The sequence below is a fragment of the Vicugna pacos genome, chromosome 8 (assembly GCF_048564905.1).
Source record: "Vicugna pacos chromosome 8, VicPac4, whole genome shotgun sequence".
In the NCBI taxonomy this organism is placed as follows: domain Eukaryota; kingdom Metazoa; phylum Chordata; class Mammalia; order Artiodactyla; family Camelidae; genus Vicugna; species Vicugna pacos.
Window position 1 is genome coordinate 55115744 of NC_132994.1, and position 144179 is coordinate 55259922.

Genomic DNA, 144179 nt, shown 5'->3' on the forward strand with positions numbered 1-144179 from the left:
TTCTAAGGCAATGTTAGAAAACAAAACAAAAGCAGAAAAGAAAACTTTAATGTATGTGTTAAATGAGGGAAATTGAATTGAGTGGGCACCCTTTTGTATTTAGATGTTATTGTTGATAAACTTAATGTAGATATTAATTCAGAGATCATGAGAGGTTTTTTGTTTTTTCAAATACTATTCTTATTTACACAGAATAGAATTTGAAAGAAAGTAACGGTTCATTAAGTAGGAGTATTACATAATGGAAAATGAATGTATGAAAAAGTATATTCATATAAAATAGAAATGCAATGGAAAATACTCATTCAGCTAAAAATTCCATTTATGTGAAAGTTGAAATGTCTATGTCAAGTTAACTGTCAAATAAAGAGTAAAAATGGATTGCTCCAGGATTGCCTGTCTGTAATGCTATTTAAAAAAAATATTAATTCAACAACATTTTAAACAATGTCTTCTCTCCTTGGTTCTTAAATTTTTATTTAGCTGACTTAGAAGGATTGGGATTGTTGTTAGAGACATTACAATCAGAAATGAAGTTCTGTATTTCATGGAGCCCTTTGTTCTCTGCCTCTTCTTTAAATTCTAATGTCTTTTTGTGTGGGGGGGGGTTGCTTAAATGTGTTTACAAATAAAATAAAGAGGAAGAAAGAATGATTAAACTCCAAAGTGTAAAAGTGAACACTGCGTTAAGAAAACAAAAAATTGACTTTCAATGAAATTCTTCAAACATGAGCCATTCCATTCACAGAGACCTTTTGATTCCACTATGCAGAGCATTTCAAGGACTTTCCACGCATCTCTCTTCACTTCTCTGACTTCTTCTGTCTAACATGGGCTGATATATTTCAGCCACTACACAGTAACCAGTGTGAGGTGTTAGAGCTTCAATTTCAACCACTCTGTGGGTGCCTTCATATACCTTTTGCTCCTGTATACAAGCAGGAAAAACGAGATGATAAATGGTTTTTAGTAAGTCATTGACTTGCTCTATTTTTTATAAAATTATTAAGTTGTTCGTAACGACTGTAGTAGATGGGCTGTAGGGTTTTCTTCCCAGACACACCCTCCTTCTCTGGGGTCCTAGATCACAGACTGATAAAGGGACAGGTCACATGGCTGTGAAGGTACCACATGACTTCTCCCTAAGTGATGCTGATGGATTGACCCAGTGGTCAGAGTCTCTTTTTCAAGAATTTGGACTGTGCAAGAGGGGAATGCAGTAGATTTGGAGACACCTGTAGACGTGCAGCATGTGACCTCCAACAGAGTGAGGTTCTTTAAGACTTCCTTTTCCATTTCTCCTTCCCAGTCACTATAAATCCCAGTAGCACTTATTCCTTGCTTCTCGCTGTCCATAAGATTGATACCTCCTAATAAAACTCTTCCTCTCCCCTCCACTTTTCTATTTGAATCAATTTGGATGGGTTTCTGGTTTTTTACAGCCAAAGGGACCCTGTCTTAGATGGACCCCTCCCCCCAAAAAAGGAATTTCAATTAACCACCAAACCAAAATAAAGGCACCAGAAGATTATAATATCATAGCAAAATTGGCACAAATATATAATCCAAATGCCACTTTAAAATAAGGTGTTTAAAGTCCATAAAAATGAATATTGTGACAATCAAATGGAATTAAATATTGTTACTACCAATCTTAGCTATGCAGGGAAGATCAAATGGAGACCAGCTGAGTGGCTGAAAAGCTGCAAACACACATACACACACACGCAACTTCTGATGGTGATGCCAACCACTAATTGTTTATCAAGGAGGGTGAAAGTGAGAAGGAACTAAAAAAAGATACGGGAAAATAAGAGGAGATAGAGCAGCAAAAGACAGGACATATTTTATGGCTAAAATGTTACTTAAACAAAAGAAAAAATAGCAAACTTATCTATTCATCTGAACTTACCATTTCTAGTGAATTGTTAATTATAAATACTCGGTATACTAGCTCATAGTAACTTTCCACTGATACATCTTTTCCTTTTTCATCTCTATGTGGTAAGTTGGGAGCATGGAGAATCACCAGAAAAGATCCATTAACTCGGGTTATATTCATGACTGGAGGATCTATTTTTGCTGGAGAAAGAATAGGAAGTTTTGATAAATGATTTAAAAAATGGAGTATTTCACATGGACACATTATGCATAATAACAAATCATTATTAAATTCAGATACCTGGCAAAAATCATTATGGAGAGACAGTGCTGACACCTAAAATATAAATATCTGAGAAGTTTCTTTGAAGTTGATGTTTTATTTGCAAAGACTGTTACATTCTGAATCAGCTTTAAGTTGACATTTATCAATCATTTCCATAGCTTGCAGTGATTGTTTTGGAAAATGAAGTATAAAATGTTATTTGGGCTAAGATCTTAGAGTAAGGCAAATATTTTTTAGGCCCTTAAAGATGTAAAATTTCAAAGCAGCTTTAAAATCATTTGAAGACATGTTGCTATAAAATTATTTCAACAGGATTATGTTATACACCATGGAATAGCACAAGAGGGATCGAGAGAAAATTTTTGTTTCTTGCATTTTGGTATCAATACCCAGATGATTGTTAACTAGGAAAGAAAACTAAACAAATTAATAGTCACTGTAATTTCCACCAGATTAACTATAGTAATTCTAGATAAATTTAATTCTTTAATGGATTTTGCTGTTGTTTTCCTGTTTGGCATTCATGATATATTTTCAATTTGTAGATTTCTGTCTTTTATAATTCTTGAAAATTAGCCATGATTGATCAGTGGAGAGAGAGAGAGAGAGAGAGGTGCTTTTCTTCTGGAATTTCAGTTTGACATCTGTTAGCATCTCTTATTTAATATTCCATGTCTTAATTTCTTTTTTATTTTTCTTTTTTCTCAGCAGAGGATTCTGAATGGTTTCTTCAGAGGTGTCTTCCATTCCACCAATTTACTATTTAGTCATGTCTAAACTGATTTTTAACCCCCAAAATCAATTTTTAACTTCAATTATTATAATTTTTCATTTCAATGAGCTCTATTTGAGTCTTTTTCAATCTATCTGGTTTTAATAATATTCTGTCTTTTGACTATGTTTTCATTCCCTCTCTTATTTCTTTAAACTTTTTTCTTTTACTATCTGCTTCCAATATTACAAATTCTCAAAGTGCTGGTCTAGCCAGTGCTTGTTTCTGCCAAGCTTGCTTGTATTGATCTGCTTCTTTGTGTTTGTATCATAAGCACATGTTTAAAGTTGACACTTCCTTTTTTGTTGCTTTAGTGTGAATTTTAAAATCTCAAATAAACTTTTTTCTCAACCTATAAGATAGATACAAGACAAATGAATCACGAGCATATGACTCAACAAATCTTGACAAATAAACACTCCTCTATAGCTACTACCCAGAACAGGAAACCAGATATTTCTTATTCTGGGTGGTAGCAGAAGCACCCCAGAAACAGGAAACACCCCAGAAACCTCCTTTATGTTTCCTCCAATTATTTAACCCCAGAGGGTAACCGTAATTGTCCTGAGTTCTACTGCCATATACATTAGTTTTTGGAATCATACAATATACACTTTGTGTCTGGCTTGTTTCACTCTTTAACTTTAGCTATTCTGGTAAGTCTGCAGTACCAATTTATTGTGTTTCTAAGTTGTATTTCCTTGATGACTAATGAAGTTTCACATGTTTGTTGACCATTTGGATATTCCTTTTTGCGAAGAGTCTGTTCAAATCTTTTGCGTATTTTTTAATTGGTTGTCTTTTAATTATTAGTTTGTAAGGGGTCTTTGTACATTCTGGGCATAATCTTTTGTCAAAAACATGTATATAAATATCTTCTCTCTGTGGCTCACATTTTCATCATTCTAATGTATATTTTGATACACAGAGGTTCATAATTTTAGGGTAGTCTAATTTACCAGCCATTTTCTCCATCATTAGTACTTTTGGGAGTCTGCTTAGCCCCAAATCACGAAAATCTTCTCCCACGTTATTTTACAGAATGGAGGCCAGCAAGCATCCTCTGTAAAATGCCAGACAATGCATATTTTAGGCTTTGTGGGCCATATATGGCTCTGTGTTAGTTGCTTGACTTTACAGCTGTAGAGTGAGAGCAGTCACAGACAAAATGTAAACGAATGGGTGTGACTATAATCGGATACAATTTTGTTTCCACAGGTTCAGTTTGGCCTGCAGTCTGTCATTGCTAAGTTTTATTGTTTTCATCGAGCCAGACTTGATTTTGTAAATGGGTGATGTAGGGGACTGAGACTTCTTGTTTTCCCAATGGACCCAGTCTCATGTATTAAAAAGACCATAGTCACACCACTGAACTGCACCACGGACATAGACCACACACCTCATCTGTGTGGTGCAGCTTCTGAATTTGGGTTTAAGTATTTGGCTTTGCAAGGCATCCCATGGCACCATCAAGCTGGCACAACCTCAAGCTGGTGTTTTCTGAAACATGAGAGTTGTGTATATTTGAATCTCAAACTTTTCTGAATTTAGGAAACACTTGATTCCTAACACAATCAAGACTGAAACATACACATTTCTTTGTTTCCTCCCTTGCTGGAAGGGCTTTTCCTGGTCTGCTGTTTCATGGAGAGTGCAGCCCCTTGAGGGTAGAAGATTTTATGGCCGGAAACTCCCCACTTTGTGCTGGCTTATGACATTGTCTTCTTCCCCAGGAGTGGCTGTTTCCTCCCACGGTCTAGTTACTAAATTGGGCAAAGGCCCTTGTGGCAGTGGGACTTCACTGCTTCTCCTGTGGTTTCCAGCTACCTTGTTTTCACTCCTGGAGATTTCCTTTATCTTTGTTCATGCTCCTCTACAGAGTTAAGAGAATGTGTTGTATTTTATCCAGAATTTCTCAGCCATTTTAGAAGAGGAGGATTCCCACTCTACCACCACCCAACTATTTGATTTGGAACCAAAAATTATGAATTCACTTTTCAACTAGGTTGGAAATTTTGCCTAATTGCTTGAAGAAGGAATTCCCCGTTGTTTACATTTTAATCCTGCAAAGTGGTTGATATTTCACCCCGTATATGGTTTTCATGCTCCAAATTCTGGTGACCATTGACCTCTTGCCTATCACTTGCAAGGAGAGAAGAATGAGTCACTGTTCAGTTTTGTAGGCTAGTACGATGTATAATTAATTTTCTCCTAGATTAAAAAAAACATATTTTTAACATTCTTTTTATATTTAGCACCCCAAAAAACAGAAAGAAACAAAAACCCAGTTTTTCTTTTGTGTGACTCAGAGTTTAGACTTACTTTGGTAGAAATTAGTTGAAGATAAATACTGTCAAGATTAAACATCATTTGTATTTTTTCACTAAAATATTTATATTTAAACTGACTAATATTTGTCCCTTCTTGCCCAAGTTATGACTGTTAAAGAATTTTTTTTAATCATATGCATACAGAACTTCTCCTCTGAATTTATCAATTCATTATCTTAGATTTGGGTTGTCTAATGTGTTATTTAACCCTAAATACAGGTGAAGCACATATTTCAAGCATTGGCCCAGGAATACCAGGGAGCCTGGCTCCGGACTTCACAGGGACTCCTAATCTGTGATCTATGATGACGGACTTTGTGACTCAGTGACCATTCTTGGCCCATTCACTGGATTGTGATTATGTTACAATGGCCAATTTAAGACAACATGAGCTCACAGCACCGTTTTCCTAATTGACTGCTCTCTTCTTGAAGTATTCTCTTCCTGTGGCATTCACAAATAAAGCAGTCCTCTGATTTCCTCCTATCTCTTTGGTTGTTTTGTCTCAATCTCTTTTTAAGATTTATCTTCCCTACTCAAGCATTGTACTATATGCAAATTACTTACAAATTTGTGTCTCTAATAGATCCTTGGATCTATACAGATATTTTTCTTGGGTGTCTGGAAAGCATCTTAAACTCAGCATATTCAGAATTAAACTCATGATCTCAATTACCCTTCACCCTGTCCAGCTGGTCTTTTTCCATTGAACTTCATCAAAAACATCTCAGTGATTCATCTGGTTATGCCAACCACAAACTTAGACGTCATCTTCAACATGTCTTTCTCCCTTGACCCTATAGCCAACCCATCACCAAGACCTGCTAATTTTTCCTACCAAAATGTTCCTCCAACAATAGATTTTCTATAGCCCTTTTCATCACCCCAGTTCAAGCCAAATCCCATCTCCCGTGGACTGTTACAGGGATCTACCTACCTGTATCTAATTTGTATTTTTCTGATATGCACCCTCAAATATAGCCAAAATGATATTTTCAATGCACAAATCTGATCACATGGCCCCCTGATTAAATTTACATTTTTCTGGAGGAAGTCATAACACCTTAACAGAAAATTCCCATTCATGGTGCTCCAGTCCCACCTCATTTTGTGCCCTCCACCCCCCGCCTGCTCTTCTTCAACAAATGAGTTGTCTTTCAGTCTCTTGTATTTGCCATGACCCCCACAGGGTCTTTGCCAATGCTGTTCCCTTTGCCTGGAATGCTCTATTCTGCCCTCTTTGCAGAATTAATGCCTACTCATCTTTAGATATCACCTCAAGTGTCATTTTCCCAGAGACACCTTTCCTGACCTCCCTGATCGGGTCCCTCCTCGACCTGGCTTTCATAGTGCTGCATGGCTCTTCTGTACCATCTGTTGTCGGCATCATTGTATGTTTGTTTGTGTGATTATTTTATTAATGTCTATCTTCCTTATTAAACAGAAAGCTCTATGAAGAAAGAGATTTTGCTTCTGCTATGCTTACTGTTTCCTTCCCAGGACCTAGTATAACGCCAGATAGTAAGTGCTTACAAATACTTGCTGAAGGAATAAAGAAGCAAGGCGATTATTTAGCCTGAAGTTAGCCCATTCCATTAGAAAATCAAGCCTATTCTAAAACTCCACGATTATTTTAATCCAAGAAATTCTGGGGTTAGATAATTCTGAAATCTTATGGAGCCTCAAATCCTGCTTTTAACTTTAGAGAAAAATTTAAAAAATCTTGCTTTGTCTCTAGATAGACAACAGAAACCAGAACTTCCTAACCAAAATAACTTCCTGCTGCCCAGAAACAGGTCTCAAATGAGTCAAGATGTCCAGCTGGCTCATTAGGCCTGTATCACAGATTCTAGGAACATACTGTCCTAATGCCTTAGAAACATGTTTTTTAAAACATGTTCTTCAAAAAGCCTCAGGAGCTGTGTAGCAGGAGAGGGCAAAGCTGGAGGGTGAAGGAACAGCCGAGTAGGCAGGGCTCCTCACTACTGCCTCACCAAGTACAATTTGAACTCTTTTATGCCCTGGGCTTCCTATTCTTCTAGCTAAGAGGTACTGGGATAGTCTTTTCTAGTTCTTTTTTTTTTTCTTTCCTTACTGGGGATAGCCGCATAGAAAGAACATAAGAGCTTCTCAACACTATCTCAATTTAAATAGAATTGAGCCAAAGTCTTACCTCATGTCAGCCAATGCTAATCCTGCCAACTAGCCTAATGGATCACACTTGAGGATTTTTTTGAAAAAAAAAAATTTCATGAGATACCACTTCATATCCACCAGGATTGCTATAAGAAAAAAGTTAGATAGTGTTGCTGAGGATGTGGAGAAATAGAAACCCTCATACATTGCTGATGGGAATGTAAAATGGTGCCACTGCTTTAGTCTGACAGTTCCTCAAGTAATTAAACAGAAAGTTACAGTGTGATCCAGCGATTCCACTCCTAGGTATATACCCAAGAGAAATAAAAACACATCTACATGAAACTTGTCCATGAATGTTTACAGGAACACTATTCATAGTAGTCAAAAGGCGGAAACAACGCAAATGTCCATCAACTGAGTAATGGATAAACGAAGTGCAGTATATCCATGTCCTGCAATATTATTCAGCCACAAAAAGGAATGAAGCACTGACATGTGCTACAACCTGGACAAACCTTGAAAACATTATCCTAAATGAAAGAAGTCAATCACAAAAGATCACATATTATATGATTCCATTCACATGAAGTATCAAGATGAGGGAACTCTACAGAGACAGAAGGTAGATTAGTGGTTATGTAGGGCTGAGAGGCTGAAGGAGGGAGGGAATAGGAGGGTGATAGCCAAAGAGTGTGTAGTTTCTTTCTGAGGTGACGAAAATGTCCTAAAATTGACTATAGGTGATGGTTGTACATATGTGTGAATATACTAAAAATTATTGACTTGTATATATTATAGGAGTAATTGTAAGGGGTATGAATTATATCTCAGCAACATTCTTTTAAAAAAATCTGGATGGAGGCAGTGAGAACCTGTTTCCCTGGTGTCCCGTACTTGCTCAACAGGCTCAGAACAAAGTGGTTATGTTGAAAGGAGTGGAAGCCATACATACTTGACAATATGGACTTCTGCTTGCCAAGACTGGACCAACACTGCAGTGTGTCCAATTTCCCAGTAAAAAGGACTGGTGCTGAACTCCCAGTGAAGTTCATTTTATTTAGCATATTTTTTTGATCCCTTCCAATAGGGAGGGGACAAGAGACACTGGAATAGATACTTTCCTGATTTTGCATTTGTTTTTCCTGCTTCAATGCTTTTATCAGCAGTCCCCATGTTCACTCCTCACCATAGATATAGCAAATGCCTTGTTCATGAACATAGTACTCCACAATATATTGCTTATGACAGAAAATCTAGGTCAACATGGAAGAAGTGGTCTCATATCCACAGGAATATTTGGCCTTACCATATAATATACCCCATCACTCAGAACCCCTTGACTTGATAGGAAGGTAGAGTAGATAATTGAAAACTCAGTGTGAGAGACAATATTTTGAGAGGTGAAATTTGAATTGGTATATTCTCTAACCTTATATCAAATGTATGGTGCTATTTCTTCCATAGATGGAATTCATGGTCTAGGATACAAGAAGTGGAGGCAGGAGGGGCAATTCTCACTATTAAACACAGTGAACGACTCATCAAATGGTTTGTTCCCCATACACTTGATTCTTAATTCTTCTGGGTTATAACAACAGTGGTTTTCAAGAATAGGAAGTTGAGGCAGCCTCTGGACAGTCTGGAGTTCCTTATACCATTTAACCAACAAGGAGAAAATGAGCTCCTTGTGTCATCTAGGGTGACTGGTTCTGATTCTCAAAGGGAAATAGAGTTGTTATATATACAACAGGGTCAAGTATGCTTGGCATCCTCTGGGGTGCCCCTTAGAACTCCTATATTCAGTGATAAAAACTAATATAAGACTATGTTATGCTAATACAGGAAAGATCAAAAAGACTCAAACTCCTTGAGAATGTACGGTTGAGGTGCTGAGTGAAAAGAAAGCAAATGTTGAGTTAATAATGAGGAAAAAAATTATAAATATTAACTACAGCTTCATGATGAGTTGCAATAGTGAAGACTGTAATAAATACCTGTATTTTCTACTTGGTTTTGTTTTGCATATCTTTGTACATATACTTTAAACACTTTCTTTTTTTTTCCCCATGCCTTTTGTCTACTATTTTCCATAAAGTCTATTGGTAATGGTTTCTTTCATAATTTGAACCATAGGCTATAATATATTATTTTGAGATTATGAATAAACTAGAAGAAGAATATACATCATTGAGAAATGAATACAAGAGAGCACTCTGGTTCTTCCCTTTTGGAGAGGTAATTAAAATTCTTAATTTCTTCAACAAAAAATCCTTCTAATGTGTATTTTCAGGAACTTGACTCTCATGCTCAGGAAGGGCAATATGACTCCTTTTCTGCTATCTAAAGAGACTTCTTTTTTCTAGGAGGCAACATCTCAGCAGTGGGATAGCGTGTCAGCTCTGCAGTTGGATGCAACCAAATGTGAACGCTGACTTGGGGGAATACAAGATGTGAGACCAGGGTTGCTATTGAAGGCTTGTGATTTCCTGGGCTGTGAAAGGGGAATAGTAAGAGCCATTTGCTAGAGTCGTTCTGAGAGTTAGATCAAATGAGATGGTGGAGTGGCCCTCAGCAAAAAAGAGGGCCAGGTAGCTAGCCATGCTCTGTGAGGGCTATTTTAAGTCAGGGAGAGCAAATGCTACGAAAGTCCACAGAACTCACTTTCCCACCAGGGAGTGAACCGTTGTGTCATGGTCCAGCCTGAGTGGATCCCAGCCAAGGTCGTCCTCACTCTCCCGTAATAAGGTTCCCATATCTCTGACGTTTCATCGGTAAGGTCACAAAAGAACTCGCGAATACCCCAACAGTCCTCTTTATTTTTCCATTGTCTCTGTCCATACCTGTAGAAAGGAAAAGACAAAGCTCTGAGTTCCTTTATTTCACTGAAAGAGTCTTCAATTTTTTCAGTCTGTCGATTTTTTAGACTGGTTGCAATCTGTCCTTCAATATCAGTACCACTGTGAAAGTTGACAGCTACTCTTAAGTATGTTTTAAAAATTTTTCCTTTCTGTTAATTAAAATGTTATCTTGATGAAAGATAAACTCAAGTCTGATAACTTCTCTATTTCTAGCGTAAGGATTTGGGGTTTTTTAGTACTTAGTGAAGGTTTTCTTCTGACGTCTGAACCAACTTCCATTTTTTTGAGTATGAGCTCTCCACATCCTTAATGTTCCTGAGGTTTCAACTGCTTATGGTTTTCTTCACTTCTCATCAGCTAGTTGTTGAGTCATGTGGCTGATTCTGAGAAGTTGCTACCACTTTTCATCTCAGGTGATGCTTGCCCAACAAGTAAGGTCGGTCTCCTTTTTGACAAACGGGGTTGGGGGGAAGGGGCGTTGTAGTGAGGGCTATATAAGGAGTTTGCAGCTAGAGGCTGGGAGAAAGGGAGGAGTGCCCACGAAGCAAAGGTAATGAGGCAAAGAGCCAGCTAGGCTGATTCAGCTGAAGACTGTGGGGTGATGCAACAGCCAAAGGGAAGATTCATACTTCCCCTCCTTACCGGTTACAAATCAGAGAAAAAAACAGTAAGATGGTGGTGGGCACAAGCAGGAATTAGAGGCTGGGAGAAAAGCTTCCAAAATACTTGTTGAAGGACTTGAAATATAACTTTCTAGACACATAGTGAGGAATGTTGTTTGTGCCTATACTCTGGGAACTCTATGATGACAGCAGTTTCATTATATTAGAAGACATCATAACATACCTGGAGCACAATTTAATGTTTTTTATTGATGAGATACTGTCTTTGCTAGCTGAATTTAGCTGTGATGAATGGCTTCTCTTTTAATGTAATACCTCATTTTTTTGTCCTATGCCAAATGGCACAGATATTAACAGTAGACCCACGAGAACTGGGTAGACCCAAAGTGAAAGATTTCAAAAACATAAATCTGCATTGTGTTGTTGAAACTACCACATAGGTAAGAATAGATCCAGGTATTCTGAATTTTATACAAGTTTGGGAGCCCTATTTAAGAAAAAGAATTAAAACTATGAAATTCTTCCAGGGGACCCCAAAGTTTAATCTTCATTACTTTCATGGATAAAATAACTTCTAATCCACTTCTTATGTTGGAACATAAGTAGGCCCACTTTGGACATATTTATGCTATGTAAGGGAGAGGAAGAAAAAGATCACCAGTCTCTACTTCTCATGTGCAGGAAGCATCTCCAACGATGCACATATCTATTTTTGGAGTGGAGAAATCTTTATTATAAAGATTTGTAAAGTTTACAGTTGCTACACAAAATATATTGAGAAAAGCAGCAGCAGTTAAAGACTGAGAAACTTCTGGAGACAGTCCTTATGAAGTTAGGGAGAGGTTGATTAATCGAAAAATCTGACCTTGGACATACCCTGTGCTGGAGAGACATGAATGAATTTATGGCATAAAAATGGCTATTTTGGTCCATAGCTGCATCTGAGTTTCTGAATTTCTAACTAGAAAAACCATAAAAGCTAAATTGTAATATCTCCTGTCTCATGTTCAGCCAGCATCTCAAACTATGTAAGAGAAGGAACAGCCTCAACTCTCCCCCTGTGTCCCCACATCCACCCCCGCCGAAACATATGGGATGTAAGGGCAGGAAAATCTGCCATTTGTAAATTAGAAGTTTCTGTTTCCAAGCCTTGATCCAGGAAAGGAGTAGATTATATCTGAGTTTTGGCAATGATCCACCAGAACTAGCCTGAGGACCACACGAGAGGAACGTGCAGCGGCATGTTCCAAGTTGCGTTCATACTTACAGGAAACATCCATTTTTGGAAGGAGTTTTCCAAATAGTAAGCCCACTCTAAAAAAATGATCTTTAAATTTCAAATGTAGTTTACACACTCACATTCACGTGTTCAGCAACTTCTTTTTAAATTATTAATAGTACATCAATTTAATTGAGTACCTATTATGTGCAAACAAATCGCTTCTAACATTCACTACACGAATACGTATTGAGAGTCTACTGAGTGTCAGGCTCTGCTATGAAGCCAAAGGCTGAGCCTGTAAGGTCTCAGTGCTGGGTCTCCAAGGGATAACGTTGTCTCCCCGAAAGGAGTGTTCATCATCATGCATTTTGTGTCACATTTAGGGCAGACAAGACACTCCTGCCCTGACTTCTGCTTCTTCTCAACCCTTCTGAAACTGAGAAAGAAAGCTCAGATCCTAATCCTCCACTGCATTCTAGAAGCTGTAATCTCAGTGGCCATCTCCACCAGCCAGAGCCAGCTCAGATTACTTACATTTTATACTGCACAAAATAGATACTGCTGTTGCCGGTACAAGCCCGTCCAGGCTGCCAGTGCAAAATGTTGTGAAAATTTCGGGACTGAAAATGTACTCGCTGAGGCTTCAGAGACTGATGGGCTGACTGAGTTTCTAAAATAATAAGAAAAGGAACAACACTAAGCATTGTAGGAGCGCCATTGTTATAAGCAGTCGTTTTCAATGTGATGCCTGCATCAGGATTCCCTGAAGTAGCTGCTCTTAAGTGCAGATGGTGAGAGCGGAGCCCATAAGTCAACATTTTGAATCCTCAGTGTGATGATTTTGATGCATGCTAAAGTTTCCAAACAGTTGTGTTACAGACTATAAAAAGGCTGAATGATAAACTCCCACCCCATTCCCAAGCTGGAGAGGAAGAAATAGGAGCGAAAAGATATTGTCCTGGGTCCCTTCCCTGGTGATGATGGAGTGTGATGCCTGGGATGAAAGGCCCAGACCTGGCCGCTTGCCCACCTTCCTGCATGACCCCTACTCCAGGGCCAGGTGTCGTCTGGGATCAATTCTGCCTCCAGGACCTCAGCCTGGGACTCGGTCCTCCTATCTCTGGTTCTTGCTACAGCTCTGTGTCCTGCCTCATTGCCCTCTACCATTCTCAGCTGACCTGGCTTTATTCCACCCCTGAGGGGCTGCTCTCACCTGCCTGCATCCTGGCTCCAGGTACCTGGTGTATGGCTCAGGGGGACTGGTCCAGGCTGTGGATGGAAACAGCCCAAGGCCCTACCGTGGGGCCTCATGTGCCTGAGAAGAGTCTCAACAGGAGACATGCTTGGAAGGGGGATAATTTCACACTGGTACAGCTGGTGCTTTCTTGCTCAATTCATGTGACATGGAGGCCAGTCTCATCTGCATTTAGTCCATTGGACACAAGAGACTTTTGACAGAATTTCATTCTAGAGTCTGAAGGAAACCAGAATATGTTACCCCCAAATATGCCTCTTTGACATAAAAATGATTTTGAGCTGAAGGCAATTAAGCAGCAACAAAGGTGGGAAAAGCTCTCTCAACCTCCCCTCTTTTCTGCCTAAAGGCAGGACATAAATTCTCCTTTTACTGGAGATAGTCTCTTGCCAGCCCAGAGAAGACACTAGAAGGATCTGCAAATAAAACTTATTTCATTAGTTTCCTCCCACAGATTTACTTTCCTAATAGACTGCCACCCTTGGAAGCCGAAGATTGCTTTCCTTTGTCCTGTCTTGTTCCTATGGTTGTGTTGTTCTCTGTTGAAGATGCCACACAAGCCAGAGTTCTAAGCTGTCATTATGAGTTTCTCTTTGTTTAAGTTCCCCCAGTGTTGTGTGCTGCACACCTTAATAAACTGTTTCCTTGTTAATCTGACTTTTTGTTAGAGTCCCAGTTGATCTTTTTTATTGAATAAATTGGACATGTAACATTGTGTAAGTTAAACAAACAAAAAAACTCACCACAGTCCCAGCTGAAAACCTAAAATGGGCAGAAGCAAAGCTTTGCCTCCCTGGCAGGTCTGAAATTTCTGCTAAGGGAAAGGCAGGTGGCCAGAAGGAGGAGTCAGGAAGCACATCCTCTGTCTTTTCCCTGATGTCATTTTCTGCCAGCCGACCCCTGGCTTCTCCAGAGTGGCCTTATTTCTCCTGCTCCGCCATGCTAGGGGAGGTCCCCTCCCAGATCTCGGAATTGGCCTTTCCTTTTTCCTATAACTCTCTTCCCTGGATTTCCACATGCCTCATTTCTTCACATTCTCAAGTCTTTACTCAAATATTGTTAAGATGGAAGCAAGTACTCCTAAGCCCATGATCTCAGCTCTGAACATTCAAGATTTGTTATTTTCTAATGAAACGGGCTATTTTTTTAGGTATTTGTTTTTACCAACCAATAGTAACCAACAGTAGAAAGCACAATAGTATTAATCAGTAGTGTTAATACTATTATTTTGTTTTTGTCTGTTTTAACTTTTACTTTTTGGGACTTCCTTCAGTTTATCAAGTGGTGATGTTTACTTGGAAAGAATCTATTGCCACCATTGGTTTTGCTTATCGCAATCACTACCCAGTTAATCATACTTAGTCTGTAAAACTCCAGAGGCTTTCAGGAGATGACAAATTTCCTGAAGACCCTGCCTAGAGTTGATCTGCTGTCCTGAAGATAGGTGGTTCAATGACCTTTATCTCATCTGTCTTCAGATTTCTTCCCTCATTTTGGTAACCCCACTGTAACCACCATCAAGGAAAATAGCAGATCACTCTGGATGGGACACGGGGGATTTCATGAGCATGAGCTCACTGAATCCACCCAACTTTTCTAGGAAAAAGGGACTCTTGCGGTCTTCCTCTTACAGACCAGAACCCAAGTCTTGGAGAGGTGAAAGCGCTGGTGCAGCAGCAGCAAAGCTGATTTTGCACCCAGGCACTCTGCCTCCAGAGTCTGAGTCTCCCCTACCACAGCAAACTGAGAGGACAGCCTTGGGACAGAGGAGCCAGTGGAGGCAGCAAAGCAATGAGAGGCTGAAGATACTCCTCCTCCTCCCCCTTCTCCGCCTGACTGGCGTTCATTAATCACGGAACACGTACAAACATGACATATACATCAGGAACTGAACTCAAAGTTTTACATCTTTCACTCTCACAACCACCAAATAAGGTAAGTATTTTTATTAGTGCATCTTAAAGATGGGGAAATGGAGGCTTTAAGAAGTTGTGTATCTTGCCCAAGGTGACAAGTCTAGTAGGATGCAGAGCCAAGGTCATTTTGGTAGCACTGTATCCTGCTAACTAAGCCCTTGGTATTAACAAAGACCAAAGACATTGTCTATTCAAATCCACACATTTCTGGGAAATGGAGGCTTGAACTGTTCTGTTATCAGTCACTGGGCAACTGGATAGTCTTGGGAAAGTTATTTGAGCCATTTACACTGAGAGGTGCCCATCTGTTAACTGCGGGTCCTGATGGCCTTGCTCAGAGGTATCCTGGGGTGGTAAGATCCTCTCTGCTCTTGGACAGCTCTCCATGAACACCAGTAGCAAATTCTCACATGGTGTTTATGGTCTCTGTTCTGTGGTAGGCATAGCTCTAAGCACTTGGCATGTATGAACTCATTTAATCCTCACAGTGACCTATAATCCCCATTCTACAGATGAAGCAATCGAGGCACATGTGGTTAAGCCAACTGCCCATGTTTTTTCTAGATAAAAAGATGGCAGAGTTGAAATCCAGACTCAGAGTCTGGCTGAGGAAGCTATACTGGTAACCACTATGCTATCTCGTCCCTTGAAAGAAAAGAAATGCTAAGGAGACAGTGTTCATTCATCCCGTGTGGAGTTTCTTGCACCCTTTTCTTGCATTAGAGTGCCTCCTCCTTAGGAGCTACGCATTAAGTCCACATGGAGTTACTCAACTCAGGCTGCAGAGAGAAACTGACCCCACGTCTGTTCTGATTATTTCCTGACAGCAGAAAGCTGAAATTTTTACAAAGCTGAGAAAAGCACCATTACCATTTCTTTTTTTCTTTTTCTTTCTTTCTTTTTTTTAACTGGAGTACAGTCAATTACAATGTGTCAGCCTCTGGTGTACAGCACAATGTCCCAGTCATGCATACCATTTCCAACAGTCCCCTTGAGCGTACTCAGATGACAAAGCTGAGAGCAAGTAAAAAGAAACGAAGCACTTACCTACCACCCCTGTCAGGGGGAAGCTGAGGAGGAAGCCTAGAAAGCAGTGTTTAGGCGTCATGGTTGGGAGTGTGACCGGTCAGGACACCAGCGTTCCCCTCAGTGAGCGGACAGCTCTGGATAGAAGAGGAAACTAGAATCCTCCCACCGAACATCCCCTTTTTGTTTGAACCATGGTCCTTGAAGCAAATCCAATTTCATTTTGTTCATAGATTTGACTGTCTTATTGTTTGGGTGTAATACGGACCAAGAATCACTTCAAAAACCATTTGCCGTTAGGTCACTTTGATGTGGAGGCTTGTTTTTGTTGAGAACTTTGTTAGGTGAGAAGAAAGGAAAACACTGAGGACTGGCAGACTGGAAGGCAGGGTAGGGCCAGGGATTGTGCAACGTGCTCGCAGGTGAGTGAGTGAACCAAACTGTGAGGCCTTCAAGGAATTTGGCCCCAGGAGGCGGGGGTGCTGCCAGGGACAGGCCTTGGCTGACAGGGTGATTTTAATTGATGGGCTTGGTGACTGCAGCTCCCAGGGCCCCTGGCAGGGCTTCAAGCAGGTGGGTCTCTGGTTAATTCTTCCTTTCTCTCCTTCTTGGAAGCTTCCTGAGTAACCTCTCTGGCATTCACTGCACACCCTCAGCAGCCCCGCCCCGCCGCGGCCCCGCCCCGCCGCAGACACGGCCTTCCTCGCAGCCTCTCCTCTCGCTGTCCTCCTCCACCTTCCCAATCCACGGGGCCCTGGGCCCCACTCAGCTAATGCCTCTGCCTTTTACACGCCCACCCTCAGCTTCCAGCAATCTGATAAAGCTTTTGAGCCCATCAAACCAAGTAATTCCTTAAAAGGATGAAGGCGGAGAACAATCATTTCTAACGACATCAGAGCTTTTTCATATCTTCTTGGAAATCTAATCAAACTAGGTCATCTGTTCTTTGCCCATGATTCACTACATCAGTTTTCTTACCAACATTTTTTAACCACATGTTTTTAGAGGCACCAAAATTATACATAAAAGCACAAGAAAGTCATAAAAAAGATTTTTTTAAAAGAGGATTTTTGGGTCAAAAGAAGAAATATATTCTGATTTCTTTTTCTTCTTGGGTAACTGCTTTCACATTCTTGGTAGAATCGCCCCTTTTAGTAAGAAATTGTGATGGTTGTTGAGCAGTACCCATTCATTCATTCAGTAACATATTTGTTGCCCTGCCATGTGCCAGACATTGTTCTCTGCAGCAAGGATACAAGCAGCAAATAAAATAGACATTGCCCTACCTTCCTGAAGCCAACTTCTACAGAGGGAAGTAGGTACCCTGCTGGAGCAGGATGCAGGGGTTTGTGGAGCTAACACGTTTTTCAACACCTCTGCGCTGGATCAGGCTTCTGAATCTAAACTCCTTATTTCCTCCAGGTGAAGTTTCCATTGCTTCTCAGCTGACTTAGGCTTTTAAAGAAGAAATATGCAGCCTATCTTAGGTTCTCTTTGCACCATCTGGGTGCCCCCTGTCGCCTAGCCTTCTCAGCATCATATAATATCACTTATATGTGAAATCTAAAAAAATGACACAAATGAACTTATTTACAAAACAGAAACAGACTCACAGACATAGAAAACAAACTTTAGTTACCAAAGAGGATTAGGCAGGGAGGGATAAATTAGGAGTTTCAGATCAGCAGATACAAACTACTGTATATGAAATAGATAAACAACAAGGACCTACTGTGTAGCACAGGGAACTATGCTCAATGTCTTATAATAACCTAAAGTGAAAAAGAATATATATATATATGTATAATTGACTCTAACACACCAGAAACTAGCACAACATTGTAGATCAGCTGTACTTCAATTTAAAAAAAACCAAATCCTAAAAAAAGTCACAATGCCTTGTTCTCCACTTGTAATATTCATTCTGTAAAGAGAGAGAATGATGTCAGAGAAGATTCAGCCAGTCATTCCTTTGTTTATTCAGTCAAGCAAATCTTCACTGAGCACGTGCTGTATGCCAGATGCTGGGCTAGGTGTGTGGGAGTGCCAGTCCTTGGGGGCCAACAACATCTTCAGCCAGGTCTTGGTAATGAAGGACTGACTACATGTTCCTCGTTCTCTTAAGAAAAGTGTTTCAAAACTGGTGTTCTGGATGACTTCAGTGGGGTTTATCCAAGGGGGTCAGATGGACTGGGTTTCTGCTCTATACCCTTTCCCTCATTCTATGATTGAGTTAGCAGCGAGATATCTTTTAAAGTTCCATCACAGATTATAACTTGGACACCACTCTTCTCCTCCTCAGACCTATGGAGAATCACATACCTGTAGTACCCACAACTGGGAAACTCTTATCAGCTGGGCCCTCAATAACTCTACTGAGTAATACTTGTGACCTTTGAGCACTTCCACATTCTGGAAATAATTGCTATGCGTTGTAAAATAGCTTATGGACTTCAATTCAGGAAAAAAAAAAAGGAACTTCATTGTTCAAGTACCGGCAATAAGAACAATGACCAATCTGATCAAGTTTAGTCTTGATTAATTTTTGGACTATGTACACTAATACATTATTTAAAAATCTCCATTCATAGGACTTGGGGCTTCATTAAATAATGTTTTCTGCCCTTCACTCATATTGTCCTGAATAAAAGATGCTATTGATTTTTCTTTGACTGTTCTTGATCTGGTCTTTTACTGACCTCAAAAACTCTGTTGGGTGTAACCAATCTTCACGCCCAACCACTAGCACATGCCTGTACATTGCTCTGACTCTGGAAAGATTTTCATGGCATAACCAGAGTCCAGCTGGTTGTCACTCCCTCCACTGCACCTACTTGGGTCCTTGCCACCATCATCTCTTGCCTGGGTTGTGGCCACAGCCTCATTTTCCTGCCTCTGCCTCTGTCCTCTCTGACAGGCCGAGTGTACCTTTTAGATCAGAGCCTTTGCTCAGAATCCTCCAATGTCTTCCCATTTCTCCCACATAAAAGTCAAAATTCTTATAGCCACCTATGAGGCACTATATAATCTGGCTCTATTCCTCTAAATGCATCTCCTAACTTTTTTCCTGACCTGAAGTGCTCCAGCCCTGATGGCCTTCTTGCTGTTTTCTCAAACACACTGTGCACATCCCACACTGGAACCTTTTATTAACTGTCCATTCTTGAATGCTCTTCCTGGGACATCCAGGCTCATTCCCTCATGACTCAGCTGGGATATTATCTTATCAGTGAATCCCTTCATGGCTACCCAACGTGGCAGCTTTTAGCCCTACCCTTTTATCTGCTTAATTTTTCTCCATCATACTTATCACTTGATGGACTCTGTTTTAATTCATTCTTGTTGTCTACCTCCCCAACTAGAATATAAGTTCCATGAGATCAGGTACATTGTATGTTTTATTCACTGCTTCCCTTAGGAAGGATGCCCAGCACAGGGTAAGCACATAATGCTTATTAAATGAATCAGTGAAAAGAAATGTGATAGTAGCAGTCATCATGAATTTGCAAGACTCAAGTTAAAAGAACAGGAAGACTCTTCTCTGTTTTTTATGGTCGGGGGTTGGGAGTCCTGGTGGGAGAGGGCTGAGATTCTCTGATCTCTGAAGTCACTGTGGTTCAGTCAGACACAGGCAACACTGCCCTTTACCACATCATGTGGCGCTGTTGCCAACCCTTCAGTTGGACAAATTAATCTGTGTGACCTGGGAATTACCTGCTCCTTGAAGGTTAGAGAGATTTCCCTGAGAAATAATCTGGATGCTCTTCTGGGCAGCACGTGGAGGTACATAGGCATAGCGTTTCTTTGGCCATTTCCTAATAATTCTAATTCTTCTATGATCATTAGTCTTAGATTTTTCTATCTCTTCTAGATTCAGTTTCTATAAATCATATTTTCTTTAGAAGAGTGTCCACTTCATGCTTTTATGTTTATTTGCAGAGGGTTGAACAAATTATTCCTTTATGATGAACAAATTGCCCATTTCTCTGGTATCTCTTTTATAATTTCCTATTTTGTGTAGTGATATTTTGTCCCTTGTTTTCTTATTTTAGTTAAGTTATCTATTATTTATCTTTAAAATTTTTTTCGAGGAAACAGATTTTGTGATTAGTTACATGTTCTACTTTTTAAAACATTTTCATATCTCAGTCATACCTCCTTTTATCGTTTAAATTTATTTCTTCTGTCTTTTTTCTATTTAATTTGTTTTTTTTAAGAAAAACTCCTTGCATCAGGTATTTATTTCATTTGTTTTATTATTTATTTTATATCAGTACAAGTATGTACATGAGAAATTTACTCTGAAATGTCTCCCATAGGTTCTCCCCTTGGCTCTTAAATGTGATTTTTTTCCTTAAACATTTCTGCAATTTAGATTACTTTTTCTGATCCAAGGGTTTTTAAAGAGAGAACTAAAAACAAACTTTCCAAGTGGAAAAGCTTTTAAATTTCAATTCTCTTTGTTGTTTTTTCATGATTCCCAGGGAAGAAAAAGATGCTGATTTTAGCAACCATGTGCAATTTGGAAATCCCCTGTCTTATTGCTTTGCTTTCTGGGAGTTGAAGGGCAGAGAAGAAGATTAGTATTAATTTATTATTCATGAGCAAAGAGAAAACATGGCCAGACAATCAACAAGATACACACTGAGCTTCTAAATAAAATTTTGAAATCCTCATGAACCTCACAGTAAGGGAAGTGCCTTTTGCATTTTAATGACTTTACATACTATTTTATTATAGCACTATAAGTAATCACCGTAAGTATCTTATTACAGTGTATTTCTAGCTCCACCTAAGGCTATTTCCGGAGGTAGCTGCGAGTTGTCAAAGTTAAAGAATAACATGTTCAAAGACAAGTGGAAGGTTTAGTGTTCCTTTTTTATAGGAAGCCAGAGATGTCAGACCACAGTGGGGAAAGCCTGGACTTTGGAGTTAGGTGAAACCTAAGTTTGATTCCCTCAAAATACACTTCTCAGAACTTCATCCATTTGTAGTGGGGTCCCCATCCTGGTACTCAAAGACTTATAGGATGTCTTTTTTTTTTTTTAAATCCTCCCTCCCTAGAATGCCCAGACAAACCCAGAGCACTGACTAACTTCATTTGATTTCTTGTGGTCTCTGAACACATTAAACATCCCATGTTCCCCAAAATAGGCTCTCCAACTTCATCCTGCAGAGGGCGCCTGCCTCCTCTTCCAGCCTTGTCTTTCCCTCAGCCAGACACCAGCAGAGGTTCCTGCCTAAGGTCATGCTGGATTCCTGGCTCCCATATCCCAGCTCTTGGTGGATTCCTTAGCTTTTGAGCTGTACCCTGCCCCCACTCCACAGCTGCACAAGGTACCAGCCCTGCCATCCTCAGTGTTTCATGTGCATTCTGAGTTTCTGCTATATTGTATTCCTAAGATACACCTCTTTGATTTCTAGTTTACCTAAAGAACAATTTGTACCTTTCCTATGCCCCAGTTTCCTCCCTTGGAAAAAAATGTATAATACTTGCCTCACCAGGTGGCTTGGAGGGTCAGTAAGAGAAATCTGGCTAACGTCTTGTTATAGCAAAAGCTTGATAAACTTTAGTCTCTCCTGCAGGCTTGATGAGTTGATAGCTGTCATGGTGTTTCCCAAACATTCAAGCAGGAATCCTGCTGTGTGGAAAGAGGATCCCTACGGATAGAGGGTGAGTCATATCTGGTTTGGCTCTATCCCTGCGGGAAAACAATGGGGGTAAATGATGGAAATGAACAGTTCACTGATCTTGGCACACTTTCACAGAATGTGGCAATTGGTACTCAACAAAAAGAAGAGCTGGGTGTCTTTTGGCTTACCTTCCTCTATCTGCTTAATCCCTCCCCTTTTTCCTTTAGTTTGTAACTATTTCTAAAATAGTTCTACTTTTCTAGTCTCTCAGTGTCCCAGAAAACATTCTCTATTCAAAGGTCTCTCTGTCACCAAATGTGTGAATAAAGACCAGCAGACAGCTGAGGATTTACTGGAGGAAGTATGGGAGGCGGAATCCCCATTCCATCGCCCCCAGGGTAAATCATTTAATCTGACTAGTCACGATTTCCTCATCTTAAATGGGTACAGCAATTCCTCCTGACAGGCAGTTTTAAAGATGAGATGAAACGGGGTATTTTGGAAACAGTTCATTGTATGTTTTTTTTTTTGTTTGTTCACTCATTCCCGATTGGTATCTCTAGTAGAAAGTGACCAAAAGAGTCCAAGCTGTAGCATGTAGCAGCATAGAAGGGGGAAATGTAGAGCAAGTACAATAAAATACAATAAAAAAGACAAACAGCCTAGAAAGAAATGGGCAAGGGATGTTAGTCAAGTTGCAAAAGAAGTACAAAACATCTAATGATATAAAATATACTCAACTTGACTAATTATTAACAAAATGCATGTAAAAGCATTATTTTAATGCTGTAAGACTGGGAGAGAGGAAAAAGATTATCAGTTAGAATTAGATAGCATAAACAAACAGGTACTCCATTCACATTGGCAGTAATGCCTAGTACAGTCCTTATGAAGAGCAGTAACTATTACCTTATCCTTGGCTGTATCTATTATTTTCATATTTCTGCTTTTGCCCAGTCTAATGTGTGCATTTTTCATGTCTTCAGGATTTACTTTTCATAATTTTCCCACAATAGCGATTAGACTCTGTGAAGAACACATATTTTTATGGAAAGTTATGTGCATTCCTATAGGTTAAAAAAAGAAATTCATAAGACACTATTCCCAGTAAGTGAGCATACTAGTACTGTTTTCCCACTAATTAAACTAGCTCCTCGTTTTAATTTGCACTTTTAAATGAAAAATATTTTTCCCATGGTTTGTTAATTTGCTTGTGTAGTTTGCACTTTACTGTTTTATTTTTGCTCAGTTAATTCCTATCCTCTTAGTAACTCCCAAGAACGTTTGTGTAAACTCTTGGTTTGCCTCTTGTTGGGGATTCTTTCTTCGTATTTCATACTTTTCAGTTCTTCCTCACCCACTCCTGTAGCTTTGACCCCCATGTTTACACTAGAGACTCCTCAAACTTCATGCTCTGTAGCTAAATCTGCTTTATTCCCCAGAAAGCTTAGAACACAAAGCCTGTGTGTGTTTTGTACACCGGTTGCTAAATATTAAAATATAGATATAAAAGGGCCCATTTTAAAAAATTAGTCTATTTTCAGGACTGTTTTAAAGATATGAATAATTAGAAAGTGATTCTATAATATTAGTGAATGGAAACAAGCAAATGAATAAAATATTAATATTTTAATGCAAATGAATAAATAATATTAATTAACTGCCTAAGTGAATAAACACAAAAATGAATTTTAGAATTATTTTATTTAAAAATCTCTAAATATGTTCCATAAAAAATATATAAATGCTATGTACACACTCTATTAATTCTGTTCATTTCAATTAAATTTTAAGTACAATTTTCAAAAGCATTCAGGTTACTTCTGAAAGCCTATATACATAAACTACCAAAAGCAAATACCACTATGAGGCACAGAAAAAAATCCATTTAATCTCTAGAAGTGGTTAGAAAAGATCCTGGGGGTATCATCTTCTATCACAGGAAGCAGAGTTATTAGAGAGCATTCACTGGCACGGTTAACACATTTAGATGGAAAGGTTCCTATGTGACCTTGTTTGTTTGTTTTTGTTTTTTGTTTTTTTACAGAGTCTCTGCAGTCTTCAGACCAACTCTGACAGTTTCAAACAGCCTCTTTTTATACATTTATCTAAACCATGATACTCCACTTGGTTGATACCAACAAGACACAATTTTCAAAGCGAGAAAATTACGTGGGAAAAGCACGTTGTACAAGCTGGTGCATCTTGGTTGATCTTATGAAAACTCTTTGGAATCCGCTGTAGGTCTGTAACCAATCAAGGACTCTTTAGCACCTTCGTCCACAAGCAGATCCACTAACACATGTGGTTTATCATAACCAAAGGAGGTGGTAGTGTTTCTCAGTGTTACGGGCTCTTGCCCTTCTGTCTTTATTTCAGTTTTATTACTTTCGGAGTCACAGCAGTTGTTCAGTATCACAAGGCCACCATCAGAACCATTTCTGGAGTGATAGGCATTTAAAGTGATGCTGCAGGGTTCAGACTGGTTACTGCTTGAGTGGACAGAATTCTCTGTCTCTACTGAGGTCACAGGGCTACTAGGGAACAAGTCAGAAATATTTTCTTCAGTGGTCACCACTTCCGTTTCACTAGAAAGATCTCCGTGTTCCGCTTTTCCTGGATTGTCTTCAGTAAGCACGCTTGAAATTGTCCCTGGAGACAACTGCTCGTTTTCTAGGGCAATTGGTTGGTAGATGATGGGTGATATATATTTTGGCTCAGGTTTTGTCTCTAAAGAGCCATTTTTTACCACAGACAGCTAAGGAAACAGAAATCAATGATTAAAAATAATTATTAAACTTAAGTGTCTATCCAAAAACAAAAACAAAAACAAAAACAAAAACGATCTAAGGGTAATGGGTGAACACTAAATGGCATATTTAGGATAACAATGTAATAGAATCTGATGGTTGCTTTTTCCTTCTTTTAAATGAAAATATATTATATCAAGATGAAAAACAAGTTTTTAGCGTTTTTAGAAAGTCACTATCTCACCAACTTTTTGTGTACTACCTTCCATGTGTATGCATGTTACATTTATAACAGGAGTACAGCTCCTTATTTCACGTAGTATTTGCACCATCTGCCTTCATAATTCTAATTTTCATTGGCTTAATAATTTTATACTGATGATTAAATAATTTATCTAAGTGTTAAGGTATTTCCAAACTTCAACCATTTATGGAACATGCTGGAGTGAATATTTTTATACATCTTTTCCTTTATGAAATTTTTTAAAGAATTAATTCTTAGGAGTGGGATTACTAAATCTAAGAGTGTGGTGTGTGTGTTAATGGTGCCACTACTCTGTATACCCCTTGCATGCTTACCTTCCCACAAGGCTGTAATTACCATTTCCCAGTGTACAGCGGTTCTATTACTAAGGTACTAATGGATATTCAGGTTTTTCCTTCTCTAGTGAGTGTAAAATAGTTGCGAGGCTGGTTTGTGCTTCACTACTAGTTAGGGTAAACACTGTAATTCACACACGAGTTGTCTATTAGCTGTTGACAGTTCTTATTATCCCCTCTACTTAAAGGTCATGTTTCCTACCAAACTTAAACATGCCCTTTGCATGTTACAGGTATTACCCCTATCATACTTGACTTAAATAGTTCTCATTCTATTACCTTAAAATGCTCTTTTCCTCATACAAAGGCTTTTAAACGTTAGGCATTAAAATGTCAAACTTCTAGTTTGGTCTCACTGTTGGCCGTCTTTCCTTCTACACTCCAGCCACAATGAAGTGTTTCTCTATTTGCAGATTTTCAGAAGTGATGCTTTCTTGACATTGGGCCTTAGCACGTACTGTCCCTCAGTACCTGGATAAACGCCTGTCTGTCCCTCAAGACTATTCAGACATCACTGCCTCTGGAAAAGCCACGACTAATCCTGCCCTTCAAAGGCCGACGAAGTCCTCACTGGCATGTATGTAAAACCTCTAGCTTTAAACCTATCACACTGTTCACCCACTGAATACTTTTCTTTTTCTCCCACTAGACATTAAGCTCCTTAATAGACTTGTCTACCTATGCTTTTGCCCCATGCGTTAAAAAGTATCTGGTGCATAGTAAAAAGCATGTGGTTTTGGATGTGTGGTAGATTAAGTGATTTGTGATAGGTGGCATGCTGCTGAACATCCTTCTACTTTAAAAAACAAATTTTAAGAACTATCGAAAAGATTCAAATTAACATTTTAGTGTACAGTTGACCCTTGAACAATACTGAGAGTTAGGGGCACTGAGCCTTTGTGCAGTCGAAAATCCACGGATAATTTCTGACTCTCCAAAAACTTAACTACTAAGAACCCACTGTTGGCCAGAAGCCTTACTGATAACACAAATGGTTGATTAATATGTATTTCATATGTTATATGTATATCTACACATATTTTACACATTTATGACATACCTAACTTTTCCCTAATTTTGGGAATATTTCTAGGCTACGTGGTTTGTCTTTGAGTTTTTTCAAATTGTCACAAACCGCCAAAGCATTTTTCAATAAATTCATTGAAAAAAAATTCAAGTTTAAGTGGACCCTCACAGTTCACACCCATGTTGTTCGAGGGCCAACTGTATATAATTAAAGAAAAAATACTTAAATACACTACCAAGGATTTGGGTAACATGATGTTTTCTTTCTTAAGTGGATTCACCTTCTTGATGAGACAAAACACAACTACCGGGGTAAGTATCAGAAAGAGCAGTACAACAGCAACAATCGGAATCCAAACAGGATCTGAGAAAAGAGAAAAGTCACACATTAGAATTACGACGGACACTGCTCTATCCATCAAACAGTCATAAAGTCTTCGTGCTATTCTTTAACAGATCTACACCTCAGGTAATTAATATGGTCAGATTTAAAGATCACTGACACAGAAGTCAGGAGAGATGAGTTAAACTTAGCTCTACCTCTCCTAGATATCAGTATGATTCTTCCCAGCTTTGAGATTTGAAACTTTCTGCAACTATACTGTCAGGATACAGTGTGGCTAAAACAGCTTTTTCATAACAATTTCCTAACAGCCCCAAATATAGGGTGTTTCCAGAGCTAAGCTTTTCTCTCAGTTGAAAAGGCAAAAGAAAAATTTCAAAATATATCTCTTTAGAAATAAATTCTAGCAATGTCTATAACTCTTAAAATAATTTAGTCTCACTCTTCTGAATTGTTACATTTTGCATTTATTTAAAAACTACAAAAATCTATAAATATACACAGATGCACAGTAAATATACACAGATACATACACACACACACAGGAAAGTTGCATTGGAATGAAGTCTCTTTGAATGCAAACTAGATAGAAAGAATCATATAAAACAGGGAAGATTTGTTTCAGAGCACAAATTATCTATAATCACAATTGTTTATTTTTCTCTGATGCTGCTTTTTATTTTCACAGCATAATTGTCAGTATTTTTTTTCAGAGTCCTCTCTTCCAAGTTAACAGAACTTTAAGTATTGTGGTCGTGTTTGCCCTCTTTCATGGTATTTCATCACCTTTAATTTCTATTCCAAAGTTACTTCCTTGAAATAGTAACTCTGTAAGGTAACTAAAATGAATGCCAGTATCACACCTGTTACAGAAGGTGAAAAAAATTAAATTATTACAATAGTAAAAGATAAAATAACCGCATAAGCAATACAAGCACCTCACTTAGAAGCACTGAGCAGACAGGAAATGCTGCTCATGAGCCACGGTGGTGCCATCATGTGGCCACAATATAAGCCCACCTTATACTTCAGGATTTTTTTTTTTTTAATAAATCTGGGGCATTTGTATCATTTCAAATTTTGTGCATTAATTAGGATTCTTCTTTTCAAAACAGCAAAATGTAAACTGGCACTAAGTTCATTACACTGCATCATTTTAAGTCACATATGTGAAACCCTTATATCATGGCCTAAAAATTTTTAGTCTTAAATTTAGGTGTTTGGTCTGATTCTTCAGCCTAGATTTCCATTCTTCAAAAAGATATTTGTATTATATAAATTTTTGTACATTTTTAACCCTAGGAAATATATTCTAAAAACATCCAAACAATAACAAAAAATATACATATGCCCCCAAAGACAGTCACCAAAGCATGATTTATCATGGAGAAAATCTATAAATAATCCAAAAGTCCAAAAATTAAGGAACACTGAATAAACACAATCTACATGATAAAACATTCTAAACACATTAAAAATATTAATAAAATATGTAAAATAACATGGAAAATATTTATAGTATATGCTTAAAGCAGTATATAAAATTACATATACTATACAGTATGATCATGATTATGTTGTAGAAAAGGAAAAAAAATAGGATGGAAAAAACCCAACTGTGAGTAACTGAGTATTCGCTTGGATAGTAGAACTACAGATAATTTTGTTTCATTCTGGCTTTTTATGTTTTATAAATTATCTATAATGAACACTTAAATTTTGTAACATCAAAGAGCCCAAATTTTTGTTAAGGTACCTGCCAGTTAAGAATGCCAGTTCTGAAGTTCTATTATATGTATCCCCCTCACACAAAGAAAAGATAATAAAATAAAAAAGTTATTTTAACATGTGATATAAAAATGACCCATAATCCATCATGTAAACCAATTATTTATTTTTTCTTTACAATAGCCAAGACATGGAAACAACCTAAATGTCCATCAACAGATGACTGGATAAAGCAGCTGTGGTCTATTTATACAATGGAATACTACTCAGCCATAAAAAATAATTTAAAAATAATGCAATTTGCAGCAACATGGATGGACCTGGAGAATGTCTTTCTAAGTGAAGTAAGTCAGAAAGAGAAAGAAAAATACCACGATAGCACTCATATGTGGATCTAAAAAAAAAAGACAAATTAACTTATTTATAAAACAGAAATAGACTCACAGACATAGAAAACAAACTTATAGTTACCAGCGAGGGAAGGGGGTAAGAAGCGATAAATTGGGAGTTTCAGATTTGCAGATACTAATTAATAGATATAAAATAGATAAACAAGTTTATACTGTATAGAATGAGGAACTATATTCAATTATCTTGTAGTAACTCAAGGGGAAAAAGAATATGAGAATATATGCATGTATATGTATCACTGAAGCATTGTGCTGTACATCAGAAATTGACACACACTGTAAACTGACTATACTTCAATAAATACATATATATATATAAATTAAAAAAATTAAACCAATCTATATTTATTTTTGGATGTTAATTTCCAGTGCTTCGCATGTTACACAATTTAGTCAATGAACATTCCTGCTTTTTAGTTTTTAAACTTACCGAACCCATAAAGAACATTTTAACGGCTATATAGCATTTTGCTATACTGAAGTAAACTGACTTAAATTATTATGCATAATCCTGAAATGCAGACATTTATGCACATAGTTTTATGTGTCTGTTATATTTGTTTTCTTTCCTGGGCCAAAAGGTTATCACATGACTTTCTAAATTGGTTGTTTTGTATCTTTTAATCCCTGAGAAATGACCTTATTTTAAATTTTGAACTCTGGGGAATGGAACTACTGAGTATTTTTTAAAAGAGAGAAGATTTATTGAAGTGGCAAACTGCCTCTTTGCACATTACCCTGTACTCAGGGGAAAATGGCAAGAACTTACTTTGTGTGCTCTTCTCATCAAAAATGGTAATACAGAGTTCTTTGGACTTCTCAGTTTTAACAGCCCACAAATCTGAAACTCCTTCTGCTGAAACACAGTACTCAGAATTCAGTGAGGACACCTGAATACTTAAGAAGCATGGAGTCTCATTACAGTCATCTATCTTCTTCATGTATGTTTTATCTGTGGCCTGTATGGAAAAAAAAAAACAATGAAAATGCATGGCTCCTTCTAATCTGCAATAAATAAACAAATAAACAAACAAACCATCATATTCTGGTCAAACATCTGAAGAAAACATATGTATGATGAATGTTGAACATGTCTGAAAATAGTGTTGATATCAAACAATAAGCCAGTTTGTTACTTCAACATGGCATGATGCTATATATCCATTAAAATGTTCTCTATAGGGATTATAAATTTAAAAACTGAAACAGAGATTATAAATTTAGAAACTCAAATAGCAGGAATATTCATTATTAGTTGCCAAACCAACAAATGTTCATTAGTCCTCTTCCTACAGTGCTAGAAACTTAGCTGGTGAGAGATACCAGCATACAGGTATCATGCAAAGGCCCTGGGCTTTGTCGGCAGTGAGGCACAGAAGGGAGTGAAGCCACCTCTGGGAGTTTATCATGGATCACTGATGCTAGGGCCTGAGGACACAAAGGTAGGGCAGTGGTCCCTGACCTCAAATAACTTATGATAGAGTGTGGTAAAGAGACAAGAAAGAAATGTAAGAGAGTAAGGAGTCCTGCACTGTATGGATCTAGGAATAACCAGACCACAGAAGAGGAAATAGTCTACTGTGTCAGGAAAGAATCCCAAGGGGAGATGATATGCCAGCTGAATACTGAAGAGTGAATAGAAATTTTCCAAAGTAGGAAAGGTGGAGAAGGGCATTCTCTGAAAGAGCATGGTACCTGCAGGGAGCTAGGAACAACAAACAATTGCCCAAAGCACGAACGAGAATCAAGTTGGAGGGCTTGGGAGACAGAGGGCTGGAAATGACATGAGACCAAATCATGAAGGCTGTGGAAGAGAATTTAGATGTTACTTTGTAGCTAATGTAGATTTGTTAAAGGGTTTTAAGCAGTGAAGTAATATGGTTAGAGTCATACTTTAGAACGACAACTCCGTTAGCAACCAAAGTGATGTTTTAAAACCTAAATCAGATGCCATTCTTCTGCCTAAATCTTTCCAGAGGCACAGCGTCTCACTCGGAATGGAAGTCACATCCTTCCAATGCCTTCAGAGAAGTGGCCCCCAGTAAATGCTCAGACCTCTGTTTTCTATTCCACAGTACTTAACTGGAGTTTTGTCTGTACTGTTCACTGCCATTTCCTGGTGCCAGAAGGCACGGGGCACGTGCCTGACAAATACCGTTAAATAAAGGAACGGCAGTGCTGTGGAGACTGGATGGAACAGGAAAACTCTAATCAAAGTGTGGTCCGCACACCAGTGCCAGAACGAAATCACATCCTCATAGCAGTAGTGCTAGTTTTTTCTTTCAAGAACAATGATTCCAATTAGAGCTTCATATTACTTTACATCATTACCTTACTACCAATGAGGAAAAAATGATTAAAATTTTCTCATCTTAACTACTAGAGAAATGGAAAGACACAGGTTGATATCATAGGTTAGGACCATGCTGCTAAAAGAGGCAAAGAAAAAACTTAAAATATACTCAAATGACCAGTGTTAAAAATTAACTCCACTTCCAATTCCCTTCAACAGCATTCATATATATTTCATCTTTCTAACTAAAACTTATGATCCGTGAATCTTGCCTGAATGTTCATAAACAGTCTATTTTCATCACACCACATGTGGAAACAACTTATGCTAGCAATAGAAAAATTTCCAGCTTGAAAAAGATGAAACAGAAACACATACTTCACTTCCATTTATCCTCACAAACACATTGTATATGAATGTGTAACAAGAATTTTCATCATCATACACGAGTTCTGGTTCATTTCCATTTTCAGTAATGAAAGGGTGAAATATATCAACAATGATTTGGTCTTCCTTCTTTCTGATATCCAGTTTAGGTGGTCCAATTTTCCCTGGGGAAGGGACAAAAAAGAAACAGAATTTGTACCAGCCCTGGAATGTCACAGCGTATTACATAACATTATCAAAATCAATCAATCAACCTACTCTTTTTGTTGTTGTTGTTGTAAAGCAGGACTATGTTTAAACCATTCCACAAATATCTAGAAGATATTCTAACTGTCCTTAATAAAGAAATTTTAATAAATCTCAGGCAACAAGTATTCTTATCTCATCTAAGCTCCTCTTTAACAGTTTAAATTCATTTCCTGTCCTAAAGAAAAATAGTTGGTCATGAATCTTGGTAAAAAGCCTTGACATAATAGAAGCTCTATTATTTTTCCTTTATCTTTGATTCTTTAGATTAAAAAACATTAAATGGAAGATCTGTTTTCTATAACACATTTCAGAAAAGGCATTGTAGTTATCTTTGAATCCTCATCAAAACTGTTTATACTTCCAATGCCTATGGGTGTCTGGCATGAAGGCTCTATAAAAGCTTGCTAGATACATTCAACTTCTACTTTGAAAATCAGAACTCGACATTCACTGATTCAACAACTATTTATTATGTGTGTTTGATGTCTGGAACTTTGTAGGTGAACCACGGTAGAGTATCTATTCTTCACATACTGATCACACACCTGTGTGCCAGGCAGGTCTGTTTTCACTCACCAATGTATCCACAGGGCTTAGCATACTTCCTGGCACATAGTATACCCTTGATACATTTGTGTGGGGAAAAGCTGACATATATAGATGGTATAATTATCAGGTGACAAAGGCGTGGACCACACAGAATAAAAGTACCTCAAGGGCAGGCAGAGGAGGGGCCTGTAGAAGAGAAAAGTAGACACAACCCTAAAAGAAGGAGTGGAACCAAGGCAGTGGTTGAAGTAACAAAGCACAGAAGCAGAACAGGGATGAAGGTGAAGCTGGCAGGCCAGGCACGAAGGGGCCAGCAGACCAGGGAGGAGTCCAGTGACCAACGGCTTCTTTCAGCCAGGAGCGAGGGTGTGAGCGCTACAAGGCTGAGGTTAGCCGGAGGGGAGGACTTGGCACTGAAGAGGCCAGAGCTCGAGGTGACAACAAAGACCAGGTACACCACGGGAACAGCACCGTGGATGCCTGAAGTGTGAAGAGCTGGAAATCACTGCGGCTGAAGAGATTATGGGACTCTTATTATTTTTAATGTATTAAATCGGTATTCAAATCCCCACAGGCCTTGAGGACTTACGGTACAGGGGAAGACTGCAAACAGCTCTCGAAGTCCTTAGCGAATGTAATTGGGAGGGACTGACAGAAGACAGCGGGGAGGTGGTGCCATGTCCAGACAGTGGAAATGCAGCGGTGTACAAGGGGCAGAGTGAGGGGACCCTATTTTGTGGGACTTGACAGAAGAGGAAGACACGAACTCCCTACATTCCTCCAAATGTTTCTGGGGCACTGTGATCATTTTAGCAACTGCTAATAAAAGCGAATATATACAGAAGACATGGGTAAAGCACTTTTCAAATGTAAAATTTAGACATGTGTATGTTCTACTCACCGTGTCTGCATAAAATAAACTCTTTTGACTCTGCATAAGCTGATTCTTTTTGTCCAAGCCTAGCTTTAACTCTAGCCCAGAGAGAACCTGATGGATCATTAATTAAGGAAAAGATATCACAAGAATGAAGAGAGGTATTGCAGGCATCAATCCATACTGGGTCCCTAAAATGAAGGCCGAAGAAACACAAAGGTAACTTTTATTGTTAATACATAAACTTGAACCATCACTGTCTGCATCTTGCTTTTCATTCACAGCAGAGTAAGAATAGGATCGAGAAGCTAGGCAAAGTAGGAAGCCTTTACTCTGCAAAGAAGGTCTAGAAATTCTCTTACAATAATAAAGAGGCTCAATTCAAAATAAGACCTGTACAAACCACATTCCACATGTAATTTTTAAAAATCTCCTCTTTAAACAAATCTAGACTCCATGCATAGTCATTACTTAATTACAGAATCCAGCACATTACAATGAGTCCTAACATTGTCAACAAAGTTTGTCATTTTTCTTTCTACTCCACAATACATACACTACAGGAAGTAAGATGACGTCACTATTTTTAATACAAAACTGTGAGCTTTATTTGTCATATATTAAAATGTCAGAAGTTGGTGCTACTTCTCTACTTCAATTTTGACAGGAAGAAGAACTAAGAGGCAGGAAGTATTCTGAAAAGAACTAATTTGCATCCTTATTAGTTCTGGAAGTCTAAAAGCAGCTCAGGAGGTTCTGCTATGGGGGAATGAACAGTGACAGAAGGAGGCAGTTATGAAATGTGCAAGGACCTAGACAAAAACAGAAAGAAAAAGATAAAAGACTGACACTCACTCATAGGCCTTCACCTGTACAGTAAACACAGGGGTCCATGGCATGATCGGGTAATCCCAGAGTAGAACAGCATTCAAGTTATAGGCCTCAAAGGTCAGATTGGCTGGAACTGGCACTGTAACAGATTCAAAAAGTGGGACGGATGATAGTAAGAAACTAGCATTAACATTAGAAAACCTTAACATAAGACGCCACGTTAGCCAAATATGTATTTGAAGGAAAGGAGTCATTAGAATAAATACATTTATTTAAATTAAGGTATTTCTAAAAATTAATTTTATGGAAAACTGTATAGAATTATTCTAATTTATTTTGAATTACTGAAACAACATTATACCTAAGGGAAACACAAATACAGTATGAACAATAAATTCCTAGAGTGTTCTAGGAATTTTTATAAATAATTGTACTGCCTGTTGCGATAACAATCCTCAATTATTTAGTCACTAGAATTTTCTATATTTGAAACCACAGATTGTATGCAATGTCTAGAGAAGAACTGGTTACACTAGGGATGGCCACTCTCACTGTGTAATACTACCCAGGCTCCCACCCCTCACCGAGTACCATCACACACCTTCACTGCCTTTTCTCCAGGAAAGGAATAGATGTCTAGTGATTGCCTGATGCGGCCATCAACCACTCCAGTTTCATCAACATTTTGTTCTCTAGGGTTTTTTGTTTTTTTTTTTTTTCAAAACATACCCTGTATTTATTCCTGCCTTTGCTCTTTCAAACCATTTTAGAAAATGTTTGTTGATGAGATGTGAAAGTGTCACAGGAGAGAATAAGCAGAAGTCACTTTAACATCTTATAATCACACACTACCAAAACCATAATCTCGTTACTGAAAGCAGCCATTTTTCCCCCTGCTCAGTGTAAATGTGTTGTCCACCATCCCTTAGAAAAGTGACCGCACACACATCTCCTCCCTTCCTCCTTTCCTCTCTCTCCTTCCTTCTTTCCCTTCTTTCCTTCCCTTCTTTATGAATGAACATGAAGGTATATAATGAGCAATATGACCCAAAATTAAAGATTATTCTATCCTACCTATCTGGAAAACACCATTAGACATCATTTGCTTATACAACTGAAATAAATAAATGAATAGCAATGTGGTCAGGTACAGTGGCTTCCAAACTAACTTACTCTAAAAAATTCGAAGGGAGCCAGAAGTCTATACTTTTTAAAAGCACAGATGATACTGATGATCACTGAGGTTTATATCTAGTGGGCAGTTCTAATAAGATATTCCCTGGGCTGGACATTGAGAAATCTGGGTTCTTTCCTTGCTATACTACTAAAGAGTTATTTCAGATTTTCTCATCTGTCAAGTGAGATGTTAATTTCACATACACAGGATATTTGCTTACTGTTAAAGAAAACACCAATATTTTTTCCCAAACCCAAAATTCCAATATTTGAACCCAAGCTGGTACATTGTCTTAATTTACAATTACTTATCACCTGCATTATCTTTCCCAGGCAGAATATGGATCGAGAGTTATTTAGGTAAAAGATCTGGACTCATGGACAATTAGATTCTACTGCCACCCCCCCTCCTTTTTTCTGATTATTTTCTCCTTTCTATCAGTGGTTTTCCACAAGAGGTGATTTTGTCCCCCAGGGGAAATCTGGCACTGTCTAGAGACATTTTCAGTTCTCATAACTCAGTGGTAGTGATGGGGAAGCTACTGGCATCTAGAGGACAGAGGCTACGGATGCTGCTAAATAGCCGGTAAAGCACAGGACAGCTTCCACGTCTCAGCAGTTCAAAACACCAACAGTGCCAAATACTCAGAAATCCTGCTTTATACATTCATAATTTTAAGAATCTTTTTTTTTCTTTTCTTTTACTGAGGAGGAAAAACTAATTTAAAAACAGAATGCAATGAAATATCACCTCACACCCATCAGAATGGCTATCATCAAAGTCTATAAATAATAAATGCTGGCGAGGATGTGGAGAAAAGGTAACCTTCGTGCACTTGGTGGGAATGTAAACTGGTGCAGCCACTATGGAAAACAGGATGGAGGTTCTTCAAAAAAACTAAAAATAGAAGTACCATGTGATCCAGCAATTCCAATCCTGGGTATATAGCTGAAGAAACCAAAAACATTCATTCAAAAAGATACATACACATCAGTGTTCACAGCAGCATTATTTACAACAGCCAAGATATTTACATTATTTACAAGCAGCCGAAGTGTCCATCAACAGATGAATGGATAAAGATGTGGTATATATACACAACAGAATACTACTCAGTCATAAAAAAGAATGAAATTTTGCCATTTGCAACAACATAGATGGACCTGGAGGGTATTATGCTTCACAAAATAAGCCAAACAGAAAGACAAATATTGTATGCTATCACTTATTTGTGGAATCTAACAACAAATGGATGACTATAACAAAACAGGAACAGACTCACAGATACATAACAAACCAGTGGTTACCAGGGGCAAGACAGGTGTAGGGGATTAAGATACACAAACTATTATGTATAAAATAAATAAGCTACAAGGATATATTGTACAGCCCAGGGAATATAGACAATATTTTATAACATTAAATGGAGTATAATCTGTAAAAATACTGAATCATTATGTTATACACCTGAAACTAATATAATATTGTAAATCAACTATACTTCAATAAAAGAAATAAAATAGAGAAATCAAATGAAATAGAATGTTTTTTGATAAGCCAATATATTTTATGGCTTCCTGCTCAACGAACAGCTTTGGTTCCTGCCAAAATGTCTAACTTCCATATTATTTACGAAAGCAGTAGAACAATTTGTGCCTAAAGGTTGAGATTATGAAGCTGGAAGATGTCTCGGATTCAAATACTCACTACATACAAAACGTCCTTTCTGCAGTCAGTGATCAGACATCTACCATTTCTCTACCTGATCTTTCTGGAATACTGCTCATGGCTGTTGGCACCTATCATCTTTGATTCTCTAAGCAGTTTCCTTGCAGATGAGCCAGGAAGCACTGGTCTTGCCAGATTTAGCCCTCAAACTTCTCTTTTGTTTGTGGTAGAGTTCCCAGGGCCATACACAGCAGAGGAGATTGAGGCTTCTTAATAGGGTTCCTTTTAATCCTTTTTCTTGTTATATATTCAGATGAAAATAGTTGAGGCTTAAAGAAAACTTCTCTTCATAATAAATTTACCTTATGTCAATAAAAATAGATGTAGAAGTAGTAAGAGAGTATTATCTATAGAGCTTAAGATCCTAAGAGAATATTTCATGAAGTAGAATAATTTTACAGATTTTCTAATCTCTTAAAAATGCCCAAATAGTTTTTGGTAACACATGCTGTTTTTGGAAGTGGAGTTGGAAGTGCAGTCAGTTATTTGGAGTGTTGTATCTGCATACTACCCAGAGTAAATATTAGCTCTTTTCAGATCTACTTCCAAGAACTCCTCTAGAACTAGCAGCTGATGATTAAATAAAACCAAAGGAGAGAAGAATCACTTTTCATAACACTCTAATTACAATGCAGAAAAAAAGGGAGAGTTCTGTTTATAACCAACTGTTTCCGCATGATAAATAAGAAAAAAGAGCAAGGGTTAGATGCAGATCAGCAAGTGGTCAAGTAGTGCCACTAGATGGGGCAATGGAGGCGTCACCGAGGCCCCAACCCAGTGGCCAGGACAGCTCTGCCATCGTTACTGGGGAAGGTAGTAGGATGAGAGATTTCCTCTGAATGGAAGGTGACAGGAGCACGGGCTGCCACCTGCGCTCCATCCCATAACCACAGAAGGCGTCTGTGCCTCTATGAAAAGAGGGACAGCCACAGTAGTCCTTCACCAATTTTTACACAATAGACATGAAGACTGAATCAAGGATGTGCACACTGATGGCAGAACAGAGCTTCTACTCTGTGGGCACCATTCGACAATCTGCTTACCAACCTCTCTATGAAGGACAAACCGAGAAGCACAGAGAAGTAAGGATACAGGGGCCAGTACTAAAATTGTCTGGGGGGATTCTAAGTCATCTGACACTAAAACTCAAAAACAAATGCTCCAAATTTAAGCATCTAGACCCTTTTCTGAATGAACAACTCTTAGAGAAAAGATCTAACACCGTCCCCATGTTAGAGGTGTGGAGCCATGGATGTTTTCACAAAAGTTTCTGCTTATACTGCAAAATGAGAAATGGCATGAGAAATTTAGGCAGAAAAAGTGAAAAACATCAAACCAAGATGTTTTCATTTTTTTCAGAATAATTATGATTACAATTTATCTCCTGAGTGGTTTTATAGTGACTTTTTCTTAATGCTTTCCAACTTTTTCTCTTAGCAAGTAACAGTATCCTCTAGATTTAAGATGAATAAAGACTTTTGAGAATTTTTGCACATGATGTTTCAAGTGTTCATAAAAGTTTTAAAAAGGAAACATTTCAATATTTGGGGGCTTTGAAAGGAATCATATCCATTACTTTGTGAAACTAATGGAAAAAGAGTCCTTCTTTTACTTCCTTCTATTATTTTCTTGTACTTTCAGAAAAAGAGTATCAGAACTAAGAGTTTAAGTGAGGACATTTAAAGTATTTGAGGTCTATCTCACCGTTCATGTAAGAGTTCCTTAGCTGGGTCAAGACCCTTACCTGGGTCACAGTCTTGCCATCTTCCCTTCTTCTTGTCTGTCTTCAGGTTTTATCATTGACTTTCTCTTAAAACGTAGAGCCCAGAAGTAATGCAACTAATGTGAATGAAATACTTTTCCTTCTCTTCTTTTTTTAAAGAGATGGGCATGTCAAACAGTGGCTTACGCTGAACTTGTAATTAACTAAAATCCCCCAGATCTCTTATTCAAACCCACCACCAAGTTAGGGCTTATCCAGTACACATCTCCTCAGCCACTTTTCTGACCTGAAATGCAGGGTTTTATTATTGCTTCTGCTTATTCAGTTTCATCTGGTTGGGTTTGCTTGGTATGCCAATAAATTCTAATTTAACCAGACCGACCAAGTCCCTGAGAAAAAGTCATTTCTCAAGATTAATTCCCTTTTGGACTAATTAATTCAAAGTTGGAAAAACTAAAGGTCTTTTCAGTCTATGAAGAACAGGAAAAAGGTGGGAGGAGTGAGCTGCTGAACTTAGTTCAAATTTCTTATACTGATCTAGATGAGTTTTTTAAAAACCCAACACAATTTCCCATACATAACTAAAACAATATTTAAAAATTTGTGAAAATAATGATGCACATTATTGAATGATAATCACCAATATATATTAAACATTTACTACAGGACAAGCTATGAGCTCAACTTTGTTATGTATTATCTCAGTTAAGCACCAAACTATGAGGGAAGTAATAGTTATGTACATACATATTTTTGCCAAAGAGAAAAAAGGCTTATAGAAACTATTTAAAGACTTGATGATGTGTATAGTTTTGTTGGTTTTAATTAACATAAGCTGCCTGAGCATCATTTTTGTGACAGTTTAATGAAATAACGGGGGAAAAAATCATCATATATAAATAGGAATTGGAGATGACTGTTTTCTGATGACTTCACAAGTATCTGCTTTGAGTAATTTTGCCTTATTTATTACACTAACCCAACTACATGAATGCCACAGCAAAATCTGAACAATGTATTAAGTTAAATCATGTATTTAGAATGGACAGGACTGAAATGAATATCCAGTATTCTGATTATTATGTATTGAGATAATTTAAAATAGTCTCCCTTAATAAGAAAATTACTGGTAAACTGATTCCTTCCTGTCAGGAACTCATTTAATTCTGGTTCAGTTCTCATTCTGATTCCTTATCCAATTAAAATAGAACCATTAATTATTCATTTAGTTCCCAAAACAACTGCACTATTGCTGTGTGCTGCTAAATTTTATAAGACAGTTCTTTAAAGGGTTATTTTTCTCTTCAATTCTTTAGGTTTTCTTTTATATAGAACCAAAATGAGGCTCTTTCAAAATCCAAAATCTGAATCATGAATCAGAATAACGTGAAAAAGAAAACTATTATTAATATCCCATTCAATAAATATAACTGGAATGCACTGATTTAAGTATTCTGAATCTCTGAAATAAATATAAAATCTAAAGAAAATAAAGGAAAATTTCAACACACCCAGAGCACTATCCGAAAGTCAGAGAGTAAACAGACCCATAGCTGAGAAGCGGAGAAGGGGAGTTAAGAGCCCCGCATCTCTGCTAAAGCAGCCTTCTCTTCAGGTGGTACCCAGAGTGCAAGAACAAACTGGAAGAAGGTAGCGGACACCTGTGTTTGCAAATGCTGGAATGCAGAAGGCCACAGAACATCTCTCTATGGGGGGGCAGGCAGGCAATTCTCCTCCCAGGGCTGGCTTTAAGGACTTACAAACTGTGTAGTCACAAGGGCCCTGATGCTCGGGAGGGCTCTGTGCTCAGCAGGAAGGGTCTTGCACTGGGTTTAATGCTTGGCTCTAGCCAGGAACCTCAGTCCCCCTTTTCCTCTCTTCCCACGTCCAGTCAGTCACTGAGTCCTGCTGACTCTGCCTTCTAATTTCTTCTTCTCCATTTAAACTGCCTCTTCTCAGCTCCTCCCAGACTTTAGCAGCAGCCTCCAAATTGGCCTCCCTCCTTTGAGTCTACTCCTGAATTATTTTGTAATGGTCTTTCTAAATGGCATGTCAGATTCTGCCTAAAATCATTTACCTCAAGATAATCCAATGGCTGCCCACTGACTGAAGCACGGATAGTGAGCATATTACTTTGTTGGCTCAGCACCTGTACTTCTTTCAGAAGCATGATTTCTTCTGGGAAGTCCCTGACAGCCACTCCCTGCAAAACGATACCCTTCCCTGCGAGCTGGTGCCTGGCCCAAGCTGGGTGAATCAGAGCCTTCTTCAGGGATTTTAAGGTGGAGGAAGCTGCAAGATGTCAAAACGCAAAAGCTGTCAACATCCATGATTCCTGCCAAGTAGGGAAGGCTGTCAACAGCCAGAGTCAGCAATAAGAAATGGATGGTCTTGGCAGTTTGAATTTCTGGTTCAGCTTCCTAAGGCCCTGCTGGCATCTTTACCTTTCTGTTCAACTCTCGCTTTGGCTTCTCTGAGCCAATAAATTCCTCTTTGTGCCTAAGTTAGCCAGTTTGCTGTTACACATGACAAGGCACATCATTTATTGGTTCCCACCTCTCCAAGTAACACAATTATCCTTACATTCTCACATACATATTCTAAATAAAATGCTTAATATTCTGCTAATTCAACATGCTGTTTCATAGCCCTTTCTCTGCACATGCAGGTCTCTTTGTACCTCCCATTCCAACTCTGGGGTCAACTTCTCTGTGAAGTCTTTCCTCACTCCCCTGCTCAGAGCTAGGCACCCATTTCTTGCTTTCCAGTAATCTACGTGTAACTTCAAGCTCTTATCACAATGGACTGCAAGTGCCCTTGTGGGTGACTAACTTGCCCTAGGTAATGGCAGAATGCAGTTAAGAACTTGGACTCTGGAACCAAATTGCTAAGCTCCCCACTGAGTAGCAGCAACCTCTATACAATCTGGATACACCTCCCTGTGTCTCAATTTCTCATCCATAAGTGGAAACACAACAGCGCCTACTTTATAGGGCTTTGGGGAAACAAGCTGTGATAAGAACTTTCAACAGTGCCTAATAGCTCTTAGCTTTACAATCATGATCCTTGAAGGCAGAAATGGAGTAACTCCCATTTTTTTGTATTCCAAACACCTGGCAGAATGCCTCTTCCAAGGAATGACTATTTGCTTGACTGTTAAGGAGCAAGCCAAAGGAGAGCTGAGATGAATGGGAAGCACAGCTAGCAACTGCCAAAGAGGAAGTCCTAATATAGAGGTGCAGACCCAGAGTTTGATAAGGGTGGAGGCTTCGTCTCCCTGACCTCTTCCAGGCAGCTGCTAACTGCGTACATTGAGGAGACACTCAAGACTGCAGGGCTTTCTGATAATCGAAGTTTATCCCTCTTGCAGAAAAGGTTTACTGATTTCCCTGGAGCCCCTAATCACCATTACACCGAGCTTTAGAAAAACGTTATTCTCAGCATTTGTTTCCTGGGACATCTCAATAAACAGGCGGAGATAAACAAGGAACTAAGCTCTGTGAAGAGACCTACTGCCTGACACATGGGCTCGTGAGTGCACGCATTGCACCACTTCCAGACTAGCACGTAAGACGGCCAGTTACTGACTTTCAACAATTCTCAGCTGGCGAAAGAACGTCTAAGGCTACGGGGACTACCCTACGAATATTTTAATCCTGAGTTGCGGCCACTGTCCACATGTTGACCAGAAAACTCCACCTATTTAAAACTGAATTAAGAGAACTGCTAGGCGTGTTTTGCTGTTTTGGCAACAACGGAAAAGGCAAGAGGAAGGGAACTGAAGGTGCCAAACCGCGGAGACCTGGCGTCGCCCCTTAGGATCCGAAGCCCCGAAGCGCTGAGGACGAACGCAGGCGCGGCCCCCCGGGAGGAGCGTCAGGCCAGCGCGGCTCCTCGCTCCCCTCCTGCCCCCGTCTCCGTCCCCACCCGGCCGCGGCCCTGCCGCGGGCGACAGTACCCGAGGACAGCTCTGGATCCGCGGTGCTCATCTCAGCCAGGCTTCCGGCCAGCAGGATAAGGGCAAGGAAAAAGAGAAGAGCCATGATACTCGGTACCGACTCCGGTGCGGCCCTGAACTGCGGCGGTCCCCCGACGCGGCCCCGGGGCCTAGGCCTTGCGTCACATCCGCCACCGCGGACCAGCCCTCCGGCGGGAGGCGGAGCGTGGACGGGAAAGTAAGGTGTGGACAGTGAAGTGGAGACCAAGACGGGGAGGCGGGGCTAGGCCTGAGAGGCCGGCTTTGACGGGGAGGCGGAGCCAGACCGGGTGACGGAGCCAGGGCTGGGAGACGGGACCAGAGCGGAAGGCGGGGCCAGAGCGAGGGGCGGGGTTAGAGCGGGTTGCGGAGCCAGGGCAGGGAGGTGGGGCTCGCTGGCGGGAACTCGGACTTTTGCCGGGAGGCGGAGGCGGCCTGAGGAGTAGGGTGTGGTAAGAGAGGCAAAACTACAATGGGAAGGCCGAGAGGGGCCGCCTCCAAGGAAGCTCGGCGTCAGGGCCACGCAATCTGTGGTCGCGCGACCTTGGCTCGCAGGTTTGTAAGCAATTTGTGTCCAAAGGTTATGTTCTTTCGGCTTGGCATTACCTGCCCGGTTTCATCTTCTTCTTTTTGCAGTGTTTTGCCCTAGGCCACAACCCAGCCACGGTCTTTATCTTACAGTACATTAGACTTCTGCATCAAGGTGTATGGAAACTTGAGAGTTTAGGATAGAAGGAGCCCTTAGGTGCCTTCTCCAGTCCCTGCATTTGTATTTGAGAATCCCGAAGTTTCGCCGGTGAAATGGTTTGTGCAAACTTCCCCAGCCCAAATCGAATTGGTTCAGCCAAGGACTATTTATTTTTGGAGGAAAAACGACTTGAATTACCTTTTCAGCGATTAAATATCGAATAGCGGTTTATTCAACAGCCTCTCACCACGAGATCTGCCCTCTTTCCTCTCTGACCACATCTCATGTTACTCTGCGTCTCACCTATTCTACTCCAGCCACACTGGCCTCTGCTCTTCCTAGAACACTCCTGGCTTGTGCTCAGATACAAATGTAGCTAAAGACCTCACCTCTTCAAGTCTCTGCTTATCATGGCCTTAGGGAAACTTTGATATTACAACCCATCTCCCCTGCTTTTTTTTTCATGACACTTATCACCTTCCCTCACACTCTACAATATGCATATTGATGTTTATCCCACCCCGCTTCTAGAATGTAAGCTCTGTAGGGCTGAAATCTTTGGCACTCATTTAGTGTTTGTTGCATGAAAGAAGGCATGATTACACTAGCACTCAGCAAAATTTCAGAGAGAAAAACCTTACGAAGATGCTGTACAAACAAGAGAGGACATATTAGCAAGATCATTTTATTTATATTAATAAACCCCTTAGCTCAGTATTTCAGAAAATAAATAAACATGTGAACTGCCTGGGATCTTGTAAAAATGGAGATTTGGATTCAGTTGGTCTGATTCAGTTTGGGCCTTGAGAGCCTGCATTTGCAACAAAATACACCAAGAATGGCAATACCACTAGCTCTAAGACCACACTTTGATTAGGAAGGCTTTAGCTCAAACTAAGTTTTGGGGCCTATTTTGTTTGATGTGTTTATCTAAGTTTGTCTTAGTTTGGGTTGTTTGTCTTAGTCTGGGTTGCTATGGCAAAATATCACAGACCAAGTAGCTTACAAACAATGGAATTCTATCTCTCATCGTCTGGAGGCTAAAGGTCCAAGCTCAGAGTGCCAGCATGGTCAGGTGAGGGCTCTCCTCTGGGGAGCAGATTTGTAGTTGTTTTCTCACATGACAGAAGAGGGAGGGACCTCTCTTTTATAAGGTGCTAATCCCATTCATGAGGGTTCCACCTTCATGATTTAAGCACCTCCCAAAGGCCACACCACTTAATATCATCACCTTTGGGAATTAGAATTTCAACATATGAATTTGGGGGCACATAAATTTTCATACCATAACACTCACTATATAAAAGTCACCTTCTACTCATTGCAAGGATGCAAGGATAAATAAGAAGTGAACTTTGCGGTTTAGGAGTTTATGGAGTGGGACAGAACATAATATTCAGTTCAGTTCAGTAAACTGTTTTGTAGTAGCCATCACAGGTTGGGTTACCCATGAAGTAGACTCTGAAGGGGAGATTAGTCTGCAAGACATGCTCTTGGAATTGACCCCTATGAAAAAGAGGTAGAAGAAACAGGATTGAGCAGAGGGAGAAGATGGTCTCTAATGCCATCCTAACAAAGCCTTCAGCTGGCCTTCAGAGCTGGGATGGACTTTTAGAGGTATCTTTGAGTTAGCTTGAATGGCTGGAACTTCAACTCCCAAAGATGATTAGTCATTAGATGCAAACCACCCAGAGAGAAGACATGATTTGGGGCTTCCTGTTTCTTTAACTGAGGCATTCTCTGAAGAGGACTGGTTGCTGAGGGTGCCTGCCAGTAACACTCCCAGAAGCAGGGAGAAGATGGGGCTAAATCTTCTATTGCTGGGCAGAGCTTCACAATCAGTGTCCACCACAGTACCTATTTTTCTGAGGCACTGTGCTGCTTACTTGGAGACAAAAGATATTTATTAATTCGTTAAATATTATTGATTGCCACGATGTGTGTCTAACACTGTTGGATGCTGAAGTATAGACCCGAGTGAGACAGGTATGGCCCTGCCTTCATGGAGTTTAGTCTACTGAGGGATTCGACAGGCGTTAATCAAGCTATTACACAAACAAGTACTGAAATTGTGGGAATTGTTATCAAGGAGAGCAATGAATTAACAGGAGCATAAACAGGAGCTTAGTCTAAGTTCTAAGGAAGTTCTTATTTGAGGCAGTTACAATTATGTTATGGCCTGAAAGATAAAAAGGGAATTAGCCTGAATAAAGCCAGGGGGATGCGGGGGTCAAAGGCTAGAAAGAGAGAGAAGACGAAAGTAAAAGATATTTAAAAATCCAATATATAAATCTTATATAGCCACACACACAGAAGGCAAATGAGCAGTGCCAGTGTCCTTGGTAAACATCTAATGCCTCATGACTAGAGAAGATTCAAGTATATGTTGGTCCCTGCTACATCCTCAGGTGAGTTTTTATTTAAGACCAAGAAAACCATTGTGGGGTGAGGGGTGGATACATCCAAGGCCAAGTGTAAAGGGACGTACCGCTCAGGAAATAGGCTACTTTTTGTAGGCCACACTCGACGTGGCCTAGAGGAAGTTAAATAAAGGCCAAATAACATAATTTAAGAAATCAAAACTATGTTCTAATGAGAACAGAGACTGGCTGTGCAGCACACACTGTGCACTTGTGGCTCCTGGCACTGTGCATTTCCTTCCTTTTTTCTCTAGAGCGGAAAATGTCCGCCCATGTCCCTGTAAAGGAGACAAATGGAAAAAATCTGTGACTAAAGCATTTAGCTCCAATGTTCTAGAAATTCAAGCAGACCCTCCCCTACCTTCTACCTTCACATTCTTTGCCTCCACCCTGCCTCTTAACTATGTTTTTGCCACTGTGTGTCTGCAAACACGTAAGTACTGAAATTGTGGTAATCATGACAAAGAAAAGAACAGGATTATTGGGGCATCAGTCCTCTCTATCTTCCGCTAGAAAGCAAACTCCTTATTTTCTTCACTGCTGTATCCCCTGCATCTAGGCCAAATGCCTATCATTCCATTAATATGTATTGAATAAATATGTGAACTGACAAAACAAGCTATGAACAAAGCTAGCTTGTAGGATTGTAGCAGGTATAGTTAAACTTATGGTTGATCAAGCTATGATTGGGTCACTGATGAGAATTTAGACATGTTTGGATATCATACTGGTACCAAACCAAGTCCTCTCCGTCTTTATCCTGCATGCAGCCCCCTTTTGAGGAAAGCTGTCATGCTGACATCTGATCATATCAGATCAATCCCTGACTCAGAGGCAGTTATTCATAGTCTGCAGAGTCTTCGAGTAGATGTCTTGTCTTGGAGCCCTGCCTAAGATAGATGCCACACACTCGATGGTGATGGTGGCAGACATCGTTCATTGGCTGACTGCTAAGAACATTTCTCCTTGCTTCCTTCTCACTGTAGAGGCTATAAAAGCTCAATAGTCACTGCCCCAACCTTCATGGCAGCTAAGCATATTCATATGCCATAATTTTGGTCAGTGAGACATAAATAGAAGTCTCTGTGCATGTGTGTGTGACGGATGCAACAGGAGAGCTTGTTGGCCTTGACCTTTCTCTAGTCTTCCTGCCTTAAATGTAGACATAAGATGCCTGGGTCTGCAGCAGCCATCTTGCAACCAGGAGGCAACACAATTAAGGATGAAAAACCAACAGCTAAAAATGGAGGAATACAGAGATGGAAAGCCTGAGATGTCAATGTTTGCACTGAATGGCCGAACACATGTCTGCAACCAGCTACCTCTGGACTCTTGTCAAAGGAGAAAAAATAAGGCCCTATTGATTTAAACCATTGTCAGTTTGGTCTTCTGTTGTTAAACCAACCTAAATAAATTCCCTTTCAGAGAGCTGGGGTGTAAACCACAATGGACGGGAGGATGGGCGTGGGAGGAGGGAAGAAAGAAAAAAGAAGAAGCAACAGACTCTGGGACAGAAAGTACAGCACTAGCATAGTAAGCGAAGAAGTTCCCTCGCTGAGGGGAGAAGAGGAGGCCCGAGACTTGGAGCTGCTGCGGCAGCCCGGGGCTTCGTAGCACCGCTGTGTACCCTGAACACGGGTCCCTCCTGGCGGCCCCGGAGGACACCTCACTGGTGACTGTTCCCCTTTTGACTTTCCTGCACATCTTCACCAGAATTCCTTGTCACTGGAGGTAATCTGAGTGTCTCTGTCCTTGCAACTGAAAGAGCCCACCTAACACAGTCTCTTGCCATGTGTTTTTAGAAAATATTTCTCAGTATCACCCAAAACACTGGGCTGGATAAGCTGTTGCTGAGAAGAACCAAGCAATGTAAAGGAGCATACATGGTGCCTCGCGGTTCCTCTTTCAGTGCTTCTTCCTCCCCAGGTGCTTTCCCACGTCATGCCAATGCCCTCTTGTTGCTTTTCAGATACCGAGAGTCCTTCAGCCTTGAGAATATCTAGGATTGCCCTGGTTCACAGGGCTTCAGCTAAGGTTTCTCTCCACCTTAACCTCTGATCGCCATTTAGGTAAATGGTTCCATAATCTGCAGGCAGATCCTCTTAGCTGGCTCTGGGTAAAGATGGGTAAACAGATTTATTGATAGACATCAGCATTTGATAACCATTTTTGTGTAAGCACACCTATGTATCTTAGCATTATAACTAGCAAAACAGTGGATTTGCGATAGTGACATTGGAGGTCTTGACAAGAACATAAAGAATAAGATATTTTGCTCTGAAAGAGGGGTTTTTTGGGTAACTCTGATTATAACAGCCCATTTCCTGAAATACAGGGCACACTTGGTATAGGTTACTGCAAACTAGCAGTTCATGTACTAAAGTCAGCCAGTAGACATGTTTTACTTGGTCAGAAGAGATGATTTTGTTTTCATTGGCTCTAGGCAGAGTATAGATTCCTTTTAAGTTTTCAATATCTACACTAATTAATATTATCCTGTACACCAACACTGGGTTTCTAGAGCAAAACGAATTATTATTGACTTACGCAAAAGTCATCCCATCTCCTCTTTGTCCCAGTTCTTACCCCTGGGGCCATGCAATGAAAGCCAGATGTCATCCTACATGTAACAGTGTCTACTGCAGCTGAGCAGCTCACTCCCTCTCAAAGCAATCTGCACATCTGTCTCTCCCTTTCTGAGAGACTAAGTGAAATCTGCTTCCTATTGTAGACAAATACTCCTTGAGGACGCAAAGAAGGGAAATGGATTCTTACCTTTGGGATGTAAATAAATATATCCCCATGGAAAATAAGATGAGAGCCTCCAGCTTTACATCACAGGAGATGTCCGCATGGTCCCACGGGGGTGGGGGCTTCATTGCTCCTTGACATTAAAAAAACTACTTGGCTCTAGGGAGGAAAATCTCTCTGGAATTCTCATGAGGGAATCACTCATAAATTTACTTTCAGGCTTGTTCTTTTAGCTCAGATCCCAATTGTCAGTAACATTTGCTCAGAAAATAGTTAACCGTACAGAAGCATACAAATTTTCTCTACAGCCTACTGTTCCCCAGTTGAACCACAGGCTCACTCTCTCGATCACCTGATGCATTGCTTGATTTATGCTACCTTCTGGATTCTTGTAGGTATTTGAGTTTGCGATCTCTACTTTACATCATTCTTTAATTTAAATCAACCCTTAATGAAAGCTTTCTACCAAGCTGTCATAATCAATACTTTGATCAAAGAAAATATATGTGCTACCATTCAGACCTCTAAAAAGAGAATTGAAATACATTAAGTTTGTGTGAAAGGAGAATTTATAATATGATTCTTTGTACTAGAAATCAAACCAAAATGAAAAGATAATTTCTTACTACTTACTATAGATTGAATGTCTGTGTCCCCCACCACCCTGAGTTTATATGTTAAATCCCAACCCTTAGTGTGACGGTACTGGGGGAGGGGGGCTTAGGGATGTGATTAGGTCATGAGGGTGAAGCCTTCAAGAATGAGATTAGTGCCCTTATAAAAGAGACCCCACAGAGCAGACTTGCACCTCCCACCATGTGAGGACACAGCAAGCTGATGACAGTCTGTGAACCACGAAGAGGACCCTCACCAAGTTTGCCAGTGCCCTGGTCTTGGACTTCCTGACCTCCAAAACTGACAGAAATAAATGTCTGTTGTTTATAAGCCACTCAGTCCATGGTATTCTGTTACAGCAACTGGATCAGACTAAGATACTCCTCCAAATTGTGTAGAGAACAATCTTTTCTACATGGAAATGTATCATGTGGAAAAGTGTGTTAATCTTATCACAGTATCCCAGCTGCTGGTTAGGAGTGAGCAAGACAGTCTTTTCTTCAGTCAGTCCGTCATCAGATGGACAGTTGATGAGAGAGACAGTACAGTGCCATGACCACGCATGACGCCTCTGAAGCTGGTCTACCTGGGTTCATCACCATTGAATAACCCACGTGGCCTTGGGCAAATTACTTAACTTCTCTGTGCCTTGGTTTCATTATCTGTAAAGCGGAGATAGAATTATGTATGCCACATAGGATCATTGTGATGGTTCAATGAGACAGTTGTCAACAGTGCTTAGGCCCATGCCTGCTGGGTAAGTAAATGTTAGCTGTGTATTATTATTTGCTAGATACTCCCCCCCACCCTCCACCCAACCACAGTTATTTAAATAAGAATGAGCTATAAGGGGGGAGGGTATAGCCCAGTGGTAGAATGTGTGCTTAGCATGCATGTGGTCTCAAGTTCAATACCCTGTACCTCCATTAAAAAAATAAAAAAATCTAATTACCTGTCCCCCTCCTCCAAAAAAGAAGAAGCTATAATTTCTTTTCTGAAGGAACTTATTTTATGAGAGATTATTGTAAATTGAAAATGGCATTCCAGCTTTATTTGTTTTGTAATAGAAATTTGTAACAGCTCTCATGAGAACACAGCAGGGAGTGGTTAGTTCTACTCAAAATGGTGAAAAATAATCAGGAAATTTTTTACAGGGGGAAGGCATCGTTGAACTAAATCTTGAACCCAGTGTTCATTCTCACCTTGATCTCCTAGCAACCACCAAATGGTAGAAAAAATAAAATAGATAATTTTAACAGTACGTATTTTCCTATTGCCTACTAAGAAATGACTCTATCTTGGACAAAAAAATGCTTACTACCTTAGATTTCAAAGATACAAGTAACAAATCTGTAAGCACCATCAGTTTACATTTCCTCTGTTCTTGCCCTCTATGACTCCTGCACTTACAGGCTCACAAACTCTGCACCACCACCACACCCCATTCCTTAGTCATTCCTTAAGAACTTTGGCAGTCTGGTCGAAAGTCATAACAAGAACTTGCTTTTTTTTTTTAATTGAGGCATAATTGACATACAACATTTTATTAGTTTCAGATGTACAACATAATGATTCAATATTTGTTTACATTGTGAAATGATCAGCACAGTAAGTCCAGTTAACATCAATCACTATACATAATTACAAAATTTTTTTTCTTGTGATAAGAACTTTTAAGATCTTAGCAACCTGCAAATATGCAATACAGTATTGCTGACTGGAGTCACTGTGCTGAACATTACATCTTCATGACTTACCTCTTTTGTAACTAGAAGTTGGTACCTTTTGACCCGTTTTGCTTACTCCCACTTCCCACCTTTGGCAACTACCAATTGTTTTCTGTTATCTATGAAGGATCTTGCTTATTAAAATCAAGATATAATGAAATTAACACTATTCCTTAGGCCGCAGGAAGATGGAACGATTAAATCGTGACCTAAGTGAAGATGTTAGCATCATTTTAAAAATCTGCATCAAAAGAAGAATGGTTACAATGGAAACACAGAAAAAACATGGAGTTCAGGGCGGCAAAACTGTTTAGTGGGCCCCAGCCAAGTCCCAGAGAGAAAGGATGTCATTTCCTGGTTATACACATCTCTAGACACTTTGCAAAAGAATACTGCGGTTAATTAAGAGTGTGGTAAACCAGACTGCCTGGTGCTGAAATCCCAGCCCCGTCAGTTAATAACTTGGTGAACTTGTGTAAGTTATTATGCCGCTGTGTGCCTCATTTTCCTCATCTGTGAAATGTGGGTAATGGTCATACTCACCTCAGTAGGGCAGATGTGAGAATTCAGTCAATATGTGTAAGAATGTTAGTGCAATGCCTGGCACAGAGTAAGTGCTTGAGAAATCATAGCTGGTATTTCTCTTTTCTCAGCATCATCTGGTCATAGTTTCACCATCTTTCCTCTGGCCTCAAATCCCAGCACATTCTATACACAAACTCACTCCATTTTGGCATCCCTGACATTAACATTGATTATTTAGTGAGGCTGAAGCTGAGATTCTGGCTGTGGTGTTAGGTGTGATGGAAGAAATTTTCACATACTGATGCGTGTGGAGGTCATTCTGGCTTACACAAGATTTGGTTTGAACTTTACACTCACTAAAACCACCTATCTTCTGGCCTTCAAACATGCATTGTACATCTGCTTTAATCATTAAAAGCAAGAATGTATCTAAAAATAAAAAATGGAGTAAGTATGGTTCAGGCATCCAAAATGGAGCCAGGTGGCCATCAAGAATGTGGTTTCAGACACCTTCCTGGATTACTGAGAACTTGAGTTTTCTGAACTGTATCCAACTCAAGGACACCACCAGCCATTCTCAAAATACTGTCTGCTAGCAGCTGCCAGCTGCAGCCTCATGGTCGCAAGGTAACTATGCAACCATTTTGAACCTCAACCAATCCTTGCTTAACAAGCACCCTTATTTCTTGCCAGCTCCGATTAGAATTCTTGACAAACAATTTATGTAATTTTGTGGTTATTACCTCTATAAGCCCGCCCCATTTTTTAGTCCAGGGGAACACAATTCAAGTGTTTCTTGAATCCATGTCTCCTGAGCCATATGGTCCTCAGTTTGGCTCAAACAAGACTCTTTTCTATTCCTATTATAGATTGTTTATTGATTATTTCTGTTGACAGGTGAAAACTTGCTACAACTCCTCAGTGTGCATAGAACAAGCTGAGGATGGTCAAAGAATACTGAGGACTTGCTGACTATCTGAAATGTTCAGGAGCCTTTGAAACAGGTGCTGAGCCACATGCACTGTTTCTCTGACTGGGAACCTCTTGAGATGACCTTGGACCTGCCTGCAACTGGGACTCAGGAACATAGACCCTGATAGGAAGGACTGCAGGGAGAGGCAGCAGGCCTCTGAGAGAAAATCGCCATGAGAAGGAAGTCTGGTGGGAGACAGATGAGGGGCAGCAGGGCCGGGCCACTAGTGAGGGCCTCATCCGATCAGTTGAAAGTCTTAGCAGAACAGTGACTGACCTCCCTCTCCAAGAAGGAATTCTGCCAGTAGACAGCTTTCAGACTTGGACTGTGACATTGGCTCCTAGGTCTCCAGCCTGGCAGCCCACTCAGCAAATCTTAGACTTGCCAGCCTCCATAATCATGTGAGCCAATTCCTTAAAATAAATCTCTCCTGACTTACGCAACCGTGTACAGTGTTGCACAAGTTTAGTCGCTTTTTTTATAGACTGTGCAGCTAGTGCTTTCTTTGCAAGCCTGGGGGAGTGTAGGGTCTGCTCCGAACATTATGGTTGTGTCTTGCAACCCCTCTCCTCCCCTCCCCTACTACACAGCAGTCACGGGTTTGGGGTTGAGTTGCCCCACCCTACCTGCTAGGCCCACCGACATGATGCCATGATGCAGGGCAATTTGCTTTACTCAAAGTCCACCAACTTAAATGTAAGTCTCATCCAAAAATATTCTCATAATAGCATCCAGAATAATGTTTGACCAAATATCTCAGCACTATGGCCCAACCAAGCTGACACATAAAATTAACCATAGGTATTAAATATAAAGTTGGACTCTGAGCACTTTCTCAGGATAGTATAATCTACTGGCTCATAGGGTTTTTTTCCCCCATGCACTCGGGTATTGGTTTACAACATGGGCAGAATTGAGTCTTCCTATTGCAGTTGAGGGTACTTATCTCTAAGTGGGCTGAGGAAGAAGGTAAGGGCTGACATAAAACTAAATTCTCAGAAGCAGGCCTGGGAGAGTAAGGAAAGACCCGACTTCCAGGCTGCACAGCTGCACTTGGACTTAACTCCCTCTAAGAAGCAAAACATCCACAAAAATGCAAATTAGCAGAACATGCTTCGGGAAGAAGACAATTGGCGTCCAGTACAGTTTTCACATACATTCCTGGGCGTTGACCTCAGGAAAATGGGAAATCTGAGTGGGAGGAGAAATGAGGGAAGTGAACAAAATCCTGCCCTCGCCTCGACGGACCGGGGGCCCCATTTCTGACTGGGTGAGTGTGGCGCTGAAACTCCTGGTTCTTAAAATTTTCAGCACCGTAATAGTTTCTTTGCAAAACGGTTATTGAGATGAAGACTGTATTGAATTATTATTTAAGTTATTTTTATGTTTCTTTTAGGTAAACAAATGAAAGTACATAAATAACAGTCTTTGGATGGTTAAAACCTGTTTGTCATTTTCTCTGTCGAAAAACATTGAGGAGCCTTTGAATTAGAGCCTAGAAGTTTATATAGCTTAAGCGCGAGCAAAGAGTTTCCTTTTTAGAAGGTGTTAAATTCTAATCATTACTTCATTATCACTTCAAAAGATTTGTGTTTTTCAACTCTGTGGTTTAAAATGTATGTGTTAATGTGTCAGCAGTGAAGAGGAGCTGCAGAGTTCGTTGAGTGCCACCGACCACTGGAGTTTTTAGCTTAATCACCCACTGTATACACGTTGCTCTGGTCCAAATTTACGTGAACGAACACTTCCCTTTTACATGGATGAGTTTTGGAACAAAAAGGAAAAATGGATTGGGCATACAATCTATTTTTAAAAGATGAAGATTTGGATTTAAAAATCTGTAAACCCAGTGTGGTTTGGAGGTTAGGAAATGAGAAAGAGTTAAACATCTAAAGATGTTTGAGAGCCTAGACTTGCCACCAGCTACCTGTGGCTGTGAAATATTTTTAATGTGGTTGGTCCAAACAGAGGTGTACAAAATGCTGACTGGATTAGGAGTCAGTACAAAAGAAAAAAGTAAGATATATCATTAATATTTTTAAAATTGATAGTATGTCAAATGATCATATTTTGAATATATTGGATTAAATACAACATACTGTCAAAATTGATTTCACCTGTTTCTTTATGCCTTTTTATACTTATCTAATGTGATTACTGGAGAATTTTAAATGATGTATGTGACTTGCAGTAAAATCCACCGAGCTAGAAAATGATGTCCTTCGTTTCTGCCATTTTCTTTACATATCTGTTGTCACCATGGTGGTCTCAGGCTCTTTTGCTTGGTAACAGCAACAGCCTGCCATCTGCCACCACATCACTTTCCCTTGACTCCATCATCCTTTCTTGCTGCTCCAGTCTTCCTCAATCAGCATGTCACCTTGTGCTTAAGACTGACAGTAACTCCCCACTGCTAAGCCTAAGATTTCAAGTCTTCTTTCTGCCTGGACTTCCTTGGCATCAGGCTTTTGCAGAAATTATATATTGTTTTAGTCTGCAAAATAAAATTTGTTGGAAGGATACTGGTGCATCTCTGGGGGTTCAAAGACTGGGTCTTGGGAAAGGAACAGGGATGAGAGCCTTGGGGGCTACTCAAGAGAGTCATTTTCATGGTTTTCTGTTTCTTGTGTCTTTCTGTTTCTTGCACTTGGTTAAAGAAGCCATTGGATGGCTTCTGATGTTTACCCATGAATCTGTTTCAGCTGTAGGTGGAGAATGGCACATGTCACAGTCTGATTCTAAAGTGGAGATGTCTAGCTTGGATCCATGGTCTGGTGACTCTATCTAAAACTTCTTTTAACCTTCCTCATTGCAGTTGGCCTGAGCACATGGGTCCTCTCTCCAGTACTGACTGACTGATAATGACAATAGGAACAGGAACTTATTGCTTGATTTACACTGTAGGAGGCACTTTCAAAGAGCCGTTGTATTATTGGAGTCCCACAGCTGTGAGCTGTAGGTGGCACCAGTATTGTTGATCACCACTTTGTAGACCTGGTTACAGAGGTGCAGACCACCTAACTGACTTCCCCAAGGTCCCAAGCCAGGCTCCTCGCTTGGCTCATCCTAAAGGCTGGGCTCGTGGCCAAGTATCAGGACTCTCCATTCTTGCACATTTCCTGCTGCTGAATTTCCTCAAGAAACTCCTTCGGCTCTGAGCTCTGCAAGCAACTCTATCTTTAAAAGCTACCAAGTAACCTGATCTGCGTCCTACTGAATGCGCTTTGGCTCATGAGAAGAGGACAGTGCTGACTAGATGAGTCATTGTCCAAGACTGAGGAAGCAAAAGATTTATATCTTGGGGATTTTTGGGAGGATGATGGGAGTTTCTTGATGTTAAAAACAAATAAGCAGAGAGAGGAGAAACTAGACTCAGGCTCTTATTTTCCCTTTCCTCTTTTCATGCAGTCTTCCTAGTACATGTCTTAGTTGCCACACATCTTATTAATTTTAACAACTTTTTGTTAAAAATGTTAAAATTATTTTTATTTCCCACCACTGTAGTTTGCTTTCTATACTCTGTCCTTCACTGACTCTGTGTGGTTGCTGATTATAAGCTTCACAAGGCAGTTAGTTTTTTAAGAATCCTTTCCTTTAGTTTCCTATAGTTTCATTAGTGGCCTTAATGAAATAAACCTCTCTGAGGTTCATCACTCCTTTCTTCCATTTCTGCTTGGCTGTTCTCATCCTCTGCTAGCATTATACCCATTTGCAAGGGAGGGTTGTGAAAGGTGACTTTGCCTCTTTGACAGGAAGGAAAAGCAATATGTTTTCTCACCAGTAGAAACACATAGATGAGTCATGTTCATAGCGTAATTCTTCTCTGCATGAAATGTTCCTGAAATGTTTTCTTGCCAGCCTTTAAATGCTTTTCTGTGTTCCAGTATTATCTGTGAGCATCTGGAGGATTAGTTAGCGTTAAGGTCTGAACTGTTTGTTTTTGTTTTTTGTTTTTTGTTTTTTTTAGCTTAGTTACTTGCCATGGTGAAATGAATGAAATTCTCTACTGAGAAAACAGATGAATCGAACAATGTTATGTTTGAGCATAGTTTTATGAAGACTTGACTACTGTTAGTCTTTAAGCTTGTGCTAATTGAAGCATCCTCTGTACATTATACCTTGGGACTACACAGACTCTTCTTTTGCACTTTAACTTAATATAGCAGAAGCTTGACACGGAGCACACTAATTAATTAAAGACAATTCTCTTTAAGATTTTATTTCTTGCTCCTGGAATTCAGTTATGTTTGTTTTGATAATTCTGTGTAGAGAAATCTAACTTTGAATGACCAATTTTGACTCCTAGCTTAAGCAGTTTGAATAGAAAATTCTGCAGTTATATGCAAAGGTTAACTTGTTCTACGTTCTTTTAGACTCCCAATCAATTAAAAAACGTATTGAATTGTGAGTCTTCTTCTTTTATTTTGTATCTGTATTCTCTCAACCAGAAGTGTATATGGTTTCTTAATCCTTGTTGTGTTTCAGAAATTGGGAAGAGGGATATATGGGCCACAGATTCTAAGACATAAACCTTTCTTCTCTGCTCCAAACTATAAAAGAAATTTGAAATCAAATGTTTAATAAATTAGGGCTCTAAGACCAGCTACTATTTCCAGAATTTTTATATTAGAAAATCTGAAGAATGTTCAGCCTAAAATCTAGGGTTAGATCTTCCTTTTTTCCCTCTTTCTCTTTCTGTCCTTTCTTTCTCTTTGCTTTCCTTTCTTCATTTCTTCCTTCTTTCCCTCCTCCCTCCATCCCTCCCTTCTTTCCTTCCATCTTCCCTCCTTCCTTCCTTCATTCTCTCATTCTTATATTCCTTCCTTTCTGTAAGTACTTACTATGTGCAAGATGCTAAGGATAAAGCAGCAAATGAAACAAAGTACTTACACTCATGAAACTTTCTTTCTAAAATCAAGTTTATTGATATATTATTTACATACAGTAAAATTTCCCATTTTGAGGTGTGCAATTCTATTGGTTTGCTAAATCTATACACTCATATAATTACCAGCACAATCAAGTTACAGTATATTTTCTATCATTGAAAAAAGTTCCCTCAGGCTTCTTTGTATTCAGACCCTCCAACCACCACCAGCCCCTGGTAAACACTGAACTGTTTTCTGTCTCTAACATTTCCCTGAATGCCATATAAATGGAATCAATTATGTAGACTTTTGTGTCTGGCTTTTTCTACTTAGCATAATGCCTTTGGGACTCATCCATGTTGTTGCACGCACCAGAAGTTTGTTCTTTTTATTCCTGAGTAAGATTCCATTTTATGGATGTCCAACAGTTTGTTTATCTGTTCACCATTTGATGGCCATTCGGGTTGTTTCCAGTTTGGGGTGATTATGAATAAAACTGCTATAAATATTCACTTATGGGCTTTTTGTGTGTGGATATGTATTTTAGTTTCTTTTGGGTAAATACCTAGGAGTGGATATTTAACTTTATAAGGAACTGCCAAACCATTTTCCAAAGTAGCCAAATTGTTTTGTATTCCCACAGGCAGTGCATGAGTGTTCCAGCTGTTCTTTGCCCTTGTCAATATTTGGTGCTGTAAGATTGTGTTTGTTTTTGTTTTGTTTTAGTTTTACTTTAACCATTCTACTAGGTGTGTGAGCTTGTATTTTATTGGAAAACATCAGTCCTTTGACCAATTTAATGAGCATTGGAATTTTTCAATTTCCCACACTTCCTTGTAGATTAAGAAAATCCATCAAATTGTGGCAAACTGGACAACTATATGTATTGTTCCAATGTAGTAAAAGGATGAAATTAGAACACCTTCTAACATCAAATACAAAAATAAACTCAGAGTGGATTAAAGACCTAAGTGTAAGACCAGATATTATAAAATTCCTAGGGGAAAACATAGGGAGAACATTCTTTGACATCAATCACTGCAATATATTTTTTGGAACCGTCTTCTAGAGTAATGGGAACAAAAACAAAAATAAACAAATGAGACCTAATTAGATTTAAAAGTTTTTGTACAGCAAAAGAAACCATTTTCAAAGGTGAAAAGACAACCTATGAAATGGGAGAAAATACTTGCAAATTATGCAACCAACAAGGACGTATTTTCAAAATATGTGAATAGCTTATGCAACTTAATATAAAAAAACCCAGCCCGATTGAAAAATGAGCAGAAGACCTAAATAGACATTCTCCAAGGAAGACATACAGATAGCCAACAGGCACATGAAAATATGCACAACATCACTAATTATTAGAGAAATGCAAATCAAAACTACAATGAGGTACCACCTCACACCAGTCAGAATGGCCATCACTGAAAAGTCTACAAATAGTAAATGCTGGAGAGAATGTGGAGAAAAGGGAACCCTCCTACACTGTTAGTGGGAATGTAAATTGGTGCAGCCACTATGGAAAAGAGTATAAAGATTCCTTGAAAAACTAGAAACAGAGTTACCATATGATCCAGCAATCCCACTCCTGGACATGTATCTGGGAAAGATAAAAAAAACTCTAATTCTTAAAGATACATGCACCCCAATATTCATAGCAGCAACATTTATAGTAGCCAAGACATGGAAGCAATCTAAATGTTCATCAACAGATGATTATTGGATAAAGAAGATATGGTGTGTATATATATATACATACATACATATATATATATATGTATGTATATATGTATGTATACACACACCACCCTGGGCCAAGTCGCCTACTCTTTAAGCCTCATTTTCTTCAGGGGGATAATAATAATAACGACATATCTTTTTCATAGAATTGTGCAAAGAATAAATGAAGTAACCCACCTAAAGTAGTACAGCATCTTGCACACAGTAAGCCCTAATAACAGTTATTTATTATTTCTGTAACTTACAGAAAAAGGTATTCCACATCAAAAAACACACAAAGCTACATTTCAAAGAAAAAATTGTCTCTTTTCCCTGATCCCAACTTTGGAGCTACAATTTTCAGCTGCTCTTTTAATGATATGACTGCTTATGCTGTGACAGTTTGTGGTTTGGTGGAGGGAAGTTGCACAATGTACTTTATTTATGCGGACCACTTAAAAAATTTCTGGTTGTTACAAGGAATTGAATATTTCTGAATAACCTAAAACATGGCTTAAAAATGGGAATTTCTGGGTATTGAGAAGAACTCTCATGTTTCTGAATTGCTGTTCAGCTGTTCTTTCTGTTTAGAGTAGAAGGGGAAAGGCTTTTGGTTGGCAGTCCATTCATTCTTCTGATTGTAGAGAGTAGAGCATGCAGTATTTCTTGTCGCCTATATTTTGCCTCTAAAGTGAGGCTTCTACTCCTTGCACTGGATGTTCCTTTATTAAACACTGGAAGATGGTTTTATTATCTATAATTTGATAAAGAAGCCCATTTAGGGAGAAACTTTTTGATTTTTTAATTAGCCATGGGTATTGAGAAAGAGAGGTTATACACGCTCTAATTCAAACTCCCTTAACCTTTTTATTCCGGAAGCCATGAGGTTTAGATTTTGGAAAGATGTCCCACATAAATATTGTTTTGGCCACTAAAAAAGTCTTAATTACTGACTCATTATCCCTAGGACATGGGTTGTTTTTCTGATCATGGTTAAACAAAAAAGAATGTTTCGAACCCAAGCTTTCTGTTAATACTTCTTGTGAAAACCGATCGCCATTAGGAGAGGCTAACCGGGATGTGAGACAAAGACTGTAGCTACAGAAAGGGAAGCTAACCAGCCATGAAAGAGCTTTGCATCCAGCTGGAGACGACAATGTGGGACTTGTTTATTCTCACAGCATCTAGTGTGCATTAGTCAAATATGTGAGGGAACAAACCAGAGAACTGTGTTGGCTTCTTGGAAGTTCTTTTTGCCCGTGGATTGTCTTGACAGGCTGTGACAATTGCTGTCATTGTGTGTTCGCTAGAATTGCCCAGCTCAGTGCTGGAAATATGCAGATGTTGAAATAAGGATGTGTCAGAATTAATTGAGCCTTGGTTTGTGGTCTAAATGAGGAGACATCGTATTAGAGCTAAGATTCAGATATGAACTCTGCCTTTTTCCCTTTATGTGCTTCTAGGGAAATCATGAAGCTTTAGGCATGAGCATAATTGTTGGTCCCTGACTGAAAAATATAATTAATACAAGAATCAAAGGAATATAGGTGCTTAAATATAATGAACATGATCTTCTCTGTTTCATAACACTGGTTAATCATTCATTCTTCATTGAAAAAATGATTCTTTGGTTTCCAGATGTCACAAACTCTTTCACGTTTTGCCCAGTTTCAGGGCTTTGAGAGTTCAACTTAATTTGCAGATCAAAATCCCTAACATTTTTCTTGGAACTTTCTGACTGCTGAGTATTAAAATTCTTGCCAATTTTTCCAGCCTTTCCTCAAGATAGTTCTCAGAGTTTCTCATTCCTTTTCATAGAGATTTTTTTCCCCTCCCTCCCAGATTGTACCTTTCTATGAGGGCTTTACAGTTACTTGGATAAGCCCTGTGGAAATTACTTAACTAATCAGGAAATGCTTTCTCTCTTCTTTCAACCATAGTTCCAGCTTTATTATTTTCCAAATGTGTACTAAAGAATCTTTTCACAGCCACCCCTCTCAGAGGTTGCAGTGACAGAAAACACAGTTATAACAAGTTCTAACTTTTAAGAAGTATATGTAAGCGCTTCTTTTTAAACGGCAATATTTAAAAAATATATACAAGGCTTATCCCCATACTGGCTTATTTTATCATAAGTACCATAAAGATGGATATAGTATTATGTTTTACTAATGAGTTTATTATTGTCTTTCTTTCCTTCCCTGCCCCATCGGCCCAGCTTTGTGTTTTTATTAACTTCTGTACTCTCAGCACCTAGAATAGTGCCTGGCACATACGAGATATTAAAATATTTGTTCAGTGAAAGAATTAATGTGTTTTCCTTCCTTGATGACTCCTATAGATATTAAGGGTCTTACTATATTTTATTATGTTTAAAAGATGCATTTGAATAATAGGTAAGTGGTTCCAAACAAGAAACTCATATATTTTGGTTATTACTCACAAAAAGATATAATTATGTGATAGACACATCTTAGCTTCTGAGAATTCTGTGTAGGAAAGCTGAATAAGGTATATTTATTTTATATCTCATACAAATATAACATGTTATCACATAAAAGACATTGGTGCAAGGGTTAGAAGTTCTGGATTTTGGTCTCAATCTTTTCCTTAATTATGTCTGGGACCATAGGAAAATTTACTTTTACCATTCTGGACTTATTTCTGTTAACTGTGCCTACCAGATTGGATTAAATATCACCATTATCTTCACTTTGCCATGTTCTCATTGCACCCTAGTCATCAAACACACGTGATTCTCCCTATTTATCACATTACATTGAACATATCTACTTACAGGGGTTTCTGGTACTAGATTTGAGAAACTTGGACTCTAACTCATAAAAATAACTGCTACTATTTTTTAGTACTTTCAAGTGTCAAATGCCACCTAATTGAATATTTTAAAGAAAACCATTGAAGAGTATATCTAACTCCATTTTGCCAAAGAAATAATTTAAGAATTTGAGAATTTAACCATCATGTCCCAGGTCTATAAATATCTGTGATTCCAACCTCTGTTCTGATCCCAAAGTCTCTGCTCTTAACCACCTTACACTAAATCTTACTGCTTCTCTAAAAGATGGCCACCATGTACTGAACACCTACTAAATGTCAAATATATATATATATATATTTCTTTTCCTTTGAAATGTAATTTATTTACACTATTATGTTAGTTTCAGTTATACAGCAAAGTGATCCAATTAGACACACACACACACACACATATATATATATATATATTTAGATTCTTTTCCATTATAAGCTATGACAAGATATTGAAAATAATTCCCTGTGCTATATACAGTAGGTCCTTGTTGCTTATCTACTTTATATATAGTGATGTGTGTCTCTTAATCCCATATCACTAGTTTATCTATCCCCTACTTCCTCTTTGGTAGTCACATTTGTTTTCTATGTCTGTGAGTCTATTTCTGTTTTCTAAATAAGTGCATTTGAATTATTTTACAGATTCACATATAAATAATATCATATAATGTTTGTCTTTCTCTGTCTGACTTCACTCAGTATGATAATATCTAGGTCCATCCATGTTACTACAAATGGTAATATTTTATTCTTTTTTATTCCTAAGTAATATTCCGCACATATATACCACATCTTCTTTATCCATTTATCTGTTGGTGGACATTAGGTTTCTTCTATGTCTTTGATATTGTAGACAGTGCTACTATGAACATTGGGGTGCATTTACCTTTTAGAATTAGAGTTTTTTGTATTTTTCTGGATATATGCCCACAAGTGGGATTGCTGGATCAGATGGTAAGTCTGTTTTTATTTTTTTAAGGAATATCCATACTCTTTTCCATAGTGGCTGCACCAATTTACATTCCTACCAACAGTGTAGGAGGTTCCCTTTTCTCCACATCTGCTCCAGCATTTATCTTTTGTGGATTTTTTAATGATGGCCATTCTGACTTGTGTGAGGTGATCCCTCATTGTAGTTTTGATTTGCATCTCTCTGATAATTAGTGATGTGCATCTTTTCATGTGCCTGTTGGCCATCTGCATTCTTTCTTTGGGGGAAATGTCTATTTAGGTATTTTGCCCATTTTTTGATTGGGTTGTTTGTTTTTTTGATATTAAGTTGTATGAGCTGTTTGTATATTTTGGAAATTAAGCCCTTATCGCATTTTTTTGCAAATATTTTCTCCCAGCCTGTAGGTAGTAAATACTTACATATTGATTTTGGTCCAGAAAACAACCCTGCACAGTAGATACGATTATCTTCAGCTCAGGATAAACCTGTAGGCTGGTAATTAATGCTCAGAGATGACATGCAATTAGTACAACTATGAGACTTGTACACACTGATTAGTCTCTTTTAACTTATTTCTGCAAATTATCACAAGGCTAGTTGACAGTTATACTTTAATCCATCCTCTACTCACTCATTCTCTCTCTGCCTCTAACCAGCAGCTTAGCTGGTTGGAATTTTCTACATGGTTAGATGATTTTTTTACTTGGTTGAGTTTTTGAAACCTACATTCCTGAAAGGTCTAAGACCTCAGTGGTCCTACTTCTATTGAGTTGTTCTGGACACAAAAGTTATCACTTCATATGAAAGTCCTGAAAGATGGTCCCTGTCCCCAATGATTTTCTGGGACTGAGTTGATTTGATTTGCTCCAGGAAAGAGACCAGACATGTAAAAATACATTAACTTGGAGTTGCCCAACTTGTAATTACATTTACAGTCAGTAATTAACAGTCATTCCCAAGACATGCATCTCCTTCATGGGCCAGACAAGTGGATTAAGTGGGAACATCATAGAAGTCATCTTACAACCCCGACGTTGTCCACATCTTTGAGGGTGGGTAGCACTGTTCTCTGTGATTCCTTTATGGATGCGCTATTATTTTGTTTGATATTTTGGAAAGAAGGGGCAGTCAGAGGGGTTCCCACTTAGTCTTTTCTACCATAATAACACTAATTCCATCACTGAAGGATTTTTTATTACAATTTTTCCAGGAAATGAAGAAACAGTCACAAGTTGAGTTTGCAGACTGAGGCCAATTCAGGCCAAGACTTCATTATCATCTGCCTCCTGGATCTCCACCACTAAGCTCCACTCTGACAGGTGGACCTGAGCAGGATTCTGGTTCCACAGTGGTTAGGGTCAGCTGAAATCCAGTGTCTAATTATATCCCCAAAGTCTGGGAGTTTTCTTTTCCCCAGTGCTTGGTTACCCTAATAAAGGACCTCATGTTTATTTGTTGGAGATTTTGGAAAAAGATTTATGGTACAGAATTATGACAATGATAAATGGTCCTTCCTCAAGGGAACTCTAACATTCAAGGGACTCTACCTGTATAAATGGCCCAAATCTGGGAGCTGGATGAGAGAGCATGATTCTTCATTGCAGTGGCTGAAGTTAGGTTCTGATTCACTGGTCTTAGAGGTTTTTTTTTTAAATACATGAATATAGATGTATTGAGATATATATATCCTGCAAGAGATACTTTGACGCTTGTATATAAACATGTCTTTAATTTAATAATATTTACCATGATTTTTCTCCTTACTTTTAAAACTCAATACTCTGTTTCTAAGGTTGTATTCATGTTCCTTCCGACCACTGCATTAACAGTCCTATACCAGATTTTACTCATCTGTTCCTCCAGTAATGCCGTTAGCTTCCTGCTCTGTAGAGGAATTCCTGTGTGCAGGCCTCAGTCTGTGGAACTCTGCGGAGGCCACTCTGGGAATATACCCAGGGGTAGGAATCCTGTTCATGGGACCTGCTGATGACGACAACCCGTGTGCGCTCCTGAGCTGCTGAAACACTACATTCCCACCTGGAGTGCATAATCATTTTCATTTCCCCGTTTTTACTAAAACTTAACATTTTTCAATTACCTAAGCATTCTCTATCTAATATTTAGTTTGTCTAACTAAATTTACCTAAAGTTTAATCTTTTTAGTTTGCATTTCTCTAATTAATAGTAGGGTTGAGTATCTATTTATATACTCGTTAATCTTTGTATTTCCTCTTCTGTAAATTGTATCATATCCTTTGTCCATTTTTTTATTGTTTCCTGTCTTCTGTTGATTTATGTCTCTGTTCTAGAAATAAATACTTTTTAGATATTAGGTATCACAAATATTTTCTCTCCATCTGTCACCAATGAAGTTATCTTGTTGGAAAGAAATCCTTAATTTCGGTATAAATTAATCTACCATTTTTTTAACCTTATGACTTGTAGTATTTGGGTCTCATTTAAAATATCCCTTCCCATTTTAAGTCTGCAAAAATATTCTACATTTCTTCTGTTACCTTTATAGTTTTCCTTGTATATTCAGTTCTTTAAAACATGTAGTGTTAACCCTAATGTATGATGTGAAGTAGAAATCTATTTTTCTCTTTGTAGTAAGCTAATTTTACCAGATCATCTACTGAACAATCTATCATTTACTGGTTACATGTGAATGTATAGAAAGGACTGCTTCCAAGCTTTCTATTCTGTTGCTATGATATTTTTAAAAAGTTGTTACCATGGCTTTGCAGTATGCTTAATACCTATTAACAGGAAACCCCTCACTTTGCTATTCTTTTTCAAAATTATTTTAGATATACATAATTTTTAATTTTTCATATTTTTTTTGAAATCTGTTTTCTGTATTCCTCAAAAAGAAAATTCACTTGGAACTTTTATTGAAATGGCATTCAGTCAGTTTGAGAAGAAATTACATCTTAATAATGTTAAATTGCTTATCTGTGGTGTCCTTTAATAGGGTTTTAAAATTTTCTCCAAAAAAACACTTCCTTTGCTATTTTTATCTCTCTGATATTTTCAATCGTACTTCTCTTTGGTCATTGCTGGCATAGAGAAATGTAAATTGACCTTGTTTCTGGCAATCTTGCTAAATCCCTTCGTTATTTTCTGGAGTTCACCTCTTGATTCTGTATGTTTTTATTTTTGCTAGTTGAAATCAGTTGCAAATAATGACAGTTTTGCCTTTTCCCTTCTAATCATTAAAACTTCGTTCCTTATTTATGTATGTTGGCCAAGGCTTTCAGTACCGAATCAAATAGAGCTGTGATAGAAGGTCTGGCTCCTGATGATAAAATAGAAGCATACAAAGTTTCTCCATTAAGTAGGGTATTTTTTTAAAGGATTTTTCCTAGGTGATCTTTCATCACTTAAGGAAATTCTCTCTATTCTTAATGTTCTGAGATTTTTAAAAATAATAAATAGGTGCTGGATATTTGAGATTCATCCATGTGGCCCCTGCTGCATGACATTCCGTCCTGCACACCCAACACACTTCATCCATCTGTCCCACCAGGAACGGACACCTGTGCTGCCTCTAGTTCTGTGACACCGTCAGCAGAGCTGCAAGGTACATTCTTTGTCAGGTCTTCTAGGAGCCTGTGCAGAAGTTTTCCCAAAAGTCTTTTTTAGGATGTTAACTTAGGAATTTATTCAAATTTTTTTAAAAATTTTAATATTTTATCATTGCTTTTTGCTCTATTTCATTTATTTCTAAATATATCCTTATTGTTTCCTTCCTTATTTTTTTCTTCCCTTTACTCGCTTGTGTTCACAATTTTCCTCCTTGGCTTTTCTTAAATTTGAGATAGTCTATCTTTTGATAAGTGAATTTAGTTTGCTTTCATTTACTGTAATTATTGTTACATTAAGTTTTTTTTTGTGATGTTTTGAAAAGCAGTATAACTTTATCATACAAAGTTAAACAGTTGTACAGCCTATGCCCCAGCCATTTCACTCTAGTTACATGCACATGAGAAACTTCTGCACCAATGAATCAGGAGAGAAGCAGAAAAATATTAATAGAAGCTTGGGTTATTATAGCAAATAATTTGTAAACAACTCAAATGCTCACATACCAGACAATGGATAAATAAACTATGTCACATGTTCATAATAGAATAGTATATTACAAGGGAAATGAATCAACAGTTCAAAGCCAAAAAGACAACACATAATATAAATATTCTTTTTTATAAAGTTTAAAAGCACATAAAATTGCATAGTAGAGTATTTATGTATCTGCGTATTTTTAGCTCATATATATTTATTGTAAAATAAAGGGAAGCATGCATGTAAAATTCAGAATGACTATTCCGCCTGAGGGAAGAGGGGTATAAGACAAAAGAAGAGAAAACAGAAGATGTAGATTATTTGTAATGTTCTCATTTGTGGGTGATGGGTTCATGGGTATTCATTATATTCTTTAAAACTTTATGTATAAATTTTAAAAAATTAAGGAGGGTAATATAGATTGATGAGAATGTGTCATGATTTAATCCAATTAAATATACCTGACGTCCTAAAATAAAGCAACAAAGCCCCCCAACCTCATACCCCTGTCCAAGTATATCTCTAGCAATCCTGAACACAAATGTTAGATAAAACAAATGTGGTGAGAAGTCATCAGATGTGATGAATAGAACCAGAAGGAGATAAGACTGCCTCAATTAAGGGGAACAAATAGATCTTGACAAGGAAATCTGAAAGGGAAAAAAATAAACATAATAAACATAAGCACAAATATGCATCTTAGTAAGTAAGTGGTGCTCACTGGATTGACAAAAATAAGTAAATCTCAAGATAGAGAAGTGTGAACTATCCAGTAGAAAATACAAAAGGAAAAGAAACAAAAAGAAAGTATGGGCAATTGAAAATATGAAGTACAATCAGAGAAAAAGTCCTAATTACAGTAGTAACTAAAAATCTATTTAAAGGGATCAAACTTATTGATCAAAACCCACACAGTTTATAGGCTTTAACATATTTGGTTGTAGTTTGAAGTTTGTCATTTCAAAAATATTTTAACTTCTCAATTTTGACCAAAATGCCACCAGTTGCCTGTGAGGGAGCTTGCAAAATTGAATGCAGAAGTTTTGATTGTGTGACAAAAATTCTCTCACCCTGTTTTAAATAAAATTCACACGCCTTTCTTGGTAATACTGTAGAAAGAAAAAGGAGAAATGCTCTGGGTGAGTTAATTTTCACTACCCTTGTTTTCCACCTCCTTGCAAGAGTGAAACAAGTCCTCGTCTATTTGGCAAGCAAAACATTCTCCATAATTTCCAAATTAGGGTTTGCTATGTACACCTCTGGTACCTTAAATCCACTAAGCTAGTTTCAGTTAACAACAAAGATTTGTGTCCAAATAATATTTGTATATTGAATGAACTCACCAGAAACCTCTGTCTAATTAAATCCCCCCAAAAGTGCTATTGAGGTATCATATTTGACAACAGTTTAAGTAAAATATTAACTCTTTATCCTTTGGAAGACTTCAGTTCTAGCACTTCATCAGGTTAGATCACCAGAAATTAAACTATCTGGTCTGAATTAGTGTAGCTTTTGTTAAATTGCTTGTAGTAATGTAACTTAATATTGCTATCTCTGTCAGTCTTGAACATTGATGTAAGAAATAGTCCTTGCCATTCTTACCTTAGAATTAAGGTTTCTGCACCTTTCTAGAAGTCTCTGTCACAAAGATTAATAATGTAGCAAGAGCTACCATTCAGAAAGTACAGCATATGTTCCAGGCACTTGCTTTAGTGAGTATCATTCTCACTGTAATCTTGCTAAGTGGATATAATAATCCTCTCTTTGAAGATGAGGAAACCGAGGCCAAATTAAACAACTTGTCTGCAGGTAATTAATGCTTGACACTTACTATACTCAAATCTAGGTCTATCTGATGTCAAAGGCCGTGATGTTAGCCAATGTTTTGCATTGTTACTGTGCTATTCATGGTTACTGTGCTCCTCTAAGATGGGATCTGAGTAGCCAATTATTTGTAAAATGGCATGAGGTGCTCTGCAGAAGGGAGGTTACAGACACTATAGAGTCAGAAGTCCGGTTGGGGTGGTAAGCCACAACCAGGATGATCGGTGGTGCTGGAAAGAAAGGATTTTCCTCTATCTTTCAAAGGTTCTTTCAGCTGGCCTAATAATCAAATCAACATGAGACAAACTTATGGGAGAAAAACAAATTTGACTTTATACATACAGGAACCCCACATACATGAGAGGTTGTAAGACCGAAGGATAAAGTGAGGTATGTATGTCCTCCTGAGCTGAGAAATAGGAAAGGGAGCTGGGGCTTCAAAGGAGAGGAAGGTGATTCTTGGACAATAAGAAGAAGTGCAGATGTTGGGTAATTGGATGTTTGTCCTGCCACGGAGATGGGTCACTCAGATAAAATTGATCTCTGGCAATAATTCTCATCCTGGAAAAGACTTCAGTTTAAGTTCTTCTAGGTAGTTAAAAGAAGGGCAGAAGTTTCTCTTGAGTCCTCAGGATCTCCATTGCCTTTAGCTCAAAATAATCCACATGGCAAAGTGGCACATTTTGAGGACACTGGTTCTGAACCGATTCAGTGGACCTTGTAAGTTTGTCTGGAAATTCCCAGATCTCTTCTGCAAGGCAGCTAAAAGAACTTGGACTTTGGTCACTCAAGTAGGCTGGTGACTCAGACTATTTGTGACTTGGACGTCAAAGGGGAAACTTGACTTCACAGGCAAGGATATTTGGGACACTTAGGTGACATACATGCACAAGAGTTTACCTATGATTTCAGAGCATCAATGAATCATAGGTTAGATACAATCTCAGCCTCAATATTTCCCAGTTTTTCTTGGCTTTCAGGAAACCTACTGTTGGGGCTCAAGACAAACTGCCTCAAATATGCCACAATGGTACATTGATTATTTTTGACCCAGACCTCTGTGTATACCCAAATCCATGGATGATCAAGTCCATTTGATAAAATGGCATAATATTTGCATATAACCTACACACATCTTCCCCATATACTTTACATCATCTTTAGATTACTTTTAAGGCCTAATACAATGTAAATGCTATGTAACTAGTTGTAAATACAATGTAAGTGTTACATAAATAGTTGCTGTCACAGCAAATTCAAGTTCTGCTTTTTGGAACTTTGTAGAATTTTTTTCCCTTAATATTTCCGATCTGCAGTTGGTTAAATCATCAGATGCCAAACCTGTGGATATGGAGGGCTGACAGTACTTCAGAAGTTCCTCAGTGCTGTTCTGTTGTTGGCAAACTCTGTCTTTATCTATAATATTCCTAAAAGATAGTTTCACTGGGTGTGAAATTCTCTCAGCACTTTGAAGATGGAGATAAATATCTTTTACTTTTGGCTACTTTTGGATCTTTTTTGTTCTTTTGTTTCAACACATTTCAATAGATAGATTTATTTTTATTTATCTTGCTTGGGGTTCCTTGGATTCACTGAATCTGAGAGTTGCTATTCTCCATCAGTTCCAGACATTTCTCAACCAATATCTCTTAAAATTTTTTTCTGTCTCATTCTATTGGCTCCTTCTGGAAAACTGATTAGGTATATTTTACATTTCCTCATTCTATGACCCGAAACTTTCAACCTCTTTTCTAATTTCCATCTCATCACTTTCTGACTGTGTTTTGGTAATCTTTTCTTTACTTTTGTCTAATCTGCTGTTCGACTGAAAGACAAGTGCATGATATAAGGGTTCTGAGTTTCAGTTTTATTCAGGGAACTTACTGAGGACTAGAGCCCCAGAAACAGCCTTTCAGTAGCTCTGGGGGAATTGCTCTGCAGAAGCAGGGGAGAAGTCAGAAGAGACATGATTTTTGGTTAGAGAATACGTGCAGTCAAGCATACATTTCCGTAAAAGATTACTGCTAGTCACAAGGGACTGATATCTCAGTTAATGATTTTAGTGCTTTTCTGTGTGTGGGGAGATACAAGAATCTTTCTGAGATATACATCTATCTAGAAACATAGAGGGCCTCATCCTGTTTCTCACCCGAATTCCTCTCAGGGTGCACTGTCGGTCAGTGTCTGCCATGGCTAATGACTCAATCTTTGTGAATCTGGTTGATGAGCAACACTCTTTGTTTTTAACACGTCCATTGTGCTTCTAACTGCAAATATTGCCTTTTTTATTTTACATTTTCTATTTGATTGTTTTCAATTCTGATTGGTCATTTTTGATTGCTTCCTGTTCCTTGATTGTGTGTTCAATTCTTTCTATTATTTCTTTAAAACATAGTAAACACATTTATCTGATAACCTGTATCTGAGAATTCCATTATTATCAGATACTGTGTGTCTCATCCTGCAGTTTGTTATTCCTGCTCACTCTTGCTGGCAATGGCTTTCTTGATGGTTTGAGATCATGACTGTTAAATCATGCCCCTTGGAAAAGATTTTTGTGGGAATTCCTTGATGTCTGGATTTAAAATGCATTCTCTGAGAGCATATTTATACTTAGTTCTGCTAAGCACCTTAGTGTCCTACCAACTGAGAGATTTTAAACTCAGTTTTCAGGTTAGGTGACTGTGAACACAGATTACTTGAATTTTAATTCTCAAACTCACATAAGGATCAGTTTAGGTTGGAATTTTCTGAAGAGACTCTTTCTTCTTCCCCTTGCCTCCCTCCCTTCATTTCTTCTTTGTCTCTCCCTACATTCTCTTTTTCCTTATATCTTTAAACCCTCTCTCTTTCCCTCTCTCCCTTCCTCTGTTCCTTCCCTCTTTCTTTTCTTTCCTGCTCTCTGGCTACGATGGGCAACCTGTCCCAGCACCTACCTCTGCAGAATGGGTTTTCATTTCCCTTGTTAGCCTCTTTATGCTTTATGCAGGCGGCTTCAGTCTGACTGATTCTGTTACCGAGGCTTTTGCCCTCAAGATCATACCCTTGCTCCTCCCTGGAATAGAAACCAATTACCCTTACCTAAGTTTTAGGAGGAAGCTGCAAAGAGGAAAAAACAAGGATCAGTTGGAAACAACTGAGTCCAAGATGGTGGAGGATGTGACTTCCAGTGGACCTTGAGCCTCATTATACGCTCATTGTAATGCATTAGCATGCTAACTGACACACCCACTAGCGCCATGACGGTTGACTATTGCCACGACAGCAACCAGAAAAGCCCGTGCAAGGAGTGAAAAGGAGAGTTCTATCAGCTCTGGAACCAATCCACACCACGTTCTCGGATAACTCATGGATGTTCCTCCCTGTCTTTCCAATTCCTTCTCTTTTACCTCTATATTTTTGGTGTCTCCACCTGCATTGGGTTGAGAAGTCGATTTGTGAGCTAGGTTTCTGCTTCTCCATTCTTTGACCATTAAATAAGGCCTGTTCTTTTCCAGTCTCAGCATTGGTTTTATTATTGGCTGTGTGAATCTGATCAGAAAAGAAACCTTCCTGGCAGAGACAGAGGGTGATCTCTGCCCAGGCTGGGACCCCTGGGAGGTCTGGTCGACCAATTCTGTAATAATTTGAACCCCAGACTATATGCCCTGGACCACCAGGATTAAAAATATGCTTTTAGCATAAATACCACTTTAACCCTATTGTTTGGGGCCTCTAAGAACTGCCTTATTGTCCCACAAGTTCAATCATGCATTTAAAAATATTTTAATGCAATTTTAACGTAAGAGTTTTCCACTGGGAGGTTTTTCGATACAGTGAAGGGGAGCAGAATATGCCACCCCAAAATATGCCTCTTTGGCATGAAGATTATTTGAGCTGCTTATTTTTAAGAAACAACAGACACTGGAGAAGCTCTGATAACCAAAGTTACCCTTTTGTAAAGGAAATTTACATTTGTAAAGGAAATCTCATTTGTAAGCATGTTTTTCTCCCTTCCCTGTACCAGGAAGAGGAAGATAACTAAAACTCTAGAAACTTTTATAATGGAGAAGGAAAGGGCTTAATCTTCATAATCACACCCTTGTTTGCTGTGCTCTTTCTGGTAACTTCTTATAACTGGCTCCCCACCCCTGCCCCCCAACATCTCCCTTTATCTTTAGCTGAAGATGGCATTTAGGGCGATGGCTTGAGCCATTCTGAGAGTTACTGAGTTTTCCTGGGTACCTCCCATAAATACAGGGGGCATACATGTTATTAACTTCTGTTTGTTTTTCTGCTGTTAATCTGTCTTTTATTACAGAGGGGGTTTCAGTCAAGAAGCTGGAAAAAAAGAGGGAAAATTATTTTTCCTTCCCTGCAATAGGCCAAATGCCATCGGATCAAAACTGAAGTGGAATAAATAATGGGATATTTTTAAAACTTTAGTAAAAGCAGTGAATTGGGTTTAAATATTTTGATTTAAACATTTGAAATAATTTCAACCATTTTTCTGTAGTGAAATGAAGACTGTGTCTTCAAAAATCTCAGTTTATCTGTCATAGTTAGAAGCCCATAGTCCTGTTCATGTTGGTTCTTCAGAAAAGAGAGAGGGTTTATACCTGCATGGGATTTCAGGGTTGGGTTCTACGCGGGTAAAACAGCAGTGGAAATTATCTCTCATGCAATTTTTCTAAAACTGCACTGAATTAATAGCAAAATTCTGTGAGGTGAGCATAGGTGTCATATTGATGGTTTCACTTCCCACATTTTGTTCCTAAATCTTAATGACAATGTCTTTTAGAATGAAAGCTGAAACAAAAATTGTTCATTGTAGACGTAAATCCCCCTGTTGATAGTAATAATCTGTCCTTTTATCCCTTATTTGATAAGAAAAAAGGCTCCCAAATTCTCATAGCAATGGTCTTCTCATAGCAAAAGGGCAAGTGCTTAGTAAGTATAATTTTCTAAGCTGGTGATACTAACAAATGATAACACCCTCCATCTATGGAGAAATATTACTACTCTCTGGGAAAATTCTGACAAAGATTCGTTTTTCTTGAGACTGTTATGTATTGTTTTACAGTTTCCTTTAAAAAGAGGTCATAGAACCCACAGAGTATTAAACTACTGCACATCAGTTGTAATAACAACTTCTGTAGGTCAGGTGCTTTATGTATAAATGTATGTATATATTTATAGCTCTGCAGAGTAGATATTATTATATTGGTGTTTCAGAAAGGTTGAGTCATTTGTAGCACAGCTATTAAGCAGCAGATCTGGGATGAGAACAATGTAATACTCTGCTTTATTTTCTGTATTATACTGTGCCAATGCTCCTTCAAGTCTTAAAAACCTAAACACACATAAACGTAAAAAACTTAGAGCAGGGAGGAACTTCAGTAGCAGTCTATGGTCTTCCTTCCTTTCTAATTTTACAAATCAAGAAATCAAGGCTCAGAGAGGTCAAGTGAATAACCAAGATCACACAATAGTTAGAACCTAGATCTTTTGATTCTTGGGCCACTTCTGTTTCTTCATACATATCTGCAAATTAATATACATGAATTGTGAATTAAGTGTTTAAAAATTTCACTTTGGATGCTGTTTTAATGTAGGGATATTTGCCACCTGATATTCATACTGATGTTGCGAAGGAGTGGGGAAGCGACTGCAGAAAGTGAGACGTGCAAGGCCTTGACTTTCTTTCCTGGAGGCCAACCTGCTCTAGGAGAGGATGCCAATCATTTCTTCTTTCCTTTTCCATCCTGGCTCAGGATCTTTGCATGTGTTGTTCTTTCTGTTCTGGATGCTTTTCCACCACCTCACTGGGTTAACCTCCATTGTTCTTTCAGAACTCAGCTCAAAACATCACTTCCTAAGAGATATCTCCCTGGATCTCCCTGCTTTGGCAATGCTTTTACTAGGGACTCACAGCACCACACCTTGCCTTTGGATTGCAAATCACAACTGAAATTACACTTGCATCTGTGATGTCTTGATTAATTCTGTGCTGCCAGGAACCTGGAAGTTCCACGAGGTTGGGATCCATGCATATTTGACTTCCTGTTGTATTCCCACTGTCTCACACAGTACCCTGCATAGAGGAGGCACTTCAACATCTATTTATGATGAAAGGAATGAAGGAACTCAACAAGCACTTTCTGAGCACTTACTAGGTGCTTTGTGATAGGTGTTATGGCAAGCTACAAGGACCTATGAAAAAGATCCTTTGCCTTAAGTAGTTTATGTGCAGTGGAGGGGGTTGGGGGAAGAAATCCATTGCACAGCTGGATGTTACATGCACACAGTTCTGGGGAATTCAGACATTGCCTATGAAATAGGATTAGATGGTGAAATTAGAGATGATGGGATTAGAAAGTTTATAGATGAAGCTTTTTTGAGCTGGTATTATGGATTTATTTCAAAATCTGCCTTTGAAAACTCTCCTGTCAATTACCTAAGATGGCACTTACATTAGGTGCAAGATTAGTTTTTTTTAATTATTGACATATAGTCTATTTACAATGTTCTGTTAATTTCTGGTATACAGCATAGTGATTCATTTATACATATATATGTACATTCTTTTTCATATTCTTTTTCATTATAAGTCATTACAAGGGATTGAATATAGTTCCCTGGGCTATACAGTAAGACTTTGTTGTTTATTTATTTTACATATAGTAATTAGTATCTGCAAATCCAGAATTCCTAATGTATGCCTTCCGACAGTTTTTTTTTAATTGAGATACAATTGACATATAACAGTATATTAATTTCAAATGTACAACACAGTAATTCATTATTTGTATGTACAGGTTTCCCCACCATTGGAAAGTAGGACATTCCTATGAAAACTTTAATAGGTCTAAAGTGGTCTAAAGTGAAGAAGCAACTACCTTAGGACATATGTTGCTGATGGATGCACAAAATAAGCTGAGACAAAGCACAGATGCTCACAGACATGGTCTGAAGCTATGATAGCTTTATGCTGAGATGCTGAGTGTAGTGCCCAGGGAAGAGCGTGGGGGTGCCACTCTCACCGCTTGGCACGCTCACTGCCTCTATAAGGGCTCACTGAAAAACAAACTCTGAACATGACTTTCGCTTTTCACTTTTTTTCCACAAACGCGAAAATCCTCTTCAGAGTTCCATTGGCTAGTGAAAACAGGTATTCATGTAGATCTTTCATAAAAGCAGTGATTTAAAGAGAACCTTCCAAAAGTGGGGTATCTTTTTCCATTGTGAAATGATCACTACAATAAGTCTAGTTAATATCCATCACCACGTTGTTGTAATTTTTTTCTTGTGATGAGAACTTTTAAGATCTATTCTCTCAGCAACTTTCAAATACAAAATACGATGTTATTTACTCTAGTTGCCGTGCTGTACATTACATCCCCGTGACTTGTCTTACTTTGTTTGACTTTGTCATTTTCCCATGGAATTTAAATGCTTTCATTGTGATTTAATTGCACAATATACAAGTAATTTGTCAGAAAGAGCAAATTCAAATGAGGAGGTGGGATCCTGCCTTACTTTTAGTCTCTCTGGTATAATTTTAACTTTAGATTTTTTAATTGAGTAAATTTAGGAGGGTATCTTGGACTTAGAGGGATGTCTCTGTTCTTCTATGTTTCTGACATTCCTTCTCAGAATCTTTTGTGAGCTCATCTTCTTTCTCTTCATTTTCATTTTCCATATTCTCCCTGGTGACCTTCTTTGTTACCTTTGTCTTAATTTGAAATCTGTATTTTGGATGAATTAAAAAAAAAGAATATATATCTTTAGTGATGATGAGGAGAATGATGATGATGATAAAGATTGTTGTCAAGTATCCAAGTGAGTACTTTTTTGGATTTGCATCCCGGCTTTATCATTTGCAAACATTGTGATCTGAGGACACTAAGTTACTTAACGTCTCCAAGCATTTGCTTTTTCAGCAATAAAATGTGATAGCAATTTGTACACCATGGGGTTGTTGCAGAGATTCATTCAATAGTGAATGCAAAGTCCTCCTCATGGTTTCCAGTCCTTAAGAAGCAATAACTGATAGATGTAATTATGCAGAGTACGTCTTGAATGATGCATATTTATTGGCACCGCCCCAGTCAATAGCTTTAATCTCAGGCTGTCTGCTGAGCTTCAGGCACAGGTATCTGACTGCTGATGGGATGCTCTACCAGGGCGCTCAGGCACCTCTGTGGCTCAACCTGTTTACCGTCGAGCTTTTCCTATCTCAGTGGCATCTCCACCTCTTGTCATTCACACAAAAATCCTTGCCCTTGCTGTCCCTTTGCAAACTGATAACCATGTTCTGGGACTTTTGCTTATGCTACATCTCACTGACATCTCTAGCGTGTGACTTCCCTCCATCCATGTGAGTTCTGCCATCATGGACATGGTCTCCTCTCACCACCCAGCCTTCTCTTGGGTGGTGACTGTCAGCTTGTCCTTCCTAAGGTGCAAATCTAATCATGGTGCTTCTGTGCTTAAAACCCTTCAGGGTTCCTGATTGCAGCATGGAATATGGTGCCTCTCCCAGACTTGCTCCTCGTCTTCCTTCTAAGCGCTCTCCTCACCTTCCTCCCTTCCTTCACGTTCGCTCTGACCCTGCAGAGTGGAATGACTGTAGTTTCCTGAATTAGCCAGGTCCAGAATCACAGTGCAGGCTGACACTTGCCCACCACGCCACCCTCTTCCTCATATTCCCGGAGCAACCCCTACCCCACCTTCTTCACCTGGCAGACATCTACTTATCCTTCAAGATGTGGCTTAATCATCACTTCCCGATAAGTTGTAAACTTTCCCCAAGGGTAGAGGTGACCATGGCGCCCTTCACGTCCTCATAACTTCTGTCAAGACACTGCTAACACTTTACAGCTCTATTCTCACTGCTGGACTGTGACCAGGCTTCCCATCTCTGTGTCCAAAAGAATGGCTCCTGGAATAAAAGATATTAGTTAGATAAATGTCTTTTCAAAAAAAATAATAAAAATCACTGAAAACTCTTCAGTTCATATTGAAACTCCAGTTGGGAAATAGATTGCAAATATTTATAGTTTCTCTGAATAGAAGCTTCTCCATTGCATGCAGAGATAGAGTTATAACATAACTTACACTGTTTACACTGTATAAAATAAAATTTCCACTGTGAAGCTATGCTTTCTTTTTTTTTTTTAATGGCAATACTGGGGGTTGAAACCAGGACCTAATGCATGCTAAGCATGCACTTTATCACCGAACTCCAAAAAATACCACACCCTCCAAAAAAAAGTCTTTTGTATGCCATATTGTATTTGTTTAATTCATGCAATGGGCTAGACAACTTGTGCACTTTCAGAAAGTATTTGGTCATTTTCTGTGCTCTCAAAGAGGTTGAAGTCAAGACTAGGTGTCAGCAATGTTGGGTCTTTTAAGAGAAACTATCTTCCCACCTATACTATAGTCACCAGCTCCAGGGGCTGGTGTAACCCCTCCTCACACTTGACAGCACTTCTCAGAATAAAGCGCGAGCCCAGAATGCATCCTCTCTGCCTTGGGGTCAGTGATGGTGTCCCTGTTGTGCAGCGTGAGGCCTTCTCCCTGTGTTGGATCCCAGGATCACATGGATGAGAAGTCCTCCAGTTAAATACATTTTCTTTCTGTATTAACACCCTTCCCTTCCTAATGCCTCTGAGTGCATTTCCTTTGGGTGTTCTCGCAAATTACTACAAACATAGCAGCTTAAAGCAGAGCAAACGTATTTTCTTACAGTTCTGGAGGCCAGAAGTCTGAAAACAGGATTAAAAGCAAGGAGTAGACAGGCTGTGTTCCTTTCTGGAGTCTCTAGGGGACAATCTGTTTTCTTGCCTTTCCAGCCTCTAGAGGTCACACACATTCCTTGACTCTTAGCCTTCTTCTTCCTCGGCAAAGCCAGCGACAGTAGATGGAATGCTTCTCACGTTGCATTACTCTGATCTTCTCTTCTGCCTCCTTCTTCCACTTGTAAGGATTACATTGTGATTACATTAGCCACCTGGATAATGCCTAACCATCTCCCTATATCAAAAGATTTAAGTTTATCAACATCTGTAAAGCCTCTTTTGCCATGTCACATAACATACCCAAAGGTCCTGAGCAACGGGATGCAGACATCTTTGGGGTGGAGGTGGGGGGAGGGGAATTACGTTGCCTACTCATTGGGAATGTTGCCACCATTTCCATGATTGCTCTCATTTTTCACCCTTATGTACATAGCAATCTGATTTTTCTCCGTCCTTTATCAATTAATTTATTAATTTAATAGATATTTACTGATTGCTTTGATTACAATGATGAGTTAAAATATCTCTGTTCACAGTCTCATCTACAATTACACAGCCAAGCAAAGAATTACAAAATCATGTGAAAAGTGCTATATTAAAAGAATTTCTGAGTACAAAGGGTTCAGAGAGGAAACTGTGTTCAGGTTGTCCCTGACTGAGACAGGAGATTAGAAAGTTAGGGAAAAGCTCTTTAAAAAAATTTTTATTATTCTTATGGTTTTAACTTGAAGGCTCCTAAGGGGAAGCTTCTCCAGAGACTCTTGAAGAATGTGTGGAATTTACCAAACAGACCACAGAGAGGAGAAGATGCTACATGGAAAGGACAGGGGACAGCAGTGCAGAGACTAGACTGTGAGAAAGCGGGTGGGGTTTGGGGAACTGCAGTTAATTTCACATCTCTAGAGCAGCACCGTCCAACAGAACTTTCCACAGCAGTGGAAATATGCTGTATCTGTGATGTCCATCCTGGCTGCCACTGGCTACTTGTGGTTCTTGAGCACTCGTGATGTGGCCAGTTGTCAGTGGGACTGGATTTTTAATTTAATTTACATTAAATTAATTCAGGTCTAAAGAGTGGCATGTGACTAGTGACTGCCATCTTGTTAGCACAGCTACAGAGCACAGGGTATCTCTGAGGGAAGGATGGGAGAAGATGAAGCTGGGGAGGAGATGTGGTTTCCATGGATACCACTGGTGCTTGGAGGCTACTCAGAGCTGCTGCCAGGTGGGTGGGAAAGGTGGGGGAGATTCAGGAAGGCTGAGTGGGTGCATGGAGCTCTGTTCCTCATCTTTCCATCACCCCTCTCATGAGTCTCCTTCAGCTGAGCAGCTCCAGTTTTATCAATTTAATATATTAGGGTTTTGTGCACAATATTATGAGGGGAAATGACTGCTCTAGGGGACAGTGAGAAATGGGATGACAGATCTGCATTTCTGATAAATCGCTCTGGCTAGAGGTTAGACTTCAACGGTAAGGAAGGGACTGCAGGCAGAGAGCATTGGGAGTTGGTCTCAATAGTCTGGACAAGAGATGGTGCTGTCTAAACGAAGCAGCTGCAGCGCCATGGAGAGTAGGGGCATATTTAAAGGGGACTCGAGGGAGATTAGACAGGCCTTGGTGGGTGACTGTATGTTGGGAATAAGAAGGAGGAAAGAAACTATGAACGCTGCTAGGTTTCAGCTATGAGAGATGTGCTCAGGGAATGCAGCAAGAGAAAAAGATTAGAAGAAAAAAAGATGATAATCCAGGACTGTGCATTTACACCTCAGTCTACTCACTCCTGAGGACATTTTTATCACGGCTAATAAGCCAAGAGCTGGAGCCCGGTGAGCTGCTGGTTCCAAACCGAGCCTTCCCAGGCTGAGATGGATGGTGGACAGCACCCTGCTATAAGAGGGAAGTTACGGAAATGATTGAGGACATGTTGTGGATGCTTCAGACAGGCCGACACCCTCCAAATCAACAGTAGACCAGGCACATGTTTTCCAGGTGACCTGTGGACCTGCAACACCAGAAATTCAACTGAGAGACCTGGGTGGGGGTCAGGGGTCTGCATTTTCAACAACTCACCAGGTGATCCTCATGCACCCTGGAGTTGGAAACCCGCATCTCTAGAGATGCTTTGCATAGGATTTCCTGCCTTTAGAAAACCAGCTAGAAATTCAGATCCAGGGAGAGAGTTTGAGAGTTAAGTACCAAGGCCATTTCAGGTACCTGGCCATCCTCAACCCGGTGGGCACTCTTGTATTCACTGGAGAAGCCACAGCAGGGCCAGATCTGGAAGCAAGAGAACAGATCAGAGCTCATAGGGCAGCATGGAGGAGGGACAGTGCCCTTGATGGTATGTGTGCAACTAATTTGTTTGCAAGTAAGCACATGTGAGACACACCTGCAGGCACGTGGGGGAGATGAACTTACAGGGAATGAGAAATCCTGTGTAAGCTGGAGGGGACAATCGCTGAGGGAGCATGTGTCACTATGGTTAATGTGACCTCAGCTGTGTGTCCAGCTGGTGTGGCCTGGATGAAGTCAGATTACAAGAACAGATGAGGAAGCTGAGATTCACAGACTTGATGTGTGTACGTTTGTTTTGTTTGTTTTGTATTGTATAAGATAACACAGCAACTTAGTGGAATTCTAACCCCGGTCTGCCTAACTTAAAAGCTTGAGATTTTTGCTACTGTGCTTCAGTGTGATGAAGAGGTTCAAAGGTCTCCTGATGGTTTTGAAAATAATTGGAAACTGGAGTTTGAATTCATTGAGTTGTTTATTCCTGTAAAGCTTCCTCTATTGTAACTCAGGAAGTTTTGACAGCTGGGTTCGGCATAATGTTTTCAAAAGGGGTGAGGAAGAGGCTATTCATTATTGATACAGAATTAAGTACCAATACACTTTGCTTAAATTACTTTTACTAATTTTTCCCCCAATATTCTTGGAAATTATTTATTAATGTACTTCTTATGTAAAAAGAAGAGATAAGCAAAAAGGATATAGCCAGGAAGTCAATTTTTTTTTCCCAAACACTTTATAAAATTTAAATGCTCAAATATAGAGCTACTGTATGGGTTTGCAGTGCAGCCTGAATAATCTTAAAAAAAAAAAAAAAAGGAAAGCCTTTGTGCTTTCAATGGTGAGAAGCTAAGTCTTTTCAATTCTATATCAATAATTCACCACTTCCCTGAAAAAGTTTTAAGATTTCTCTAGAGTCAAGGTGAATCATGACAAGAACCCTGAGTACACTTTAGTTTTGAGTAAGTGAATAGCTCGAGGCAAAGTGGTGGTTTTACTAAAGTGAAAAAAGAAGAAGTGATCAAGAAAGAGACTTGTCAAGAACTGATGGGTACAGACTTCTTTTGGTGGTTATGAAAATGTTCTGAAATTAGACATTATGGAATTAAGTGTTTGCATAGCTATGACTCTGCTAAAAACCACTGAGTTTTACATTTTAACAGGATGAATTTTATGTATGTGAATTACATCTCAGGAAAGCTATCATTAAATAAAATAGTAATAAGAGGACATAAGAAAATTTAGTCACAAAGCATCCCTTCTCCCAAAAAAACTTTCTGGAACTAAAACAGTTCTAACTAAAAAAATTAAAAGGTAAGATAGTCACTGTTGATACTAAAACTAGTTGCCTGGGAGAATTTTTCTAAATCTTAAGAGATGGAAAATAGATGAAGAAAAAGAAATCACAACTGAAAAAAATGAAAAGCTTGGAAGATACAACTAAAAATAGCATGTTAATAACAAATTTCTAGAATAACAAAATGTATGGGTTTTAAAATTCATGTGGAAACTCAAGGGACCCGGAAGAGCCAAAACAATCTTGAAAAAGAAGAAGAAAGTTGGAAAGTTCACACTTACTTCAAAACTTACTAAAAAGCTCCAGTAATCAAGATAATATTGTACTGGTCTGAAGAAAGACATAGAGATCAATGGAAAACAATTGAGAGTTCAGAAATAAACCTATTTAAGGCCAACTGGTTTCAGACAAGAATGTCAAGACAATTTGCTGGGGGAAAGACTAGTTTTCCCCCAAATGGTGTTAAGATAATGGAATGTCTACACGTAAAAGAATGAGCTTGGACCTCTATTTCATACTAAACACAAAAATTAACTCAAAGTGGACCACAGACGTAAATGAAAGCACTAAAAGTGTAAAACTCTTAAAAGAAAACATAGGATTAAGTCTTTGTGACTTTGGGCTAACCAATGATTTCTTAAATATGACACAAAAAACACAGCGACACAAAAAATAGATAAACTGTATTACATCAAAATCAAAACTTTTTGTGCTGCAAATGGTAACATCAAGAGAGCAAAAAGACAACCTACAGAATGGAGAAGGTATTTACAAATCATATATCTGATAAGGGACTTTTATCCAGAATATATAAAGAACTCTAATAACACAACAATAAAAAGGAAAATAACCTAGTAAAAAAAAGGGCAAAGGATTTGAATAGACACTTCTCCAAGGAAGATATACAAATGGCTAATAAACACATGAAAAGACACTCAACATTATTAGTCATTAGGGATATGCAAAGTAAAATCACATCTACTAGGAAGGCCTTTTTAAAAAAAGACAGTAACAAGTGTTAGTGAAGATGTGGAAAAATTGGAACCTTCATACAGTCCTGCTGGGAAAGTAAAACGATACAGCCACTTTGTAAAATAGTTTTAAAGTTCTTCATAAAGTTAAACATAGAGTTACCAGATTATCCAGAAATTCTATTCTCAGATATATATGTGTGTGTATATATATGTATATGAGAAATGGAAACACATGTCCACACAAAAATCTGTGCATCCATGTTCACAGCAGCTTTATTTATAATAGCCAAAAATTGGAAACCACTCAAATGTCCATCAACTGACAAACGGACGAACAAAAGATGGGTTAGCTGTACAATGGAATAGTACTTGACAATAAAGGAATTAAGTACTGATACACACTTGAACATGGACTAACCTTGAAAACACTATGCTAAATGAAGGAAGCCAGTCACAGAAGACCATCTATTGTACGATTTCATTTATGTGAAATATCCAGAATAGGCAAATCTATAGAGACAGAAAAATAGATTAGTGGTTGTCTAGGGCTAAGACCAGGGAGTTTGGAGAGTGATTGCAAATGAACACAGAGTTTTGCAGGGAAGGATGATGAAAATGCTCTAAAGTTAGATTATGAAGATGGTTGAGAAAAATCTGTGAATTAAAAATACTGAATCATAAACTTTATGTAACAGTAAATTCATAAGTACTTTTGAATCTTGTGGTATGTTCTAGCTCTCAGCGAAGACATTAAAAAAAAATTCAAGAAAATTACACAGTTACTTCACTTTCCAGAATCCCATTAATGAAAACTCCTCTGTGACTTGTTAATTCTCTAGATTTCCAGGCCAGATGATAATAAACTTATGCTTAACTAGGAATTTCCTGGACACACTCCAGATGGGAACGCCTTAGCTGGGTGGGGAGTCTGAGAAATTCTGATAGGCACGAACAATCTTCTGAGTAACAAAATTGGTCAAGAATTCATTATCACTTCAAAAATACTGACTTTCTGCCAGACAGACTCTTTCAAAATTTACCATTAGTAGGGGAAATTAATAACAGGGATTTTTGGTAGTGGGAGCTTTGTAAAAGTTAGCAAGGACTGTAGGAGATAGTACCAGAGCACACATGATTTGGCAGGCACTAATTAAGCACCTACTATTTACCTGGAGTTGTTAAGGCACTGGAAAGAAACACCTATAGGCTGGGTCCCTACCCTAAAGGTGCTTACAGTCTAGGAAAAGAAAAAAGCACATTTAAGATTATATGCCCGGGGCTGTAGGGAGAGTATGTGAGGAAACTGCAGATGGAGAGGAGAGCTGGAAAAACTCTTCAGAGGGGTTTCCAGGGAGGAATCTGGATTGACTGGGGCGAGAGTAGGGCTGCCAGGCACAAGCATCAGCCAGGTGCATCCGGGAAGAAAGACGCCCAACAGGGAGAGCCAGTGTCTGAAAAACCACACAAACAATCGTTCTCTTCTGTGATGCTGTGTTTAAGTTTCTCCGAGGAAGGGACTGTTTTAAGAGGCAAAGTATCTGAGACTAAGAGGAAAATGCCTTGACTCATGTGAGTTCCTCCGTAAGAAACACCATCTCAGAGGACTGCTAAAATATGAATAGAGAAGAAGCAACATTGGCCCTCTTTTCCTCTTCTTTCCTTATCTCTTTCCACGTTCGGGAAAATTAAAAAACCAAAGTTCTTTATCATAGTAGCAGCAATATTTATTTTATGTGTATGTATAAATATATATATATATATACACACACACAGACATATAAAACTTCACACAAAATTTTCTTTAAAAAGTCTCTTTATTTCAAATATACACAGAGAGAGCTGTGTAATGAGACCCCATATTCCTACTCAAAAGGGGAAAATACTTTATATATACTTTATAACTATACATTCTATGTCAGTATTTGTTTTCTGCTTCTTAAATTGAATTTCTGTTTACCATGACCAATGCTATATTTATTTCATGTATTTTCACAGTTCTTGAAATGTTTCTGACAAATGTACTTTCTCTTTGCCTCAGTCTCAGCTGAAAAATGACTGGATTCAACTCGAGATGATCTTTATGTGACTTTCAGCTTTAACATCATTGAATTCAGAGCTATCTTCAATCTTGTAATAACTGCTTGAATCCACCAGATGTCAATGCAACATAGCAACCTACTTTTTCGTCATTCAAGCCTCTTAGATCCTAGACTTAAAATCAGAACAGTAATAGCAATAGTAATTTTCATATATGTTATTTGTTTTTGTTAAACATTAAACGGAAAATAATCTTGTTAAAAAAAGACCATAAATAAACCTGTTTAACTTGAAAGGCTACAAGCTTAACTCTACTAGAGGTAATATTTTTTTCAGAGGTTTCCTCTTCTCATTGTTTAAGTTTACAAATTCAGTTCCTCTTCTAAAATCAGCACTTGCAGACTCTTTTCTATCAGATAAACAAGTGGTGTAAAACTTTGAAAATCAATTATTCGTTCACTAAATAACAGTCTAACATTTGGTCTGCCTAGGAGAAATCATGTCAACAGAACCAGAATTAATGGTCTTGCCAACAAAGTATCATGTCTAGAGTTATATATTATATGATACCAAAAATTATAGGATACTAAGGGCTACATTTAATTAATATTATCCTAAGGGCAGATTACTGGAGTTTATTGACTGAGAATAAATTTGCAAGCACTTAGAGAAAATTCTGAATGAGCAATATTCGGAGAGATTCTTAAACATATCCCTGCAAAAAGGGCACATATTAGTATGTCATTTTGTATTATTTCTTGATGAACTGTGTAAGAAAGAGTGCTCTAATAAAATGGTAAAATAAAAATAATTCTAGATGAATTGATTCATGAATGTAAATTTCAGGGTAGGATTTCTGCATACTTCAACAATGTAAAAATTATAGAATTCTTACTCTTCTGATTGCTTAGTCATCACACTTTTTGTAGCAAAAATGTTTCATGCACATTTTTATCATATTTTTCATCTTAAACAGTGTTGGTAAAAGGCATTGCTGTTTATTTAATAATATGCAAACATTTCTATATTGGTGTATTCTTTGGTGTAAAATATATTTTTTACCTTTCTGATAAAATATTGAAGGGATTTCCAGCCTTTTGGTCACTGGGTTTTTAGACACTGAGATCACTGTTAATTACTAGGGCTAAAAGTAAAAATTAAAAAAATGCCCTGCATTTGTCATCCTTCCAGTAAAAGAAAGCTAGGTGTTTATTTGCACAGAAACACAGAGTCAATTAGCTTGCATTCAGTTTGGAGATACTTCACACAATCGTAAATCTCTTAGATAAAACCCTAATGGTGCTACATTTCACACAAAGTAGTTTTAGCGATTATTATCAGCACTTAATAGGTAATTTTAAGTGATTTTCATTTTGGATAGTGTGTATATGTTAATATATATTCTATCTATAACATGTTACATACAATAATAGTAAAGTATATTGAGATACAGTGAAATAAAATTTATCTTAAAATATGAATAACTGAGCAAAGACACACTCCAAATAGGTAAAAAAACAGAGTTCTTATTTTAATTAAAATCTATTCCATGGGTGAGATCAAACATCAAATTACTCCAATTATATTTAAAGACATACCATGCATTTTATTTTATTTTTTTAACATTTTTTATTGATTTATAATCATTTTACAATGTTGTGTCAAATAATACCATGCATTTTAAATTCATATCATGGAATTTAAATTCACAGCCATGAATTTAAATGCATGTCACTATATTTAAGATTTATTTTCAAGAGGTCTAAATTACTACAAAAAGTTTTTATGGTTAATTAAATAAAAGGAAAACATAAATAAATTACTTTTAAATCAGCATGCTCTTAATCTAATCTATGGCTCAAGAATTTAAAAATAATTCTCAAAAATTTTATTTTTGTATATGCCATTTAAACTCACAAGATTTTGTTTGCTTGTTTCTTTGGCTTGTGTTTTTTGTTCATTGATTTATAAGCAGCTTTTATTTAAAGGTTATCAGAAATGTAGTGAACTTTATTTACCACTTAATTTATAGCAATGCATGATATTTAATACAGTAAATAAAAAACATCAGATGCAGAATAGTGCTTGAGAAACAGGTCAACCCTTCAGAACAGAGATCTGAGTTCTAGATTGGCTGAGAGACTTTGGACAAGTCACTTAATATGAGTCTCAGTATATATATATGTACTATATATAAACATGTATATGATGGTAGACAATTACTAGGGTAACATATATATACATACATATGATTTTAGACAATTACTAAAATAACTTCTATCTACAGTTCTACAAATTTTAGAAGACTTACTTACCTTTTGTCCTTGAAAAATATCATAACATTGAGCTAATATCATTTCTTCTTTTACTGAGAATGTTGAAATAAGTGTCCAATTAGGAGCATGCCTTTAGCTGAGGGTCTGCTTTTATTCTCAGGAGAAATTTGAAGGATTTGACCTTGGAAGGTTGCCAGTTTATTAACCTATTCTCTAAAGGACCCTGGAATTAACCATGGGTTGGAGGGATTTTTGGGTGCTTGAGAGTTACTGTTAAGGAAAGGTGGAGAGAGACGGGATGACAGTAACGGATTAGCCTCAGGACTAAATTGCCTGGTTAGTGACTATATGAACAAGGATTGACTGAAAAGACATTACAGAATCTTTGTGGGGAACATAAAACTGATTCCATATGGCAGGCTGACTGAGCCTGTTCATAGCAATCTAAAAAAGCCGAATACACAAAACTTAAATATCTATTTAGATTGAAAAATACGTGTACATTGCAACTTTGCAGCGTTCTGTAACTTTCTGGTTGGGCTCGTTTTAGTACTCAGAAGAGCTGGGATTTAGAGCTATTGATTTTTCTATCTGTAGTATCTATAGTCTTTCAAATCTAACAGCCTGTGAGCAGAATAGAAAATGTTTTCCCATAAAATCAGCCATGAGTTTTCAACTAATTAACCCTTAAGCTTCCCCACACCTCTAAAAGTCCATTGTGAATATGTGGGAATGTTGTTGACCGCTTCTCTGAAATACACAGTTCCCTCAGGGAAAACTCTGAATCTGAACTCTTGTAGAACATCTATACCATTTTTGTTTTAATGAAGAGGCATCAACTTTTGGAAATTATTATACTGTATAATTTCTTTCTCTCTTAAAAACAATTTTATTATATTAGTTTAGAGAATGCCTGACGAGTTTTAGCTACTTTCCCTGCTGTGATTTCCTTCTTAAGTACAAATCACGTCTCATGCAGTGTTGGTTTTGTAAGACTCATGGACGCCAGCCTTCCAGAACGTGTTTTAGAAAGTAGCTAAATGGGGTTCTTCTTGTATAGGCTTAAAATGCATGTTCAGGACACGCAAATAAATTGTGGTCCAATTAACTACTGGGGGAAAAAAAACAGCCCTAAATATCCTGTTAATGAACAGCATGCAGGCACTAAAAAGACATTCCGTCACGATGGAATTATAAAGATCCTGCCCTTAATTATGAGTTATAAAAGCCACTTTCAGGTAGAAATAAAGAGGGTAACAGTTGTTCAATTAGAGGTGAACATTCATCTAGGAGGGGAAAAAAGCCTTTCTATGATAAGACCCAGAAATCTTGTTTTTCTGCTAATGCGATTTCATACATTTTTGTTGCACGGTGGGCTGAGCAGCATTCCTGCTCTGTTGCCTCGGATGGGAATTGTTCAGCGCCGTGTCACACATAGCCGAGCCCTGAGTCCTCATGCTGAGCGGTGAACTGATCCCATGGCTGTAGTGACAGTTGCTGGAGAAAGCAGTGCACGCTGATTCATTCTCAGCCTCCTCTTCCCATCTCTGCCTACAGACTTGAATCCTTTTCAGGTTTATTCATGAGCTCACCGCTCGGGGAGAAAAAAAAAACTTTATTTGTATTGTAACATTACATTTAAAAGCTATAAATTACATGGAGCTATAAATACTGCCCCCTGATAAACATCACCCTCGTAAAATCTGTGTATGTTTGTGCAGGCACATGTGTGGAGATGTTCTTTGGATTTCTCTTCCTACTCACTGCATCTTACGACTTTATTTAGTCTTAAACATTCTGAAACCTAGCAGTTAAAACAGTGATCATTTTGCTTTACTTTCTTTAAATGGGTAGGGGAGAATTTGGACTTGTTTAAAAGGAGCTATGATTCTGTGTGAGGCATGGCCCCAGGTTCACTCCAAATAAAGTCTGTCATCATTCTACGATAAAAGTGTTGCAGTATAATATATCTGGAAGGTCAAAAAACAGAAGACCATTTTTGCTCTGTGTTGTACAGCAGAAGCATAGGCAACTGAACTGATAAATAATTTTTCCACCAGCCTTGCCACCTTGGAGTATTTGTGTAAGCACTTACTACCCCAGTAAGTCTTTTAATCATCAAAATTATAATTACTGTTGGTCAAATATGTTCAGAAATTGAGGAGTTTAGAATTTGAGAAAAGCCTAAAGTCTTTTCTCAGGTTGAATACAAGCGTAGTCATGACTCCCTAACTCTCCTCTCCCTGTAAGATGTGCACACAAACTTGAAGTTGCAGAGAACTCTTGTGCCCCTGCATCCAGTGGCCTGAGCATCGGAGGTGCTGTGCCTGAGTCAGGGGTTAGCTGTTAGACTGCCCTGTGTTGGAACCGCCTGAGTCGGTGGTATGGGTGGAAATGAACCAAGGTGAAGTTGATCCAAACTTCTTTCTTCCGAGGAAGTACATATCGTGCACTGGCTTGATTTCTTAATTTTAATTCATCATGGACCAGTATCTGAACTACTTCTGAAAGAGTATTGGCCAATCTTTCTGTTTAAAGATGACGGACACACGTCCTCTTTCTGGTGTTGTCCTTATCATCCAGAGAATCTCCCTCAAGTCCAACAGGAATCCTTTCTATTTCATTTTAAGCCCATTTCTTCCTGCCTGGTCTTAAGTGCAAATCAATGGCGAATTCAGATTACTCATATTTTGTCCCTCCCAAACCCCAGAGTTTGTAATCAAGTGCTCCTCGGTTTATGTGTGGAGGAGAGGGCGGTGTAAGTATGAACCTCAGTCTACAACAAGCACATAGGAAGCTTATCTGTAACTGAAACAAATTTTATTGAAAATGCCCATTCCTTGGGTGGCAGAAGGTAAACCCAGCCAGTTCAGGGCTTCCACAAGGTCCTTTAGTGTTGTCCACACCTTGCTTTTCTTCAGTGCACGAAGAAGACGTTCCCCACTCACACTGCATCCTGGAAGCAGGAAGTCGTTCTTGCCTTTCTGTACCCCCATTCCTCAGAAAATACTGAGGACCATGCCAAGCATGGCTCAGAAATGAACTAAATAGATAAAAATCCTGCCTTCATGGGTTTTTATCTACTGCATTATTACTAGAACAATCGAGGAGGCATTTCAGGAAGTGCAGGAAAATCCAACCATTGCTGACCAGTGGAGAGACGGCTGCGGGGCTGGGAGGGAGGGAGAAGGGAGAAGGAAGGACAGTGCCCTAGGAAGGTCTGCGGTGATCCTAAGTTGCCTGGCCACCTGGGGAGAGTGACCGTACTAAGCAAATGGGCCCACCCATCCCATGAGGCCAGGGGTTGGAATCAATCTCCTGCCATTGCCTCTCCTCTCCCATTCCCAACAAAACGTAAAATTAAAAATAAAAGGGGAGCAATCCCTGTCTCCCGAGAGCTTTCATAGGGGCTGAGTTTCAAGGTAGTCATAGCGAAAGCTACCTGAGAGTAAATATTGGAGGACTCGGGTTCTAGTGTAAATTAATTGCTAACTAACCATTTACTGGTGTGTAATATGAGAAGTTTAGTTACTTAGTCAGTAAGGTCTCTCTAAGTCTGCACTTACATCTGTGGTTCTGTAGTTCACCAGAAGCAGGAATAAAGGTCACCTCTGGCTTGTGTACACACATTCCTTGATCCAAACTCAAATCTTTACATAATGGCTACTGATAGAATAAACAATTGGGGCATGGGAAGTCCTGTTTATAATAGAATGCCTGATATTCCTATATAGAAGAGTATACATTGAAATGCCCTTATGAAAATTTTATTTCTAATACTGAAACTCTATGGTATGAAAGTCAAAATAATTTTTTAATCTAAAACCAATTCACCGGTTTGCCATTTTTTTTCTTTTCTGTAACATATCCATCTTCTCTGCCTTTTGAAACTGTCTTAGATTGTTTCTGAAAAATTAACTTACCGAAGAAGTTCCTAATACCCTCCGTTAGAATACATTCTTTCTTTTCTCTTCTCTCTTCTCTTTTGTCCCTCCATGGAATCACTTGGCACACTCTGGTGTTTGGGCTCTGTGTGTGTGTGCGTGTGTGTGCACTTGCGTGTATCTGCACACGTACAGTCCACAAACAGATTATGAGTTCTTTAAGGATAGGACTTTCATCTTACTCATCTTTCTGTCCAAGCAATTAACTCAGCCTCTTGCGTAAAGTCAGTGCCTGGTATGTGTTTGTTGGTTGCGCTTCTTTGTCCTCTGACACATTGTGCCAACTGTTCTGGCTCATTAATTTCTCAACTTCCTCAATTCCTAGGAAACTCAGCTCATGGAGATTAAAACCCACAGACTGCAGGAAGCAGATGAGGTAAAACACACAGACTGTCTGAGTCCTGGGAAGGACGTATTACAGATGGAATGATGGAATTGACATTGGCAAAACACCAGGTAACAAAATTGATTAATTCTCTCCAGTTAGGCGTAGACCTATTACCCATCGTTCAAGAAGGATTAAAGACTTGCAGGCTCCTCAGGTGATAGGGAGAGCCATTTGATCGGAGAGGCCCAGAAAAAGCTTTTCTGAAGGTATTTGCTGCTACCTGAAACGACCCAGTTTGCAGAATGGAGAAGAAGGGCCTCATTTGGGAGAGTCCCCATTTCTCCGTCTTGAGAGAGAGAAACACTCTCCTTCTGTTTCTGTTTTTGTTTATTTTTTGCTGTTGGGAGGAGGAGGGGTGGGCAATGGTAGGAAACTGATCTTATCACCAAGTGTCATAGGTGGTTTTCTTTGCTTAGTAAAGAAGGAAGCCCTGCCAAGCAGAGACTTCAGGCCACCAAGTCAGAAGGTGCTCTTAGTATTGGATTCACTATTTATCTTTCAGTGTAATCAAATTTCTCATTTAAAGAAAAACTTGGTATTGGCTTGAGTATTTGGCGACGTCGTGGAGGAGGTAGGATTTGAAGTGGGTCTTGGAAAAAGTAAAGGCTTACAGCAGGGAGAGGGTCCCAAGAAACAGCTGACCTGCGAGCATCATAGTCATATTGTGAAAAATCTTTTCGACTCTACTGTGATCATTGGTTCTTGGGAAGCCTGTGCATTCAAAAATGTTTTGTAAAATATCGATTTCAAGGTGGTAGTTGAGTAAAAGGGGGTTAGAAAATAGTGAGTTTCAGAAACTCACTAAAAAGCTATTTTTCCTGCAGAAAACCCAATTATAAGGGTTTTTACATGTGTATTTTCCTATAATAAGTGAAAATAATAAAGTTGTTAATCAAAACTTGCAAAATAATCAAACATTACAGAGACTAATAGGAATAGCACCTTAAGATCATGAATTTCTAGATTACTATTATTTATAATCCATTTTTTTTGTAAAATCCAAAATGGAAATAACCTTGATTTTTTAAAAAAAGCACAAAATTGAGGATGTGGCCAAGAGGGCCAGAATAAGAAGACCTGAAGTCCCCTCCCCCCATGAGCACACCAAAATTACAACTAGTTATGGAGTAACTGCCTGTGAGAACAACCTGAAGACCAGCAGAAAAGATTTTCCACAACTAAAGATATTAAGAAGGATCCACAGTGAGACAGGTAGCAGGGGCAGAGACGTGACATAGTCAAACCCACAGCCCTGGGTGGGGACCCACACCCAGGAAGATAATCACATATTGCAGGGCTTCTCCCCAAGGAGCTGGTTGTCTGAGCCCCACCTTGGGCTCCCCAGCCCAGGGATCCTGCACTGGAAAGATGAGCCCAGAATGCCTGGCTTTGAATGCCAGTGGGGCTTGCACACAGGAGAGGCAGAGGGCTGTGGGAAACTGAGACTCTGTCCTTCTAAGGACACATAAAAAAACTCACATCCTCTGAGACCCAGGGAAGAGCAGTAATTTGAAAGAAGCCTGGATCCACTTTATAATCTTGGAGAACATCCCAGAGAGGCAGGAGGCAACCAGGACTCCTGCTGCAGCCATTTCTGGAAGCTCATTCTACCACGAGGTCGCTGGAGCTGGCAAGCATCATTTTGGAGTCCTCTCTCCAGTCTATTAGCAATGGGGGTTTACCCTCCCACCAGTAGACCAGCATCAGTCCCAGGACCCCCAGAGGTGAATTGCCAGCCATTCAGGGACCTTGTTCTGCCCACCACCAGCTGGCACCAGCCCTGGGGACCCAGGAGGCTCCCACTCCGCCCATCAGTGGGCTGGCACTACTGCGCAATGCAGAACCTGGAAGCTGGCCAGCATGCCCACAGCAGTGGGCCCGCCACAACAGAAGAGCCCGTGTAGGAGACACCCCTAGGGCTTATAGCTCTGATGACTAGAGGAATGTGTGTTGCTGGACCCGATAGGATGTCTTCTACATAATGCCACTTGTCCAAGATCAAGAAACATAACTGACCTACCTAATACATAGGAATAAACACAGAGAATTAGGCAAAATTAAGAAACAGAAGAACATTTTCCAAAGGAAGAAACAAGACAAAACCCACAGAAGAAGAACTAAGTGGAGGTACGCAATCTACCCGACAGAGTTCAAGGTAATGATCATAAAGACGCCCAGTGAACTCGGAGAAGAAGGGGTGCACACGGTGAGAAGTTTAACAAAGAGTCAGAAGACATAAAGAAGAACCAAACAGAGATGAAGAATACAATCATTGAAATGAAAAATACATTAGAAGAAATTAACAGCAGATTAGATGATACAGAGGAATCAATTAGTGAGCTGAAAGACAGAATAGTGGAAATCACCCAAGCTGAATGGAAAAAAGAAAAAGAGAATTTTAAAATATAAGGATAGTTTAAGGGACCTCTGCGACAACATCAAGCATATTAACATTCACATTATAGGGGTCTCAGACGGAGAATAGAGAGAGAAAGGTGCAGAGAACTTTTTTGAAGGAATAATAGCTGAAAATTTCCTTAGCTTGGGAAAGGAAACAGACAACCAGGTCCAGGAAGCACACGGAGTCCCAAACAGGATGAACTGGAAAAACTCCACACCAAGACACACTGTAATTAAAACAAGCACAAGGGAACTCCCGTAAGACCATCAGCTGACTTTTCAGCAGAAACTCTGCAGGCCACAAAGGAGTGGCAGAATATATTCGAAGTGATGAAAGGGAAAAACCGACAACTAAGAACACTCTATCTGGCAAGGCTCTCATCCAGATTTGAAGGAGGAGAGATCAAGGGTTTTACAGACAAGCAAAAGCTAAAAGAGCTCAACACCACTAAAACAGGTTTGTAAGAAATATTAAAGGGACTTCTCTAAGCAGAAAAGGAAAGATTGCAACTAGAAGTACAAAAATTGTGAAAAGAAAAGGTTTTGTGAGTGAAGACAAATGTGGGGTGCTAAAAGCTAGTAGGAAGGTTAAAAGATAAATTAGTAAAACCATCTATAGCCACAATAAGTAGTTAATGGAAACACAAAACAAAAAAATGTAAACTATGATGTCAAAACATTAAACGTTGGCAGAGGGGGAGTAAAAATGCAGGGTTGTCAGAATATGTTTGAACTTGAGATCAGCAACTTAAAACAATCACACGTATATAGGTTACTTTATATGAACTTCTTGGTGACCACGAAGTTACATTAGGTAACTAGTGTTCAGCAGTACAGAGTAGCCAGGCTAGAATGACTGTGGCCCTGCGTCACCGATCCCTCACACTAGTGCTCTTCCACGCCAGGGTGGCACACCTGGACTGTCTGACAGCAGCAATCCCTCTCGTCACTTCTCTTCCCTCTTTATCCTTCAGTGCTCAGCCCAAGCCAGTTTCCCCTGGGGACATCTTTCTCTGTCCCACATGAGTCACCTGTACTTCTGTGGGGAGCACTGGGAGATTCTGCGGTGCTATTATTTGGATTAAACTCTTCTCACCTAGTCTGGTGGCCATTAAGCACCACACAGTTGCACTGTCAGGAGACAGTAGAGAGATGGGGGTGCTGAGACCAAAAGTTCCAGGATCAGGCACTCCTAGGCTCACATCTTCACTATAATCTTTAATGGCTATTTGAAATGTTACTAAATGCCTCTGAATATCATTTCTACCTCTGAAAACAGAAGTAAAAGAAATCTCTCTTTTAAAGTGTTATGAAGATCAAGTCAGGTACACATACATCCCTGACACACACTCAAGTGCTGGGCTCCCTTTGCCCCTGTCTGTCCTTAACGGAGCTAAAGGCACCTACATATCTGGCTCTAAGAAGCACAAGCATATTGGACCAGCCTGAACATTTTCAAAGTTGTAATTTTTAAAAATTTAACTTATGCTCCCTCTGAGTTCATCTTTTATCCTGAACAATAATTTCTCTAAGCAGTTGAAACTGGATAGATATCGAATGAGCCCCATATCTCTAATCTTTAAGGAGCGTGCCGATACCTTCATGCCATGATGGTAAACCCTATGGAAAATTAAGACCTTGCTCTAAATAGGAGTATAGAACGTACTGATGAAGGATGCGGGCTCTGAATTCAAGCTTCCTGGATTTAATTCTCTCTCCAAATTCTAGCTTTATGAACTTGAATTTTGTCATCTGAAAAATGAATATAGTAATGGTGCCCGTTCACAGGGGGCTGTGGTGAGGAGTAAATGAATTCAGCCTTATTATTTGTTTAGTACAGGACCTTCAGCACAGGGAGCACTTTATAAATGTTAGGCTTTGTTAGTTTCACTGAGGATTTTGGAGGAGGGGAATAAACAGCCAGCTTCTGACATTATCTAATGCAGAGTCCAAAAGAAAAACTGCACTCGTGAAGAGAAGTCTTGTTTTTTAAGGTGTATTCAGTGTGCATATTTTACCATTTCTCATGAAAGTAAATTAGTTTGTCTAGACAGATTTTAATGGGTCTCATTCAAGGCTTCAGAAGTGCAGATGTGATTGGACCAGACATCAAGGGCTTAATGAAATCGTATCTTATTTAAGAATTGAATTTAATCAAGACTCTTGCCCATGAACTTCTAATCCCGATGTAATCAACCAAACTCATCAGAAATAGGTAAGCTTTTAAAGTCCAATTTATGAAAAATAGCTCTTTAGGTTTTTTTTTTCCCTTGCTTTCTGAGAAACAGTCCTAAGAAGCCCCAAGAAAAGTTTTTCTTCATTAAAAGTGTTTCTTTTGTCACAGAAAGGAAATGTTGAGTTATTCCTGTTGATCGCAGCTCTCGAAGGAAGGAATCCAGTAGCTTTTCCTGAGATACAGGGCCTGCCCAGCAGGAAGAGTAAAACTGATAAGCCTGCAGTTCAGCCTCCTTTGTCAGCGGTCAGCCTCTGGCCTTGGGAACTGACTGGCGGCAGTTTGCAAATGGATGTGCTTGACGGAGGAAGCCTGCCGCTCTCTTTGTCCTTGAACCGCGGGAGGCCTGCTAGGGAAGCCGGAGTGTGTCATCTCCGACTACCCTAGTTTCCAAGCAGGACCATGATGGGTAGCTTTTCAGACAATATCCAAAGTGAGCATTCAGCGTTTAATCTCTTCTTCTTCTAGGTACAAATAATAACTATTTCTATAGGCTTGCCTACAGAACTACTGCTCCGACAGTGGAAATACAGATGTTTGACCAGGTTTGAAGCCTGCATTTCTGCAGGGTATGAATAAGAGTTTTTAATCCTTTTTTGTCACCTCCCACCTCCCCTACTCTTACAATCCAATATTTATTCCTCTCGACTGGCTTTCTCAAATAAATAAAGTGATCAAATCAAAACGATTATTTTTACTCAATTCTAAATGACTAGAAATTATAGACTTTTTTCTGCCAAGTTCTTTTATATGTGTGTTTCCCTCTGTCTAAGAGTGTAGGAAGTATACCTACGGAAAAAGAGACAAAATTATCTCCCATTAATGGATTCAGTTTCATGCTGTAGGATACATCTTTCATGACATAGATGATCCCCAAAAGAGTCATTTTGGGGGCTTCTTCTAATTTTACTTTGTTTTTAACTCAGTTGTGAGTGATACTCTTTTCTTTTCCAACCCTCACTGAGTTAGACATTATAAGGGTTTATCAATCCCTGACTATTTTCCAACTCTGGCCATGTAGAAATGAGGTACTTTCCCACCTTCTTGAGTTTAGGTGTGGCCATATAATTTACTTAGGAAAATAAAATGTGAACTGAAGTAAATGTGTGTTGAAAGTGTTGGGAGGAAAATTTTTCCTCCATCACATTAAGTGCAAGCACTGGGGGCCTGCAAATTAACTGGCAATAGCCCAATTAACAAGGCAAAAGGAAAGGTTTATTTGCACCTGCACACATGCACAGGGAGTACTCAGTAATAAGTAACTTGCTGAATAGCCAGGAGTCAAGATTTATACACCAACTTAAAAAGAAAATAGAGGGAGAGGGGGTTAGGGCTTCAGAGAAAGTATGGAAGGTTCTGTTGGGCTTCCAAACGCTATTAAGCAGCCGAATTTACACTCTGCAGTGCTAAGTATTCTTCCAAACAGGAAACTCCCTTGGAGAGAGGTCAATGGCAGCTGTACTTTGGGGAGTATCTGCCTTAGTTTAGATAATGTTTCTTTCTGTGGCTACTGATTGATAAGATGTTTTCAGTTAAAAGTAATTTTAATCCCTTCAAAAGCATTTAATTGCCAGGACAAGAATCTCCATGCCCTCTTCACCTGCAATAGAGAACGTGGGAACACCTACTGATATGTAGGTGCACAGTCAAGCCATCACTTGGCACAGAAACTGCGGAGCATCTCTGGGTTGGAGCAGAAGCGATATGGATGAAAGTAATCCTGGGTTAGTTTAGGTCACTGAGGTGTATTGTTGGCAACTTATCTGAACATACCTACCAATGAAGTGTTAGTTCTTAAAGTTTATATTTGGTAAATTTAATCCTGCAATTCAATTTGACACTTCTCAGATTTTAAGAAAAAGTTCTGAGTGGCCATGTGACTAGTACTCTTTTTGATTACCATCTTCCTCAGGTTAAAATATTCAAACATTTAAAGGAGTGTTATCATGCAAATAAAGTGACTCCTCTTCTTTAGGAATTATGAGACGTACTGTTACATTTGTAAGCTGGTTCTCAAATTATGTATTTAAAAATGTATTATTTGTTGATATGTGGGTATAATAAATCCTTATGCTACAGGTAACCTTTGTTCACCATTTCATAAATTGGAAATAAGCCCACCCTGCCTGAAATAGGGCTTGTTATTTTCGCCACCAGAGGTCTGATCCTTTGTTTTGAAGCCTCTGCTTCTCTGGGCCTTCTGTTCACTTGCGAATGAGCTCAGTGACTGCATTATTCATTCATTCCCTCATTTATTCAATCCACAAACAGTTCTTTGACTTCTCACTGTGTGCCAGGCATCCTATTAGGGTATTGGCTATTTGTAAATAGTAAGACTTTCGGTCATTCAAAATGTAGGCAGGGAAACTGAGATGGGGACTGGTAATAATTATACAGGGTAGTGATCCCCCAGTGTTCATAGCAGCACCATTTACAATAGCCAAGACATGGAAGCAAACTTAAATGTCCATTGACAGATGACTGGATAAAGAAGTTGCGATATATACATGTGAGATATATATATATATTATATATATATATATATATATATATATATATATATATATGTGTGTGTGTGTGTGTGTGTGTTGTGCCATATGGAATACTACTCAGTCATAAAAAAGAATGAAATAATGCCATTGCAGCAACATGGATGGACCTAGAGATTATCATACTAAGTGAAGTAAGTCACAGAAAGACAAATATTATATGATATCATTTATATGTGGATGGACATTATATTATATGATATCATTTATATGTGGAATCTAAAAATAATGACACAAATGAACTCATTTACAAAACAGAAACAGACTCACAGATATAGAAAACAAACTTACGGTTATCAAAGAGGAAAGGCAGGGAGGGATAAATTAGAAGTTTGGGATTAGCAGATACAAACTACTATATACAAAATAGATAAACAACAAGGTTTATATAGCACAGGGAACTATATTCAATAACTTATAATAATCTATAATGAAAAAATATGAAAAAAATATGTACAGCTAAATACCATATAACAGAAACACAACATTGTAAATCAGCTATACTTCCATAAAAACAAAATACAGAGTGGTGGTAAGCTCAGTGACAGCAGATTGCACTTGGAATTGTGGAAGAGCAAAAATTAACAGCTATCCTCACAAAGGAGACGTCCTAGAGGACATGACACCTACCTGGAAAAAAGAGAAACCATTGGTGAAGAGAGCAGGGTAGGCAGGGTGGGCAGAGGAAATTCTTGAGCCATTATGGATGGACCCACATTAGTGTGGGCACAAGATCTTGGGAAGGGGTTAGCACAAGAGGAAGGGCAGGAGGAATGATGAGAGCAGAAGTAAGAGAATGATGAGATAAATTTTGCTAAGTCCATGATTTGCCAAAGATCCAAAAAGGATTAAACAGAAAGGTCAATAGTTTGCACGCATTCCGGCTGGTAGTGGGGGCACTAGAAGGCAAGGGGAAAAAGAGGAGGTACAAAGCCCCAGGGATAGCTTCGCTCTTCAAAATGATTAGAGCAGTTTGCTTTCACTTTTCGTGGGCTGGCTGGTGTCTGGGGTGAATAGCATTGGTAGCCTTTCCAGGCTTCTGTAGTTTAGAGGATCACAGTAAGAAATTAATTATTGGGCAGAACCTAGCGTTCCTGCAAACTGATGCTGGTCCTTAATACAGTAGATTGCCCTGGCTTGGCCAATGTGCTGGAAGGTAGCTCTCTAAGGATCTCTCACGTTTCCTGTGACTCCTGAGCAGGGCACTGACAGCTTGTTCTTGGTCTAGACTATCTTTTCAGCTTGTTGAGCAAATAGCTTTAAAAGATGACATCAGTGTCTCTCTCCAAAGCAGAGGGCAGATTTGTTTGCTGTCCGCTATTTCCCTCTCTCTGGGGCCGAGATTGGGCAAGTGTGCTTATAGCCCATCAAAAACATTGGATTTCCTAAGCTGAGGATTCTTTAGCTGTGATGCAAACCCACCTCGTGCACTGCGTATACCCTGGCCACCTTCATCACATCAGTGAGACTTCGGGGAATGGTGTGAACACAAGAATCCATGCTGCCTGCTGTGCTGGGAGTGATAGAGTCCTTTGTCTCTAACCCGGGGGGTCTCATGTTTTTCGCCATCATTTGGGGAACTGGGGCACCCTAAATGGTTGGCTGGCACGTAGGATAAAAATCTCAGACCCTGTGCGGTTCTTGACAGGCAGGATATTGCAACAGGGCCGCAAACTGCCGCAGGCTCGTTATAAGGGTGCCTTTGACCGATATGCCTGGTGTTAGGCATTGTCTGGGTGGAGTGGACTTACCGGCTTCCCCACTGCCAAATACACACTGATGATAAACCTGATGAGCTTCTATCACTCAAATCACTCAGAAAAATTATTGTCTGTGAAAATGATTACACAGGGGGAATATAATTTTATTTCTAGTATATAAATTTCAAAAAACATTGGGACATAAACTAAAAATCTAATTACATTCGATGTCCAAATTCCTTTTGAACTGAATTTTTTTATCCACTTCCATTCAAAGTTAAGATGATCAGATAAATAAGGTAATCATTAAGATATATGTAAATTTGGCATTTTGTTTTTAATACCCTAAGGTGAAAGGATAGATTGAATTGAGATCGGGCTAGAGATCTTTTAAGAGCAGATTTCCCTGCAACATTAGTCTATGTAAGTTGACCAAAGAGAATATGCAACACTGAACCTTATGAGCCTTGGCATGAACTGCTGTGGTTTTCCCTGGGAGAAATTCCAGTCTTAACAAGAGAGAATTCTGGCTCTATCATTTACTAGCTGTGTGCCCTTAATAAAGTTATTTAACCTTTCTATGCCTCAGTTTTCTCATCTGTAAGATGGGGATGATAGTGCTTACCTCAGAGGATCTTTGTAAGAATTAACTTGAGTATTTACACATACACGTGCTTAGAATAGTGCTGGCACATGTATGCTCTGCATTTGGTATTATTATACATTTATATTAATGGTGCATAAATTAAGACTGTTATTTCTTATCATAATACTAAGAATAGCATCTGAAATAACCATTATTTGTTTTTTCCCGTCTCACTAAAAATTGTTGCTTACCAATAATGCTTGCTTGTAAATAATTACCAGTTTGGAATCTTTGACGTTACTGTAATTATTCCATGCCATAAATGTTGGGCCAAATATATAAAACAGGAGTCAGTTTTCCTTTACAGAGCTGTGGGTTTTTTAACCCTAACATTCTATCATTCAACACATTTCTACTGAGTAACTTTTGAAAAATTACACGCAGGACATGTTTTTAATTCAAAAAGATGGTTCCTGACTGAATCCAAGTCTAGCAGAAATTCCCTATAAAACTTTGTTAGCCATAAAGGTTTAAAAAAATGTTGGATTGATAGCGTAAATAATTATTTCCTGATTCATTATTATGGGTTTTTCGTCTGGTTCTCCTTGTATTTTAAGACTACTTATTGCTCTCTAGCTGGTAAATTAAGAGTCAGCATGTTCTTATTTATTTTTAAGACTTGAGGAACCTTGTGATCAGAAACCTTGTTTTCTTCATTTTGCAACCTAACTTCCTCTTTGGGTCTTGTATGGCATGGTTTATTTTCTAACACTGACTTCCTTCCTTTCTGCATTATAAAGTGTTTGACTTTACAGGACTCTCTACCCAATAAAGGTTGTTAACTGATGGATAACCTATGATCTCAGTTATTTTGGATCAAATTTAGAACCACCTGCATTGCTAAGCCTCTACAACAGATCTAGCATGAAAATGCTAATGATTCCTTAACATATATATAAATATATATATAATGTGCCAAATATTTTGTAAGCAAAATGTTATTTAATGATGTTAAATTGTACATAAAACACCCAGTTATTAGGATTCATATTGCTGTAAAAGCAGCTCTACTGTTAAACCCGAGAACTGTGACTATTATGTATTGTGTTTTATGTTGGCTAGGTCCAAAGTCATACATAGATAATGCTACCCTAATATTTCCCCCAAGGCAAAGTGTAGCAACTGGACCAAACTGCGAAGTTTAATTCTGTTGGCATATGGAGCAAGGATTAAGGCATTAAATATTTGGAATTTACATTTGTAGAAAAATAAGTCCACAGGAAATTACATTTCTCAACCATTTTTTATGTCAAAAATAATTTTAACTATTTTTCTTATAAGAGGAGGAGTTTATCTATGGTTTAAAAAGAATATATTCTCTCTTTCAATCAACGTCATGATATATACATGTGATACATAGTATACAAAATGGCATAATATATAGACATCTTTCCCTTGAATCTTACACCTCCTCTTACAACCCAGACTGCGAGGTTATCCTCTAATGTCCTGTGGTCCTGGTGGGGTCTCTTTTACTACTTCCAAACTTTCAGGTGCTTTGAAAATCATCTGGTTTCATTTTTTGCTTTTGAGATAATGAAAGGAAGTCTCAGAAGAGATAAAATTAACCCAATCTAAGTCATTGAAGACTAGGCAAGAATAGTGTAAAATCACACTACTAGGAAACATCTTCCTTCATAATTAATTTGAAAATTCCATGTCTAATCTGGAACGAAATATATCCTGTAAAGGAAAATTCCTTGAATACCATGGATAATGCATTCTAATACCTAACAACCTCTCCAGTCAGAAGTGTCATTCTTGAGTGTGATAACCTCTTTTCATGCATATTAAGCTTATTTCCACTTGTTAGCTGCTTAATAGAGATGGATGATAGTCACTTTAATAATTATAATCACACACATGTGTATTAAAATACTTCTCAGTTTTAACTTACTCTCCACTATTTTCTTTGCATCCCCTAAAGAACCCGGCACCTTTAATTTTTGAACAGAGGTCTTTGCTTCCCTTCTCTAGTTGCTGAGCCAGAAATGTAGCTATCATGATTCATTCCTTTACTTTTTTCATTTCCCACTGCAATTTTTTTTTTGGTTTCACTTCCTAAATGGCCCTCAACTCTTGATCCTCAATGTCACTGCTGTAATTTATGCCACAGTCGTTCCTTACCTGGATTATCATAATTTTTACCTGATTGGTTAGTCAACAATTATTGAGACAACGAGCAACCCTCAAATCTTAGTAGCTTAACAAAACATTCATCTCATGTGCTCATTGCTTGAGGACTACAGGTCAACCTTGGGCTCTGTTGTGCTCAGCTGAGTTCGGCTGAACATGGCTGGGCTTTATGGATCTCCGCACTCTGGGACCGAGGCTGAAGGAGCAGCTTTACCTGGGGTTTACCAGTCTCATGGCTGAGGGCAGAAATTCAAGGGGAACAGAGCCATATTACACACACTTAAAGATTCTGCTTGGAGGTGGCATATATTGTGTCCAGTAAGATTCTGTCAGCCAAAGTGAGACTCTTGGCCAAGCTCAAAGTCATTGGGGAAGGGACGTGTACTATGCTGGTCAGTGGACGTGGCAAGGGTAGGGAGGGAATAAACAAGCATGAACAAATAATGGCATCCACCACACTCGGGAGTTCTGTTCCTCTCCAATTCAGTTTTGCACAATTTACCTCACAAACAGGCTCACTACAGCCGCTCAGTAGTCTCAGGATTATTAAGAGTTGGGGTGGGGGAAGAATTAGTGACCTCCTCAGAAACACGAGTCTAGAAAGAGAAATAGAATTTCCTATTAGAGGAGAGGAAAGGCCAAGCATATTCGGCCCGGAGAGCACCAGAGAACAGCACGCTGGGAGTCCCTCAGAATGACAAGTTCCCTGTTTCTCTAATATCACAGGACATCGGAATGTCTCAACTGCATGCAGTGGTTTGCTTCATGGTCGCCTCCAGCTGTCACCATACAACTGCGAACTTCCTGATGGCCGGCATCGTCTCTCTTTCATCTTCAATTCCCAGCTCCTGGCCCAGTGCCTGGAACAGAGGAGGCGCTCAAAATGCTTCCGGGGCATGTGCTCATGCTCAACAGGGACTGATGTAGATACTTGGGTCTCCTTGATCATTCTGCAGGTCTGAGACTGATGGACTTGAATTGGCAGATAGACTTGATCTGGCAAATGGACTGTCGCTTTCTAATCCCCATTCCATGCATGTTCTGGAGACATTCCTTCTGTTAGCCCTTCTCTCAATGTCCTTACTTTGTCTTCACTAATTTCCTCTCCTTACTTGTCTTTACTGGCTGCTTTTTAATCAGTGCTTCTCCAACTCATCAAGACAATGAAAATGTTAGCCTGCTTTCCTGATTTGGCGGCATCTGTAAACCTAAAGGGACTCATTATTCAATTATTCATATGAACCTTTTTTTTGGAAGTATAGTTGATTTACAATGTTGTGTTAGTTTCTGGTGTACAGCAAAGTTATTCAGTTGCACATATATATATATATACACATATTCTTTTTCATCATAAGTTATTATAATGTATTGACTATAGCTCTCTGTGTTATACTGTAGGACCTTGTTGTTTACCTGTTTTTGTTTTTTGTTTGCTCTCCTTTCCTTTTTTTAAAATTTCAAGTATAGTCAATTTACAATGTTGTCTTAGTTTCTGGCGTACAGCATAGTGATTCAGTTATACATGTGTGAATATACATTCCTTCCCATATTCTTTTTCACTAGAGGCCATTACAAGATATTGAATACAGTTCCCTGTGTGAACATAGATACTGAATATACAGTAGGACTTTATCTGTTTTATAGATGGTAGCTAGTATCTGCAAATCCCAAACTCCTAATTTATCCCTCCAACCCACCTCCCCTTTTGATAAACATGCTTGTTTTCTATGTCTGTGACTCTGTTTCTGTTTTGCAAATAAATTCATTCATCTCTTCTTTTTTCTAGATCCCACATACAAGTGATAGCATCTGATATTTGTCTTTCTCTGTATGCATACTTAATACCACATCCAAGGCGGACTTTTTATTTGCACAATAGATGTACATTGAATTCAGCTTTAGAAGTGAATCCCCACTTTCTCCATTTCCTACAAGGAAAAGTCTGAGTCCCTTACTAAGATTTTCATTCTAGCTTCTTCACACCCATTGCCCTTCAGGTCTGTGGCCCCTTCTCCCTGCACCTCCCTCCCCTGACCAGAGCCTCATCCAATTACGGCTTTCTGCTGTTCTCCAAACACTTTCTGCTTTCCATGACCCTGGACTTGGCTTTCCTTGATCCCTTTGCCAGGAAGCTGCCCTCCTTTGCCCCTTTTAGGAAAATCCTCCTCACATTTCAAGGCTCTGCTCTATGAGGAGGTCACTAATTCTGCCGCTCTTTATAAGTGCCAGATGAATGAATGAATGAATGAAAGAATAAACAGCTTACTCTACAGTTCCGATTTATTTGATATCAATGTACAACGTCTCTCCTCTATAAGAGTTGGAAATTTAAGTTGTTTTGATTTGATATTTCTGATTAACTAATTCTATTTGTCCTTTTTTATATTTTAACTTGGAATCAGTAATTCTTTAGTCTCCTTTTCCAATATCATAATAAGGATTTAATAATACATTCCTTTGTAGATAGTCTTTATTTTTCCAATATGTGGGCTGTTGGTTTGATCAATTTGCAAGCCCAGTGCTGGCTGAGGCTTTAGTCTTTATTTTTGTGCATGTTTAAGTTTCTGCCTTCTGAAAACTCAGAATCTAAAATGGACATCATTCTCTCTGACAAATCTTGATATGATAGGTATGCCTGCTATAGTGTGAACTTCGTGAAAATACAGAATGTGTTTTTCTTTTAAAGAACAAGTGGGTTATTATTATGGAAATAAAAGAAAAAATGGAATTGTATCTTTCAAGAAGATGAAGTGAAAGGAAGAAATTACTATCCAACTTACAGTTTATCAGAGAGGTTTAATGACCCAACAGAAAAGAGAGTGTATTGGGAAGTCTCAGTTTTAGCAGGGATGTCTTACGCCTGGCCTCTGGAACCAAGTGCTTTGGTCTGAATCCCAGTTCCAGCAACTTAGCTTGAGCAAGTCACTGAAGCACCCTGTGCTTCAGTTTCCTCATCTATAAGATCGGGGGTAATAACAGTTATGCATATCACGGGGTTGTTATGAGGGTGAAATGAATTAATATACATAAAACACTGAGAACAGTGCTGGGCAAGTGCTTTAAAATGTTTAAAATGTCTGCTTTGGAATGTCTTCCACTTTTTTTAAGCTGGAGAGAAAAAATTCCTTGCTCTCACATTTCTGGATTTCAACTGGAAAATCAGTAAACAGTATGAGGCTTTGAATTTCTAAATAGGTGCAGCTAGCCATCATAAATTCCATCCCAGTCGCCTCCCTCCCCCCACAACCATTGGAGGATGCTGCCCTCTGGTGGTCACTCAGAACTGCTGTATCGCTCAGTCAGACACACGCCAGAATTTTCTTTTGTCTCCCTCCACTTTCCTGTAACTCAAAGGTTAATTTATCAGAAGTTAAAGTATTTCCCTCTAGGCATTACTTGAAACATAACTGCTAAATCATAGAAACATGTATATTTCAAAACTGGACTGATAATTAATATAATTTGTATTTGAATAGTTAGAAACAGAAGATAATGTTTGCAATTGTAAAATGTAATTGCCTAGGTCTTTTTATTGACTTGTATGAAAATCAGATAAATAACAGCCAAGTACTTAAGCTATTCTTTGATATCTAAATATTCTTTTAGGAAAAAAGTATGAACGTTAGTATAGGTATTATATTTCGTATTAAACTTAAATTTTTATATTAAAATTTTATTATTCTGGAAAAATGCTTTCCAGATTTGGGGAGCCAAAACCATAGTTATTAAAATGGGAACTTGTGCATGCATATAAAGTCTATTAGTATCGTAAGTTTTATGTTTTTCATCTTCAAAAAGCATCTTTAGTCAATGCCCCAACTTTCGGAGCCCTTTTTCTTTAGGAATCTCATATTCAAACATTTACTTTCAAGTGAAATTATGAAAAAATGTTTCTTTGCTAACTCTTTTGAAAACTTGCATCGCTCTGGAACGCAATTTGATGCAGTCAGCTCACCTCTGCGGGGTGAACTGTTACGTAATTCCCAGCATCAAGAAAGGGCACATCAGAAGATCAGGGACTATTTATTTACACATTTGTTATCGGTTCTACTTGAGAGTAAAGAATGAGTTTGAACTCTAAAAGCTGCCCCTGCAGGAAGCCCCATCAGTCTCTCCACACTTCTGCTGTCACTCCCATTGTAGGGCAAACATTATTCAAACCGCAGGCTCCAAACTCCCAGGTAACTGAAGCCAGCAGGAAGCGCTGTTTGATATCAAGTATGTTCTTTATCAACCTTTTTGTTGTGATGGGAAGAAATGAGCTAACTTTACTTTTATCTTGCCCTGTTTTAACATAACCCAGTAGGTGAATGCTTTATTGGTGTGCCTTGGCCAAACTCTTTGATATATACTGACTTCGTGGTCATAAATTTTCCATATGAAAAAAAATTAATGTTTTTTAATATATCCATATCAGCCAGAAAGTAGTACATGTTCATATATTTTTTATTAGAAGTATGTTTAAAATTTTGCTTACAGGAATTGCCACATGGAAAACACAACTTGATTTATCTTATTAGATTCTGGGAGACAGAAGCCCCTCTGCTGTTAACCAAGAATCAAACGTAACAAAGCAATCCTGAACTTTGAGGTCAACGTTATAGACTCTGCTGAACTCTTAGTCTCAGTGCTGTTTTGTATTCGAAAGACTCCTGTAAGCTAAGAAAATGAAGCGTCTTTATATTTTTCCCTCCACATGTAGTTGGTTTTCAGTGAGCAAGCTGGCGGTGCTTGTGTGGTGGAGTTCATTAACGAGTGTGCTTCTAATGCTCATTCTGATTTGGACACACTACTAAACCCTGAATTAAATCTATTCTTTTTTCTCTGTACATGATTATTTGTGTAATCTTGTTTGGATTCATTATCTGTGTTTTACAGGGAAGAAGCAAATTGCATAAAATACAGAAGCTTTAAGCAACACACGTTTAAGTCTTAAACATTTATTAAGATTTAGGATGATCTTAAACTCAAGCCTTTACCTTTCTGGCATCGTTTTCTGTGATGCATGGTCTATTTTAGATGCCGAGTCTGTTCCAAATCCCTAGAATCCAAATAATCAAAGGCAAGGAATTCAGAATTTCCTAATAGAAAGAAAAAAAATAACATGAGAAAATTTTACTATTTTTATTTTAGCCCAACATTTAAGATTTTATAGTACCTTTTGCAATTTAAAAATGTATAAATAATTCAAATACCAGTTATTTCAAGGCTGTCTTCCTTCCAGGATTAGAGACATCACGTATATTTAAACACTTAATACTCTCACCCAGAACCATTGTGATCTCACCATTCAGAATTTGTAAATTGAGCAAATGTCCCCCTGACATTACTGCCAGATAGTGAAAGACTGTTAGGAAAAGGAATCATGGCAAAGGAAGAAGACTGTTTTTCTGTTTGGATTTTTCATTTTAAGCCAGGGACTCAACCCCAGTGCTATGGGCATCTGGGGCTGCATAACTCTGTTGTAGGCGGCAGGCAGTCCTGTGCATTGTAGAATGCTTAGCTGCATCCCTGGACTCTCCCTCCAGGTGACAGTAAAGCCTCTTCCTCCCTTCTTACAACCCAAAATGTGTCTAGACCCTGCCAGATGCCCCCGAGGGACTCAGTTTTCCCCAGCCCCGTCAGAACCATTGTTTTCAACCAGTACGCTGGGTACCCCGTTGCTTTTCTCCCAGCATCTCCAGTCAGGCTTTGCCATTTTGCATGGCTTCCAAGACCAGATGTAGGATAAATGGTCACAAGTATAGTTTTCTGCCTCTTTTCTATTCCTCGCCTCTACCTGTAGCATACTTCCCCATAAAGACACGTAAGTTGTAGCTAAATCTTCATCTTATCATGGTGGCCACCAGGGGAGGAACAAAGATGGAATGGAGAAATGGAAAAAGCATGGCTGGAAGGCCAGCAGCCCTGTATTTGTTCTCTGATTACTCTCCCTACGCTTAAGTTAGTTCATCCTTAAAAGGTTGATTGCCCCTGCGCTGTAGGTGTTGTCGAATTATACAAGGAAATGCATGGAAAGGAAAACACTTTGCAGATTACTTTTGGAGGGGCAAGGATGGGATAGGAGCTGTATTTTGATCTTCTCACTGTACACTCCCAGCATCAAAGTTCCCATTTTACGTATGGAGAATCTGGGGTTCTGACCAAATAACTCTGCAAGGGCGCACTGGTGTTAAGTAGAGAAGTCAAGTTGTCTGAGCTTTCAAGGTACCAACCATATATCACACTGTTCCTGAAACAAGGTGAGTTCTCAAATATTATTTATTTACTTGTCTTAGGGAGGGACAAAGTATAATCTGTTAAAATTTTATTCCATCAAAAGACAAACTGAATGAAGTACTAACTTTTATCTATGGTAATCCAAAATATGTTGGTAAATTTAAAATGATTGTCAAGAGTCCCTATCTTTTTGGGAAGGTTCATACTATTCAATGAATTGGGAGGTTTATGCTGTTGGGAGTTAGTTCAGCATTTTTGCTAAAATATGTGCTTGTTTCTGTGGCTCCTGCTTACTCCTTCTCCCCTTGGTTACTTTTACTCTTAACGTTGTTTTGAGTCACTAGCAGCATGAAGATGACTGAGGCAAAAGCAGATTTGTCAGAGAATCCTCGAGCTGTTGGAAGTGAACTTTTCGCAAATCTCTTTTTGAAGGAAAGAGGTACATGTAGCTCTAGGAGTCAAAAGAAAATTATTTTTCAGATTAAAAAAATATTTTCTGGTGGAAAGGAACTCAGAGTAGGAGAGTGAGATAAAACAGCAACAACCAAAACTTAAAGATGGCTGTATTTTTCTCAGGGAAATTTTTATTTTGATCATTTCTACTGGAACATGTGAAATTTCAGAGCAGAGGGAGAAGCCAGACTCCCCATCAGTACAGTCCCCGGCTGCAGGCGTCCTCACAGTCCCACCGGCATTCTTTCTGGGCAGCATCTCAGGCCCACGTGTCTGTGGCCAGAGAAAGAGGAGAAATGATTACTCCAGCAGCAAATGACAGAACCCACTGAGGGGAGGGTGCAGAGATGGCCAAGCCTGTCCCCGAGGCTTTCTTTCTGCCTGTTCTCCTCTGTCTCTGCCTTCCTTCGGCTCTTTAGAAGCACAATTTTATTCCTAGACTTATGTAATCTCAGAGCTGGGAGGCTTCTCTAGTCAGAGTTTTTTTTTTTAAATAAACCAACCAACAAAAAAAGAACTTCTTTAAAATCTATGGAATCCCTTTAAAAAACTAAAAAACAGTCTTACCACATGACCCAACAATATTTCCTGAACATACATCTGGAGAGAACTCCAACTCAAAAAGCTACATGGACCCAGTGTTCAGAGCAGCACTATTTACAATAGCCAAGACAGGGAAGCAACCTAAATGTCCATTGACAGATGACAGGATAAAGAAGTTGTTGTATATATGTATGTGTGTGTGTGTGTGTATATATATACACACACACACATATGCACACAGTGGAATATTACTCATCCATAAAAAAGAATAAGATAATGCCATTTGCAGCGACATGAATGGACCTGGAGATCATCATTCTAAGTGAGGTAAGCCAGAAAGAGAAAGAAAAATACTGTGTGATATCACTTATATGTGGAATCAAAAAATGACACAAATGAACTTATTTATAAAACCAAGACAAACTCACAGACATAGAAAACAAACTTCTGGTTATCAGGGAGAAGGGGAAATGGAGAGGTAACTTAGAAGTTTGGGATTTGCAGATACTAACTACTATATACAGAATAAATAAACAACAAGGTCCTGCTGTATAGCACAGGGAACTATATTCAATATCTTGTAATAACCTATAATGAAAAAGAATATTAAAAGGAATATTAAAAGGAATAAAACTGAATCACTATGCTGTACACAAAATTAACACAACATTGTAAATTGACTGTACTTTAATTAAAAACAAACAAACAAACAAAAGACACAGAATCCTTTGTCCTGGAGAAAAATCTCATGCAGGAAAGAGTGGATCCAGTGTGGGCAAAACTGGGCATGCCAGACTGCAGCTCACTGATGCGCCCGCCCCAGAGTTCTTGCCTGAGATGTGTACCCCTTGAACAGCACAGGGGCTCCTAGGGACACTGCATCCGAACCTCTCGCTGATGAGGAAACCGCTGCTGCCAAGTCTGGGTGGGACATCTGCGGCCACATGGGTCTCCTGACCCACAGTCTCTCTGCACAGAATCAGCCAGAAGGTCTTTGGCCACCAGACCCCCTCTGCTAGGGTTTCAGACCTCCTCAGACAGAGAGGGTCAGGGTGAGGAGCGTGGGGTGTGAAAGACTCTATTCTGGTGGTTTTCATTCTGATTACAGGGGCTTCTGAAAAGGCTTCTCCAGATTTTGGTTCCAGCCACACCAGTAAAAAGTCTTACCAGGGAGTTTTTAGAAATATTTGGTACTTTTCATTTTGAAAAATGCTGCCTGTAATTTATGCAATTCTCATAATATTGTTTCTGTGGGGCAACATTGGTCATCATACACTCATTCCAGAGAAAGGAAGGCCTAGATGCAAAAGGATAAAAGTCATCGACAAACGGAGGCTGTGTCGGACTGTGAATTCCTGAGTGGTTTTCTAATGTTAGGTTCAAACAGCATTTATGAACATTTTTAACTTATGAAAAACAATTATGCTGTCAGTTTACACTGGTAACTGTGGAGACCAAAATTTAATAAGATGGAGAACATACCAAACAAGAGAGGAAAATGTGTGAAAAATTAAAATGACAAACCGAGGTTAGAGGGTATTGTAAAGACCATTTATGTATTCTGCGATGGAGCCAAAAGAAATATGGGCTCAACTTGCCAGAAAATAATTTCAAATTTTTATAGAAAACCACTTCATAAATATAAAATTATACTTTTATATTTATATGTGCCATTTTTCTATAAATTTTAATATTTGTTGTCTGTGTTTTCAACTATCATTTATGTATATTTGAATTTTCATGGCTATGGATGTAGAATAGTTGTCCGATTTCAAAAGTTCTGAGTAAGTTTCCTTCATTTCCAACTAAACTCATTACTCTGTATGGTATTTCTGGCAAAAGGTAAAAGACAGATATCAGCTTGCCTTTAATAGTGATAATTCCTCAGATGTGATAGCAGCGACTTAGAGGCCAGTCACAATGGGAAGCACTTCAGTGTCTATAATATTTCTGATTTCAGGTCTGTTAATTCTGAAATCCCTCCTGTTCATACACAGAGTGAGAAAATATATTTCCACCCCCAGCAGGAACCATGTATGTTCCTCTAAGGACGCTGCTGACTCTGAAGCGCAGTGTGTGCCTATGTGAATGTGCTTTGCCTTATACCTTCCCTTGAAGATTATCCTGAACATATCAGGGGATTTGGAGAGACTGATGGAGTGAGAGGCCGTGAACATCCTGTGGGGATGGTCAGCACGCACTCCGAGAAGCGGATTAACAGATTGACCAGACAGCCGTTGGCACCCACAGCAAGTGGCTCTGGCCGCAGCCCTCAGGCGTGAGGAGTGGGTTCTTCCAAAAGCAAACAACCTTCGACCCACGGGCTTCATCTGGGCCCATCAGGTCAACAGTTGTTTCACAGAACATCGGCAATTGTCTTTCTCCTTGTGTCAGGAGCCTCTTGAAACATTATACGAGGATAATTAAGTGGTGAATAAGGGTCAATGTGGACAAATAAATCAAACTGATAGTTTGAACACAGACTGATTGAGCAAAAACAAGGAACTCTGCCATGCCTGTTACTGCATGCTTGATGTTAACTGACTTCGTTACCATTACATCCAAAGGCAGCAAGTGGGAAACAAAAGCTGAGCAAAGAGACATGGGATTTAATTGTTCAGCTTTATTTTTGAAATAAAGACACGCGGCGCATCCATTTAGTTGACTTTAATGGAACACAAAACCAAACCCATTCTTAAGCATGCTAACTGAGTTAGAAGATGCTTGCTTTCTTCTTGTATAACAGAGATGCACGAAATACCCAGTGGAATCATCAGACTTGTAGAAGTTCAGAGTTAAAAAATACGATGAGAAGTGAAGTCCCTCTATCTGTTGAGACAGATGAAATATACCTATACCTGTAATATAATCTTGTAAACATTTTAAAGCATGTGTTTCTAATCTGCTAGTGGTAAATGTTTATACAGTATGAAACAGTTGAAATCAAATACATTAACTTACGAAGGAGATTTTGTTAGCAGAAAGGCAGCCTAGAAATCAGGAAAAGAACAGGAAAGAGGAACAGAAAGACAGAGAAAAGTCTTAAAAAGGCTGCTGTGTATCCACAGGATTGTTCTAAGTAGAAACATTATTAGAAAATACTTGCAAAGAAGAAATCTGTCTTTTAATAAGAATGAAGAACTTTTTTTCCCTACAAACATGCATCTGGACTATTTTATTTGGATATTGGCATTCAACTTTTCCTAATGGTCAAAATTTAATATCACTATTCCCCTCTAAACGTGCAGAAATAAATATGTAGTTTAAATTATTAACTGGGGATGTTAATTATCTCAGTTATGCTCTTACACTTTTGTCTCAACTCACCACGTGCTGCTTGTATCAGATTGTGTAGGACCCTGGATTTAATAGCTTATGTCTTCACACGTGAACAGCATTAACCTTACAAATGGTGACAAGTAATAGTCTCTTATAAAAAGTGAAAGAAATTAAGTTATGTCAATACAATCAAGCAATTAGTAAATTTTACCATTAAAAAACCATTATTTTACAACCTCATTGAGTAGAAAAATTCATACAGAGGAATGAGAAATTAATCACTTTCCACCCTTCTGTGTGTTTGTTTTTTCTGTTTAGATCCCTTGAAGACGTTGGCAAGGTGGAGACTAGTGATTGCAAATAGTAATTTATGAATTTAAAGACAATTAAATGATATTTGTTTGGAAGCATTGATTACACATCCATTCCCCTATCCGGGCATCTGTCTTATTTTTAATTTAAGTACAGCCATCAATACCAATATGCTTAGATTAATGAAAATAACACTATTTGTCATTAATGTTGTCTTTGAACCATGTTAATCTCAAGTAACTACCAAGAATAAGTTCTGTAGGGGGAGGCAGTCACTCACTGCAATGCTCCTGGGTCCCAGAAATAATTTCACTCACTGCAGTGCTCCTGGGTCCCAGAAATAATTTCACATAAAGAATTTAAGAGAAGCCCGTCTAGGAGCAGCCTGCCCTGAGAAAGTGGGCTGAGAAAGGTGTAATGGATTATGGAGGGAGATGAAGGCGAGTTTACACCATATCCAATCAGGCTTTTTCTTAAAGGTCAGGACATTCTGTCTGGGTCCATTTGTGTTTTTGATTCTGCCGTTGCACTATTCAGGAACACAATGTAACTGTCAGTCTCAACAACGGTTCCTGGCTCCGCTGGCTCCACGGCTCTCGGGGTAACGTACAATATTTCACATCCACAAAACAATTCGGCGTCTGCGTGGGCAAACCATATGATGACCACGGGGAGCAATATGGTCACACCCTACTGAGCACTCTTAAGGAGACTCTGTAAAGAACTACGTCTAAAAAGGAAGAAAGCTGCGCTCCTCTGCTCTTTTGCTTACTTGCCAAATAGCATTTTAATGTTTCGTTTCCATCAGCGGACATCAAATGAAAATGTCTGTCCCTCTGCTCCAACTCAGGAGGTAAAGGCAGCTTTACTGCTATGCAAAGCAAGCGTAGTCCTGGATGTAGGAGGGTGATAGATATTAGAAATAATTTAGCACATTAATGATGGCTGTACTGGATCTCACTCGTGTGTTTTTTGTTAAGACTGTTTCTTTCTCTTCCCAAACAAAACCAGACACTAGCCCAAATTTATAAAGGCAAAGGATGGGTTCTGACAGTCTAAGGAGAGCTGGGAACCAATACTCTGTATAACATAATTTTTAACCACAGTGGAGTCTGAACTGAGCTCTGGAGAATTAATGCATATGATACATTTTCAAAGGATTTGGCCCAGAATACAATTTTTTGGCCCACGTGATTGATTTAAATTACACTTCAGTCTGTCGCTTTGCTCAGAGGAAAACTGGATAAAGAAATTATTTACATAAAACAACAGCAAAGAAAAGAAACAATAAAGAAAAGAAGAAAGCTTATCTTTTTAGGTGCACGGTTAGCCTGTCTTCTGCCTAGTCAGTATTTCTTCTTAGGGAAAGATTTTTAATTTCTATCCTTTCTTTATCCAGATTTCATTGAGAATTCACTTTGTTTCAGTGAATTTATTTTTAGAGATTTTTAAAACTTCCTTGAATTTTTCTCACAGCAAAAACATTTTAAAATGAAATAATTGTGTGTTCCCTTCCCATCCTTCTCAACATTTCACCTGTGCTTCTGACTTCTTCACGTTCATAACACTAAACTCAGGAGATACATGATTTATTGCCGACTAGGCGGGGGAATTGAATGAAAGAGAAATCCGCTTTTAATAGTGAAGAGGAAGTAAGCCTGGGAAGGGCTAAATCCTGTTGAGAGTAACTACCCCACTTCCCAACTCTCTGCAGTGGCGTTTCCTGCCACCACAGTTGAAGCTGAACCCAGGTTTGGGTGGCTTGGCCACATCGTGCATGCTCCAGGGCTTAAGAATCCGAATGTGATGAAGGGTCAGGCCAGAGCAGTATGGGTGCAAGTTAGGAGGTTGTCCTGGGGACTGTGGTGAGCTCAGCACCTGTCCCAGCTGCCAGGTGGAAGCGACAGTCTAGTATTTTGGCCAGAATTCCCTTTTTGTTGTTGTTGCTCAGGAAAAGTTATATACTGGGTCATACTCATGGACTATGCCCGGGAGCTGCTTGTAACCTGCAGGATGCCAGCGTGTGATCTGGGGTAGACCAGATCTGGCTTCTTAGATCTTCACCATGCCACTGATGCTATCAAGTCTTGGGTTGGGCTGCAAGCTAAATGACAAAAAGGTGAATTATTTTAACACAGGACTTGATTGCTTCCTTTAAGTTTAGAAGAATGTAGTCTCTTCCCTAGAAGGTAATAAAGAAACTGGGCTGTTTAGTGACTTCTTTGAGATCTTTACATTGCAGCTTCCTAAGCTGTTTAAAGTATACACGTTGAGTTATAATTTCTTATAATAGCAACATGATGCAGCCTGCTGGTTATCACCTCAAACTCCTTCCCCCTTTTCCCCGGGTCTGTGACTGTGTAGCTAGAGACCGCCCTTCCCAGTCTCCCGTGCAGTTAGATGTGACCAGGTGCTCCCTGTTGGAATGTGAGAGGATGTGACGTGTGCCGTCTCTGGGTCTGGGGCTCTAGGCATTGGGCTGCTTCCTCCACATCCTCTCTTCCTTGCCTATGGGCTGAATTGAGAATCGAGACTTGGTGGTGATCCAGCTTTGACCGGGATAACCATGCCCTAGGGGTGATGAAGTGACTTGGCGGATCCTGACCATCTGAAACGAGCTGGGAGCAGGGCTGCCCCACAGACTTGGACCACTCACTGCAGAAGGGTTATGACAGAGAAATAAGCTTCTACGTTTTGGGAACCCCTTCTGTATTTTGGCATTGTTTGGTTAACAGCAGCTTGGCATTACTCCAAGGAATACACTCTAGTACATCCACCTTAAAGAAAATTACAAAAATACATTTTAAGGGCAAAATAGAAATAACGTGTGGCCAATCTACATCACCCTTCTCCTCCGTGGTCATGTGTAATCGAAAGGTCATTGCAGTCCATCAGCGAGGAGGAAGTCCTCCAAGTGGGCGACTCCCTGTTGCCAAATGCAGAGCATCTACACTAGTATTTGTCAAATGTGAGTCACACTTGTTTTCTTGCAACTTGCATAATGTAATATTATAATTATTGTATCTACCCTTTATTTAAATAAAAATGAACAATTTACTTAAGTGATTTTTCCATAGGAACTGTCAAATAGAAGCTAAGCATAAACTTACTCAGCTGTTTTCAATAACTGGCTTTTTTCCCCGCTCTGGCAAAAAAGTTGAAGAAATGCCCCACAATGTTGTTGTCTATCCTCATATAATGTCGCTGATGGGAAGTTTTCACTGATGTGAATGCTTTCCTCTACCCAAACAGCTTTATCACCGTCTCCCCCAAGACCTGGAGCTTCTATTTTCTTCTTGACCTTTACTCATTTACTCTGTTTGTCTAGCAAAAGTGACTTGACTCCTCTCTCTGCTGAGATGATCTTACTGATCTGGCTTGTAATTTGTGGCTCATCTTTGCTTCCTTTGTGACATTCTTTCTAATTCTGCACCTAGAGTGACTTCAAGTTCTCGTCTGCTCCCAAAATGCTTATGGCTCTTTGTTACTCACTTGACATTTAGCATTTGCGTCTTCTATTAAACTAGTGGAGTGTGGCAGAAAAATTCTAGCCTAGGTGTCAGCAGACCAGAGTCCTGGACCCAACACAGCATATCACTCACTCATTTTAATCTCAGTTTCCTTGTCTATAAAACCGGGATAATAATACTCAGGTGAATTGCTAGACAACCAAAAGAAACATTAAAACATTTTATAAGCAATAAAATGTTACATAAAAGAAGGCATTATTACTATCACAAGCACATATGTTTTACTGCTTTTTTCCCCAAAATATCAAGTACAGGGCCCTGAATATAGTATCAGTAAAATAAATGAAAGCACCAACCCGGAATCTGAAGACCTGAGCTCTGGGGTCTGCTCAGTCAGCTGCACGCCCTTTGGGCTGGCATCTGAATTCTGTTCACTGTTTCATAAAATGAGCAAGTTTGTCTAGAGTCTAGACCAATGGGTCTAACCCTGGCTGCACATTAGAAATCCCTGGGGAGCTTTTAAAAAAAAAGTCATGCCTGGGTCCCACCTCGATTCTATACAGATTCTCTGAAGACAAGACTCAGGCCTAGGTTTTAAAACCTTTTGTTTTTAATTTGGAAAACTACAAACTTACAGAAAAGTCGGAAACACAAAATTAAAACAATTTTTTTTTCTTCTGAACCATTTAGAGTCAGTTGCCCACCTAATGATCCTCCATCCCTGAATTCTTTAGTGGGAATGAACTATAAACAAGGACATTCTTCAACACAGATGCCACAGACCCATCAACTTCTGATGGTTAACAGATACATTCAAGATCTTGTCCATGTTTCACCCTTGCCTCAAAAATGGCTGTTTAGAATCACATCTTGCACTTAGTTCGTATCTCTTTAGCCTCCTTTAGCCTGGAACAGTTTCTCAGTATTCTTGCACGACTTGGCACTTTTGAAGATTACAGACCATTGATTTTGTAGAACGTCCTTCAGTCTGGGTTGGTCTGATGCTTCTTCAGGGTTAGTTTCAGACGTGGCATGTTAGACAAGACTATCACAGAACATCTTCTGTGATAGATAGGTAGTTTAGAGAGCTCTTTCATGGGTTGAAGTGTAAAATTAGAAACTTATCAATGAAAAAGTTCTTCCTACCGAGGCGCGTGACTTCAATTTGTCCCATCACTGATGAGGCTCACTTTGCCTTGGGTGATGTTGGCCAGTCTTCTCAACTGTAAAGTTAGTGTTGTTTCTCTTTGTAATAAATAAGAATTTAGTGGAGGATATTGTGTAAACATCTTGTACCTTACAAACTTCAAATGTATTCATTTATTTCTATCTATATATTTTCATGATTTTCTAGTTTAATTCAATGAGCTTTAATATGTTACAATAATTGTTTATTTTGATGATCAAATTGTCCCCAGTTTGGCCAGTGGGAGCTCTGTCAAGTTGGCTCCTGTGTCTTTTTCATATGTCTCCATCATTCTTTGAGTGCTTCCTGCTTTCTGGTATAACACGATGTTCCAGGGTCATCTGGTCCCTTCCTTGCCCCGGCCCTGGAATCAGTGCTCTCTCTCTGACTCCTTTTAGTGGAGAATGGAATTTGAAGCCAAGCTCCAGGTTCTAGGCATGATCACTGCCACTGGGCTATTGTGACCTTTCGGTCCTCTCAGTGGATAGTCAGGAAATCCATAAGTGTATGAGTATGTATATACACACACTTTTATATCTGTATTTATTTCTATTCCTCTGTGTGTTCTTTGAAACCATGAGTTTACACTAATTCCAATTCTAATTTTACCCCACAAGGTTTATCTTAGTTTTATCCTTTTCGAAATTTGTAACTCCTTCTCATCTTCAGGAGTTCAGAAATGTGAAACAAACACTAATAAAGGAAACCCTCTGGAGATTTTCTTCACTTTCATTGCCTGCCAAACTTAAAATTAAAGTCACAAATTAATAAATAAAATGCATCTCTTTTTGTAGCTCTACTATATGAAGGTACTTTAAAAACACACATACATTCACACACATACAACTCATAACTACATTTTTTTTAGCTAAAAAAAAGCACATTGTACCAGACATTTTAATATTGTTTTTATACAGGTTCATGGAACTGTGCTGTCCCTTACAGCCATTCAATTGTAATTGAAGTATTGTTTTCCTAGTTTTTTAACATAGGAAAAATTGTCATTCTGCATTTCAAAAACAGAAGCAGGATGCATAAATAGACTTGTCTCTTGTCAGGAGCAGTGGAATGGAAGTCTACAAGATGGGAAAAGTTGTGCGTTCAGCATCCGGGACAAACACACATTGAGCCAGACAGCACCATGCTGGAGCTCTGCCTGCCTGATGGACACAAAGAGATGGGATTGTTTGTGTTGGTAAAGCTCAAATCAGTCACAATGGAAAAGAGGTGACTACTATGGATGGAAATAGCCATTTGGGAGTGTTTGTATCATGTTAGTTGCACTTTGCTTCATGTGTCCTTTGTTTCCAACATCCCCCTTGGTTGGGAGACCATTCAGAGATATCACACATCTCATTCACAACCCATACAGGAGTTATGGGAGAGGGAGAGGGAGAGGGATGGTCTAAATATTGACATTTTCTGTTGAAGTAAGTGATATCTTTGGGGTGTTGGACTGCCAATGAAAAGTTGTGATTGAAAAGTAAAAGAAAAATTAAAATTCTCTTCCATTGAAAATTTTTAAAACTGCTATGATCATACCTATTATGCTGGGTTGCCAATTTGGGTCCATTCTTTTTTTTCTTTAATCCTTTAACAGAGGCACTGGGGATTCAACCCTGCATGCCAAGCATGTGCTCTACTACTGAGTTATACCCCCCATCCCTTGGGTTCATTCTTTTTACCCCAACACTCATCACCTTTTTGTTTTTTCATTGAAGTATACTTGATTTACAGTGTTGTGATAGTTTCTGGTATACAGCATAGTTATTCAGTCACATACATACACACACACACACACACATACATTCTTTTTCACTATAGGTTATTACAAGATATTAAATATAGTTCCCTGTGCTATACAGTAACACCTTGCTGCTCATGTATTTTATATATAGTAGTTAGTATCTACAAATCGTGAACTTCCAATTTTTCCCTCCACTCCTCTTCTTTCCCCCTTGGTAACCATAAGTTTGTTTTCTATGTCTGTGAGTCTATTTCTCTTTTGTAAATAAGTTTATTTGTGTCTTTTTTTTTTTTTTAGATTCCACATGTAAGTGATATCATATGGTATTTTTCTTTCTCTTTCTGGCTTACTTCATTTAGAATGATGATCTCCAGGTCCATCCATGTCGCTACAAATGGCATTATCTTATTCTTTTTTATGGCTGAGTAGTATTTCGTTGTATAAATATACCACAGCTTCTTTATCCAGCCATCTGGTGATGGACATTTAAGTTGCTTCCGTTGTAAATAGTGCTATTGTAAATAGTGCTGCTGTGAACATTGGGGTGCATGTACCTTTTCAAATTGGAGTTTTCTCTGGATATTTGCCCAGGAGCAAACACTTCTCACCTTTTAATAGTTCCATTTCTCTTACTGCTACAATTCTAAGTGTCTAGTTGTTCTTTTCCTTTTTCATCACTTCATGCTCTTCCTTTATAGGTGGTTCTACATTTAGGGTCCATGCCACAAGGGTGCAGGTATAGTCATGTGTTTACTGTCTTACGTAAACAATTATTGCTTTAGCTGCTATGTCTTTCCTGGACATTCAGTTATTCATTAATTACTATCCCACTATATTATTCAATCATCCATCAATTAATCAATCGGAGTATTTTAACCTATTAGCTTTTTATTAGATGGAAATTGGCCATCACTTAGAACTTTTTTTAATAGCTCTAACCAAAATTTTCTTTTTAAAGATTGAGGTCAAATAGCATAAATGCAGCTTTACTTTTAGATTTAAAAGTAGATAATTGCCCAATGACAAGGCCTTAAAATATCTATAAATTATATGATTTAGTTAGCATAACCCAGTTGTTAGTTGGCTGTATTGGCTCACTTGCTTAAAATACCTGTGTTTCTCTTGGGGTGAGAGGAGGTAGGAATAGATGTTGAGAGATTGTTATAGAAAAAGGAGTCAGCAGTGTATGAAGATATAAATGAGCCATCTTTTCAAGAGGTTGAACCATGGAAGACCAAATAAATTTTAAAGTAAATAAATGAAAAATGTGGGGAAAATATGTTACAAAAGGAAAGAATGAGAGTAGAATTTCTCTAAAAGGAAAATATTTTCTGAAAATGAAACTAGAGTGTTACTCCTTAAGAGTATTTTTTTAATGTAATGAACCATTTCTTGTTCATACTTAAAATCTGTTGGAAGCAGTTTATCTTTCTATCAAGTCAGCTGAATGGTTTAAACTACACAAAATTATACTGTTCTGATGATCTACAATGAAGAGGGCTAGTCTAACAGCTTGATACGTTTCAGAAATTTCTAAGCATGCCTCTGAACTAAGCCCAGTCTACCCCAAATAGACGATGCTCCATTTGAGACTTGAAAAAAAATTAGACATTTCTACTAAATTTTAAAATATCTGAGGGATTGGCCCTTCTCTGAGGGTATTTTCTGACCCATTTAGGAAAAGAGGAGGGTTTGAAAAAAAAAAAGTAGCTCTGTTTATAATAAAACCTCTTTTTGGTATAAAACCAGTTAAGTAGAGAACATTGCATCACGCATGAGAGAATCTTCCCCAGGGTACGTCTAAAACCCTGTTCAGAGCGCCATGCGCAGACTTTAACAGATGCCCAACAGAGGAGATCCAGGCCCTAACCTCCCTCTAGTCTCTTGTGTTAATGAGGACTCTTGATGCAGTTTAAGGCACACTAGTGAGCGGCTCTAAATCAGAGCTCGTCCTGCAGAAGGAAACTTTACAACGGGTACCGCGGCCGGTCGGTTAGAATTCCAGATGTGGGGCCTGCACCCTGCCTCTGACCAGCATCCATTTCTGCGCTCCACAGCTGGTCCATGTAAATGTGCCATATTGCCGTCCATCTGCTCAGAGAGTGCACAGTGGCACATCTCTCTCTGACAGTGGACCGTTTTATTGACTGCTATAAATATTGAAATTCATAGGCATGAAGCAGCAGATTTTTAATGTTACTTAGAGAGACATTTGAGCCACAACCTTTGGCAGCAGCATACACTGTTAGTATCTCAGTACACTGTGCACCATTTGGTTCAGACTCATGAACAACTTTTCCGGGGATTTCATGGCTCTCCAATCCCAGGTAAAATGGAGTACAGACCCTGAGGGATGACATTTAGTGTGAATGTCACCCTGCATACAATGTGCATTTGGGATATGGACTTTCCAGCCCTGTGCTGTGTTAAACCATATGTTAATGTTTTTATACTCAGAAAAGATTAGATTGGGGACCAATAAAGTTTCAAAACTACAAATAATAGGCTAACCATTGCAAAATGGGAAGCATTCCTTCAGCTGATTTTTTTCCAAAGTCCCTGCAATTTTCATTTTTGAAATGGCAGGGCTATATTTGGTTATAGGGAACCAGCTTATCCATATTTTATAAGCTAATATGTGCGAATTTTGTACCAGCAAGTAAACATCCCCATTAATTTGAAATTACTGGCTTGTGATCTGGATAAGAACATAGAAAATTGCTTTCTCGTGTTTTCCCCGTCTTGACCAAATAATGCTAAGCAAACTTTGAGGTAAAAAGGAAGAAAATCAAAGCCCAGGAATGAAAAGGATGCAGGTTACCTTGTGTGGTTTCGGCTGCTGGGGTAATACTCTTTGTCCTTAAAGACCCAAGAGGCAAGGCGAAGCTGTTTAAAACAAAAATGGACACAGTTTCTACAGGAAGCCCCCTTTACTTTTCCTTCAGTTCGATTGTGAAAATGCTAAAGAAACAGAACACGTCCTTCAAGCAATCGTCAGGGATTTAACAACAGAAGCGAATCATTCATTTAGAACAGAAAGGAGTTGGAAAAGGACACGGTCATGCTCCCAGTTTGGCATTTGTTTACATCCGAGCTGTTTAACAAATGTGACAACTATTAAAATATGAAATACTTTTCCTGCCTAATTGATGTAAAGAATTGAAGATGATCAGAATCTAAACTGAATTTCAATGACTCCTCTGGCACGTACATTTCTCAATGCCGTGATGCTTTTTTGCTTCATTATCATCTTCCAATTGCTCTGTGGTCTTTGTAAGTTTCTTTCTTTCTTCCTTTTTTTTTTTTTTGGTAAAATAACAACTTGCATCTTTATTACTGAAGTTGTACCACTGCAACAATAAGCTGTGTCATTGCTCAAACATTTCCCCGAGTTCCCAATCAGCAGAGTTATGTAAGGTGGCAGGTTAATAAATGCGACACACTGAAATCATTTGTACCAGATTATCTCTCCTTCCAAACTCTGACAGATGCTAAGTCCAGCTGGTAAAAAAAGTTTATAGGCGAGTTGGATCTGGGGTCTTCACACACTCCACAATGTTGGCTACCAATGCTTGTTTTAATGAGTCACGGATTGCCTGTTTATCTTCTGCTCCCTGCTGTTTCTGCATTTTCTCTTCCAGAACAATCCTAGAAACACATGCTGCTACAGACGCTGGAGCAATGTGTGTAGACATTTGAGCCAAATTATTATAAAGAACTCTTTCTTCTCTGATATTAAAAAAAGGAGCGAGAATTGCACATTGCCTAGCAAATCGGTCTCTCAGACGTTCACTGTGACATGCTCAATATGGCCTACCAGAAAAAGTTGGAGACATTTGAAACCTTAACAACTACACAAAATGACACTGTAATTGGCGGGTTTTGTTGTTCATGTTCTGGCTCAGCTAAAACTGCTCTAAACACTTTGTTTAATGATGTTACATTATGACAACACATGGCTTCTAGACAGCAAGTCATCATGTTTAACATGCAACTACACAGGAAAAGGAGCGAGTGGCCAGGAAACAATACCAGGAGTCACCCTTCAAAGTTCTTGCTGCAAACCAAAAATGATTAGGCATGACGTCTCCAAATAATGCCTCTTTTCTCTAAAGGCTCACTTAAGTCAGGTTTCCAATCCCTGATTTTTAAGGTATCTTTTCCAGGAAGGCTATAGGTTAGAGTGTGTGTGTATGTGTGTGTGACTTCAGAAATGGCTTAAAAAGGAAAAAGAGAAACATACAGGCAAGAGCATTGCTTTAAGCAAATTGCTTGCTGAAATTCAGATATTTTCCTTTGAATGTCAACAGTTTTTTTTAGTATAACAAGAAAGTACAAGTTGTCCCACAAATAGATTTGTTATTACTATATTCCTCTCCATTTTAATAAAGGTTTGGTCACCTCCTAAATGTCTAGATTTTGCTGTCTTAGAAAAATATAATAAAATTTGCTGAAGCCTTGATCCTCAGATATTTTGATTTAGTCTATTGTAGGGAGATGACATATAAACAAATGTAATGTACATCTATTTACAGGAAAAATACAGACTTAAAATGGCTTTGATGGAAGAGTTCAGTTAAAGACTGTGATGGCAAATTGGAAAATATTTGGAACGTGACATTTGGGGAAAGCATTTTATATTGGTATAATTAGATTTAGGCAAGGAAGGGTGAGATAAAGACGTATACAATTGCGTTTGGATGTTTGGGATATTCAGGGAGAAGCCCGGTGAGACAGACGCTGAGTCTGTGCATGAAAGCAGGACGTTCTGACAAGCTGATCTCAGTGTTTGAGGGAAGGCTTGGAGGTCGTTACTGAGATAATCATTTTGTCCAGGAGAAATCAGGAAACTGGTGGGTGGCATGCAGCAAGGATATGGTGCAGAACATCTTGCAGGACAAAAGGAGAAGGCCAGACAATGTGAAGCCATCCAGAACTGACATCCTGCTTGAACATCATTTCGTTATCTCAGAAAATCTGAAGGGATATTTTCCCCACATATCACTCAATGTACTTCATAGAAGTTTCCTTGTGATAAATCATCATTTATATTGAGTTTGGGAAAATATTTTATTTCTTTAAGTAACTCCGTATTTTTATTTTTAATAATCAAGGATATGACACTGTGTACTATATGAACATTTGAGATGTCAATAACATCACCCAGGGGTTGTTTAAGATTTGCTTGCTTTCGGCAGGAGTCTGAAATATGCTCTTCCTGTGGTCTCTGTTGGGAGGTTTCTGCCCGGTTTCATCTTTAAGTCACCTCAGTTACTTCTGGAAGTAGAGAAACACAGAGTGGAGAAGATTCACAAATTTCCTCACACTTAGGACATTGGGCAGTGACAGTGCAGTTGCTTATTTATTTATTTATTTATTTATTATTCATGCTTCTTGATTTTTTAAAAAAAAACAATTCATCTCATTTTCATTCCAATGACCTGATGGGTAGAGAGAAAAATCAACTATATTTTAGCAAACTTAAGTCTGTTTTCAATCATTTACACACTTCTTTTTGTTGACTCTCGGTAAATATTCAATCGTGTGGCATCCCTAGTGCTCCACTCCAACATGGCATCTGTGTATTTAATGAAGAGGGGCTCAGGTGCCCTCACACTGGAAGGGGAGGATGTATCCAGTCAGACTCTGCTTTTCCTCACACTACCCAACATCTCTGCCTTTATCTGCTCTCCTGGGTGTCCCCGAAGACTGCCTCCTGCAGACTTTATATCCCAGCCTTCCTGGCTGAGTGGCTTCTGTTGGTTGGGTTAATAGGAGACACTAGGAGAAGATGCATGATTGGAAGGTGAAAAGTGAGGGCATTTCTTCCCCGTGCCCTCCCTGCTTGGACACCACGTGTCTGACTGTGTGCCGCCATGATCACAGCTGGCACAATTCCAGCTCTCTGTGGGCTCTGGCTCCCTTAGCTTTACAGGAAGGAAGACCATCCTGAAGTTGCTAGTCTCTGGGAGCCTCACCATCCACTGTGACTCCCTCAACTCTGCCCTTGCCTCTGGAGGTAGCATCTTTGCTGAGAGCCTACATTTGTACCATCTCTGTTCCCTGCCAGGGCCTTGGCAGACTCAACATGTCCTTGCACTGACCTCCTTTCCTCCTTCGTGGGAGCCTTTGTTCTTGGGCTGCTGGTCCCCCCGCATTTGTGTCTGAAGCCTGAACCAGAAATTACTCTCTCTCAGTTTACTCAGGACCCAGTGGTCCTCCCTGGCCAACAAAGCTCTTGGCATTTCAGACCCCACTGATCTTCTACTTCCTGCATCCCTAGCTCCTGGCTTATGCTGTGAGTATCAGTTCCTAACACCCTGGGATCCCCAGGACTCACTGATCTCTGCCTGAAGAGTCCTCTCTCAGCCTACCCAACAAGCTCCTTTTTCTGGAGCTCTAGCTTTAAGAGGAGGGGCTTGGAATACACCTGTCTTGGCACCTGCTTCTCCTTTTTTCTTCCCATAATTTCTTACCCCTGGGCAAAAGGGGTGGGTTCCCCCTCCATTTTTATCAAAATTCTCCCCAATGTTGTATTCATTTTTTGTTTTTCATAGCAGCTATTGTTTTCCCATTTTCCTGGTGCTGTAATGGCAGAACTCTTGCTAGAGAATTATGGGTAGGAGAATAAAAAATATATCAATTTAATGTGCTCTAAGTATTAGCCTTTATGAAAGATTTGACAGTAGAGAGGAATTCTGTCAACAGACAAGAAGGACAGAATCTAGCATTGTGACTGTGGTAAAAAAATTACAGGTATTTCTGCTCAAAGGCAATGTATATGTTCCTGAAAAGCCTCCGGTTCTCCAGAATTGCAAGACATATACAAAAAATAACAAGGGCTTTTGGGGAAAACAGGGTGGGGGCAAATTTTTTCAAAACCTATAGAATTTGTAACTAAAGCTTTAGCAAAAAATAATAGCAATCCCAATAAGAATTCGGGCACAGCTGAATGTCCCCCAGTCTCACCAAGTCACAGTCAGCTGGTCCTCTAGACTTAAACCCCTGGCTATTGCTTCCTCCTTTGAAATTGCTCATTAAAAAAAAAAAAAAAGAAAGAAAAAAAAGAAAACTCTAATGAACTCATCTACAAAACAGGAACAGACTCACAGACATAGTAAACAATCTTATGGTTACCAAGGTGAGGGAAAGGGAGGAGGATGGGATAAATTGGCAGTTCAAGATTTGCAAATTTTAACTAGTATATACAAAATAGATAAGCAACAAGTTTCTTCGGTACAGCACAGGGAACTATATTCAGTATCTCGTAGTAACCTATAATGAAAAAGAACATGAAAATAAATACATATGTATATGTATGACTGAAGCATTAGGCTGCACACCAGAAATTGACACAATGTTGTAAACTGACTGTACTTCAATAAAAAAGCAAATCATAAAAAAAACTGATCCAAGACATATATTTCTTCATCAATCCAGAAAAAAACCTTTAAATCATGGAACAGAATGTCTTCACAGCTTCTTCATCTATACTCTCAGTTTCCCAGATAGTTTTTTTAAAAATAGATTAAAAAAATTTTTTATACATTATTTTTAGCCTAACTCCATAGTTTACATTCGAGTTCACTATTTATATTCTGCATTCTATGGGTTTTGACAAATGTATAATGACATGTATCCAGCCTTATAGTATCATACAGAAAAATAGTTTCACTAAACTAAACATTCTCTGTGTTTCACTTGTTCATCATCCCCCTCCCCTAGTCCCTAGCAACCACTGATCTTTTTGCTGTCTCCATAGTTTTGCCTTTTCCAGAAGGAATCATACAGTATACAGCCTTTTAAAATTGTATTATTTAATTGTTTTGTTTTGGCCATGGTGGTGGGAGGGGGAGGTAATTAGGTTTATTTATTTTTAGAGGAGATACTGGGGGTTGAACCTAGGACCTCGTGTACACTAAGCATGCGCTCTACCACTTGAGCTGTACCCTTCCCCTTCAGTATGTAGCCTTTTCAGATTGACTTCTTTCACTCAGGAATATGTGTTTTTTTCTTCCACATATTTCTTCTTCTTTTCATGGCTCTATAGCTCATTTCTTTTTAGATTTAAATAACATTCCAATGTGTGGATGTACCACAGTTTGCTTATCTCTTCACCTATTGAAGGACATCCTGGTTGCTTCCAAGTTTTGGCAATTATGAAGAAAGCTGCTATAAACTTTAATGTGTAGACAGTTTAACATAAAGGAAACTATAGGGACTGAGCCAGTCACTCCTTGTACTAAAGAAAGTGCACTCTGTCAGGTTTTCACCTTTTTCTTATGACTTTCAAATACTGATAGAACATGACTTGTGAGAAAGGTTGTCCATGACTGTTCAAAAGGGAAAATCTGCATATGAACCAACATGTTTCCTCTATCTTGCTGACATCACGCTGCAAGTTAGATTTAAAGTCTTCTCGTGCACGTGGGAAAATTGTGTTGGGAGCTTCAACCTTATTTCCCAACTGTTCCACAAATAAGCCTTCCTTACATCCAAAAACATTATGTTGACTCTACTCAAGAACATTAGAGATCTTTCCATCACTCAATAGTGGAATTCTTCTTACTTCCAGTCTTCCCCGACTCAACCGAATGAAGACTGAGTAACAATCCCCAATTCCTTGAGTGGTTTGATAGCGTCTATGCACGCAAGGCCTTCTGTGTTTAATTTTGTAAAGTCAGCATTTCCTTTGTTCTACTCCTTGGCCCTGACATCATTATCTTTGCAGCTACTTAAAAAAAAAAAACTTCAGTACTTCATTTGTCATTTTGACCTTCTCTACAGACTTGAATTACTGCCACATTGAGGCACCTAGAGCAAGAATATGACCCATGGCCTCTACACTTGGAGATGGCACTGTTCTCCAGGGACCAATAGAGCCCTGTGGTCATCTGAACAGTAGGCGAGGGCAGGGAACCGCTCATGTGCAGCACCTGGAACAACAGAGTCACCACTCCAAGCATTTCATGCACTTTTTTTTTTTTTGATCCTCACAACCACTCTGGAAAGATAAAAATTATTCCAAATTTTTGAGGAGAAAACTTGACTCAGTGAAGTCACGTGGTAGCTTGACAATGGCAGAGCTGAAGTCAGTCCCCAGGTCCACCTGTTTCTAACCACTGTCTTCTTTCCTCTGCTCGACTCATCTGAGCAGCCCTTCCGGCAGCAATGATGTGTGAGCACTGTATCTAGGCGGGGCAGGGACCTGGCGGTCCTTCTTTGCCAAGTGCCATTGGTTCTACAATAGGAGCCCAGAACTGAGAATGGAGAGCTAGAGCCAGTGCACGAGGTGGACCCGTGTCACACCAGAGCCGCTGCCTTCTGGGACCAAGTAATGTCTCCTGCTGCTGGAAGGTGTCAGCAGTGAGTTAAAAGTCACTCGAATTCTTCCTTTTCCTGTATTTCTGGGTGGTTTCAGAGCAGCCTCATACTTGGGGTACACCTTTCCTGAGCATGGCTGTATAAATATGGCCAAGTTTCTCCTTTACACATAAAAGATCTTTGTGTTGTACACAAATGATGCGTGCTGTGTAATACTTTCTGTATATAAAAAAAGACAATCTATCAAAATGTCAAGGGTGCTGCTCCATGAAGATGGAATTTCGAGTGTTTATTTCCCACATTTCTACATTTTCAAAATCAAACAGACAAAGATATCTATGTTGATGTTTATTTGAGAAACAGTACATATGGAATAATGTAGATTGTGGAGTCAGGTGAATTGGGTTAAAGCTGTGCTCTGTGACCGTAGAATGAGTCAGTAGATTCCATGAACTTCCCAGCCTTATAAAGGAGAGATGACCTAGTCCTTATGGGACTTCTGGGACAATGACAAGTGATAATGTATGTAAAGCGCTTAGCATAATGCTGGCCCACAGCAATCATGCTTACCGATATTTGCAGTGTGACTCACTTGTGCCACTTAACTCGTTTAATACTCACAGCGTCCCGGTGGGGTAGTACATTATCAGCTTCCTGCCTCAGGTTTAACTGAAGAACAGAGAGGTTATGTACCCTGCTGAAGTCTTCGCAGCGAGAAGTGGTGAAGCAGGCAGGTGAAATTTTGTTCCTAAAGCTTCTGTTTTAATCACGAGGCAACAGTGCTGTCAAGTAACACTGTTCTCAGTAACCCTCCTGTCAGTAGGCACTTGGTAAGAGTTGGTGAGCGTCTGCCCACTTCCTCATCATCAAGATGTTCTGTGTATATGGATTACTTAATTTTAGTATCATTGATGTTTAAAAGTCAAAGGAAAACAGGATCCCCCTTACATAAATATTGACCTTAGTGTGACATCTCTTGTAAAGAAGAATTGAAAAGTAGCTACAACACCTTCCTCCTTCTGTTTTTAACTATTTTCAATTCATTTTGTCACAGGTCTCCTATCTAAACAGGTGGCATCTGACCTTTATAAGAAGACACTCTACACAGTTTTCATTGTAATTAGGCCCAGAATCACACTGTTTGGTAAAAACACACACACACACACACACACACACACACTCCTTGGCTGGAAATAATGAGTCATTTGCTATTCATGAAAAAAATTTCTTTAACATTGTCAGAATTTTAAAAGACCCATTTCTAGCCTACTGACTGATGCAACGTGCTGTGGTTTAATATAAGAAATACAAAGGAGAAGCATTTTTTCAACAATCTTACAACTGTTTCTAGAAAACTCAATTTTTTCCCTTCTCATTCAGCACAGGAAAATGTGCACTCTGGAAGATGTCAAAACATCAGATTTATGTCCATCCATTTTGACAATGGGTGTCCTACATCGTTTTAAAAAATGTTTGACAGGGGAGATAGTCCATCACCCTTACTGTGTATTTAACCAAGAGGAATTTTGTTCTAGGAATTCTCCCCATTCTCTTAAAGGAACCATCATTTATCTAGAAATTGACTTTATTCTCAACAATTTCTCTTATGAAAAAGCCTGTGTATTTTCCATTAACACAGGAATAATTATTTAAAGCAATCCCCAAAGGTTGTGTTCTCATTTTATTTAGCTGTTTTAACAGTATGCTAATGACAGGAAGAAAACATACATATAAAATATTGTAAGCATCAGGACCTGGTAGGCGAGAGTAAGTTGGGCTTCGGACCATGAAATCTTGTTCTGTGGTTGCCTTCTTAATGGCATCTCTTGAGGCCAGTGGCTTTACATTCCCCCAATTGTATGGGGTCACTCTGGCAGCACTGACCAAGTAGAAAACATTCAGCCAGAGAAAACAATAGCAGAAGTCACCCTTTAAGTGTCCTGCCTTCTCTATCACGCAATTGACTCCAAGGCTCCCCACTAAGATGTCACTGTTTGACCAGTTTGCTTTAAAACAGCTTAATTAGCTGAAAGGAAAGCTCTGTCTGAGCATGTTGGTGAGAAAAAAACAAAAAGATCTCTCCTTTCAGAAAGCTCATGCTCTATCTTGTGTTCTGAAACAAAACAACATTCCTTTCATACGCAATCAAGTCCCTGACAACAAATTTTCCTGGATCAGGAAAAAGCTGCTTTGGAGTCTTCACGTGGGCAGTTGGTTTCAGCTCTATATATGTGGGTCGGGGGGGGGAACCCAGACACAGTCACCTCTGGCACTGCTAAAGGGATTCTTGCCAATAGCGTGTGTTCATTTTCTTCACCCAGAAAAAATCTAAAACTGACTATGACATAAGACTGTGTAGACTTTCTGATCAAAATCTACAAACTTTACCCTAATGGCAGCAATGTCAAAGTAACTCAAGTGCTAACATGGAAAAAAAAAAAACTACCACTTGATTCATTTGCTCCTGGTTAAATTTTTTTTAAATAATTCAAAAGAAACAACTCAGATTTTATTCCTGGGATGACATGGCAAGAACACCTTTGTCATAATACTTAAATATATTCCTGATTTAGCGTGGATCTCCTACAAATGCATGCAGACCACCTGGTATCTCTGGACTTGGAGTCCTGCCGTGAACACGGGAAGGCAGATTTGGGTCCCATCTTATACCGCTTAATGCAAGAGGAAATGCACTGGCTAAGAGTGAATTACACTTGTTTTGTTTTTGTTGTTGGTCTGTTGCACGTGTTTTTGTAGCGAAACCTGTTTGAGAGACCCAAGAAACCTGTGTTTTCATTTTTTGAGGCAAATCATTAGGGAATTGTTTTCATTTTGATGGGGCTTGTGGAAGGAGCTACTGAAAACTTGAACCCGTGTACAGCAGCCCCACAGGCAAGCCAATGAATTGTGCAAAAGAGAACCACAGGCCCCTTTACCATCTCTCTCTAGAAGGCTTTCTGGACTTGTCCTCTTTTATTTTCTTTCTTCCTCCCTCCCTCTCCCCCCATCCCCATTTCTTTCTTTCTTTTGAGTGGAAGAAGAAAATTCCCATAGTCTAACAGTATCTAGCTATAATTATCAAACACTTCCCAACAATTAACTACTGTAGTCTGGCCTGGCTCCTTATCCAATTTCTTCTAGTCTCTCCTCTCAGTAGTAATTATCTGATGAACACATAAACTCCCAGGCAACTCAGGTGTCTCAGATCTGTTTGCATAACTTCTAAGTTATAATGAACACCAAATTCCAACCAAAGTGCATTTGTCTTTTTATTGCACTGAGCTCTGTAATTTGGTATATCTCTGTAAAGTGTGTGTGTGTGTGTGTGTGTGTGTGTGTGTGTGTGTGTGTGTGTGTGTTCAGTGTGTTGTGCGTTTTGCCAGTCTGACTTGAGAAAGTCTAAATGGTGGTTTGCAGAAATCCCTAAAATTGATGACATCCTTGCTAAAGTAACATTGGATTTTAACCTGGAACCGTGTTTCCTTTTTCTTTTTTTTTTTTCTAATGAAGAAAAGGATGACTAAATTCTGGGGGGAAAAAAGTCTATAATTAGCAATATAAATCTTTCACCGATTTCAGAAGGTCACCAGATGAACTGGTGCAGACTTCAGACACATCTGCTCTTTTGGCAACCACTGCCTCTTCCGAGCCTTCTCATTGGCTCCCGCTAATCAGATGCGAGGCCTCCTGGAAGCGGTCTGTGCCTCCCCGGGCTGAAGCCCGCACAGCCGACGAGGATGCTGCGTTGCTCAACTGCAGGCCGACAGTTGGGGCGCGGCCTGGCCGGGGGTGGGCCGCTAGGAGCAGCCCTGCGAGGCTCGGAGGAGCAAGTTTCCCAGGCCCGGGAAGGCTGGTCGGCAGCTCCCTGCGATGAACCGCTATTTTCAGGAACCGGAGGGGTGCCCACAAGGTGGCACCATTGGCGCCAACTGCAGAAAGAAGCCCTTGGCTAATCTTTGGAGGTGGGGGTGCTCCGTGGGTAGGGCAGGAGGAAGCCAGATAAAACCATCCGCGGGAAAAAAAGTTCAAACCTGAATGAAGTTGTTTCTTTAACATGCGTAAGCAACAGTGAGAAGAATGGACATAGTGTTGCTTCAAGTCCTTGGCTATTGTGCGTCAGACAAGAGGCCAAAGGCCAAGTGCCTTGGACAGAACTGGCTCTGAATTAGGAACAGACCCTAGATGCCGAACTGTCATCAGCATACTGTTAGAGAAACGATTGTGATGGTGAACGGCTCTCCTCATGGCTAACGATGTGATACACGTCAGGTTCCGGGCTGAGGTTGGACTCTGCAGCTGCAAATTCGAACGAGGAATGGCACAAGAACAAGCTCCTTCCTGTTCTTAAAAAGCTGCGGAGTGTTGTCGGTAGGCCTAGAACCCAGAGGAACGAGGCACTGGAGTCTTTTTGCATCAGTGCAGGGTGGAAGGGCAGAATACAATCCAAGTGCAATATTCTCCGTGTTCACAGCCGGTTTCTCACTTTTCACGTTCTGGTCAACTCCCTTTCCATTAAACAGTGATAGTTCTGTCTTATTTGTGAACTTTCTTCTGATTAGGTAAGATCAGCAGCCTCCCCAAATTATGCAGATACAGGATGTGAATATATTCATTTAGATCACAAACATATTCCTAGAGTTCCCTAAAGTTAACAAAGCCCACTGCTGTATGTTATTTTCACTTTGATAACGGATCATTCAGAACCTATACTTGTCATGGTACGTCCTCTTGCACCCAGAGATGCACATGTCTGTGCTGTGGAGTTGCTTTGGTTTACCTGAAGCACGCTGGTCCAGCTCTAATGGTGAACAGGCTGGGGTCACACTCGTTCACACACTGCATTTGGGAATGAGACTGGGAGAGGAACAGAGGAGGGGGATGGTGGAGAAAGTGTGGAGCCCTCCCAGCAGGAGAGACCTCAGAGTAGGGGTGATCCCTGGCCGAACGTCTGCTGAGGGAAGCCCGCAGAGTCTTTGTGCCTTGACACCATTCAAGGAGAAAAGAAAGAGGATAAAAAAAGAGCTACTATTTTTGAAAGCTCCCCCTGGCATATTTTGTTATTTTGTTATATCCTCTCCCGCCTACTCTTATTTTCATCTCTCCAAAAAACATTAACAATTTGTGGAGACAATACGGCTATTATGTGCTTTGAGAGTCCAGACCTTCTAGTGTCTGATGGAGGCCCCTGCGGTAACTAGGTGTTTCACAAGGAAGTGTATTTAGGCCACGATAGATGCCGTCTCGCCATCTTTCATGTACCAGTAAAATGGTCTGTATGCTACTTTAGAACTGGATAATTACTATATGTGGGCTGTCTTTTTGGATTACCAAAATTAAACATTTCTAAAATTAATATGCTATCTATTAATATTAAAGGTGCCCTATCGTATATTCTGACCTCTGAGTTCTATTATTCTCCTCAAATGATCTTAACATCTTAACTTAAATAAGTGATAACTTCCATGTCCTCATTCAGAATAGGTCCTGTCTTCATCACTCTGACTTGTAGGTAATTAGAAAGAAAACTTAAAGGAACTATTAAGAAAATCATGGTGATGAAGAGGGAAAGGAGAAGTGTGTACTGAATTTTTTATTGACATTACTTAGATGTTATTTTTATTAAGATATTACTACTATGATTTTATATGCAGAGTTGTTTCTGATCTTAGACTGTCTACTTCAAAAGAAACTTAAAAACCTCTTTTTTCCCCCAGTTATGTTGAATTATAATTGATATACAGCACTGTGTGAGTTTAAGGTGTGCAGCATAATGTATTGATGTATATATATTTTGTGAAACAATCAGGAAAGCTCAATCCCCCAAAAAAACACAAATGTGTGAAGGTTTAAGATTAAGTAACTGTGGCAATGGTTGTATTTTTATGGCTAGTTTAAAAGATGGTTATAACCAGCAGTTATCTTTGTGAAATTGAAGTCATTGTTAAGTGCATGCATGCCCATCTTTTCACTGGTGAAGTCTTAGCTATAAGAAATACATAGTAACATATATTTTATAGATAATAAATGTATAGTGATACACATGTACAGTGTCTAGTTCATCTCTGTGGGGTCCTCAGAACCTGGGCGGGTGGCCAGTCTCCACCCTGGGAGCACCTGTGGTTGACGGCTTGCTACAGCATGAAGGCAGCTCAGGCTCTAGGGTGAAGGAATTTGCTTGTCATAATTAGTCTTCCTTGAGGCGCCCCCTTCACCCGATGCCACAGATAGCAGGTTGGATCTCTCTGCAACTTACACAAAGGAAGTTCACTTCCCTGAGACCCTTCGTGCAGTTTAAACAAAGCAGAAGATCCACACCTACATTTCCATGTAATTTCTGTGGGATGGGACGGCACAGGGGATGGAGAACTGGTTTGTCAACCTGAGAACGCAGGAGGCAGTCAGGCAGGTGTCAGGGGACCCCTCTCATTCTTTTGGGCACATATCTTTCGTCTTCTGAATTGCTGGGGGAGGGTGGAAGTTATACTTGAATGATACTCACATATATAACACTCGATAAACCACAAGTCAAAAGGAACTAGATAAAGGAGCCTGGTAGGAGAGAAAAGAAAGCCATCAAGGAACTTCCAAGGTATCAGTTTCTCTCCCCCAGGTATGTCATTCTTCAGTGTACAGAAGGCTTAAGGGATAGTGCCTGGTACCGATACAGAGAAGCAGCGATTCTTCTTTGGGAGTATGGTGAAGACACTGACTGCGCTGAAATGACCTTGACAATACCTTCTGTGTTTTCTATGGAGAAAGGAGGAGTGGAAGATGAATTACTTACGCTGTCCCTTGTCTGCGGCAGAAAAGGAAGGTAATTTATTATCTTTTGATCTCAACCTATAGAAAGGTAAGACAATAAATTTGATGAGGAGTAACCTGGGGCATATACATGCAGTAGGTCTGTAACCTCCTACACAGATCCCCTAATGGATCTTTTTATGAAAATCCTCCTTGCATACCAGTGCAACCTCTCACAATAAGGCACGATTTCTAGTCAAAATCAATGTCCGCTGTGATGCTGACGGCCGCCCAGTGGGATAGGGGCATACAACAGCACCGCAGGCATCCAGGGGACATCGGTTCTCGACCTCTGTGTCAACCTCTGGAGTTCCCAGGGTCGGGTCAGCATCCTCAGGACGCCTGTGGTCTCATTCTGGGGCACCTCTGGGCTATCCCACAGAACAGGGGCATTCTTTGCCAAAAGCGTTCCCAGACCCACTTTGTGGCTCGCTTTGTAGAGCAATACTATGGGGCATGGAAACAAAAATGGGGAGTGGAGGTGGGGGCAGAGATTGTCAAATCATTGAGAAGCCTGGAAAAGACAGGCCTCCTCTCCGGTGTGGCTTTAATGGGAGTTATGGATTGATGCTGGAGAAGTCTGAGATAAAGAAATGATGCTTTCTTCATGCATCCCAGAAACTATGTGAACCACACACACACATTGCACATTTATATTGTGGATTTTTATTTTTCAACCATTTGGGAAACAGTGCATTATAATCCTTAAGGGATATGCAGACTCTGACATTAACACTCCACTCTTCTAGGGTCAGATTTAAGGAAACCTTGTGCTCGAGGACAGTACAAAGTAAGTAAGAGATGCCACTGGTCTGCAAAATCTCCATCACAAACCCCTTGCCCTAGAAGTATGCACTTTAGTTCTTTAGTAACTCACTCTAAGCCTCATCGTCTCTTTGTTTGGGTGCGTTTTCCTGGTCATAATAACATTGAAGAAAGGAACCGGAAGGGTGAGAACTATTAAAGGGAGGGGCGATGGGACAACTGACATTCTGCTCAGAAGAAGGGGAATTCAGGACAGAGTTGTAATTCTGCACAAAAAATACTCTTGTTTCTAGGGGAAACTCTGTATCACAAGGACAGGTTTAACTGATGTCACCTGGTTCAATATCCTCTATTCTAAAAGGTGAAGTGTATATTTAAAGCAAAATTCCATGAAAAGTAGGGGGAAAAGCAACTTTCTCGTAAGTGGTAAAGTTTACATTATTGTACAATTTGCTTTTACAGACCTATTCATCTTTAAAGATGGCTAATAAGCAAAACACTGCACTTGGATACACATAGCTGGAAATTTTAATAGCTTATTATGCTTAAAAGTTTATTTTCAGAATGAGTTAATATATATTAACTAAAAATGATGGAAATGAACTTAGTAAATGGTGTATAGGTAACTCTGCTTTTACAAGACTTATTTATACGAGGTAGAAAACAGAGTGGGTGTTTCTCTATGAGAGTAAATGCTTTTCTCCTGAGGGTGGCAGATGCGCTTTGTTTTCTTACTCTTTGGAAGGCCTGTGGGAACCCATGTACCAATCCTACCTGTAGAAAGAATGGTCGAGGATGAAGCTCTCCCTCACCAAAGCTAATTTCAATGTCTACTTGTGACTACTTGGAAAAGACCAATAAAAGCACACTATTAAAAAAATCAAATGGGAATGAGATCACTATCTCGAAAAGACATCTGCAGCCCCATGTTCATTGACCATGATTACCCATAGCGAAGGCATGTCAACAGTTTACGTGCCCATGATTGGATGAGTGGATAAAGAAGATGTGGTATAAATATATATATGAAATATTTACATAAATAAAATTTACTTAAATATATGAAATCTTTACATGTTCAATATAAAGCAAAATATTATTCAATCATAAAAGAAGGAAATCTTGCCATTTGGCAAACAATAAGGATGGACCTTGAGACCACTATGCTAAGCAAAATAAATCAGGCAGAGAAAGACAAAGACAGTATGATCTCACTTATATGTGGAATCTTAAAAAGAAAAAAAAAAAACTGAACTCATAGATACAGACAACAGATTGGTGGTTGCCAGAGGCAGAGGGTGGAGGGCTGGGTGAAATAGATGAAGGTGGTCAAGAGGTACGGACCTCCAGTTATAAGACAATTACGTCCTCAGGTATAATGTACGGCATGGTGACTATAGTTAACAATACTGTATTGCATGTTTGAAAGTTGCTAACAGAGTAGATCCTAAAAGTTCTCATCAACCACACATGTGAAACTTGTGATTATGTAAGGTGATGGATGTTAACTAAACTTATTCTGGTTGTCACTTCACAACATATATATAGATCAAATAATTACGTTGTACACCTAAAACTAAGGCAATTTATATATCAGTTGTATCTCAAAAATAAAATTAAAAGATTGCAAAGACTCAAAAAATGAATCAAATGGTTAGAGAAATACAAGTTGATGTAAATCGCTGTTCTCTTTATCCATCCTGTCATAAGCAATGGCTAAGGTATTCAAAAGAAAATGAAATTTCCTCACAAATCTCCTAACCAGCTCTGCTTTGCATATGGCAGGAATCTTAGGTGTGTAGGGCTATTTTTATCAAATCTGATTGCTTATGCCATGAAACATGACACAGAATTTTGCATTTAGACCTCTTGAATTACACAAATACTGTTAAACTAATAGTGCTCACCTACCCATGTTGGCTTATCTAACATAATTTTACTCTTTAAATTTTGATGATTTTCAGTGGACTTTGAGAATCCATTGACTCAGTGCAACGTGCATATTTATTCATGTGAAATAAAATCACATTTAACCTGTCAGTGTGTCACATCTGTTAACACCATTTACTGATTTCAGCTCTGGGCTTGGAATGTGATGTCTGGTTGTCATATATGATCTTAGGAAATTAATGAGAAAATGGGTGCATCAGGTGAGCCTAGGAGTGATCTTTTATTCGAGATGTCAAAAACTCTAACCCCAAAACTTCAAAAAGCAATTAGAAAATGTTGTGTCACCTTGAAAATAGTAGTAATGTGAAAGTGACAAGACAGCATGTAAATAAGGAGGCAAAATGAAGGAAAAAACTAAAATATTGATCTACACGATATTTAACACTGAGACTATCCATAGTAAACCCTTAGGTTGGCTTCTGATCCATGTGCATTACTTTGCTGAACTGCATCTTCATCAGGTCTGCCCTCACTCTTGGGCTGCTTCATATTGATCATCAGAGGCAGCCCTAAGACTTCCCCAAACGCCCGTGTCGGACATTTTCTATGTAGTCACAGTCTTACGTCTAGGTGGTCTATGAATGCTCCTTTTTAACAGAAGCTTTTCCTTGACTGCCTAGTAACCAACCTCTGCACAGCCAATCATAGGAGACCATGTGGCCATGGGCATGTATTTTAGATCTGGCAATAATCTAAAGAGCACATTTGCTCTGGTCTCTGCTTTGGAGATATAGGATATACCCATTTCACAGAGGAAGTTGGGACCCAGGGAGACAGAAAGGGAAAAATGGCAAAGTGGGCACATACTATACTTTAGACTTTGTCTCTGGGTTTGTGTCAATGCTGATCTGTAAGAGATCTCCTTATTATTTTTAGAAATATTTTGAAATCCTGGGGGTGATTTTTGTAAAGTGGAATAATAACTATATATGTCCAACAGTGCTGTTAAGAAGCCTCAAGAGAAGGTTTATGCATGGAGACAACCGAAATGTCCACTGACAGATGACCAGGTAAGAAAGTTGTGATGTGTGTGTGTGTGTATGTACAGACACACATGCGCGCGCGCACACACACACACACACACACACACACACAATGGAATACTACTCAGCCATAAAAGGAATGAAATAATGTCATCTGCAGCAACATGGATGGACCTAGAGATTATCATATTAAGTGAAGTAAATCAGACAAAGACAAATATCACATGCTATCACTCGTATGCAGAATCTAAAAAAATGACAAACAAATTTATTTATAGGACAGAAACAGACTCACAGACATAGAAAAAAACATGGTTACCATGGGGCAAAAGGGATGCAAAGGAATAAATTGGGAGTTAGGGATTTGTGGATACAAACTACTATATACAGAAAAGATAAACAACAAGGTCCTACTGTATAGCACAGGGAGCTATATTCAATAGCTCCTAGTACCCTGTAACAGAAAAGAATATATATATGTATGTATAACTGAATCAGTATGCTGTACACCAGAAATTAATATGACATTGTAAATCAACTATACTTCAATTTTAAAAAATGGGAAAAAAAGAAAGGCTAAGGATAAAGCTCAGAGTTGGCTGTTATTCTAATGTTACTGTGTAGCCATGAGCCACACTTGTAGGGCAGAGAGAAACAATGTCATTTAGCTATTTAAAAAAATACAGAACCTTTTATTAGAAGGAACTTTAAAAGTAAAACTCCTGCCTCATTGTTTTCTAAAAGCCTGAGAGGGGTGAAGTGACCCGCCAAATTTACCCAGCTAGTTAGGGGTGAGAATGAGATGTGCACCCAAATTCCCCTCTTCCTGATTCAAGTCTTCTTTTCGCTGTGTTACAATATGCTTGTTTTTCAGTCCAGCAGTTTTAGCTTTGTAGATGCCTAAGACCCTTTGGGGGAATAAGTTGCATTCTTTAGAAAAGACATTAGCTTTCTAGGACCACAAGCACTTAATTTTCTAAAAGTGCTTCTGCAGGAGTGTTCAATGCAGCCACTGTTTTTTGTTTGTTTGTTTTAATTTGATTGAGTGGGCCATTGTGTCTCAGAGAACCATGTACACATTCTCTGCATCAGAGACTGCAGCTCCCAGCTAGATACAGCCACTACTTCCCTAACTCTCCAGAAAAAGCCCTTAATCATGATCATGTACGTTTCCTAGTTAGGAAGACTAAGACTAAACGTCATGTAGCAGTTGCATCTCTTCCACATCGCACAGTGAAGTCTGCTTGCACATAGGCATCAGAAGATTAAGGTGAGAGTGGATCCACTTGGGAAAGGGAAAATAGGCCAAACCGAAGAGGGTGAGAAAATGAGCTTGTCTGATTTGATGTGAATATCTGCAGAAACTGTTAACGGGGCACTATGTCTAATTAAATCCACCAGACATACACACGCCTGTTGTCTGTGGGACTGTGTTCTTCCTCACTCTGTACCTGTTGCTGGCAGGGCTGGACTCACATTCTGTCATGTGCAATGTTGAAAGGGTTCAAGGGAGAGAAATTCGAGGCGCCAGGCCGATTCACTTAGAGATAAGCACATCACGAGGGGGAGACAACCACTCTCAGAACTCAAATACAGACAGAAACACTGGGATCTGATGATGCTCCAAACCACCAGTCCAGAGCCTCTCACAATTCTGATGGGAACGGTAGCCCTCTGGGCAGTGTAGATTTGAGAAACAAATTGATTCATTTCTTTGAGCATTCAACCTGTTCCACTGGAGGACAAAATGGTTAAGTTCACGTCAGCCTCCACGTGTACACAAATGACTGCAGTGCAGATGACGAGTGATCTTTGCCCGTCCAAGCAGGTTTGTTTTGGGCAGATGTTTCCTTGGTTATTCTACATTTGGTCAAGCGTTAGTTTGTGTCAAGTTATGTTCCAAGCCACTCCTTTGATAAATCAGTCCCCACTCATTCAGACAGAGCATGCCCCCAAATTAGTGGGTCTTGGCTTCCACCCAGTTCATTGGGTGGCTAGTGGGTACAAGTTGCCTTAAGAGAGCAGCAGGGCACAGTGATTAATGATGCAGTTTCTGGAGTCTCCCAGCTCCCCACTTGCTAGCTCGAGGACCTCTCAAGAAGTCTCTAGCCTCAGTTTCCTCGTCTGTAAGATGGACAAAGTAACACCTACCATATACGATACTACGAGGTTTCAATGAAGCATGTCAAGTGCTGAGAGTTTCCCTGGCAAGGTGGGACTGCCCATCAACATTGGGTATTTTCATTCATTATTGCTGAACAAGCTGTCTCCAGAAAATGTTAATTGTAGCTCAGTTCTTAGATTGGCCTAAAGAGGAGGGAAATGCAAATTAAAAACTCAGCCTGAGATTGAATAGCCCTATTTCAAGACCCATAATATTATTTAGACCCGTAATGTTATTTATCTCAGTTCTATATGCCACTAGTCACTTCATCACATCCATACCCTACCCCTCTGTTCATACCACATAGGTACACGTTCATGGCTGATGTAGTCTGATGAATTAAAAATTAGGGTGACACAGAGAAAGACAAATATCATATGATATCATTTATATGTGAAATTTAAAAAAACTTATTTATAAACCAAAAATAAACTCATGAACATAGAAAACAAACTATGATTACCGAAGGGAAAGGTAGGGGAGCGATAAATTAGAGATTTGGGATTAACAGATACACACTACTATATATAAAATAGATAAACAGCAAGGACATACTGTATAGCATGAGGAACTGTATTCAATTTCTTGTAATAACATATAATAGAAAAGAATCTGAAAAAAAATATGTATAGACATGTATAATGGAATTGCTTTGCACCTGAAACTAACCTTGAAATCAACTACACTTTGGTGAAAAACAAAATTAAAAAAAACTTAGGCTGAGAGACAGGAAAGTTGTGTTCTTAGCTAGATTTTCCAACTAAATCTGTAAAAATGTACCTACTGCTTACTTAAGTTTTTAGCTAATGATACGATAAGAAAGGAATATTCCAAATCTATTCTCTCTCACTCATGGTCTAATGAGGAAATTCTAGAAAGTCAATGGTTAGGGGGAAGAGAAGGTGTGGAGAACAGGCTAGTGAGACTGGGATATCCAGTTTCTTCACCTACTGTATCTCTAGTTACTTACCTACCCTTTCCCCCTTCCTGGGGTCCACACACACCAACCCAGGCTAACATAAACAAGATGATTGAGATCACGATGTGATGTATTCTGTGGTCTTAATAAGAGGCATGAAATATAAGTCTAAGGATGCCATGTGCATGGGATTAACCTGGTGGACAGCTTCTGCAGCAAAAATACAACAGCGGTGGGGAGATATTCTGTAGCAGGAGACACATGAGATCACTGAGCTTGGCATTGAACTCTCTATAGGACCTCTTAATGGATACTTTCTCATTTTTTTCTGTTCCTCTGCTTTTATTTCAACTGTATTGAGATCTGAGTGGTGATTAAAACAATTCTTTAAAGCACGATGTGCTCTTCCTGTTACAATGTATTTGAATTTTTATTTTCAATATGTACTTCAAAATTTTAATCTCTCACTTGACATAATGCATTCAATTAGACTTGTAAATAACATTTTGTGATGTTTTCAATGAATACGTTAGTCTATTTTTGTGAGGCATTTGGAACATTTACAAAGTATAACGTCAGATAGGAAAAAAAAACCAATACTAAGTAAACATTAACATTCATACTCACATCTCCATATCATGTCTGAGAAATGTCTCTTGAAATTAACCCCTGTGGAGTAGAAGTCTGTGGAAACAGATGGACTTTGCACCTTGCCCTAAAGGTCAACTGGCTGGAGTGCTGTGAGCTTGGCAGCAAACCCCTTAGTCAAGGACCTTCTCATAAGAAAAGCTTCATTTTCATTTCAGTTCAAGTGACATGAGCGGGATTCAGCTCCCATCATAGACACAGCATTCAGCT

General features: G+C 39.1%; 2 protein-coding genes and 1 long non-coding RNA gene across 3 annotated transcripts; 1 reads left to right on the plus strand and 2 right to left on the minus strand.

Annotated features, from left to right (window-relative positions):
- Positions 1-221: 221 nt before the first annotated feature.
- Positions 222-16426, minus strand: IL22RA2 (interleukin 22 receptor subunit alpha 2). Its single transcript, XM_006200132.4, has 5 exons — positions 16330-16426; positions 12646-12781; positions 10070-10248; positions 1913-2082; positions 222-928 (listed from the first exon to the last, which is right to left on the minus strand). Exons 1-5 carry the CDS (start codon positions 16388-16390, stop codon positions 779-781), a joined length of 696 nt encoding a protein of 231 aa, XP_006200194.2. The 5' UTR covers positions 16391-16426; the 3' UTR covers positions 222-778.
- A 7201-nt stretch (positions 16427-23627) lies between these two features.
- Positions 23628-43256, minus strand: IFNGR1 (interferon gamma receptor 1). The gene is made up of 7 exons (XM_015235837.3): positions 42569-43256; positions 34007-34121; positions 33179-33342; positions 31471-31643; positions 29569-29758; positions 26555-26682; positions 23628-24700 (listed from the first exon to the last, which is right to left on the minus strand). Exons 1-7 carry the CDS (start codon positions 42651-42653, stop codon positions 24158-24160), a joined length of 1398 nt encoding a protein of 465 aa, XP_015091323.1. The 5' UTR covers positions 42654-43256; the 3' UTR covers positions 23628-24157.
- Positions 43257-52658: 9402 nt separating this feature from the next.
- On the plus strand, positions 52659-105458 carry LOC140697734 (uncharacterized). The gene is made up of 3 exons (XR_012075031.1): positions 52659-53555; positions 91480-91610; positions 103933-105458. It is a non-coding gene; the product is annotated as an uncharacterized lncRNA (long non-coding RNA).
- The last annotated feature ends 38721 nt before the right edge of the window (positions 105459-144179 follow it).

Coding starts and splice junctions, on each gene's coding strand:
- IL22RA2 (XM_006200132.4), bottom strand. CDS start 16,390: ATGACGCCTAAACACTGCTTTCTAGGCTTCCTCCTCAGCTTCCCCCTG. Junction 12,782..16,329: donor CCCCCTGACAGGGGTGGTAG/GTAAGTGCTTCG, acceptor TTATTATTTTAG/AAACTCAGTCAGCCCATCAG. Junction 2,083..10,069: donor GTTCACTCCCTGGTGGGAAA/GTGAGTTCTGTG, acceptor TTCTTTCTCCAG/CAAAAATAGATCCTCCAGTC.
- IFNGR1 (XM_015235837.3), bottom strand. CDS start 42,653: ATGGCTCTTCTCTTTTTCCTTGCCCTTATCCTGCTGGCCGGAAGCCTG. Junction 31,644..33,178: donor GTTTATTTTATGCAGACACG/GTGAGTAGAACA, acceptor TCCCTTCCCCAG/GGAAAATTGGACCACCTAAA. Junction 24,701..26,554: donor TCATGTTACCCAAATCCTTG/GTAGTGTATTTA, acceptor CTGTTTCCTTAG/CTGTCTGTGGTAAAAAATGG.